The sequence below is a fragment of the Hermetia illucens genome, chromosome 2, assembly GCF_905115235.1.
Source record: "Hermetia illucens chromosome 2, iHerIll2.2.curated.20191125, whole genome shotgun sequence".
In the NCBI taxonomy this organism is placed as follows: domain Eukaryota; kingdom Metazoa; phylum Arthropoda; class Insecta; order Diptera; family Stratiomyidae; genus Hermetia; species Hermetia illucens.
In genome coordinates this window covers 59,128,514-59,272,692 of record NC_051850.1, presented here as the reverse complement: position 1 = coordinate 59,272,692, position 144,179 = coordinate 59,128,514, and the positions used below count along the sequence as shown (strand labels likewise).

General features: G+C 41.3%; 4 protein-coding genes across 5 annotated transcripts; 2 read left to right on the top strand and 2 right to left on the bottom strand.

The window, feature by feature from the left end:
- The first annotated feature begins 28,738 nt into the window (after positions 1 to 28,738).
- On the top strand, positions 28,739 to 30,041 carry LOC119649413. The gene is made up of 3 exons (XM_038051550.1): positions 28,739 to 29,281; positions 29,470 to 29,671; positions 29,795 to 30,041. Exons 1-3 carry the CDS (start codon positions 28,932 to 28,934, stop codon positions 29,873 to 29,875), a joined length of 633 nt encoding a protein of 210 aa, XP_037907478.1. The 5' UTR covers positions 28,739 to 28,931; the 3' UTR covers positions 29,876 to 30,041.
- A 7,066-nt stretch (positions 30,042 to 37,107) lies between these two features.
- LOC119647486 (MAPK regulated corepressor interacting protein 2) lies at positions 37,108 to 61,693 on the bottom strand. Its single transcript, XM_038048444.1, has 5 exons — positions 61,490 to 61,693; positions 61,313 to 61,397; positions 60,836 to 60,954; positions 37,761 to 37,823; positions 37,108 to 37,699 (listed from the first exon to the last, which is right to left on the bottom strand). Exons 1-5 carry the CDS (start codon positions 61,539 to 61,541, stop codon positions 37,500 to 37,502), a joined length of 519 nt encoding a protein of 172 aa, XP_037904372.1. The 5' UTR covers positions 61,542 to 61,693; the 3' UTR covers positions 37,108 to 37,499.
- A 311-nt stretch (positions 61,694 to 62,004) lies between these two features.
- LOC119647485 (zinc finger protein 2 homolog) lies at positions 62,005 to 77,013 on the top strand. The gene is made up of 2 exons (XM_038048442.1): positions 62,005 to 62,382; positions 75,518 to 77,013. Exons 1-2 carry the CDS (start codon positions 62,143 to 62,145, stop codon positions 76,973 to 76,975), a joined length of 1,698 nt encoding a protein of 565 aa, XP_037904370.1. The 5' UTR covers positions 62,005 to 62,142; the 3' UTR covers positions 76,976 to 77,013.
- Positions 77,014 to 82,766: 5,753 nt separating this feature from the next.
- Positions 82,767 to 141,715, bottom strand: LOC119647484 (calpain-C). Of its 2 annotated transcripts, XM_038048440.1 has the most exons (10): positions 140,963 to 141,715; positions 113,275 to 113,302; positions 91,752 to 92,303; positions 91,340 to 91,604; positions 91,063 to 91,244; positions 84,060 to 84,361; positions 83,666 to 84,002; positions 83,492 to 83,603; positions 83,156 to 83,420; positions 82,767 to 83,096 (listed from the first exon to the last, which is right to left on the bottom strand). In XM_038048440.1, the coding sequence occupies exons 3-10, from the start codon at positions 92,207 to 92,209 to the stop codon at positions 83,011 to 83,013; spliced, it is 2,007 nt and encodes a 668-aa protein (XP_037904368.1). In that variant the 5' UTR covers positions 92,210 to 92,303; positions 113,275 to 113,302; positions 140,963 to 141,715; the 3' UTR covers positions 82,767 to 83,010. The 2 variants fall into 2 exon arrangements, with proteins under 2 accessions (XP_037904368.1, XP_037904369.1); XM_038048441.1 differs by lacking the exon at positions 113,275 to 113,302.
- Positions 141,716 to 144,179: the final 2,464 nt, after the last annotated feature.

Sequence of the window (144,179 nt, the reverse complement as noted above, 5' to 3'; positions counted from 1 at the left end):
AGCGACCAGAGAATCAGTTGTTCCCTCCCAATATGGCTAATAAGCCCTACCGTATTTTAAATTTCTTACCGAAACGAAACTTCATTTTCATTATCTCTTCGGCGATTAGGGATGCCACCTAGAAAAAATGTCTATCTTCCGTTGATTTAGGCAGCTCTCCCCTCGGTGATAACCCCGAACATTCTAAAGATTGATCTCCTCGTCTACATCCGTATGTAAACAGGTTCTAATAGCCTTTATAACGCATACAATTTTGTAACTCCCTGAGAGCTGTACTGATTCTGCCGCCCAGAATTCCACCCCATCAGTAACGTAGTATTTTCAGTGCATTTAATGAACGTAACCCTCGCCATTCGCCCCAGAATCATTTGACTCTCCTAACAGTTTGTCTACAACTATATTTCACATTAGTGGCGATGATGTCCCACCATGTCGACAACCTTGGATTATAATCGTGACCATGGAATTAGTAAATCTTAATACTTCTACTTAACCAGCTGTATTTTTGCATGAGATGTTCTACCTAACACATTCGATATCCAAAATCACCTACACAGCGCATATTACATTCGTCAACTGATACAGAGCAGTTTCGGTTGATCGCCCTGCTCTTTAAGTATATTGATATGACTGCAGAAAATCACGCATTAGTTCTAACCTAGTTGTCTAGAATCAACGTTTTCAGTATGAAGTTTGTCAGACAACTTGGTTTGAAAAATTTAAAGCTGATTTGATCCTTTTTGCCCGCTTTCGGAATGAAAACCTCTTTGACCCTTCTCCACGCCCTTGGTTTATATCCTAAAACTACACTGCACATCCAAGTCCATCTGAAATAATGCTTTGGAGACACTATTCACTCCGGGTAATTTCAGTGATTTCAAATTTTTAAAAACTTCCACTGCTCCATCTTACTCTAGTTTCCAAGCATACGTTCCTAGCTATATTCCACGTCTGCCATGTCTCCTCTTTCTACCATAGATGCCCTTATAGACTTTCCAGGCCAAATCATCTTCACCCATAGGAATTAACTTACCCACCCACCACAACTTATTGAACCGGATCGGTCGTGGAATCACTCAGAATTTTTGTCGTTATTTAGGCTTCGTGCTCATGCCATGAAATCATGAAATTTTTCTCTCGAACGCAATTTTTCTTGCTCAGAACCAGAACTGACAGATGTTTCGAGCGGACCAGTTCTGTAAGCTGAAATAGTTGTTATCGGTTGTAATTTTCGACCCTAGATATGAGACATTATCAAAGGTCTCAAAGCTGTAGCCTCCTATCTTTATTGTTCTCAGTACCATTTGATGCTGGTCGTTCTTTGGTTTTTGGTGCTGACGTTGCTTCCATGTACTTCGTCTTGCCTTCATTAATGTGCAGTGCAAAATCTCGCACCGATCGTCATATGCTCGGTCTAGATGAAGATAGACTTTACATCCCGTCAGCATAGGCCAATAGTTGGGTGGACTTGAAGAAGATGGTGCCTCTCGCATTTACATCAGCATCGCGTATTACTTTTTCCAGCACCAGGTTAAAGAGAATGTTCGATAGGGCATCAAATCTTAGTCTTAGACCGTTGTTAATGGTAAATGGTCTCGAGAGAGAGACTCTGCCGCCTAGTCAGTTTTATCCATTTGATCCCTAGCTATGCTATCATAGGCAGCATAGAAATCGATAAAAAGATAGTGCCTCTGATGACCATATGCTAGAAGTCTTTCCATCGCTTACTGCACACAGAAAATGTAATCTGTTGCTGATTTGCCTAGAGTAAAGTTTCTTTGGTATGGACCTAGCAAGACAGCAGAGAATATCCTAAAGACAACGTGATACCTCTATAATTGCTGCAAACTAATTCAATGTTCAATGAAAAGCTAGCCATAAGTGGCAGGTCCCACATTTAAAAATGGCGTTAATTTCATTGCGGGCCATTTAAGCGGCCAACTATCTCAAAATGGCCGGTAAGTGGGCCTCCGTAGCACTACTGTTGACCAGTGGAAGGCAAGTACAAGTTTATCGGAAAGTTGTAGGGCAATCAGAAGCGCACTACATAAATACGGTTGAGTCAATTAAATGATTTGAATGGTTTAACATGTTGTCCCAGCCAACAGGCATATATATGTCCATACATACATCATTGCACTCCATAAGCTAACTTGACTAAATCATAAATGATATGAAAACCAACAATCCTGGAAATTGAAACTGTACAACTTCCATACATGAGTTTTGCAGTATTTCGCTCGATTTCGATCCCATTAGAAACTTGCAAAACTTTCACAATTTTTACCTTCCCATTTCGCACAATACCCATTACATAAAGTGGCTATTTTGCTGGGAGCGAAACATTGCTAGCACATCTCCCCATCAACGTCATCACACATCGTCCTGATGCCAGTGAGTTCTGATCCAGCAAAAGTTCATTTACAATAAATAAATTCCTTGCCTTGTGGAAGCTCCACAGTGTATTTACATGTGAAGCGCATTATGAGGATTTCAGTTCGAAATATATGCAGGCGATCCTAGGTTACAAGAGCCGCCGGGTCATTGTTTACCCTTACCTTGAAGTTTGGAAGGAGCAGAGGTAAATGTAAGTATGAGCGCTTCCAACCTGCAGAGATTCTGGCCAGTATATCAACGGACGCATTCCTATATGTTTCACATAAAATTGGATAAATTCGGCTTCACAGCTATTCCGCACGCTTCCGGTATATCAGCGCTTACCTGACCAACCATTCGCAAAAGGATATTTGATGAAAGAGAATTGTATGAGTATTTGAAAGATTTAAATGTGCCCCCAGAGTAACGTTTGTTACTTGCCACCCACCTACTGTGGGAACATTGCTGTGGGTGGTGAGGCAACGGGTATATTTTGTGGTACTGATGGGGTTTCCCAACGTTATATGTATGTACGAGTATAATAGAAATTTAATTTAATTCTATACAATACAACAATGTAAATGCTATTTACGCTTGGTCTATGTCCCAAACATGTGTCAACCACACCGTGTTTCGTAAATGCTTCTGGATTTGATGCCTGCAGCGAGCCCCCTAAAAAAATGGAAACAAGTATCCTACGAAAGGATTGTGTGGGTGATTTTCAAATGAAAATTACACACATATTTTAGTTCCTGGGAATTTCTAAAATATAAGGGATGTTTGCTTTGTGGCCCAACGCTGAATTGAGGTAAGTTATGTTTTCCATTCTATCAGACAAATTGCAGTGAAATCCGTTTACAGAAAAGTAAAATTTCAAATATGCAGACGCTCATAAGGGCCGATGGCCGATCTTCTCATTTCGGATGTGTTCAAGGCATGTCACGCCACTAGTCTAACGCAACATCTTCGCCTCCATTACCGCAACACCTCGTTCATTGTCCTTTATAGTCAGACAAAACTCAGAACCATAAAGGGCCACAGGACGGACAACATTACAATAAATTTTGGAGTTGAGACATTCGTTGATATGCCGATCACAAAGAACACCAGTTGTGGAACGCCAATTCATCCAGATTGCATTAACGCGTGAAGCAATTTCATAACAGAATTTACCATTGGCTGATAACATTGATCTAAGACATTTAAGACAGCTTTTAGGGATATCGAATTGGTGGACCTCGGCACAAAATCGGGATCTCTGAAGTTCCTTATTAAGGCAGGCCTAAACCGGATACCGATTGTTGCGCCGTTGATGATGATGAAGATATTTAAATCGTTCAGTTCTGGGCAGGTCACTGCCATTGACTGTGATAGTGTCTGTTTCATTGGGATCGGTCGTCAAAAACTCAGTTTTATTCAGATTCAATCTGAGACCATGTGACATGAGACGATCATTCCATTTTTGGATAAGTTGCTCCAGATCATTTTTGCTATTAGACGCTGGGAAAATATCATCTGCATAAAGCAGTGTATAGGGCGCTGGACGTTGGATGTCTCGTGTGACAGTGTCCATAACAAGAACAAAGAGGAGTGGTGGGAGGGCGTTTCCTTGATAAACATCCACCACACTTAGAACTTTACTTTTCGGACCGTGGTAGAGCAATTGAACCCAGTGAACGAGTTCCTCCGGTACAATGAGTTGTCGAAGAGTACACCAGATGAGTTCGTGTGGCGCACGGTCAAACGCGATGTTTCTGACGGTGTTACTCCATGAGTAACCGCACAGTCTATCGCGTCAGTGGTTAAGCAGCTCTTCAGAGCCCTTGGCTTGATTCACGATTATCTGAATGATCTTGCGAATACGGTTGTTAAGAATGCGTTCAAAAATCTTCACGGTATGGGACAGCAACCGGATCGGATGGTAATTTTAACATTCTGCTGGGCTACCTTTTCTTATTCCATTTCGGAACTGTGGTACTTTCTTGCCAGCCAGATAGTGTTCCACCTTCCTGAATAACCTGATTGAAGAATTCACTGAGCCAGAGTGTTGGATCCTAGCTCTTTGCCTTCCAGAGCTCAGATGCGATGTCGTCAGGTCTTGTTGCTTTCCCCAATTTCATGCGTTTCATTGTTTCCTCGATTTCAGTGGCTGTGACAGGTGGAATTGCTCCAGTGCTTTTGGAAATGGAGAATGAACTATAAAACATTTACTCCGATTCTTCAAATCCTGCCACCCACACAATTCATAAAATAATTCAGTCGAAACCAGTTCAAATCCCTCCATGTCTTACGATCATCATCATCAACGGCGCGGCAACCGGTATCCGGTCTAGGCCTGCCATATTAAGGAACTCCAGACATCCCGGTTTTGCGCCGAGGTCCACCAATTTGATATCCTTAAAAGCTGTCTGGCGTCCTGACCTACACCATCACTCCATCTTAGGCAGGGTCTGCCTCGTCTGCTTTTTCTACCATAGATATTGCCCTTATAGACTTTCCGGGTGGGATCATCCTCATCCATACGGATTAAGTCACCCGACCACCGCAATTTATTGGGCCGGATTTTATCCACAACCTGAGGGTCATAGTATCGCTCATAGATTTCGCCGTTATGTAGGCTACGGAATCCTCATGTAGAGGGCCAAAAATTCTACGGAGGATTCTTCTCTCGAACGTGGTCAAGAGTTCGCAATTCTTCTTGCTAAGAACCGAAGTCTCCGAGGAATACTGGACTGGCTAGATCATTGTCTTGTACAGTAAAAGCTTTGACCGTATGGTGTGACGTTTCGAGCGGAACAGTTTTTGTAAGCTGAAATAGGCTCTCTTGGCTGACAACAACCGTGCGCAGATTTCATCATCGTAGTTGTTATCGGTTGTGATTTTCGACCCTAGATAGGAGAAATTAGAAACCTCACACAACACCCCAAATACCAAAACTTAAACCGACTTCGGAAAGTTCTAATCGAAGCGGTTCTTTTGATACCCCACATAATTATATGCAGTAAAAAAAAATAATTTTACACCCCACCTTTGCATGTATAAGGAGTCACTCATTTTATGCATGAGACTTCATGGTTCTCAGATGTCTACCAAATTTCATTCGGATTATTTTACACAAAACCTTAGAAATGAATAGGAATGGTTGAGGGAACTACTGGGCGAACTTTCCAGAAATGGAACATTCCAAGGTGCTCAAAGTGGGATACGAACCCAAGCGCTCAAAAGATTGATCAAACCTCACCAAGAAGAGCCTCAGGCGCACTGACCACTGCAGGCAAAATTATCACCTGAAGGATAGTGACAAAACCTCCACGCATGTTGGGGTCAGGGTGAATACCTAATACCAAATACAGGCTAAAACACTTGGAAGTTGAGACCATAATAAAATTTTTGTCGGTTATAGACTTAAAGGGTTGTAGCTATACTATAACCCGTAAAGGGAGACAATATTTCTTTTAGGGCACAGTGCGTCGACCTTTCACAATATTATTATTATTACACAATCCCGGCCTTCATCAAGTAGCATATTTGACTTGAAATTATCGCGCGAGCTGCTGGTCAAAAATCGATGGGGGCTGAAGAGACAGGTTCAAAAACACCACACTGAAGGCAGCAGGTTCAGTACTCGTCGAAGAATTCTTCTTCAGCACCGGGTTGAGGACGAATTCCAAAGAGCGAAAATAGTACCTTTGTATGGAATAGATATTCCTAGGCTCTTTGTGTCTCTAGCAACCGCGACAATTCTATTTGAAATTAATAAAGACATTAGTTATAGCTGTCAGGGTACACTGCCAGAAAATCCATTTTCATGCAATTGGTTTGAGTCAACTAAGAAATCAACCATAGAAAATTTAATTACCGAAACTATGCCAGCCCCAGTTAAACACTCGTAGTTGAAATTCTGGACACACTAAAACTGGTTGTGACGTTATAGCGGAAATCACTCCAGAGGTATTCAGAATAATAATGTCAACTTCAGGTTCAGTTGTAATATTCAGATGAAATTTGATTTAGGCAAATGTTCAATTTACAAGATCCATAAAGGTTATAAAGAGCGCGTGCCACACGTAGCATTAACGACCTCCATATTCAAGCTACTAAATCCAAATTTGGAATCCATCATCCAAATTCTGGCGTAATTAACGTTGCACAGATTTTTATAACAAGGAGTAGGAGAATCCCTCGTATATAGCGGTTTGTAATACAGATTCCGAGATGGGGTCACCATTTAGTTTGAAGGATTGATATTCCAATCCTCTGAGCAGGATAAAGACCAAGACAACATCGATCGAGCCCACGTGGGAATCTTCTGTCCATCTCCATATGTCGAAAAATTACTGTATGCTGGGAAGTTATTTATGGTCCAGAACGACGTGGTCGGTACCCGTGCTTATAGAAAGCCGATAATGAAAGCGCGAGTGAAGAACTACCTGTGCAGAATATGTGAAGAAGAAAGTGAACTATGAACCACTTGCTCGGGAAGTCAAGAAATTTCTGGAGAGGGTAGTTTTATAATAGTTCTCATAACATTATCAGATTTAGGTATTGTAGCTAAATCCAGCACGGCTTCCTTATATATTCTCGGACTACCCATAATATGGTTCAAACTATGCTGAAGTAGAACATTCTTGAAACGTGCTCGATGTTGCGGGGGATTATTAATGGATTTTCCCAGTCACATCCCACCAGACACCAGTACCAAACTCCGAAGAGTGACTAAATCTCTGCCACTCAGCCTTTTCCCAACTTTTCCCCCTTTTCTTCATTTCATCATTTCAATTTGAAGAACCGGGCGGACGGTTTTGTTTTCAACATTGATGTTCGTAGCAAATGGAAGGGTTAGCATGCTCGCCTGCCGACGTAGTTACTGCCACCGTCAACTTGATGTCTTTCTATATCCTTCATAGGGACAGATTGACCGCCTAAAACCCGTTCCTCCTAAAGGCAGTGCGATTTCACTTTTTTCCTGGCTGCCATTGGGGACGGCAGACTCGCCTCCAATAGTTGGTACGTAGGTTTACCGTTTTGCTCCATTAATAATGATATCAGAATTTTTATAACTTCCAGTGGCTTCATTACTGGTCTAGCCGGCCGCCTGTCATAGGCTCGCCGCTCATTCCCATCAAGCAACTCAAACGGCGAAATCAAACCTTTTCCAGAAAAAAAACTCGAATGACAGATTAAATGCGGTTTTTATTCAGGACAAAACCGTCGAATAAAAATAGTTACTCTGGGATTCTCACTCGTTAAAATCAACCCGAACCCGAAAGAAAGGTAGGAACTGTGAATCTCACTGCATGCAATGAGTAATATAGTTCCACGTTAAGTTTGAGAGGGGTCCCCATACATGCAAGAGAAGAGTGTAAAATTTTTTTCACCGATGACGCAGAGCTTCAGAGCCTGAAGACAAACTCCAAGACAAATTCAAGGTGTTTCCTATTTTCGGCTCAAACTCTTATTTACTCTGCGAGACCTCAGATAAGAGACTTAAGCTATTCATTCCGGCCAATGTATTGAATGCGAGGCATCTGGACGACGGTTAGTCACTGATAAATATTGCTGGCCGTCCAGGAACAAGGGCATAAACAGACAGTGCATCGCGTGCCAGAAGTGCAAAATCAACAAGCACGTTCGAAAGGAACTAGATGTTTTCCCTCGGTCACCAAGCGCTTTCACACCATCCATGCGGATATCACCGGCTCTTTGTGAGACTCGCACGTATTCAGGTATTGCCTCACAAGCATCAACAACCTATGTGGTGGCCTGAAGCAATAGCTCTTTCTGACATTACGGATTCCGCACTTTGGTGTTCGAGTCGTTATCATAACGGACCAGGGGATGCAATTCGAATCTACTCTCTACAGAGGAGATGGTTTACGAGGAGAATCTACGATTCCCTGCCGACCCTGTCCTGAACATCAGAGTAGGGGATGAAACTCGAGAATGCTGCGCCTGCTCAGGGACGGGGTCTTAAAGATGTCGTCGACTCCACCGTTCCGACACGCGATATCGGAGATCAATAACCCTAGGGATCTCGAGACGTGTGACCAGGTCATTATCAGGGTGGACGCCCCTTGGAGGCCGCTACAACCACCATACGAGGGACCCTTTAGAGTGCTAGATCGAGGCGAGCAATTCATTCAAGTTCGACGTTCGGGGCGGGACCACATGGGTCTTTCTGCCGAGGCTAAAGGCTTTCATCAAACCGACTGCCGCTCCAAAAAAAAACAAGTCGAGAAACCGGAAATTGAACGCCTCAGGTGTGAAAGGTTTTGTGTATTTCTTTTATAAAGACATATGAGTATGCATTTATCCCATTAGTACCTAGTACGTAATATAAACAGGTTATGTGAGAGTATCCACTTTCGCGTGATATTGACAGAGAAGCGACAAATTTGAGCTTTTATAATTTTGTTAGTAATAGTGCAATTGTCACCAAACTTGGTAGGGTCTTAGAGGGGGTCTTGTAGCTAGTTACTAAAAATTATAGTAATATACTATTACTAACTTTATTTGAACAGATATCAATATGGGGGGTATTTCGGAGCCTGATTTTTTTCCAGATTTTTCGGTTGGGTAGTTTCTGAGAATGGGTCCGTTAAACAAGTGATCACTTTCGGAGTGAAGTGGCAGTGCAGCGGGGGCGCGAACTTGGCCGCCTAGTATCGGCAACAGATGGTCTGGTATCAGCTAAGAGTTAGTTACTTCAAGGAGCCATTCTCAAAAGCTGTCCAACCCAAATATCTGAAAAGAAATATGGTGGTCCATACATAGGATATCTAGGCCTCAAAATACTCTCCATACTGATACCTGTTTAAATAAAGTTGATAATAGTATAATATATTACTATATTTATTGTAAATATATTTTCTAGAAATTGACTGGGGACCCGCCACAACTTTATCCTAAATTGTTGCAATAATATAGGTTATACTATAGAGCATAATACTGCTCTGGTAATGGTGGTGACGGAAATCGCACTAATGCTAACAGAGTTATAATAGGGCAAAGTTGGCTCTTTTGTGCAAATTTCTTCTTATGCTAAATATAAATGGGACAAATGCCACTTAAATATGCTTATATAAGAAATACACAAAACCTTTCATACTTCAAGCGCTTTGCTTCCGGTTTCCGGTTAAAAACTAAAGGGGCACTGGTAGTGGTGGCCGGTGGTAGGTTAATGGGAAAATACGTTGAGAACTCCCCGCAACATCGAACGCGTATGCAGAATGATGTACTTCTGCATGGTTTGAGCCAGACTGTGCGAAAGTCCCAGGACATCAAGGGAAGCCGTCAGGGATTTAAGTACAATACCTGTAGTTGACAATATTATGGAGACCACAACAACCCGCTCGAGACGCCAAATTTCTTTGATTTCCCGAGCCAATGGCTCATAGTTCACCTTCTTCTCCACGAATTTCCGTTCAATGTTGCTGTTATGGGGGATAGTAACATCAATTCGTCTTGTAAACTAACAATACATCAGACTTCTTGTATGGAGTATGGCGATCAGCCAGAACTTGCCAGTCCCAATACATGCTGTAAGCAGAACTATGAAGTACTGCGTGCGGCTCATATCGGTAAACCGGACATGTTCCCGTGATCAGCCCATGCTTGTATGCAAGGCTTTGATGAATAACCTTACATACAGCATTATGCCTAGTGATGTATTGGACCGGTACCATCACAGTGCAGCCAGAAATAAGATGGTCCAACGTCTCTAACGCCAAACCACACATTCTGCACTGGTCGTTCTCCACCCGTTCTTTCATGATGAGCTTTTTATAAGCTCAGGTAGCGATCACGCCGTCCTGAGTGGCACACATGAACCCTGCGTCTCAGCATAGAACTCCCCAGCTCACAGCCATCTGTTCGAGAAATCCAAATCGACAAATGGCTACCAAAGACAATACACGTGTTTACGGTGCATTGCCTTCGATTTCCATTCAGCGATCCGCTCTTGGTCAGACTTCACCCCACTCAGAGAATTGAAAGATCGATCCTTCAAGTTAAGTAAAGTCAGCCCACAGTCTGCCTTACAGACAGCCGCATGCAAGGGACTCGCCTGCTCTTTGCTATAAAAATAAACGCGCAGCGAGTCAGAAATTGGATTAGTGTGTATGTGTGTGTTTGAGGTGGGGGAGAGGCAAAGCCTCTGAGCACTCAGACCTTAGTAGTCCATTGTACTCGGAATATTCCGCATTCGTTTATGTATCCCATGATTTCCGTTAGTGGATGTGATGCTATCCGCTGTAGTTGGAGCACATCAGCACCAAAAATCTGATATCTGATGCGCCCGTAAGTGGGGCACTCACATAGAAAATGTTCCGTGGATTCCAGTTCCTCATTACAGAATGGACACGTATCATCTTGGATAATTCCTATTCTGAACATATGCCCAGCTAGTGAATTATGGCCAGTCAGAATGCCCACAATACTTCTGCAAGTCCTCCTGCTTTTCGACAGGAAAAACTTTGCAATATGTTTGTTTGGTTCTGACAAGAAGAGTTTGATCTGTCTTCCAGCATTAAGGCTTCGCCGCCTGTCATTATGGGAAACTTGTTCCCAAATTTTGATAGCATCATCAGCCAATGCTACCGACAACCTAATTGCTGGTTCCAGTCCGGGCATAGGGAAAGTTGAAACCTCTTTTGCTAACGCAATCGAGATTTTATTTCCCTCTACACCACAATGACCACGTGCCCAGAGTAAATCTACCATATTGAATCCGGAAACAGAATTCAATCGGTTTCTACATTCCTGAACGATTTTTGAAGTGATGCGCCTGCCCTTCAACCGCTCGTCAATCATCCAGGATGCAGCCTTTAGGATCGCATGCACTTCAGCCTGAAAGACCGTTGTGTATTGTCCCAAAGGAAAAGCCCACTTTCCGTTTTTATTCGAAAGGTAGACTCCTGCTCCAGAACCATTTTCTGTCTTTGAGCCATCGGTGTAGAAGACGCTAGTAAATCCTGACACGCGTTCTCCTAATTCGTCCCAGTTTTCTCTCCGTTTCAAGATAACATCATATCTTCTACCAAACAGATGGGGGGATCTGAAAATCGGAAGGCATAGCGAAAACTAAATTCAGTTCTCCCAATGACTCTTCCAATGCTTTGTCCCCTCCACGTCCATTGTTTTCCCATAGATCTAATCGCATTAGTCTAAAGCCGCTCTCATTGCAGTGCTCTGATTAACAAATCCAAGGGCTGTAAATTGAATAATACATTTAGAGCTGCGCCGGATATGGTGCTTATGGCACCGGTCATACCCAGACACACAGTTCTTTGCAGTGTGGCTAGTTTACAGCGAAAACCCTTCTGTTTCACGTTAACCCACCACACTACGGATGCATAAGCGATTATCGGCCTAATGACATCAACATATATCCACATTATTACCTGAGGCCTAAGTCCCCATGTCGAGGCAAAGGTCCGCCTACACAGTCCATAAGCTCTGAGAGCAAAGAATGAAGAGCAGACTCACAGGACTTTCCACGTTGAACAGCATGTTGGTTTTCATTTAGGGGATGCGACTTTAGCGCCTTCTCGCGAATGTGACGCTCAACCAGTCTCTCCAGACATTTCGGCGAAAATGATGTTAGGCTTATTTGTCTGAAGTTCTCTGAATTAGAATAGTCATCTTTCCCAGGCTTTGGTATGAAGACTACCTTCACCTTCTGCCAAGAGGAAGGCACGTAGCCCAGAGCAAGACATCCTCTAAAAATATATCTTAGAAGTTTCTTTAAGTGCTCTATACCCTCCTTTAGCATCACTGGGTAGATGCCATCCATAATAGGTACTTTGAAGTATTCAAATGATATTATAGCAGTTCTCGCTTTTTTGTTGTATTCACGCTGTGAGTTCCGGGAGTTTACCCAGTCTTCATCTTTATTGCTTTTGCAAGCACGATTAGAAGTCATCTGGTTGATTTCCTGAGTCTCTGCAGTTCTCGGTTCAACCATGGTACCGTTTTATCACTTTGGCTTCGGGAAATAAGACAAGCCTCTTCAAAGCACTCTAAAAGTGTGCAATTCAGAGTTTTCAACTGATTTTCTATCGCCAAAGGAGTCCTTAGTCACCTAGGAAGCTCAACTTTGTCGCCAAGAAGTTCATTGAACTTTGTCCAACCCGTTTTCCTAGGATTCCGTCTTTGTATTACAGGCTGTTCGTCTGTAATAGTCTGACTAAATTCTACCAGCTGAAGTGATAAAATCAAACAGCTTCTCTCCTCTAGGATTGCATTTGCTACTGCCCCAATAAATATGCTGAGCGTTCGCATCACAACCTATTAAAAGTTCAAGGCCACTTGATTCTGCAGACCCCAGATCCCTTAGTTCTTGCATCGGCGGAGGGCACAAGGAATCATAGGGTAAGTAGACAGAGGAAACTATAATGTTTCTCCTTTTACCATTAGCCTGGTATTGTAAGTAGATCGCAGCAAGGTCCTGTGAACAGAATTGTCTCAGCATGGTTGCCTCTAACAATTTTGTCATCAGAACGCCTTCGGTCTCGAGGATCTTTCATCGAAGATCTTTCATCGAAGAAGGTCCTGGTCCCCTTGACTGATCCAATGCCACAGATTCTGTTAAAACCTGCAATTTTGCCAGCTTTGCCGCCAGTAGATAGGAAGAAGCTTTGGCATGCTGCAGATTGATTTGACTAACTCTTATGTTTGTAGCTATAAGTGCAGTCTAATATGAAAACCGCCGCTAACTGAAAAATCTGCGCGTTATGTATTTCTACACACCATTCCAAGATCTCGACTAACAGCCAGTACAGCCTCGTCATCGGCATAAGCTTTAACCAATATTGGCAGATTTTGCAGTTCGCATAGTAATTAGTTAATCAGCATATTTCACAGAAGTGGCGATAGCACACCTCCTTGAGGGCAACCTTTCGTTGTACAGGCAGAGGAGAAGGTTCTGACAAGCAAGTCTGTAGTTCCTTCTCCTTTGCGGCTGAAGTTTTCTTCTGCCGAACCTTCCTCCCCTGTATTTTGAAAGAGTTAGGTAACAGTGTCACCGACCGACCGGCCGTAGTCAGATTTCCAGTTGCTCTCATTAAGGGAGTTGCTGTACTATCCACTTTGGCTCACCACTGGTAGGTTTTCCACTGGAGTGGAGAGCCTGTACTCCACAGATTCCTCCGTGGGGGAACATGAACTAGGTGAGGCCTCCAAAATCCGTGCCTCGGCCACGACCTGATTTCTCAGAGCCGCGGGTGGATTGGAAGTCTGTGACTTCTTACCACTTGAAGAGTTACAATCCTTTGTCTCCATTTTCATGTGTTTTTGGACACTCTTAGTGTAGTAGTAAACTACCACAAGCTCCCCCACAACGGCGAGATGGTGTCCAAGGAGGAGAATTGGATTATTAATTTTATAATACTTCTCATAACTTCGCCCTGAAAGATGTACAGTTGATACTGGAGTTCTGTAATGATTTACTCTTGACCAATATGTAGGCTCGATTTCGATCGAATGCACATTTCCAAAGAAAAAACTGTTTACTATGTAAAACAAACTTGAAAAAGAATTAATTAGCAATACCACAACTAATCCTCCACTCCTTTGTAACGACAGAATTAGGGAATGAATATTAACTGGACTTTCCTCTACTTCTGTATACTCCCTCGTGCTTTATCGTTTACTTCGTACTTAATTCAACAAAGCATACAACTTTTAATTAAAAGCCTCTTCATTCAGATATTACATCGTAGTTTCTACTACTCAAATCCAATTTAACATTAACACTGGCTTCGAAAAAACTCTTCCAGCCCCCATAAAGAATTCCATTAAATCCGCACCAAACCCTCATGTTCCGAATTGTTTACTCGGTCAAACACATCACATAAGAAATTTTCGTTTTCTCGTTAGAGCTTTCCCGATTTTTTTTCATCATTCACTACCATGTTGGCCAAAAAAACATTGCAACAAACTTAGTCTAGTCGAATATTTGTCTGACTCTGCCCAGTTCTTTTTTGTGTGTCCAAAATGAAAACTTCTCCCGGGGCAGTTTTCGGCACTAAGTTTTATTTTTTGCTGTTTTCTTTACAGAATCCATTACACTCGGCTTTAAATTAAAAACGAAAAGGAACCATTGAGATACCAGATAGATGAACGAACAAGTTTTCTCCACTACAGATTCTATTCGGATTATAGGACAAGGCTAGGCCAGACCGAGTATGTACATGCATACAAAAGGATGGAGTACTCTATGAACCCGTGAAAAGTCTCCCAGACTGCCACAAGGACCACTACCAGCGAGCATTTTAAATTATTTAGAGATCATTCCGAAAGATGTTAGTAAACAAAATAAAGTCTCAAACTGGAAATGGAATTAGATACAGGAAGAAGAGGCTCACGAACAAATGTTAGCTCTCCCATTAATAAGTACTAAATTGAATGCTAAAATAACGTATAAAATTAATGGATGTCTGCGAGCACAATAAGTCGGGCACTATGCTCAGGTAATACCATGTTTGCGGAATTATTTGTAAGCTTTCTTTGACTTTGCCAGCTCGTGTATGTCAAGGATTATACGCTTTGTCGGCCCTTCCAATAGACACTCCCGCACACGTAGCACTCAACACGATTTTCATTAGGTTTTAGGGAAGCAAAGTAAAGTATCCTAGCAAAATCTTTCTAAGTCATCATGAATGATATTCTTCCGTTCCTACAACATCTATATAATATTCATGTTTGTCACTTTGTCCTGAATTCCATTCATCAAAGGATTAGCATACGACAACGTTTCGTCATGTTTATGAAATATTCATAGTCGCTAAGATTATTGCTCGGGTACGGTCCGTAACATCCCTTAGCTTTGAAATTTTCTAAACTTCGGTCGTAATGACGTCTTAATCGGAAATGGAAACTTTCCTAATTATATTTTACTCGAACACATGTATATATATATATATCGATTTTATAAGACCACTCTGACTCTGAACTGACTGAAATCCTCCAATCATATGAGAGCCACAAAGTGGTCTTTATGACTTAGTGTAATCGAATGCAGTCAATATTTCCACGTCGTACTGCCGGTGACGTTAATTGCACTCCACACGCATAATCCTTTCCAATACGTGCTTAACAAGTATATTATTTCAGAAGTTATCCTTGCATCGATTTCATTCCCATACCCTCGTAAGACTTGAAACGCTTCGAGTTAAAATACTTTGAATAACAGACTTTTATGAGCATAAGAGCTATCGAGATCCATTAAGAGATGTGCTTGGGGGATATGCGTGTAGATCCGCGGATATAATTATTTACAGAGGGTATACCCATTTACAGATACATCCAGGATTGATGGTTTCTAGTTGCATTCTGCTTGTTGTTTATTGGTTGAGAAGAGTCCAATCCACCTTCTTTTCTGCAATAATACCATTAAAATTTCCCAATCTCAAGTTTCGCATACCGTGTCCTAGATCATATCGTCTGCTTCCCAATTCTTTCCCTGCACAAGGAGCAGAGAAAACATTGCAACCGCTTAACCCTAGCTGGAACCCAAAAGAATTTCATTTTCATAGTAATCCCTCCATCGAGTTTTAGAAAAATTATTTACTGTTAACCTCCCTCCCCCATAGCTCTTTCATATCCATTTCGGTCCTTAATATCGCAAATGATTCCAAACGGTAGAAAAATTGGAATCGTCCTAGCTGATATTTAGTTATCAAATCTCCCCGAGCCAGACGCTTCCGTTTCCTAATCCACACATTTCAAAGACCGTAAATTCTAGCTGGTACCAGATAGTAGCGTATTGGTTGCTGGGTTACATTTATCATATTTGCAACTATTATCCTGTCCCCCGTCATATACCGCCCGCGCCCACTTTCCATAATCACTGTCCTTACCACGGAACTCAGAGAGCATCCTGGGAATGAGGAGGTTCTAAAGCAGCGTAACAATATGCAGTTGCATCGTCACTATCACCGGCGAGAGAGTTCATCATCAGATGTAAAGTGCAAAGTAACTTGTAATAACTTCATCTGCATATCCTGCACTATCTGGGCGAAGCGGGAGTTTCGAACATTGAGCGAAAAGATTTCTAAAGTTTATGGAAGGCACTTAGGGAGTCGATGAGGGAGCAGCATTTACAGGAAGTATTCATTGCATTCCCGGGCTCACACTTGTCGAGCCGTTACTATGGCACATCCGTCCATCTGATTGTAATTCGTACATTACAGTATTCTGCTGTTGCTCATAATATGCTATTGCACAATTAATACTCCCACTCACATGGAATAAGGATGGATTAGCTGAGGCATGTGTAACCACAATTTAATCTTCATTGATTTGCGCATAAGTTCAACCATTTTAGGAACTCGACAAAATAAAGTTGTGGATCAATATTTCACATTTATAATCCCTAACTACGGATGGAGCGCAGATTTAATTAATTATTGATAATTAATTTAAAAAAATCTATTGAAGTCGCCGTTGGAGCGAATTTATAAACATTCAATAACTTCTAAGCAACGTTCATTTCATTTTTAAAATTGATTCAATGTCTGTGTGTCTGTTTGTTTTTTGTATAGGTGAGAAGCGCCGGAAGCCATAGTATGGGACTTTAACCCACTAAAACTACCTCTCCTCAGCTACTGTACCCCAAGGAGCTATCTAGAGACATTACATCGTGGGGCGGTTAAAGCCCTACCGACTACGGAGAGAATTGTTGCCTCCCTGCAGCCTTTTCTTAAGCGCTGTAACCTTCGAAATCCGTATTGATCGTCTTCACTTTTAAGGGTCTCGTCAAGAGAATTTCAAGCTATTTCCTCTCATTTGGAAATCTCGGACACATGAAATCCGCTCGCTATTCGTTTAAATATTCACGAGAGAATATAGAGATATAAATGAATGCGACCTCTAATTTGTACAAATTACTATTAATAATATAAACAATTTTAAAATTTAAATTAAATTAAATCAAATTTTATTAATAATATAGAAAGATATAACTCCGCCGTAGCCAGTACCAAGCCTCGTTGTGAAAGGAAGAGGAATGGATAGCTTCGGTCTGAATGGATGTATGCCATCGCAGCATCTCAGGGAGTAGGTAGGGAAAATGCAGGAGCTTTGCATTCTTGTAGATTACTCATTGAGGAAGCTATCATGACAACCTGGCGCTAATCGTGAGGTGATTCGACGCCCAGGTGCCACCACGACCAGAAGCATTGCTTCGTCTGCTGCAGCTGTTTCGCCACAATCTGTGGCAACTATTTTAGCAAGTTCGCTTAGGCAGCGGACGAAATAAACTGAAGAAATGAACCTCTTCATCATTCGCTCCTACTTCGAAATAACAGCAGGTATAACATCTTACCCCTTGTCGCACCAGAGATTCTTCGAGCAGACCAGTACCGCTTATTACAATCCGGCCATCATCAAGGAGCGTGTTCGACTTGAGGTCATCGCGGAGACTGCTGACCGAGAGACGATGGGGGCAGAGAAGGCCGACAGAAGATTCACTTTCGCGTTATTGGTTTAAGTGACCGAAGAGATCCACCAAAGAAAATTCGTCTGGAACGTTGGCAAGACACACTAAGGCAGTACATTGCTAGGCTGATTCAAATCATCAGTGGGAATGCCAGCCGACGGGGAGAAATAAAGTGCTGAGGGTTAACCGGAACTATACCATCCCCAGTGAAACACCCATAGTTGAAATCCTGGACACACTAAAACAAAAACTTTCTGTCATATGCAGTCGGTTACGACTGGACGAGGTTTTGAACCTACATCTCTACATAACATGCTTTCAGGGTCATTCTCCCTGCGGTCCTGCGTCTTCCGAAGCTTCAGGAGCAATTCTCCCTTCTGCTTTCTTCCGACCGTATGACATTGTCTCCCAGACCCCTTAGCGTCGGATCTCCCTTCACCTTCTACAGAATCTCAGTGTAGGAGGAATCACCTCTGTGTTCAATAACAACTGCATTCGAAAGGGACTTCCTTCATTTTACCTGGCTTTCCTTAGCTTCACAGTTGTCCAAACATTTGCTCTCATCTTCTGGGATTTCATTTGTAAAGCCATTTTCAAATCCAAACGTTGCATTCCCTCCGTTACTGGTTCTGTTGAACTTGAAGATGGTCCGCGGGGAATCTGTGAAGCTTTACTTCGTTTAAGTGAATTGATGGCCGAAATGATTTCTCTTCTGCCAAAATCTGTATGTTACGGTGGCTGAATATTTCATCCGAAAGAGGCGGAACCCACCGAATGTGACACTGTTAACAACCGTGGTGGAGTGTTCTTTCCACCTCTTCAGTTGCTGGTAATCGCAGATGAGCAGTCGACCGTTGACGTCGTTCACAGGACCATCGGGAAATTTATGACCGCATGCAAGCTCTTCCGTGATGCCGTATACACTTCCGACAGTATTGCGTTCTGTGGCATCTTCTGCTTCACTAACCAGCACAAACTTCCTTTTGTCATGGCGCACATTACGCTGAACTTCCTAGGAATTCGTTCCGTATCGGAGTTTGAGCGCATCAGATAGCACTCCCACTCTCGAGCGACAGTTGGATGGTACCAGTGGTGGATGTTGAACTTGGGAAGTCACAGCTCTCCAGCCCTTTTGACATAGTCGACGACTTCACGTACCTAGAATTGATTACAGGTTAGATTTTGAATAAACACAAAACCTTATTAAAATCAATTCAATGTATGTCTGCCACACCCGATTAACTCGACAACGATTAAACCAATTATCACGAAATTTGGAAAGAAGGTGTAGTCTGTGAATATCTTTACATATGGGCAGTGGCGCCATTCTGTGTTAAGTTTGAGGGGGGGCTCTCCATACATGTGAAGAGAAGGTGCAGAATTTTTTTACACCAAATATGGGCATGTGGTGTATTAAAGGACTCAGTTAGTACTTTTTCAAAATGATCTTGTTTCTGATATTGGGTGAAACATAGAGGAGTAAGGTTTCAAAATGTGTAAAAGTGAACAGGGCGCGTTCTCTCCTCTCCAACCAAAAAATCTGAAAAAAAAATCGCAGTGCATCTCTACAAAATCATCAAATACATCCCGTTCCGATATCTGTACAAATAAAGTTAATAATAATATATTTCCATATTTTAGAAACCTTTACCTGCCAACCCCCTCCTTAAGTTCATTTCAGAAGTACAAAATTTAAGGCACTTGATATACACTGCAATAAGAAGGCCAATGATTACCTATGGGGCGGTAATCTGGGCAAACAGAACGGAACTCAGCACAACAGCCAGGGAGTTACAGAAACTTCAAAGACTGGCTGCGTGGATCAGTGGAACAATGATAACCTCCTTCTGTCATTGAATCCTCTCTATCCGCACATACAGATACATGCAAAGAGGGGGATCTTCAAAATGTCCGGGAGTGCCAGCAAAGCAAGGAGCTTCCTAAATTGAAGGAAAATTTATATGCTTTCTTAGCGGCATCCCGAATTACTGATACCAAGGGATAACATAACAACGAGATCTCATTTCAATAGGAAGTTTGAAACACGTTGGAGCAACGGAGCAAACTAAGAGAGCGTGGCATTGACATACGGCTTAAACCAGCAACTGAATACCTGTACTAGACACTAGCGGATCCCTTACGGGTGAGGAACAGCCAAGCGTCTATTAAGGCACTTAAGTGCTACCAGATAAAATCCAAACAGGTACGGGAATGCACTAAAAAACCAAAAACGTTAGCCTCTTTCAATAAGAATACTCTGGGTTCCAGGCCACACTGAGTTAGAAGGCAATGCGGCAACGGATAAGCTGGCCAAAAAACGAGCAACGACGCCGCCATACGGGCCAGAGCCCTTCTGTGGAGTCGGAAATGGGTTCATGGCAACAACCTTGAAAGAGGAAGAAGAAGGGCTGAGGGATTTTTAATAGGCGAACTTACCAGGAATGGTACAGTCCAGTTTGCTCATGGTTAGATACGAGGTCAAGTGCTCGAAAGACTGCTTAAACCTTACCAAGAAGAGTCTCCGGATCATAGTGGAAATACTCACTGCTCACTGCAGTGTAAAATACTGTAAACTTATTCACTTTATCATCGCCTACTATGTATTATTTTCTCTAAAAATACTGTAAACTTATCATTGCCTACTATATAATATTTTTCCTAAAATACTGTAAATTGATATGTACCGGCCTACTAAGTATAGGTAAAAATTGTATAAAAAAGGAAATATAAATTAAAAATACGTAGTTCGTTGGAACTATCAAACTCAAGCTTAACGTGTTTCATTCTGTGGAGTCCAAGCAATTCGCTGCTCCCATAATTTACACTGCTTGATTAGGTCATTGTGGAGTTCAGGCAATTGCTGCTCCCATAACTGGTTAGTCTGGAGTTTTGGCATTTAGCTGCTCCGACTAACCATAATCTAATCTAGAAAGAAAGAAGAATAAGGTATTGCCGAGTGGATTGGCAACAATCGCATAAGGTGGCACATCACAGGGATTGCCAAGTGGACTGGCAACAACCACATAAGGTGGCACATCACATGGCGACCGTGACAGTCTAAAGACTTCATACATAAGTAACAGTCTAAAGACTTCTGCTTACTAGCGTTTCTACTTATTATCGTGAAAATTTGGAAATCAAGGTCGTGTAAATGAACGACATTGGGGAAAAGTTCGACCAGCTTTACCAGAAAATCTGGCAATTGCTCAAAAAACCAGAGCAAAACAATGGAGGCATAACACTATATAAAATTGGAGAGCAACCACCACGCTGGAAGCCGTCAGAATCAACATCGACAACTACGGTTGATGATAAACTTGCGGGACCTCGACGCCTTACGATAGAAGAATATAAGAAACGTACGAAACGACTATCCAATAACGAATCTGTCAGCGCTAAAGGAGGACGAAGAAGAGAACTCCAGCGGCAGTTCATAAAATATAAACGGTTAGAGGAAATCGCAGCTACACCAGAAGAGACCAACAAGTATAAATATTTAATAACCAAAGTTAAAAAAGAAATAAATTATTTAAAAAAAATACAAAAAAAAAAATAATAAAGTTAATCAGTAAAATAATATAAAAAAAAAAAATGTTTGTTCCAAATTAGAATTATGATAGTTTAATAAATGTAATAGTAATAAATAATAAATGATTTTTTTTGTTTGTTCTAAATAATGTTAGTATTTATATCACATGATTGAAAGCACGACAATATAACAATATAAAAGTAGATGTCTGAAAATGTTATTCTTTGCTTTTTCTAAATGGACAAATTAGAATCTCTAAAAGAGAAACTTCAAATTACACTAATAAATCTACGGAAAAGTGTAAATCGTCCTTACAGTGAAAAAACTATACGTGAAAAACGCGAATTAATTGAACAAACACTAATAGACGCAAAGTCGACTGAACAAAATATACGAACAGACGTTAAAACAGCAACTCTAATTAAGGGAGTTTGCAAGGAAATACAGCAACTATCTGCTGAAATACTTTCAATATTAGACAAACAACAATTAGGGAACATGGCTTTCGACATTAAAACAGCCACAGCTTTAGTCAAATACTTTGACGGAAACCCAGAGGAAACAGAATCCTTCATTGAGTCAGTTTCACTATTGAACGAACTCACACCAGTAGAACACAAAGGTATTCTACTTAAATTTGTGAAAACCCGGATAACCGGCAAAGCCAAATACACGGTATCCGAGGAATTAAACACAATAACTAAACTAATCGATAAACTGAGAGTAAAATTCTCTATAAAAATATCGTCTGATGCCGTTCTGGCACAACTTAAAAGTTGTAAACAGGGAAATACCAAATTAACTGATTTTACAAATAAAATAGAGGACTTGTCAAGGCAATTGACAAGAGCCTTTATATCAGAAAAAGTCGCAGAGGGCGAAACTGCAGAGAAATTAGCCGAAAAATTTGCAATGCAAACAATAGCGGAAAATGTTTCGAACAGCGAAACCTCATTAATTTTGCGTGCCGGTAATCTTACAAATCTATCCGACACAATTGCAAAGGCAATTGCAGTCGATAAACCAATTCCCAAAAATATCTATCATTACAAAACTAACAGAAGAGGTAACAATCACAATAATAACTTCAATAACCAAAACCGACGTAATAATCAAAGTTTTAATAATACCGCAAATAGAAATTCATATGAAAATTTTAACAGAAACAATACTCCAAATAGAAACCAAAATTATAACCGCAACCAAAATAACAGGTTCAGAAATAATAACAACAATTACCGAAGACCCTTCTGGAACAACAGTAACAACCGACAAAATATAAACCATTTGAGTTCGGGGGAATCCCAACCCCCTCAGTCGGTGCTAGAAACCAACCAAAATCGGTTGGGGGGAAATCAATAAGAAAGGTCACATTCCATACTATAAATCCATCGCTCACAAGCTTTGTACGAGCTTTCGTTGACATGTGCAACACAACATGTACCTTTATAATAGACACAGAAGCTGACATTTCTATATTTAAACGGGGAAAAATTGACAATAATCAAATATACTATCCAAATAACACATGCACAATACAGGGCATTACTGGGGTACAAAAAGAATCAATTGGTGCAACAAAAACCCATATAAAATTCGATAGTACTCTTTCAATTGAGCACACATTCCAAATAGTTGCTAATGACTTTCCACTAGACGCAGATGCAATTCTAGGTTTAGACTTCCTTACTAAACATAGGGCAATAATCGACTATGACACCTGGATATTGACAATTAATATCAATAATATTCTTCATGAAATTCCAATTCTAGATGGTCCTACACGGAACACAATCTTAATCCCGCCCAGATGCGAAGTAATACGCAAACTAAACAATCAATTCTTAAACGACATAGTTATACCCGGACAAGAAATACAACCCGGAATATTCTTAGCAGGATCAATTATTTCTCCTCAAAACCCACTAGTTAAAATCCTAAACACCACTTCAAGTACAGTAAAAATCAAAAACCTCAACCCTCAATGGGAACACCTTTCGGATTATTCTGTATACAACAATACCGATAAATTGCATAACACACAAAGAATGCAAAAATTGTTAAATACATTGAACGTAGAACACGTACCAGAATATGCAATAAAAGACCTTAAAACACTATGCCGAGAATTCGCGGATATTTTTAATATGGAAAACGAACCATTAACCACCAACAACTTTTATAGCCAACATATACAGTTGAGTGATAACTCAGCGGTATACACAAAAAATTACCGTATACCTGAAGCCCACAAAACAGAAATAAATCGTCAAGTCAAACAAATGTTGGACGACGGTATCATTGAGCACTCAACATCGCATTTCAACTCACCTATACTACTAGTCCCTAAAAAGTCATCAACAGGAGATAAGAAATGGCGTTTGGTAGTTGATTTTCGTAATCTTAACAAAAAAGTGGTAGCAGATAAATTCCCACTTCCCAGAATAGATGAAATTCTTGACCAAATGGGTCGAGCCAAATATTTTTCCACTTTAGATTTACTATCTGGATTTCATCAAATACCTCTAAAACAATCATCGCGAAAATACACAGCTTTTTCTACAAACCAGGGACATTACCAATTTACCCGCCTACCCTTCGGACTAAATATTAGTCCCAATAGCTTTCAGAGAATGATGACCATAGCATTATCAGGTTTATCACCCGACACAGCTTTCTTATACATTGACGACATAATAGTCACTGGATGTTCGAAAAACCATCACTTAAAAAATCTAACGTCAGTATTTCAGTGCTTACGATCCAAAAATTTAAAGTTAAACCCTGATAAGTGTAAATTCTTTCAATCAGAAGTAACATATCTTGGACATCAGATCTCTGCCGAAGGAATACAACCTGATCCTTCAAAATTCGAAGTCATTAAACAATTTCCAGTACCAAAAAACCCAGACGAAGTAAGACGATTCGTCGCATTCTGTAATTATTACAGACGTTTTGTCCCAAATTTCGCTGAAATTGCCCTACCTTTAAATCAATTGTTGCGTAAAAATGTGAAATTCGAATGGACACCACTGTGTAGCACTGCATTCGACATCCTTAAAACAATATTAATGTCCCCACCCATACTTCAGTACCCTGATTTTAAACAACAGTTTACAATATCCACAGATGCATCCGAAAATGCATGTGGAGCAATACTATCACAGACAATAGATGGAACTGAATTGCCAATAGCTTTCGCTAGCAAAACATTCACTAAAGGTGAAAAAAATAAATCTACCATAGAAAAAGAACTAACAGCAATTCATTGGGCAATAATGTATTTCAAACCATATGTTTATGGAAGACATTTTATAGTAAGAACAGATCATAGGCCACTTATTTACTTATTTGGGATGAAAAACCCATCATCGAAACTAACACGGATGAGGCTTGATCTAGAAGAATATCAATTTGACATACAGTACATTAAAGGTAAAGAGAACATTGGCCCAGATACATTATCTAGAATAGAACTAGATATAACAGACCTGACAAACCTGAAAAATATCTTGCAAATACAAACAAGAGCAATGACCAAAAACACAAATCAATCAAAACTCATTCACAATACTTCAGAAAACCACATTACTAACAAAAACATGCAGCCTGATCAACTGCACGTTTTCGAGGTTCTATCACCTAATGAATTGAAATTTAATATTGCGCAATATAAAAATAAAAATACTGATATAGAGATAAACATAATACATAAAAATAAAGTCCAAATAAAGCGGTATATAAATCTAAATAATAACCAATCAATTGAACCCGCATTAGTGCAGGAACTCACAGAGTTGGAAAAATATCTAAATAATAGGTTTCAGATCAAGACTCTGAAACTATCGGCCGAAAGTGAATTATTCACTATATTAAATACAACCGCATTTAAAACGCTAGCGAATCATACTTTGAAAAATATGGATATCCAAATATACAAACCACTAATTACGATAACGGACAAATCGAAAATAATAGAAATATTGCATAATAATCACTCTACTCCAACAGCAGGACACATTGGACAGAGTAGAATGTATAAAAAACTTCGTGAAATATACAAATGGAAAAACATGAAAAAAACAATCGCTAATTATATTAAAAACTGTAGTTCATGTACAAAAAATAAACATCAAAAACAAAATAGGGAATTACTAGAGATAACAACAACACCAACCAAAGTATTCGATACCATGTCCATAGACACAGTTGGACCGTTTACCAAAACCAACCAAGGTAATAAATACGCTGTAACTATGCAGTGTGATCTGAGCAAATATGTGATAATAATACCTATTCCAAACAAAGAAGCGAACACTGTTGCAAGAGCAATTGTCCATGGATTCATATTAAACTACGGACCCATGAACAAAATAAAAACAGATCTCGGTACTGAATACAAAAATCAAGTATTCTCAGAGATATGTAAATTGCTAAAAATTGAACAAATATTTGCAACACCAGCTCATCCTGAAACCATAGGAGCTCTAGAACGTAACCATAAGTGTCTAAACGAATACCTACGAAGTTTCGTTAACGAAAACAAAGACGATTGGGATGATTGGGTACAATACTACTCTTTCTGTTACAACACGTCACCCAATTCCATACATGGTTACACACCATTCGAGTTAGTGTTTGGAAAAAAAGTAAATATACCCTCAGAACTCTCTAAAACAAAACCAGAACCAATATATAATTACGATTTGTACAATAATGAACTAAAATACAGATTACAAAATTCCATTAGCAAAGCCAAACAACTTCTAGAAAAAGCAAAGAAAAAGACAAAGAACCAAAATGACCCAAAATGTAACCCATTATCATTGAAAATAGGAGATCAAGTTTTGTTATCCGTCGAAAACAGACGAAAACTAGACCCATTGTATGAAGGTCCTTATAGCATAATATCAATTGACAATGTAAATTGCCTGATAAAAGACCAGGACAATAAAATATCTAAAATTCACAAAAATAGGTTAAGACGAATAAATAAATAAATAAAATAAACAAAATTGCTTTGAAATTGCCTATACTGTTATAAATATAAATATACCACCTAATTAATCAATACCAATACAATACTATTACAATAAGTAGACTTTAAAAATATTACTCATTATTGTTAAAAAAAGAAAAAAAAAATTTTTAACTATACATAATATAAACAATAAAGAAAAAACGAATTGTCTACCGTTCCTAAAGACAATTCATTTTTTTCAAAAGGGGTAAGGTGTAAAATACTGTAAACTTATTCACTTTATCATCGCCTACTATGTATTATTTTCTCTAAAAATACTGTAAACTTATCATTGCCTACTATGTAATATTTTTCCTAAAATACTGTAAATTGATATGTACCGGCCTACTAAGTATAGGTAAAAATTGTATAAAAAAGGAAATATAAATTAAAAATACGTAGTTCGTTGGAACTATCAAACTCAAGCTTAACGTGTTTCATTCTGTGGAGTCCAAGCAATTCGCTGCTCCCATAATTTACACTGCTTGATTAGGTCATTGTGGAGTTCAGGCAATTGCTGCTCCCATAACTGGTTAGTCTGGAGTTTTGGCATTTAGCTGCTCCGACTAACCATAATCTAATCTAGAAAGAAAGAAGAATAAGGTATTGCCGAGTGGATTGGCAACAATCGCATAAGGTGGCACATCACAGGGATTGCCAAGTGGACTGGCAACAACCACATAAGGTGGCACATCACAGCAGGCTAAACTATCACCACGGAAAAGATAGAGATATCTGCGTACACTATCTGTAGTTCTGTGGGATAGTGCCCAGCACTTGTGCAAAGTAGATTAAGGCATCTGGGAGAATACTTAACTCCAGATGCCAGGTTGAAACACTTGGGAGTAGTGAACAAAAAAAACTTCTGTCCGTTATGGGCTTAAACGACAACACTTTAACCAGTAAGGGGGCACAATAGGTCTTTTAGAACACAGTGCGACATCCCTTGATATTATTATTAAGCATACAAAATCTGAAGCCCAACGCTTTCCTAGTTTCCCTTTCAAAATAGATTTAAAATGATACCCATTTTAGCACGTTTAAAGTTCGAATAATCCCTTAGTAGAATCAGAACGAAAGGATCCATAACGAAAATTAATTTGCTCTTTATCAATCAAGCTTTCAAAATGTTCCTGGGTCTGTTCCAGAATGATTTTAACTAGGATCTTCACGACAGCAGTAAGCATGTAAATATCCAAATTCAACCCCTCCTCCCTAAGTGGGAAAGATGGCACATTTGTAGAATATACGAACAAGTTCAAGTAGCAACCTTGCGGAAAAACTAAGACAGGAAGTCCGGGTACTTTGCTCCATTTGGAATGACAAAGAGGATTTCACTTCTGTTTGAAAGGGCAGTCCGCGTTCAAATTTTACGGTAGAAATTAACGGATTTACATTTGTGATGAAGTGCCCTTTTCGCCTCGTCCACTGTTCATCATCTTCGATAAGATAGATGATCGGTCATCAGACCATCGAAAGGCTGATGATCACCTACAAGCGCTTTCATGATGAGGCACACAGGGGCAAAATTTGCGGTGGCTTATACTTCCCTGATCGAAGCAATGATCGACTTTTTTTTGGTATGCCTTCTCTCTCCTCTCGCAGGAATCAACGGAACTCTCATCTCCTGACGTTCATCAATCCCTATGCACCTATCCTTAGTGAGCCAGGTCAATTATGTCATAAACCTTTTCGGATGTGGTCGTTAACTTTATTCGTGCTAGAGGTAAGACACTTTTGATAGCAGTCCAGATTTTTTTTTCATTTTCCCAGAAAGGAAACTTAGCTGCAATCCGCGCAGGCAAACGACCGTGAAATGAAATGATTCCTGTAAATCGAATACATACATACATATTTATTTAATGAAGCTGGGTGTCCCCGATACCGTTATCGAGGTATGAACGTACTTTCCAAAAACTAACAAAACACCATTGTCAATAGCCAAGGATAGAAGCCGTGAGGTCAGTTCCTATCTTAAATACTATACTCGTAAACCCCGCCTTGATCACATCCGAAATGAGGATATCCAAAATCGATATGGGGCTGCACCGATCGTGGTAAAATTGCGAGAGATTCGTCTTCAATGGTATGGTCATGTAATTCGGGCTAAGGAGAATTCACTTGTCAAGATTGGTCTGAACATCGAAGTCGATGGTAAGCGACCAAAAGACCACCCGAACAACGGTGGCTTGATGCACTGGATGGGAATTTGAAAGCTTCGCGACTGCATCAAGATGAAGGCTTTGATAAAACAAAGTCGCGCAGGTCATTTCGCAGTTCCTAAACTCCACTTAAATTTCGAAAGAATAAGCTCAAATCTTTTTATTAAATTCGCTATATTCTATTATTTTTAATAATTCCAGATGATGATCTACTACTTTTTCCAGCAATAACTTGCACTAGACTACTTCTCCTTATGGCCCTGTCGAAATTGATTGACATAAATTTCGTATTAGTTGAGGGCACGACAGGACATCGCAATACATATTTTCTCCTTCAATATATGAGTTTCCCCATTAAAATATAAATTAATGACAGAAATATAGGGCCTTCCTGTTTAACATCAAATGATCCTGGCCAAGAATGGGTCAAGTTCCGGCAGTTCTTTTGTATCGAGCTCAAGTGTATTGACCGACATTCAGACAACGCTTTCTGACTTGCAAGAGAGTTTAAGTGAATCCCGGAAACTGGAGCGCCGTCTAAAATTAGCCCTGGGAGAGCAAACAGTTCGTAGTAGTCAACTGGAGGACACACTGAAACGAGAGCGCACCCGAAATGAGAAACTGCTAGAGGTAATGAGAGGAGTCGACTCTTCCTCGTCGACAACCACTCCTCGGGGCTCTGATTCGCCGCTTAGTACACTGCATGACAATAAGAATATCCTAGACACAGTCAGTCCTATTCTTATGCAATATAGGTAAGTATTCGAAACTAAAGCTCCAGCTAAACCAGCTCAGCTAGCACGGAAAATGATTCAATTAAAATCGTGCTAAGCAAAAGATAGAAGTCTGTAGAAGCCACTATCCCTGTTTTACTTGAATGGAGTTTTTCCCTTTGAATCCTTGTAACATGCAAAGAAGTATATTCCGCATATCTCCCATGTAGGTATGATGAACTATCACTTTCGCATAAACGTTGCTTAAAAATCCTTTCCCGCAAAGAAAGTCTACTTAAAACTGCTCTAAGCGAAAAGGAGAGTATACAGGCCAAGTATGATGATTTACTTGTACAGTTTCAAAAACTTCAAAAGAAAACGGAGGTGCTATGTTGTAAATATTTTACACTTCGGGCTAAGAAAACAGAAGAGGCAAGTATGTGGCTCCTGCTTCAGAGAAGCTTGAGAAATTTAAGCCTTGGCATGGATGAGCACCGGCTTCCTTTGCTTCCTTACAAGTGCACATACAAGTTAATATTTGCTTCATTCTTCCAGGTTGTTCAATTACGTGAACTCTTAAATTATGCTATCAAATTACTTTCAAAGGCTCGAAGAGGGAGGAGGTGCAGCTCATGATTAAAGAGGTTGAGTAGTAATTTGAGAGAGAAGTAATTGGATGCTACTTCCTTGTCGATAAATTTGCTGTGTTTTAAGGAAATGTTTTAGGATCGGTGTATTTTAGAAAATTTAATTATATAAAAATATCTAATATAAGCAGTTGCTCTGTGATAAATAATGATAATTTGTAGTAAAATGAATTATGTGACTCGATTTGGTCTTGTCTCCTCACATTTGGCGAAGCTCTAAGGACTTTCAGAAATAAATTGCAGGACAAGATGCCAAGTTTGGTATGATACAATTCTGGAAACCCAACTATGTTCGGGAATGTGCTCCTACGAATATCCAAAAGCTGGTTTTAACAGCAAGATACAGAATATTCAACTGTCCCCAATCGAAAGTTTTGTGCTGTTAGTCCAGCAAGCAAGACAACCCTATCGAAGGGCACTGTATCCGTGTATTTTGTCTGACACTGGGAAACCGAGCTGATTAGGGGCCGCCTCTCGATTTTGTGTTCCAAATTCCAATTGTTTATACTTGTTTATATCGTTGTGCTGGTCTTGCCATTGCGGGTTTAAACCTTGATTGTAGTGATGATTAAACAAGCAGGAGACATCTACAGCTTTAACTAGCCCATATAGTGCCAGCTTCCTGTGTGGAGTTGCCAGTTCTCCCATCAGACGCGCTTATTCGTGCGGATGCATCAGGTGGGAACAAACGCCCCCTCGTTAGTCGAGATTCGTCGCGATACTCATAAAACAATACGGATAGTAACCAGATTGACATGAAAGTTGCTGTTGTTAAAAACGGGTGTAGAACGCGCCAAACTAGAACAGTGTTTCTTACACTCGGAGAATGCATAAATGAACTATGTAAGTTCAACAAGGAAGCGGAATATTCACCAAAATACCATAGCTCTAATACGGGGCATTAAGTTGTCCTATATTAGGGCAGTAGAGGAGAAAACCGCCAAGCGTCAGGTGGCAAAGTCACGCCAGAAACGCAGGTGACACAGGTGAGAACGCGAACAAGCGAAGTAGGAACGGAATTAGTGAACCCCTTGGTACCCAGCAAGCGGCCAAGGCAAAAGGGAACGAATATGCGATTCATAAACCCATGCAATGGACAAAGGTTTGCAGCAGGAAGCAAAAGGCAAAAAGAGAAAATAAAATAAAATAATCACTATTTCAAGAAGAGAAATGCATATATTTTACGCTGATATCCTGCACAACATCAATGTCTGAGCGAAACAAGTCCAGCGAATAATTTCCGTGGAAAAGATGTTAGAGGAGCAAGCAGAAGTGAAAGCTCAAAAACAAGAAATTGTAATCGAGTGCAAAGGCCTAGATGAAGGTATATCCCGAGGGGATATCTGTGTTACGCTGAATCATAGGGTTAAATGAGTTTGATACAAATCAACCTCAGCCATTGCGAGGTAGCTCAACACCTGCTCTCGTGAATCATTCGAGAGTCGATTGTAGACGTGGCGGTAATCTGCGTTTTTTACCGAAATAACGGTATTGCTATTATTACGTGGATGAAACGCGGCTATATGGACATGAAGAAAGCTAGCCACACAAAAAACAATGGCATTCCTAGGAGCCGCCTTTGTGAGAGCAAAAATCTGCGGTATCCAAATCGCTGTTATGATCCTCCTATTGCAACATTAACGCAATATGAGAAGATGATAGAGGGCTTCGTGTTGAACGCGAGAGATTCAGCCCTAAAATTATAGCTGATGATTTCCACGCGCGCACCTTGGACTGAAGAAAACAAATGGCGAATAACTGGGGCCAAATCCTGCTTGAAACCTTCGAGAAGCTTGACATTGTACTAGCCAACGTTAGATGCGAGCCCACCTTCCGAGATAAAGAGCTAGGCCCGATCGTCGATCTAACTTACCTCACTACCTCGTTGACGAAGGGGATGGTCTGGCGGACCATGTCATCTTCCTCGACATTACAAATGGAGGAGGCGATGGTCGAATACGCGGCAGAAGGGAAGAAACCAGAACTCCAGGCAAATCAGCAACAGATCAGATTTTCTCTGTGCGGCAAGCGATGGAAAAACTGTTGGAATATGGACAACAGTTGCACCATCTGTTCATCGACTTTAAAGCCGCCTATGATAGCATAGCCAGGGTAAAACTGTACACGGCCATGAGAGAATTCGGTATCCCGACGAAATTAATAAGACTGACTAGGCTGACCCTGACCAATGTGCGAGGCCAGATAAAAGCAGCAGGATCACTCTCAAGACCATTCGACATCAACAACGGTCTAAGACAAGGGGATGCCCTATCATGCGTCCTCTTTAACCTGGCCCTCGAGAAAGTGATCCGTGATGCTGAGGTAAATGCAAGAGGTACGATCCTCTTCAAGTCCACCCAACTACTGGCCTATGCTGACGATATCGACATCATAGGAAGAACCACCCGAGACGTACAAACTGCCTTCATCCAGATTGAGCAGGCGGCGCGAGATCTTGGGCTGCACATCAATGAAGACAAGACAAAATTTATGGTGGCAACGTCAGCACCGAAGACGAATCAACCAACAACATCAAACCGCACTGGTCAAACACAAACACGAAGAAGAATAAGGATAGGAGAATACAACTTTGAGACCGTTGACAATTTCTCCTATCTAGGGTCGAAAATCACAACCGATAACAACTACGATGATGAAATCCGGGCACGGTTGTTGTCAGCCAAGAGAGCCTATTTCAGCTTACAAAGACTGTTCTGCTCGAAACGTCTCACCATAGGGTCAAAGCTCTTACTGTACAAGACTATGATCTTGCCAGTCCTCATGTATTCCTCGGAAACTTGGGTTCTTAGCAAAAAAAATTGCGAACTCTTGGCCGCGTTCGAGAGAAGAATCCTCCGAAGAATTTTTGGCCCCCTACATGAGGATGGACGATTCCGTAGCCTACACAATGACGAAATCTATGAGCGATACCATGACCGTCCGGTTGTGGATAAAATCCTGCTCAATAGGTTACGGTGGGCGGGTCACTCAATCCGTATGGATGAGGATGATCCCACCCGGAAAGTCTATAAGGGCAATATCTATGGTAGAAAAAGAAGACGAGGCAGACCCTGCCTAAGATGGAGCGATGGCGTGAGTCAGGACGCCAGACAGTTTTTAAGGATATCGAATTGGTGGACCTCGGCGCAAAACCGGGATGTCTGGAGTTCCTTATTAAGGCAGACCTAGACCGGATACCGGTTGTTGCGCCGTTGATGATGAACTGGGGATGTAAAAAGCCGCTAGGAAGAACCTGTTGAGGAGATGGCAGCAACGTTGTAAATGTAATGCGGAAGCAAATTGAAATATGATAAACGCAAAAATAACTGCGATATATGAAAAGCTGCTAGAAATGGGCTGAGTGCATGACTTAATCGTGCTGATGTACACCTGAGCTAATGATGAGGACCGCTCCCTCTTATTTTGGACGCTGTTGAACTGACTACTTCACGATCCTCGAAATGCAACTATAAACGTTAAATAGGATCCCGAACAGAAGCCTGCTCCTTGCCGAGCAAATTTTCAAGATGTTCCCTGATGCGTACCAGGATTTTTTTTTTTTGGGTTAGGGTAGGTGAATGCGTTTACGCACAGCGTGTTACCAGGATTATGTTAGCTATTACCGAGCGACAGGAAGCAGCACACAAATACTCCACCAATGGTCGCACTAAGACGGGTAACTTTTTCGAAGTCGTATCGGTCATCCCTTTATTGTACTCTCTGGAAAGGTGTCTGACTTACAGGATTTCCTTACAAGTGGAAGTAGCAGATCTACAGAAGTTACAGATTACAGTAGCAGCGGTGAAAAGTTCTACCAGGAAACCGTAAAGCTTAGCGGCTTTACTCCGTTTGGATCCATTGATGGTGGAGATGATTTTTCTTCTCTTTCTAATCATTTCTATTTACGATTTTGAAATCATTGTTATTTACAGCAATTTCTCCACACAGCGACTTGTGTCACGGCGTATACTACGCTCAACTTCTTCTTTTCATTGTGCATCCATAATTCAAAAGTCAGCAAGATCTTGGGACACCCCTTTGGAATATGACTAACGACCTAAGTAGCGACCGAGAAAAGAACATTTTTAATGGCGGCCCAATGTTCATCAGACCGATTATTCAAGGCACCTTCGGTCCGATCAGCAAGACTACTCCCCCAATGTAGCTGGACGTCTGTCAGTTAAAACTCAACTGACCTTATGGCGAGCTCTCTGCTCGAATAATGTTCCACCAATGACGAGGCAGCGGAAGCTGCACAAATCCACATACCGGTCACCATTAACCTTACGGCGCCAAGTACGAGTTAGAGCCACTTTAGCATTCAGTGACACAGCACACATGCTAACATTAGGAAGTATCTCCTGGATTACGTTCAATTTCTCATGTAAAAACCTCCCTGTTCTCTGCATGGGAAGTCTCGGAAGTCTCCTTATTCTGGACTGGAATGTTGCCGGCCCTGCAGTTACCGTAAACATTAATACAATACCAGATTCACACTTGTTTCTGCCAGGCTTTCAATGGAACAGTGACACAAGAGGCAGATAATCAATAAATAGCAAATACTATTGAAAGTCATACTTACTCCTTGAGACGCTTCCATGTTAGAGGGCCATTCAGATTATAGTGACTTGTCCCTTCTCCTTTATCGAACAGTCTTTGGCGGGAAGCGGAAGATTATTATTTTTTTATGATATATCCAAATGAGGGTAGTAAAAAACTTTATAGAACACCCGCGGAGGCAATGTACTTCTCGAATCTGTTGTCTGAATACCAATTGTTTTTAGGTAACTCTATATAAGGCCACGATTCGCCGAACTAAATGCATTCCTCATGTCTATGGTCACTATTCCACAATATTTGGAGATACAACCATCTCCATGTGTTATATGGTCGGCCTAAGCAGTAACCAATTTGATGGAGTCAACCGTAAATTCAGCTTTATGCAAACCATACTGCTAACCTTAAAGGTCTCTTTCAACAACCAGGAGCAATATATTTTAAATTAACACTCCAAAATATTAGCCTAGAGAATTAACACTTTTAGGTATCAATATCAACTTCTGTTTTCATGATGCTGTACATACATATACCGAATAGACTCAATCTATGCTTCACTACGAGTTGAAGGGCCTTATCCCATATTTTCCATTACTCCAATAATGACTATCGCATACATCCCCGGAGGCCGCGAACACGTCTTCGGCAGATATGAACAACTTCTGAGTCGTCGCATTACAATTCTCTAGGTACTGCTCGCAGATCATGTTCCTTCAGATGTTCTTTCCTTTCTTGGTCTGTCCTACCTATCGCCGTCTGGGTCACTCGCTGGCGAGCTAATCGAAATCAATTCTGTTAACTATCGCACCAGTAATTTGATTTTCAGCTGAGGAGTATGCATTTCCATGAGGTTGAGGCCTGTCATGCTTTCGCGATGCATTGATTTGTGCGGAGAACTCCATCCGTGGGAACGCTTAAAATATAAGGATTTTCTAACCACTCATCCATGAGGGTTTACTTATCCATCGTCTTGGAATGCAAAGGCTACCCTTAGTTTGTTGATCCACCGGTATGTGACTCCCTTTAACGTATTTTAAAAAAAATTGACTGGTGGCCGCTGTGTAGGCATCAAACAAAGGTCAAATGCACAATTGCCCATTGCCGCCAAGGTATCTGTAGGGTTCATTTGAAAGTGGTAACTCCCACCCCAGATTCGTGAATAGGGTCAATTATTTAATTAATGATATTATTTTAATTTTCGCATTGCAGTTAAAACCTTTCTAGGTTCTAAGTACCATTTCCTCCAATACATGGATTTTTTTTGTCGTAAGTTCAGTAGTCCATGTGGAATATGCAAATTACAAACTTTTGCGCTCGCATTACACCATTCTCCCTCAGCCAGTCTTTAGCTTGATTACAAAAGTCACCAGCCCGGAGAGAACATCTTTTATGGTATGCAGACGGCTACGGTTTTATCCAGGGCAGAGGCAACTCAGACGCTGCCTCTGCCTTGGGAGCAGCGTGGCCGAAGTGGTTATCAGATGTTTTTCACTCTCTTATATTATTCTGCAAACACATCACTAGTATTTGTGACCTAAGCCGAGACTGGAACCGTAGTTGTCTGTATATGTTTTAACTTTGGGGGTTAGCTTAAAAAGATCAAAAAGTTTCTCTTCAATTGGTCCGATGCAACATCAAATGAATACAAACTCAGGACTCCCTAAATTTCAAACAGACAAGTCTTCTATTGTTTCATGTTCTCCCTTACCTTTCTCGAACTCCTTTGTTAGCCCGAAGAGTGGCAGCAATGCAGACAGATATCATTTGCGTCGCCTGTGATCCTGGAGAGCTGCAGACTTGAGCTATTTCGATTGTCCTCATTGTCCCTTCTAACAATTACTGCAAAGGGCTCTAATGGATATCGCCTTGCTTAATGCACTTTGTTCGAAATAGAGCAGGGCTTCCCAACAAAGTCAGTACTGCAAACGATCCCAGCAAAAGAAACTCAAGAACAGCCTTAGTTCGATGTATGTATATATGTAAAAAATATCGGTGACAAGGTATAACTCTGCTTTATATTTTAAATGCAGAGTTGCAAGGAACATTTTCACATGAAGATCGTCAAGAACATTGATTTTAGTCGATGAACGCATTGACGGCAGGAGCAGCCCGTCTCCACGTGTTACGATGACTAGCCATTTCAGTCATGAAAGGTAATACGGTACGTCTTCCACCTCTTAATCTACTCATCAATATGGAAAGACAACCTACCGTTAATGTCCTTTAGCGAACCATCGAAAAACCTTCACCTACAAGTACGCCCATGATACTCTATACGGTAAGGTACGCCTTACGCAATCAGTAAGAATTATTCCGACACTGGATTCACAGAATCATACAACCTTACTTCGCTTAACACTCTTCCTTAGAATTTCCGTTGAAATTCGAACAAACAAACATTATGAGGAGCCTCGATGCCCTCATCAAGAAGCGTTTCACATTTTAGAATCCAATCATAAATATTGTGCTGGTATACAGGAGTTCTGCCCTGAGGAAAGACGATGGGCTTTATATAAACGCTAGTGTTTGGTTACCAGAGGAATCGGTTTTATAGGTTTCGACGTAACTGGCCCGTAATTGGCCCTGAATTACGCCGCAGCCACTTAAACCAACCTATTCAATCAAGAATTATCAAATTCCTCTTCTTTATTAAAAGTCAACGAGTCCGATTCAACTATAAAGTTTTATTTGTATTATTTACACCATTTACACACTTTACAAAAAAGAAAACAATCATCCTAATTTCCTACCAAAAAATATCAAATCTAGCTAAATTCACATCATGATAGCATCATGTAGCAGAGCGCATTGCATACATTGCAAACGACCAGCATTTGACAAAAAATACTTTTACCTATTTAATGACGATTTTGCACATTTTCCTTACATAATTCAATTGTTCTTATCAAACAATTTTCAATTTCGAATTTGCATGACTAAATTTATTTGACTTTTATTATCTACCTTGCATTATCATTTTTTACTTAACTAGGCAGGCGAGAATGTACTTTTTGCTTTAGCTTCACATTGTTCCTTGCTCCCACAATCTACAAAATTCACAGACTTTTTGTTATATTATTGAATAGTCGCCGACCCCACCACGATTCTAAATCAAACGGTTTAAAATCACTCAGGACAGGACTTGGAGGTTCAACGCAGTAGAATGTGGAAGATGATGTTGGTGAAGACGACAAAGTTGAAACGGGGGACGATAGTGGAGATGAGGGTGACGGGCAGGCTGATGTGTCAGATGAGTCTGCAAAATACAAAGCAATGATAAAATAGTGCAAATTTAAACAATTAAAATTATTGCTCACCAGATTTGCTGCCCGGTAAGACTGGACTGTCGTATGGATTTTGTGCGACCACCATATTCCATGCTAGAAAAAATATTGAACAATAGTGTTAATGCAACTATATATTTTTTTTTTGATTGATTGTAGTACGTCATATCAAAATTTTCCGTCCAGCTAAAACTTAAGAATAATCAATTCAAATGATCATGATCACTAAAGGGCTTCAAAGTTGATGAATGATGCGAAGAACGAAAAACATCACAAAGGTTGATGAGCACTCGCCAACAAATTAATTAGCTACTCGCTGCTCCTGTCCTATAACTACTTGTTGATTATCTTGATATGAAATAGCACAAGCAGAGAAACTTTTCAAGTCAATTGATCCTAACAGGCTACGAGTACGCAGGGCGATGGTTGACTGATGAAAAGGTTTCCAAATGATTTCAGTCAAGCCATTGAGGAGTGCGGCTCCCACGTACTCGGGGAAGACGGTCAGAACCGGGTCTGCAATGGAGTGCACTCCCCACGTACTCAATGAGGGCCATTAGATCCGAGTCTGCAATGGTACTCATCTCAAGTGGCTCTTGCAACATCCTTACCGGAGGTTATCTTGTAGCATGGGAACCGGAATGGCCGTCCGTAAATACTCGAGAAAGAATTGTGTAGTTTTTTAATGCTGCCCCCACCGACTTGTTTAGAGTTCTGACTATTCTGAAAAATACAGAACCTTAAAAACAACAACGACCTAGAACCCGACCCGTTGAGCTGACGTCTGAGAATACACTCAAAATCCTACCTACTTACCGTAAAAGTCAACTAAAAGGGATAGAAATTTGTGGGCTAACTAAATTGCAAGAGTAAATAGCACCTTAGCACCTTAGCACCTTAGCACCTTGAGCATAGGCTGACCTTACGGCTACGAAGTTCAGCCTATCGAAAACGGTTTATGATTGGCTTCTGGAAAGCATAGTCTTGGTGATCGTCATAACAGCTGTGGAAGGTTTGTAGATTTCTAAACCTTTTACCGCCTCGACACCAAAGGTGCAAAGGTGTACTCAGATAGGACATTATTGCAATCAACAGTAGATTAGAAAGTTGTCTTCTGTGGGTTATAAAAGGCGTGGCGCAGGGGAAAACCTTCCCTGCTGCGCAAACCACACAAACCTTGAATAACCTATATGCGGCAATGTCAATGGACACTGGGCCGCCATCAAAAGTGCCTTTACCACTGCCACGAGTAAAATCGTCCATGTCAAAAAACTACGACACAAGACCTGGCAAACTGCAGAATCCTGGTACGTAAGGAGCTGGTAGTTTGCTGCCGACGGAGATACGGGCCCCTTAGGATTTCATTCCCATGACAAAGTACGATAAGTGGACGCTATACGTTGAAACAAAAAGGGTTTTACAAACAGAAATTGCCGCAAAAAGTAACGATTACGCTACCGCTAAAGAAGCTGTCGTAAACCTTTCGATAATCCAGTGAGGAACGGCAACGGTAAACTCCTCATCCATAATGATGAGCAGCCAAAGAGGAAGAAGGAACACTTCACCAAGATTCTCAATCGTATAACATCCGGAGATATTCACCCCTTGTGAATGATATGGCAAGTCACCATAATAGAATGCCTCTCCAAACAAACAAACTTATATTCGTTTTCACGTCCTCAAGTTGATTAAAGCCGCCGAAACTAAGGGCTTCCCGCGGAAGTCACCATAATAGGCGGATACGGACTGTTTCTCCAAACATACTAAGTAATCTTTGCTTTCCCGTCCTGAAGTTGATAAAGCCGCCGAAACTAAAGACACTCCGCGAAACTGTCTTTTGTAGCCTCTACAGTTTCCGGAGAGTTGCAGCTCCCACATCTCGAAAGCTTGATCAACAGAGAGCAAGTTAGTTTCCACTCTGGATAATCCTGTATCAACTACATTAACCCCCTTGATATCATTGTGGAGTATAGTGCGGGGTTTTCCTCTGCTCTTCATCTACTTCGAGAAGGCTCTCGACATTGTCTGGAATGCTCTACCCACGAAGGGTATTTCGGGGAAACTAGTTGTTATTATTAGGGCGACATATGACTGCCCAAAATATCACATGCTGCATCAAAGTAAAATCTCGAAGGAATTTGAAATCCGAAACGGAGTCCGCCAAAATTGCTTTCTGTCAGATCATACTGCTTCTTCTCCCTCACCACCAACAGAACAAAGACTCTTAGTCTGACTAGTCATCACACTCCTTTTTGCATCAATAGAAAGAATATTGAGAGCTTCAAAAGTTCGTATATTTAGAAAGCAAGGCTTCTTCCGAAGATGGACCAACATTAAATTGAAACTGTTCCGTGTTAATTTTCTCCCTGTCTTTCTATATGAAAATAGCACATAGAAAATGTTTTTTATCAACTCATTTTTGCGTCCTGTCTTCTGAGCACTCTAGCCTGAAACACATGAAGAACTTTCGAACGATATCAGGCGACGCGGCGTTAGTTATAGCCAGGATGTTGCCGGTGGATGGCAGATGGCAAAACCGATGGGTTAGCTCAACGAAAGCCCGATGGACGCATAAGCTGATTCCGATCATCCGCATCAACTCGCCAGCATTCCCAACCAGCCCAAACGAGGAAGAAGACGCAGACGCAGAGCATGCAATATTCTATTGCAGTCACTTCGCGGCATGGAGGACCAACATTCCGAGCGTGCATCCTCTGGTGGAACGCATGCTTCAGTCGGAAGACAAATGCCTGAAATTAGTGACATTCGTAAATAATGCGGAACAAGAGCTCCGTATAGCGGAAAGGGAAAGGCGAGCTACAGCCATTCGGGAATGATAACATAATTTCTAACTGGCTGCGCAAAGTAATATCTAACGACAATTCCGCCAGGTGAGCGGTCGAAGGATGCACTGATGTGGTTTAGTATTTAAGCGCGGATTTACGCCCATGAATCGTGAACATCAGCGATTTCTGCTGATGTCTTTAGAGGGTTCCGCATCCTGGCTTAACCGAAAAAAAAAAACAGACAATGGCAGATGCACAGATCTGCAGACCTAACGACAACAACTCGATCGCCACATGAAGCCTTCAAGGATGAATAGGAACAGAAATTAAAAAGCTACTGACAAGATTTATCGCCACTACATCAACTGGCTTTTCCTTGTGGAAAGCTACCAAAAGGATGAAGGAACCTGCTCAATATGAATTGCCATTAAGATCAACAGACAACAGCTGGGCAAGAAGCGATGCCGAAAAGGAGGCAGCATTCGCAAACACGTGAGAAAAGTATTCCTTCTCCCTTCACATCACTTTAGGGAATCGCAAGCACCCACGTGACCCACATATCTAAAGCAATTCTACGTCTCGGCTATTAGCAAACGCCTGGAAGGTTTCAGATTGCATCCTATAAGTGCCCAAATTTACTTCCTCTTAAAGGTGTTTCAAAAATTAATAGTTCAAAAAATGACACCATATCTAACGGGTTCCTCAGCACCAGTTTGGCTTTTGAGAGAAGCGTCTGAGATAGGGAGTGCGCTGGAGGAAAGAAAATATTGCACAGCAGTCTTCTTGGATGCGGCGTAAGCCTTCGACAAAGTATGGCACGAAGGTCTGAATTAAGAAAAAAAAAGTTGCTTCCAGGAGAGTTGCATGGAATTTTGGAATCAGGGTGAAATACAAAAGTTTGACATCTCGCAATTACAACATCGAAGCTGGAACTCCTCAAGGGAGAATTCATGGATCGACACTCTGCCTGATCTACATTTCGGATCTACCAATTAACTCTAACCTGACAACCATGAAGTTTGCAGAAGATGCTGTCATTTTAGGTATCCACTCCGATCCTCAACTTGCATTGGAAAAACCTACAAACCCACCTAGATCAAATTGACGAATAGTTTACAAAAGGGAAAAATTCACTTGAGCGAAACCAAGTGTTGTCAAATCACTTTCGACTTGAGCCAACAAAACTGCGCTAAGTTCTCAGTCAATGGGCTAATGATCCCTCAACAGAATGAGGTAAAATATGCACATTCAATATCGAATTACAACAGGAAGGCCAGGATACTACGAATCATCACCGCTGCACCTTGTTATGTAAAAAATATAAAAATTCACAGAGACCTCAAACTGCGACAGTAAGAGTGGAGCGAACAGCGAGTTATCCGATCAAAACGCCTTCTAAACAAAATTAAACACCCTGAAGCGCCTGAAATGTTATGATTTTTTTCTAATGAAAAAAAATTTTGACCAATACCAAAAGGCCAACCGCAGAAATGACAGATGGGTCTGTTACGATTCTCCAGAGGCTCCTGTAGTCATGCACACGAAGTTTCCAGCTACTGTTATGGTTTTGGATGTTGTGAGCAACAAAGGACATGTCATGCCACCTCACTTCGTCACTCAAGGGCTTTGAGTGAATTCTGCTGCATACACCGAGGTTCTGGAGACAGTAGTGAAACCCTGGATTGATAGTGTTCGTGGTGACAGCTCATACACCTTTCAACAAGACTCTACTCCTTCACACAAAGCGATGGCGACACAAGATTGGATGGCTGAAAATTTCCATGACCACATAACACCGAACTTATGGCCACCTGGTTCCCCAGACCAATCATTTCCGGACCTGGATCGAGGAGGTTATTGCAGCTAATGGAAATTTTATTGAATGAGTTTATCGATATATAATAAGTTAATGTTATGTAAAAAAATCGTCAAGTTTCATTCATTCATGTTCAAACTAAAAGCTAATTAGTTTTACTCTCAAGTTGTCCTCATGTACCATACGCACCCTGTATATACGTTCCAAGAAGCACAACAAAGTTGAACGGCTGCTCCTTCATTGCGAAACTCATTCGCCCCCCCCCCCCCCCCCCCCTTCCCTCCTTCTTGTCCACCAGTAGCATTCTTATGTATTCTATATAGTTCCGAGTATCCGAAAATCGTCCAGTAGATACTAGAATAAATTGCGTTCACTTCAATATGAAAATGCAGGGCCACATAGAAAACCTGCTTAGCAATCAGTCTACTTCTACAACTATTCCTAATGGTTCTGAACATCATCCAAGTTCTTTGTCTCTCATAATAAACAACAATGGCATCAAGTTGATCTTCTGCAGAATAGGAGCTTGACCGCAGTTCAATATTTCTCTCGAATTGGTACTCATAAAAAATCTGCGAATAACCTAGCTGCTGAATTGAAAAGTATCTAATGCCCAAAGGAAAAATACCTGAGACTGCTCCAAGCCTATTTCAAACTTCAGATCTACTTCCTAATAACACTCCGATCAAGAAACCCTTCAATCTCTGGCCATCATTCAAACACTCAACAAGGCCCGAACATTTCAGATAAAACTTGAAAACAAAACATAAATTACCATTACTATGCATGAACTAACGAAAGGAACCCTTTGGCGTTATCAGCAGCAAACACGACATTCCCTCGTCAAGTCCCTTCAATTTACTCACTCCAGAAAATCCTGTCGACTTCCAACTGACTTTAAGACGCAGCGCCATAATCATCACTCATTCGTCTACTCTCATTCTCGTTCATTCACTCTCGCAAAATTACGTGAAGACAAAAATCATTCATTTGTGAAATTCCCTAAACGATTAAATCCCATCAGATTTAAAGTTTTCCATTTTTCTTCTTACCAACGATGTAGGACTTCACACGAATCTAGAAATGCGAGAGATTGTACTTGTGCAACTTCTCAGCTTCTTTCTCCGTTAGCTTGTTAGAGCCAACCTACCAGCGCTCCTCACTACAGTTCTAAGCCCCAGTGTTTATTGTATGATACGAACAGGAAGACTAGCTCGTTGTGTAACATGGTACTATTAAAAATGCGAATGGAAACTCTATGTTGTCATTGCAGTTGAAAACCGATGGTGAAGCAGCACCCGGCGCCCCCCCTCTAGCATCTGATAAGCTCATGCATCGCAGCCGTACTGTGTGTATTTTACGCTACTTACACATCGTCCTTGTGTCTCTCTCCTTGCCATTTCGAAACTACTGTACTCCATCACGTTGCTCCCTACTTGAACATCTGTTCGAATTCCCAAAAATGTTTTTACTTCCAACAAACACAAAACCTTTCAGAGATTTTCAAGCACTCCACCATCCACCATAGTGTGTAGGTTCTACGTACTCCTCATGCAAGAGAGTCAACAATATTGCATCGAATCCATGCGAGTGACTAGCTGCGTTTCCACATCCCATATGGGGACTAAAGAAAGAATCCCAGGAAAATCAAATCCTTTTAAACTTTCCAAGCGCACTTAAGTGACGATAGCGAAAGAAGTTCCTCTACGTTTAGCGCTTAACTCTTCTGTTCAATTAAAACTTATTTAAGTTCTGATGAAAATTTAATAGAATGTTTGCACGGAAAGTGCTTAGAAGGTGCACGCACAGACTTCACAGGGTTACATGTTTTCATATTCCACTTCAAATTATGCAGCAAGCACCTCTTGAAACAATCTTATGTGCAAGTGTTTGCCAACTTTTCCAGCGAATATTCAGTCGTAAGACGAAGCCGTTAGTCAAAGATTGGAGCAAGGCAGATGTTGGTTTTAAAAGGTGTTGTTGCAATGGAATCATGCATATAGACTCGCATTAATTATTCCTGCTTCTATTAAGCGAACCACTCGTCTTTCAACGAGAAGTTTCTTTTCAATTCAAATATACTTAATTGAATCTCAATTCCTTTTCAGCACTCATTTCATGGCACAGTGGGCACGCTATTAGTACTTGAACATTTCCCGAACTTTGTAGCACAATATGCCGGGCCGAAGACTTGACATCCCAGTCCCAAAAACGCCATTGTATGTACCCGCAAAATATAATATCAACCTCTTTGATCCCTTCCACCCACAGATACTTTTCATATTCTAACCGGTCAACGCCGTTACAAAAACCTGCAATTCCTTTTTATTGCTGACTCTGCAGGATGGGGACTATACCTCGACACCCGCAATATTGACAAAACTACTCTTGCTGCCCTTCTGCTCACCCTCTCACCGAACTACCGGACCACTTCTTCCTTCTATCTTCAAAGATCTAGATTCTGTTGTTTGCCTCACTCTTCGAACCAAAGTAAAAGTTCAACATCTTAACATCGTCTTCTGCTTCCATGCACATCGATTTAAATTTTCCGTAAGTTTTCGGAGCAACAGTACAACCGGGAACAGCAGAAACAGCAGTTAATACGCTCAATTACTCTTGAACCCTTCTTATGACTGTTAACTGTGAGAAATACTGCTGTAAGTATACGTTCCAGCCTTAGGATCCCACCTACAAATTTCAGTTCTCGGGGCGAAACTCTTGGTAAATTTTCTTCAAGAGAGGAAAAGTTATACCTTTGATACCCAATTAAAAAGTATTTTAATTTGTTGGGTGTTACGTAATTATGAACGGAAAAAGATTTGTCATGCGTGCAAGGAATGGTAAAGTTATAGGTAGATATGAGTTTCTCTTGACATTTTAGATACAGTTGAAAGAGGGTGGATGAGTAAAAGAATTTGAAGATGGTCAACAATTGCGAATAACTAAAGAAAATTGTGAAACAGTTCAGTCACATGAACTGGGTTGAAAAATGTTAAGTTACAAAATGTCTTAAGTCGATGGCTACTAGATTTCAAGCTATACAGACAATTAAACCTTCCAATTAAAGTGTCAAGGTATATTATGTAGTGGTCCCTAAAAAACTTTGAATTGGTATACTATATCGGACTTAACGAAGTAACATGTTTTTTTTTGTTCGTACACAGTGGAAAATCTTAGAAAGACACCTCAGACAGTTAGAGCAGGAGGGTGTGGAATTCGCACCCACCAAAAGCCACTCCAGTCTCTTCAGCCTCAACCCCGCAGAACCACCATCTACGTATGACTTCGCGGGATGAGTTTGTCTTTAGGCACTCGTGCTGTTGCTCCTTTCTGTGTTCCTCCTTCTCTCTTCCTTCAGCAACTCCTGCTGTATTTTTACAATTGCATTACCGCAACTATATTCTCCGGTTTGAGTGTAATTATGCGGTGTTTCCAACAATTAATTATTTGAAATAATAAAAAAATTGGTGTTTCTTTTACCCTGGTGTAGATATTTATTCTTGCAAATGCGGATATTTCGGGAACCACTTGTTCCCTTCATCAGTACTAACAAGTGGTTCCCAAAATATCGGTATTTGCAAGAATAAATATCTACACCAGCGAAAAAGAAACAACAAGTTTTTTATCATTTCACATATATTCTCCGGACCCACGCTTCTGCCCATCGGTTGCTTCACATTCCTCCTCTCCATTGCGAACCTTGGGCAGTGAAGCATTACTTGCTCTGGATCCTCCAGTGCTACAGCACATCTAGAGCAATTCGGTGCATTATCCAAGCCAAAGCGATGCAAATTCCTGCCTGTAGCAACCAACATGTCCCGTAAGGATGCGAGGGATATGGTAATTGGTCTCTTCATGTTTCCGCTCAAGTCACCCCCTAATGTTCGCAATAAGCCAGTGCATCCAGCGACCTTTCGTAAACAAGTCCCATCTGCATTGCCAAAGATCATTCGACTCTGACTTTGCCGCATTCCTGCGTTGTGTGTGCCTCTCCTTATGTCTTGCATGGTACAGAACACACGTTTCTTTCGCCAGAATATCGATTGGGATTATTATTATTTCCGAATTTTCACAATCTCGGCAGATGCCGGATTTTACCTAATACTAGCACTAAGTGCCAAACATTTAGGCTCGGACGACCCTACCTACTTAAAAACTAAAGGGGCTCTGGTGGTGGTGGCCGGTGGTAGGTCAGTAGGAGAATCCGTCGAGGACTCCCCGCAACGTCGAGCACGTATGCAGAATGGTGTACTTCCGCATGGTTTGAACCAGACTGTGGGAAATTCCCAGGACATCAAGGGAAGCCGTGTGGGATTTAGGTACAATACCTGTAGCTGACAACATTAGGGGAACTACAACCACCCGCTCGAGACGCCAAATTTCTTTGATTTCCCGAGCCAATGGCTCATAGTTCACCTTCTTCTCCACGAATTTCCGTTCAATGTTGCTATTATAGGGGATAGCAGCATCAATAATATACGCGACCCGTCTTGTCAACTAACAGTACGTCAGGCTTATTGTGTAGAGTATGGCGATCAGTCAGAACTTGCCGGTCCCAATGCATGCTGTAAGCAGAACTATCAAGTATTGCTTGCGGCTCATATCGGTAAACCGGACGTGTTCCCGTGATCAGCCCATGCTTGTATGCAAGGTTTTGATGGATAACCGTACATACAGCATTATGCCTGGTGATGTATTGCACCGGTGTCATAATAGTACAGCCAGAAATGAGATGGTTCAATGTCTCTAACGCCGAACCACACATTCTGCACTGGTCGTTCTCCACCCGTTCTTTCATGATGAACTTTTTATAAGCTCGGGTGGCGACCACGCTGTCCTAAATGGCACACATGAACCCCTCCGTCTCAGCAAAGAGCTCCCTAGCACACAGCCATCTGTTCGACAAATCCAAATCGACAAATGGCTGCCAAAGACAATTCACGTGTTTACCGTGCATTGCCTTCAACTTCCATTCATCGATCCGCTCTTGATCCGACTTTACCCCACTCAGAGGACTGAAAGATCGATCCTTCAAGTTAAGTGGAGTCAGCCCACAGTCTGCCTTACAGACAGCCGCATGCAAGGAACTCGCCTGCTCTTTGCTGTAAAACTAAGCGCGCAGCGAGTCGACTTGGCGATGATGTTGTGCCGCCACATCAACCACGCCCCTACCTCCGATGTCATGTTGGATGATGCATTCGGAATTTTTTCCAGATCGGTCTTCGTCAACGGCAATATTCCGAATGCATAAGCCAGTGAAGGGATAGCGAATACATTCAAAGCGCTTATTTTATTCTTCCCCGAGAGATGCAATTTCAGCACCAGCTTTACACGTCGCAGGAATTCAGACAGCAGAGCATCCTTCAGATCACCAACTCGAGCATGGGCTCCTTGCAGAATTCCTAGGTACTTGTAGAAGTCTGTCTCGGTCGAAGCTTCGATGTGGAGGTCACCAATGCTATGTCCGACATGCGGCTCGTGATGACCTTTGCGGATGGCTTAGATTCGACACTTGTCTAATCCAAACTCCATCCGAATATCACGGCTGAACATATCTGTTATTCGCAACAGACTTCTAAGATGGTTCAGTACCAGCATACAGCTTGATGTCATCTAAGTACATCAAGTGTGTCAGTTCGCACTTATCATTATTATTATTATTATTCGCAACATCGATGACGTGCTTCGTTAAATTTGTACGTCCTGAGCCCTCCGACTCGAAAGACGGAAAACTGCCAATGACAGCATCGAGCTTTGCCCGCTGGTGTGTCGTCAACTGATGTTGATTGACGCTTTCGACATTTTCAATGCAACATATAGAAGGTCCAATAAATCCTGTGCGAGTCCGAACTTACGTACAAAATCAGCACCAAGGTACAGACACTCTGCCAACTGCTTGTCCGGTCGGCTGTGCTGAGATCCATGCCTAATCTCTGCCACTTGTACCGAGAGGCGTTAATAACTTTGCGGGTGAAATCCGAAGCCAAGTAACTTACGGTGGCTTCAGTATGGAGCAGTCCTAAAACACGCTTAGATAAGACCGCGACATCCGCATACGGGCGAATATCACGAACGAGCCAACTTACGAGAACGGCAGAGTAGTAAAGTCGGGCGTTACGCATTATTCGTCGCCAATATTGAAGTAAGCGAAGGGTTGAGCAGTGATTGGTTGATTGGGTGCAAATGCCGCTATTACGCCAGCTACCTTTTGACACGCATAGTCTAGATCCCATACATCATACATATTTCAGCTTCCAAAAACTGTTTCGGTTGAAAAGTCTTACCATAGGGTCAAAGCTCTCACTGTAGAAGACAATGATCTTGCCAGTCGTTATGTATTCCTCGGAGACTTAGGTTCTTAGCAAGAGAAATTGCGAAGTCTTCGCCGCGCTCGAGAGAAGAATCCTCCCAATAATTTTTGGCGCCCTGTATGAGGATGGATGATTCCGTAGCCTACATAACAATTAAATCTATGAATGATAACATGACCGCCTGGTTGTGAATAAAATCTGACTCAACAGGTTGCAGTGGGTGAGGATGATCCTGTCAGGAAAATCTATTTCTATAGTGGAAAAAGAAGACGAGGCAGACATTGCCTCAGATGGAGCGACGACGTAGATCAGGATGCCAGACAGCTTTTAGAGATATCCACATCGCTCAAAACCGGGGTGTCTGGATTTCCTTACTAAGGCAGGCCTAGACCGGATACCGATTGTTGCGCCGTTGATGATGTGATGATGATAATAGTCTAGATATTCCCTAAAGCTCAGTTTCTCGTCAATCATCACCTCTAAGTATTTGATATATTATATTATTCATCGACTTTCACTTTCACAGAATTTGTCTTTCTGTGATTGGTTATTAAGATCGCTTCTGTCTTCTCGTCCGCCAAAATCAACCTGACTCTTTATAGCCAGAATTTTACCGCTCGTACTGTTCCGTAGGCCTCCACATCCTCTAGGGCTTTACTGTAACAACTGCAGCCACGTCATCCGCAAAGTCGAAAATCGTGGCCTCTTCTGGGACGGGAAGAGCATCCACCCATTATACATTACATTCCACAGTAAGGAACCCAGAATCGAGCGCTATGGTACCCTCGCTGTGGCGATGCACTCTTTGAGGCCCTCATTCATCCCATATCGAAGCACGCATTTTTGACATGCACTAGAAACCAGCGCACCTTTAGCAGATTCACCACCATGCTTATTGCATTCACCGTAGAGTGGACTCGCCAAGAATCTGTGATAAGCCACTACCGCTTTTCACGATGGGTAGCATCTGTTGTAAATGAGCTTCTCCATCATCTTCCCCATTATATCCAACAGGCATATCAGACTATATGACGCGATATGATGCTGGATCTTCAAGCGGCTTGTTGGGTTTGGGAAGTATAATCAACTTTGGCTTTCTCTAATGGGTACGGAATATTCCTTCTTTTAGGCACGCGTTGAAGCTGTTAACGAAAACGTCGAGCTAGTTTTCACTGCCAGCTTCAAAGCTCTGTTGGGGATGTCATGTAAACCTGGGGCCTTGTCAACGATCCTGCCACATATTTCCCCCAGCTCCCCCACAGTTACTGGATAAATTATGCTCTCGTTGAGCTGGAGCCCCTTTCGCCTTACGCTGTGCAATATTCTTCCTCGGTCATTCTTGGGCAAGCACCGGTCCGCCATTGAGAGGATGGTGGAATTAAGGAGTCCCTCGATTCTCAAACTAGATTCTAGTTTAGCCTCGGCCGGCTTAGGCCTGAATTTTACAAGGCGCTTTTTGTCATATGTGTTGTTTAATATAATTCATACACATGTCGTGTTTTTGAATTAATATAAAGGAGCAAATGCCACCTTGTAACCACTTCGGCCACCCTGCTCCCAAGGCAGAGGTGAGGCAGCGACTGATGAGTTGCCTCTGCCCTGAACGAAACCGCAAGTCATACATTTTCACTACCACCCTGAAGGCCTGTTTATATCGAAATGGTTGCACAACTGTTTGAAGCAGTTCTTTTTACTCTTTCGAATGGCTAATTTTAAGCAGCCACGCAATTGTCTGTGTGCCTACTCCCGACCGTCGCTACCGGGCTTTCCACTAAGCCCCTGGTAAAGCCTTCTTACCCGGAAACATATAGCTTGCAAACTTGCGATTTCGTTGTTCCACTAGTATTTAGGTTATCTGCTTTGGGCCCATTGAGTGATTTAAATGACTTTGTACTGGATATGCCATCCAGGGATATGTCGTGCTTGAGCGCCGCGGAAAACGTATCCCCCTCAAAAGCTTTGGCCGTCCACCCGGGTAAAACACCCGGCATTCTACAAGCTCTTTTTCGAGCTCGATTCACCTATGCAAATTGCCTGGTGGTTACTGCGAGTATAGCCCTCACTGATTTGCCAAGCGACTCTACACGTCAAACCGGTGTCAGGTCCACTATAGACCCCAGGCTCCTTTCTCTAAAAGTGTATTGGGTCCCGACATTCGCGACTACTACGTATAGGCCCGCGAATGCTTCGAGGAGAACATAAGAGCATAACAGCTATATGTGTGAATTCCTTTCTCTTTTGCTCTGACGAATCCATCCTCCAGGTGCTCCATTAATTCTTGGAAGACTTGCTCTCCGCAAGCGCATAGCGCTGTTTGGCGCGTTCGGTCTTTGACCCAAATACCAACACCGCGTTTTCGATATGGCTCACTAATTGTGGCCACATCGATGTTTTTCTCACGAATGGTTTACGAGAGTTGATCGATCGATTTTTATCAACTTCATCTGCGAGTTGCGTTGAGATCTCTGCTGGATCCCAAGCACCTGCTTCTACCTGCCTCCACATCCTCCTTCGCTTTGCATAATAAATTGTTTGGATCAGCTCCACAGTCCTTGCTGACATGATCTTCCGCTCGGCATTTCCTGCATTGTTTCGGCCCGTCATTTCTTCATCTGTACCACTTTTTTGAAAGTTGAGTCCTTCATTCTTTTCGGCGCTTGCTGGCCCGTTGATTGGTTCAACGGTTCTTGCAGTCTTTTCTGCGATTTTTCTTCCCTCATGTTTTTAGCAGGAGTTACTTTTGTTGCCTGGCCCACTTTTTCGCTCGACGACTTCACTCCTCTTTCATCTTGAGCCATAAGACATCCGGATGCCTCTTATCATCGCTCTTTTATTCTAGTGAACATTCCGGCACTCCTTGATAAATTCATAATTCCGATTGGTCGCTGCATCCTACTAGTTTATCGCTCGGATGGTTTGGCGCCAAAGTTTCTTCCTTTTCGCATACTCCAACTACACAGTCTCTACAGGAAGTAGCACTTTGGATCGTGGCGTATAAGCGAAGAATCGAACTTCTTTTGAACGAGTTCATCATTGAAACCAATTCTAGCCCCTGCCACAGTAGCCAAGGCCCCCACTACTGAGGTACTCCCGTCGTTGGATGTCGACGTCCGGGAGTGTGCTTGTCCACTCCCAAAAACCGCCACAGGCTTCCCAAAGCCCTGTACCGTAATTTATCTCTCTTGCGCCTCCATGTTTGGTTCTATTTCGGGGTATCCTATCAACATGGTGTGCAGTTTGTCGATTTCTGCAAGTTTCACCGCCTCGTCATCGGCGATAAACTATTCCACCACAAAGCTTCCCATAAGATCAGTTAGGTTTCGACTACCATCTAATCAGATTGACCATATCCCCATCAGCAATAGATTTAGATTTCACGGTGCGACTGTCGTCAAGCAGTAGAAAAACTTTCTTCCGCCCACTTCCCGGAAAGACCACAAGACCAGGCAGATTAATAAACTTAAGAAGCTGAGTAATCTGTTGACCGCAGCAAGCGGGAGATAAGCTCCATTACCATAAAAGATTATAAGAAATGATGTGTGGCATACGCAATGACAAAAGCAATTTCACCATTGCTTTGAAGAAGGAACCGGAAGCTTCTGCAAATAAGGATTTTACTACCAAATATCGCGGAAATATTAGTTGCAGCGCCTGCAGTCCCCAGAGAGTTTTTATTTCCACTTATTCGTAAATCCTGTGCAAAAGCTCTTCGGAATTTGAAATCCAAAAAGAATTCCGCAACCAGCAAAACCAAAATTCTCAGTTTGACTGGTCATCGCATGCTTCCTATGTGTGTTAACAGGCAGAGCGTCCAGAGTGTCGAATAGTTTGTACTTCTAGAAAGCGTTGTTTCTGCCATCGGCCGCACTAAATTTGATAACACTCGATCTATTAGCAGCACAAAATCAATCTTTTCTGTGTTGTCCAAAATTTGGAAATGCTGCCATCTCAACACCAGCATCAAATGAAGGCAGTTCCACGCCAACAGTTTCTTTGCGCTTCTATATAGAAACCGTACATGGGAAGTGACCGCCACTGTTACTTAGTTTCCCTCCTGAAATCTGTCTATTCGCGAGCAACCCTTTCGTTGTTATATCTGACCACAGATCAACAATAAGATCCAAATGGAACTGTTGACTCAACAGATCGTTTCAGTGTCCTTATACTATTATGCTGTAAATGAATATATTTTAGCTCTATGTTTAGAGTCATTGTGATGCCTGAAAGTCCTCCTGTATGTTTATATAGCTCACTCCACGCACCATTCCTTTTATACAAAGTATTTTTCCACACTGATTGCCTTTAAAACAACCTCAAATTAATAAAGAACTGTATCAAATTTTAAAGTTGCCATAACATTCTGGTTACGCAGCCTTCCATCAAATCCTACCAGATTATTTTAATCTAATCAGATCATATTACGACCTTCTTAGGTGCAACAGTCCAGTTTCGATGTTGTTTGGCAAGACCAATTGGATCGTCTTCTCATTGGAGTGACCTCTTGGCTCTTGCTTTGGCTTTGGCCACTCCAATATTGAGACACCGAGGAATTGTATCATTGGATATACTGACACCACCTTCTTTTTGACTTGAACGTACTTACAGCATTTTTGCCATGACACCAATCATTTTCATTCAAGATAAATATCGCTCAGATTCGAGGAATCTTTTTGTCAAACTTATAACATCAATTCAAAATTATGTAGTTTTAGTAGCGATTTAATATTATCAGCGATCGATTTTTGCAAAATGGCACTTAATTTTCCACCTCAATGAGACTGCGCTTCGTTTTCATTAAACAATCAGGGTTCCCACCCAGAGAACGAAACCGATACCAATGACAGCAAGCATGTAGGCAACAGTTATGTAAAATAATGGGTAGATTACCAATTAGATAAGATGACCTGTCTATAGGAGAAAAGACTGTTTGCTGTAACCTACAGCGCTACAGTGAAAATATATTATACTGATGACAGGACAGGGTAGCATGAAGAACGTCACCGATAACAAGAAGAAATAATGACGGACTCCTTCAATGCCTCTGAGATTTCACCTCAATGCAGCATGTGACATTTTGCGCCATCATATGTCACTCTGATCATTTCTGTTAACGCTGTCGAAAGCTTTCTCGAAATCGATGAAGACTCGGTGAAACGCAGAAGAAGAAGTCCGCGCTCTGTTCCAAGATAACCCATAGGGTGTTGATGTGGTCAGTGCAGGAGGATCCAAAGCGGAAGCCAGCCTCCTCTATGCCAGTCAAGCTTTTGAGATGTTCTTTGATGCGTTCCAGGGTTATCTCATCTATTATCTTTGATATGGCGGGGAGCAGGCAGACATCCTTCCAATTGTCACATTCAGCAGGGGTGCCCTTCTATGGGATCTTAACGATCATCCCCTTCTTCTGCTCTCTGGTAAAAGTCTGAGATTTCCATGATTTCCGTCAAGTGGAAGTAACAGATCTGCAGTAGCTGAAGGTGAGAGTTATTTATCTTTGCGGGGAGACGGTATCACTCCATTTGAGTGCATTGATGGCCGAAATGATTTCTCTTCTGCTTCTAGGAACAGTCCGTATCCGCACCTTTCGGTGACAATCCATTTCATCCACAAGAGGAGGAGCCTCACCGGAAGTGGTACGGTTGAGTGCCATGGTGAAGTATTCTTTCCACAAAGATGAGAAGTCGACCGTTGGCGTCTTCCAGAGGACCGTCCAAAGACTTGTGACCACATGCAAGCTCTTCCGGGATGCGCTATACAGTTCTGAAATCATTGCAACTGCGGCACCCCTGACCAACGCAATAGCAAATTCTCTCTTGTCATGGCGTACACTACGTTAAACTTCCCGAGATTTCATTCGGTATAAGATTTCGAGCGCGTCACGCCCGCCACAGCTCGTAACGGTCAGTAGAGACTTCAACCCCTTCCGTTCATCAATCCGGTTCCACGATTTCGCAGTCAACCAGATCGTATGACGCCCCCTCAGAATGTGGCCGACGACCTGTGCAGCACCCAAGAAAAGAGCATCTGTGCTCGAACAATGTGCAACCAATGAAAAGGCGGTGGAAATTACAGAAATCCACAATCACAATGTCACCTTTAGGAAGCCTCCTCTGAACTGCTTTGAATTATTCGTAAAAAAACATCCTTCTCCAATATATCGGAAGTCTCTGTTGGTGCGTAGCATTATACAATTGCGATGCTCCCTAACTTGGACCGGCATCTTGCAATTAGAAGTCTATCAGAAAAGGGCTCCCAGGTTAAGAGAAGCAACCAGAAACCGGATTTGTACAGTACATTGCCATCAATGTGGCAAAAGGAAGAGGACTACTCTCCAGAGTCCCACCATCTTACTTCCCTTAGGCCCAGACTGTCCAGCTCAAGTTGGAAAAAACGAGCTTTCTGAGGACCCTACCGATGTCGAGGAGCGTACGCATATTTCAGAAACCAATCATATTCAGTTTTCGGTAACCAAAGTTCGTAGCCATAAGGTCAGTCCCTAACTGAGACGTTGTTCGCGTTTCGGTAGCAATAAATTTCAAAATTTTGCAGGTTGCTAGCCCACCAATTTCTATCCGTTTTAGTCGCCTCTCTCAAGCCCCAACTCACATGGTAATATGTAAAGATAAAGGAATCCAAGATATTCCGTTAGACGGGGGAATTGGATGTAGTGGACCACTAGGTTCTTTGCCTCTCCCCCACCCCACCCAAAGACACCCTCCCGCCAGATCCCTGGACAAAGCAAATGTCGCAGAACCGTGTGGAAAGTATGACCACCTGAAAAGATCTCAAAGACAAAGTGGAAGATGTACGGCCACCAGGAAAACGGCGAAACAAATAGGAGGACTAAGTGGACAATACAGGTTACACGCTGCTCAGGAAGACGCGGTGGCTCGTCTAAAAGGAATGGAAACCAATGCTCCATGCCAAGGGCCAACATCTGACTGTAGCGCCATAGAAAAAGAAATAGACGATTTGTAGTTTCCTAAACAAAATTTAGAGATTCATTCAACAGTTTTGCGGCAGTTCAATACAAGCAAATTTGACTGTATTACTTTGAAAAACTGAATGCTATCTGATTTCTCATGGTAGGAATAGGACAATGTACGCTGTTTTGTTAACAAATATAGGAAGACGGCTGTATACGTCCCAATGTAAGAAACCGCCACTTCAGAAAAAAACCCTCTCTAACAAGATGCCTTTTTGTCTCTGTATATTGAATTGATTACCCCCCGGGGTAGTCAGCGAACATGGACGTATCGCTCACGATACGGGCAGTGACGTCCCCAAGATGCCCAAGTAAGTAATGCTGGCCCCCTAGTTGGCAGTATACCTGCGTCCTATACAGTAGTCTTGAGAAAGCCTCTCGATGAAAAGCGAACTGCGAATGACCGATACACGTCCTAACACACTGGAAGTCCCGGCAGTCGCCGACAGCTCTATGCCGACGTCGATGGGATGATATGAGCCTAGGTCTCTCAAGGTGGTATTTGTGTTAATAAATCACATTTCCCCTAGCGAGCGCTGATCCGTCCGTGAGTTCTAGGATCAGCTAAGCATAAGTCAAGCCTCAGGGAACTAGAGTAGGGGCTTCGTCCCCAAGGGTATACCCCTTCCTGAATATTGCGGCCCGCTCCCTTGCACACGATGCACTGGTTAGTCTCCCATAGAGAATAAACATAAATTAATAAAAAAAAATAGACGAAACAACACAGAAGGAGAAAGGACTGAGTGCGTTTGGGCACAGCACAAAAATGCATCGATCATCGCAGCGATCAGCAAAAGAGGCTGACATACCCGATGTGACACCGGGGCGCCCAAATAAAGAGGAAACCTTATCAAGTGGCGCGACTGGCAGACTCCTCGCCGAACTAGACCCGAAGACGACCAGTAAGAGTACGTTCTGCGAAGCGGTCAAGGGAGAACGCTCTCGTTTCTAGTCTTCTACCCTATGTTCTCTCTAGAAATCCGAAATCTAGACTTCTTCACAGAAAAGGTCGAAGTGTGAATGCTCGAAAATTTGAATGGGTAGTATGCAGGGTACGAATGCGGATAACCACTGCCAAGTGCTACAGTTGTCTGGACTATGGACATACGTTTGCAGGTGACCCTACAGAACGACAGCATGTAGTCAGGTAGGTCGCCAAGCAAAGACCTGCAATGAAAGCGAAAATTGCGTTCTCTGGAAGGCGCATCTGGTGACAGCGTTGCACGCACTGCGAGTTCGGGCTGGTATCCTAACTTAAGGGAGGAACTAGAAGGGGCTAGGACGCAACTAGCACGATCTGCATCCTACAAGTTAACATGCACCGGAGTGCAACCGCTCGTTAGTTGGTAGCGTAGTTGGGACCCGGCTTCATGGCATCTCAACTTATCGAGTACCGCCGCCATCTGGGTTCGGGACAGCGTTCGACTTCGTGTTCTTGCCCAGGGCTGAGGGAGCGAGTTTGTCTTGAATCGGTATTAAGGGATAATTTTTCTTAGCGTCTACCTAATGCCGAATGAGACGATGCTGGACTTTCGGAGCCGCTTGATGCTCTGCAGGACGACGTTTCGGACACGGAGAGACGAATCCTGATAGGCGATGACTTTAATGTTAGGGCCCTCAGTCAGACGCCAGACTCCAGACGGAAATGAATCCTGAAAATGGCGGCAAGAGTCGAGCTCATAGTTCTAAACACCGGAACCATGCCAACATTTCAGCGATTAGGCTGCGAAGGAAGCATCGCTAATATACCTTTTGCGTCGAAATTTCTGCCATCGTCGGTGGACGGAGAGCGAGTCCTAGAATACTTCTCGGCAAGTGATCATCAGAACATCGCCCTCGAAGTGGTTGGCCCTACTTGCCGGCGTGCACAAACCGGTACTACCCCTGCGGGTGGAACACCACGAGGATGGAAATCGTCGAAGCTTTTGGAACAGGCAGAGTCTCGCTGGAGGACGCTTCGGGGGATGGTAGCGTTGCAGCTGACACTGTTGTCAATTCAGTAATGAAACTGATAACAACAGCGTGTGAGGTTTTCTTGCCCCAGAGAATAGACAGTAGAAATTGCCGACCTGCGGAAGGTGTGTCATAAGCTTCGCCGTTTAGCACAACATTTACACGACCGCGAAGGGGCATGCACCATAAAGGCAGAGTATAAATCAGCAAAAAGGAGACTCCGCAGTGCGATAAATAAAAGCAAAGCTCGCGCCTGACAGAACCTGGTCAACGAAATAAATGAGGATCCGTTGAGACGACTATAAACTTGTCACCCAGCAAATTGAAGCTCTGCAGAAACCCTGCATACTAAGTACAGAACAGATGGGTCGTATTATACGGGCATTGTTCCCCAGACATCCTGTAGGGGTTGATGTCAACAATAAGAGAGCTCGAAGAAGCGATTCTCACTATAAAAAGCAAGAATGCCCTAGGTATTGATTATATCCCGGCGGAAGTTTACAAACTAGTGATCCGCCAAAGGCTAGACTTGCTGCTCGAAGCGTTAAACACTTGCCTGAAGGAGGGCATTTTTTCTTGTCACTGGAAAAAAGCGAGACTCGTCCTAATCAGTAAGGGAAAAGGAGACCTTGAGCTGCCGTCTGCATACCGACCGCTGTGTATACTTGACACGGCCAGGAATTTGCTCGAAAAGCGTATCAGGAGTAGACTCACTGAAGCGATCCGTACTGCCGGGGACTTGTCCCCAAGGCAGTTTGGGTTTAGAGCAGGGAGATCCACGGTGGATGCTGTTATAGATGTCGTGGATGCGGTTCATCTAACCGAGACACACAACCGCCGATCTGGACGAATAGTTCTCCTCATAACGCTCGATGGCAGAAATGCCTTCAGTAACGTAAGATGGACAGATATGCTAGGCACATTAGAAAACTGATTCCACGTGGCAAGCTATCTTTTGTGGATATTAAGGGATTATCTGTAAGGCCGCTCCCTGCTCTATGAGACGCTACAGAGCTAGAGGACGATGGAAATCACGTGGGGAGTAGAGGGGATCTCTGGGACGCTTCCTACGATAATCTGCTAAGACTCGATATGCGAGAAGATTCCACCTGGTCGGTTATACAGACGATGTTCCGAAACTTGTTGCCGGACGCACTGTGGAACGCAACGGGTAAGCGGATGAATGACTGTTCACGGTTTAAACCTTGCACTGGAAAACCGAATCCTGACCAGAAAGAGAATCCCGAATCTGCGACCCATATCGATTGGCGAGTTGACTATAGAGTCAAAACCAGCGGTTCAATACCATGGTTTAATGCTCGACTCGAAGAAAAGTTTCTCCGAGCAAATCAAAGCAGCAGCGGACAGGGCTGCAGCTGGAGTCTCGGCCTTCAGTCTACTAATGGCGAATGTTGGGGGCCCTGTATTTACCAAGAGACGCCTTTTGATGGGTGCAACGTAGTCCGTTCAGCTCTACGGCGCTGAGGTATGGGCTGAGGCCCTTGACAAAGTGGTCCATCGTGAGCTCCTTGCTTACGAGTGGCATCTGCTTATCACAATGCCTCAGAACCGACTGTGATGGTGACCGCGGGAGTGATCCCCGTTGCCCTTGTTGCTAAGGAACGTAAACTTATCTACACTCGCAAAGGCGAAGATTTAAGAGAGATGATTGCCCGTGGAAAAATCAGCACACACTTACCGAGTGGCAACTCTCTTGGCAAAATGAACCAAAACTCAGATGGACTGCGCGGTTCATCAAAAATTTAGACTCGTGGCTGAACCGAATGCATGGTAAGATTGATTACTTCCGTACCCAACTTTTAAACGCGCATGGAAGTTTTCAGTCATACCTGCACGAGATTGAGAAGGCACGATCTCCTGATTATGTGTTCTGCAATGGAGTCGCGGACGACCCCGAACACACCTTTTTCTCCTCCAAAAGGTGGGATAGTTTTCGTCAGTAGCTTTATGCAGACACGGAGGAATTTTCTTCAGACAACTCTGTCGAAGAGATGCTGAGGAGCGCTGGCATAGATTCGTGTTGCGCATTATATTCGGGCTCTTCTTGTTACGAAGAAGTTTGAACTCGGCCGGCAGAAGGACGGGATTGCAAGGGGTTCCTTGAACTAACAACTGCCTTCCTCCTCTCCCCTCCCGTTAGTGAACAGAATTCGTCGACTTGAAGGCCTGAAGTAATGTATCAAACGGTTCCAAGCTAGTGTTCTAATGACAGGGAGGTGTTTAGTTGGTAGTCCGACGGCGTACTGTTGTGCGGGTCCAAAGCTCTGTGTAAACGCATTCACTCACTATATTGTACAAATGTACAAAGCCGTCACTGCAGACAGAAACCCTTCTCTAACAAGATGCCTTTTTTGTCTCTTTCGACCGAAAACAGTCAAAAAAATATTCAAAGAAAAAATAGCAGCGAGTTTAATTATGTAACGAAATTTTCACTTTGCAAATAAAATCTGGCGACTCATTTCACAGATTTCAATGCATCTCAAATTTGCATAAGCTTTTATCGCTTCACCGAAAGTCAAATAAACGCATGATTGCTTCTGCTCATTAACCAGAGTGGGCAGTTCTAAGGCTTCACAGTCCGCAAGACAAGCAGCGGCAATTGTTCTAATTGATTTGTTTATCGCCAGCCATAATTGGCTACCGGCAAGCCCCTCGTCCCATCACGCCATAAAACCGGAGGCTCGCAATCATAAAAGCGATAGGTCAGTCAGCTGACGTCGCCCCAATAAATGCTGACGATAACGAGTGGGCGGCCGAATTCTCAGCACGCGGGTTCGCCCAAGATCCATCTGTTTATCTTCCAGATCCAAACAGAGAGCGAGATAAGCGTCACCACGAGATGTTTGTCTGCAAAGATTGATTGCAATCGCGGACTTTGTCGGATCACAGCCGCGAAACAAGCTAGCGGTGCGCTCGCGTCCGAGAGATAGAAACCGAAACCGAAAGTATTGACGTAGAACGCAATAGAATGAAAATTTTCCGGCCGAATCATTATTATTGTCACCCGCTGACCGCTGAGCGATCCGGACACTCGGCAGAAAGCCGTTCAGATTGTTTTCGTCTTATTTTTAGATGACGACAATGCGCGGGGGTGAAAGCAACAAACAAACTGAATTAGATTTAGACCGGGGAACTGCGCTGTCGCTGGCCCGGTCTTCCAAACTGCGCGCCGCAGTGGGTTCGTGGAGGCAGGGCTCGCCTGCTTTCAAGGTGGGGATCAGGATCGAAATGCTACTTACATTCGTTTATGTATTTGACTATCTCCTCGTGCTGCGGCGACAGGGTCTCCTCTTCCACCTGGTTGTGCCGGTAGTGGACGGTGGCGCGTTTGGATGTTTGGAAAACAGGTCGGGGGACACTGAAACAGAAAATGCATTAGTGAACCTTAGTGACATGCGTCATGGATTATGGATCAAATTTTAGGGGAAGCTATGAGATACAGTCAAATTAGCCCGATGATTCCAGATCGATCACTGAACGGAAAATTCCCAAGAACTAAACAGCGACTGAGCTGTTCTTGGCACTGCAAACGCGACTTTTGACCTTCACTTCAGCTGACACCCGGCGCCCGATAGCCGGCAAAGTTGCTAAGGGCGCCGAACAGCGAACTGCCAAGGTCGCTCAAAGTTTGCTTTCTGCAGCCAGGCCGGCTCCGTCCACTGAGTCGCACAGATGATTACGAAACAGGAATAACCTCAAACCACTTCCCCACTTACTTGTATTCCTCGGCGCTTCCTGATTCGCCCGACTTCTTCCCCATCGCCTTGATCGTCTCGAGCTTCTCGTAGTTCTGCGAAAGTCCTGAAATACCAAACAGACATTGTCAAATTGCGACACCTTCGCGGGGGTGCCTGGCACTCGCAGGCAGCATCCCCTTCCCGCGGTGAAAGTACCTCGACGGGTCTTTGCCACTATCTTGCTGGGGCCTTTCGAAACTGTGTACATTCTCCGCTATTTAATTCACTCGGAACACTTTGAATTTCTTTCGAGCTAAGTCGAGAATTGGCATCGATACACTGCACCAGGTCGTTCCGCAACCGCACGGACCTGAATCGCACGAGGATCACAACTCTCACTCTCTCCTCGGATTGGACGGTGAACTCCAACGGGAGAAGGTCCTCCAATCGGAAATGTCAAATCAGAGATTTCAAGAAATGACAGCTACCGCGACCGGCAGTGCCAACGGGCAACCAGGGAATTAACACCTCCAAAGACTCAAACCTTTCTAAGTCGAACACTTTTTCTTTCAAAAAACAATTTTCAAACTTACAATCGCTTGAATAGTAGAATAAATATCGAAAACTATATTAGAGTAACAATAAATTTGGATTGCTCCTCAATTTCCTTCAATTTCTCTCGAAATTTAATCAAAAACTAAACTTTCCGTCACATTCCACGCTTACTTAATTCTGCCCTGCTCGCCTTCTTGACAGTTCGACAACTGTCAACGGATAAACAAGAAAAGTCAAAGTGAAAATCAAGGAATTCCACCCCGGAGCGGATTCCAACATATTTTAGTCGCGTTTTTACCAGTGCCTAGACAAATATGTGGAACTCACTTAGTGATATTAAGTTATATGAAGATTTACTCGCGAAACGACTGGCTGACGGCCACCTTTTGACTGAGAAGGATGTGAATTTCCAGAAAATTTGCAGAACTTGCTTGCGTGACGCTCCAGACACAAACAATTTGCTTAAGGATTTTGAAATTGGCGCAATGAACTTCAATTTCGATGGGAAAATATTGAAACTGATTGATATGCTGGCCGAATCGACGAATTTGGAAGTAAGTGGAAAAACTACAGTACAAGCTTGCGTCTATGATTTATTTTTGTTGATATTTGGAGTGAGTGGCTGCAAACACAACACAGATAACCTCAAAAACTAAACAACAACAGACCCTTGTAGACTCTGTAGGCACTCGTTGCATCTTACGGAAAACTCCCATCCGGTTCAAGCAATTTCCATTGCTGGCCATCTAAGGCACTGAAAAGTATGAAGACTTCCTGACGTTTTACTTAATCTATTGCGTTGAGGCTGCAGGGTGAGTGTTTAAGTTTTATTTCTGCTCCTACATCCAATCAATCCTTGTAAGTAGAAATCTGTTTCCGTATTCTTTGGGGTGTGTTTTCCCTTGTAAACAGGCATTTCTGCCTAGGCCATGGAGGTTAGGGACAAGGGGAAAATAAATTTCGACCGTTTCGTCTCCCAAATGCCAACATCTCCTCAGGCACCTGTCGGGCCACAGTTCAAAAGCCCAACAGAAATCGGTGGCTATGTCCTAACCAGGAAAGAGAGAAAGGCTTCGAGGAGCCTGTCAAGATCCCCAATCAAGCCTCCCACGATTAAACAGCAAAAGGTTTCTAGAATTCTACCAGCCACGACTCAACTCAAAACTTTCCCTTAGATTACCCAGTCTTAGGACCTAAGTAAAACCTTTTCTCCAATGGAAAACCAAAATATAGTTCCTATGGAGCAAACAACCCCAGTGTACAAGTACAGCGAGAACGCTCAATGTAAAGCGTACACAGTATGTGTGGAGGGAAGCAACCCCACGACATACATAGACAAAATTAACGGGCAGAAAGAATTGAGGCTTTCAAACCCCTCAATTTCCATAAACTTACGAGGCATCTTAACCTCAAAGACCAGGTAATTACCGTCAAGGAAGATGGGCCTACGAGGATAAAAATTTATTGTAAATCAGCGTCCTGCGCGAACAACTTGGCATCCGACAATCGCTTGGTCACATTAGGGCTAAAAGCATACATTTCTTTGAGGGATACCCATAGATTTGGGATTATTAAAGGTATCCCCACGGATTTCTCAGAAGATGAAATACTACAGGACATGGCGAAAGTGCAAAGGCTGAATTTCAAAGAACAAAGATGTCTTCCTTCCATCTCGAACAGTCAAACTAACCTTCGTTGGGTTTGAGATCGCCAACCACATCTCCATCGGTAGCGTGAGGGTAGAGGTAACCATTACTTGAACAGACCGAGGCAATGTTTTGTTTGTGGTAGATTAGGCCACATTCCCACGAACTGTTAAGCAAAATTGAGTAGATGCCTAAAATACAGTGGTCCTAAAGATCAGTGTGATGGCAACTATTGTGAAAAAAATGTGCTCTATGTGTTAAGTCAGACCATAACGCCAGAGACAGGAATTGCACCATCTGGGTCGAACCTATGATCATCAAGACGGCAGCAATAAAAAACATCTCCATGAGGGAAGCTACCAAAGAAGCTAAAGATTATTATGACTCACTGAACCGCGATATTGACTGTGACGTTGCCTTCCCTCCGCTGGAGAAAAGAGCAAGGACGAACAATCCTCAAGATGAGTTCAACAGAACTATCAGGGGGAGTAAAAAATTCAGTTCTGCTGTCAAATCAAATCCACGCCCGAACACCAGAACATCCTTTCCCAAAGTCGACTGCCAAGAACCACCTACGCCAAACCATCCTTTTTTCGAACACCCAACGTACACGGTTGTATCTGAGTATCAGAAAGTATTGTCGCAAATCCTTAAACTCATGAACAGCATCTCTTCAAAGATACAAGATCCATCTTTGGCAGAAGACACACAAAACATCGAGAAACAGACTGACAAACTCAACATCAGGAGCGACTTAACATTCGTAGAAATTGCAAATGGTCAACATCCTACAATGTAATATTCAAAGTCTAGCTAACAATAAGTCTGACATTGAACACTTTGCTAATACTCACGGCTATGACATACTATCCCTACAGGAAATTTTCACTTTTAACTGGTCCCTTCATTCTTGTTCCCTAAAAGGTTTCAACCTTATGTACAAATTCAAAGAGGCTATGGTGAAGTTGCGCTTGCGTTTCGCAAGGGCATAAATGCTAGGCCAATATCCTATGATACCGAGATGGACATCATTATCGCTAAGACCCTGAACCTTACCACAAACATCACCATTACCTCCATATAAATGCCCACCACATACAACTACGACTACTTTCAAAGTAGAACTGGACAAGCTATTTCAATTTCTGAGCAATACCCCAAACACAATAATAACGGGCGACCTAAATGTCAGGTCATTTATACTCGGGGATTCCATCGGGAATAGTAAAAGGAGACATCTCTCAAACACAATATGCAGATCAGACTTCAGACCACTCAACAACGGTTCGTTAACCTTTGTGGACCAGGTAACAAATGGCAAAACAAGAGCATCTGCCCCAGGTGTCACTCTCACTAATTCCAATACTATATCCTGGTCCTGGAACGCACTGGTACAACCGATTTCTAAAAGCAGGCATAAACCAATAGTCATTCACAGTAGCACCATTGTAATTCAACAGACATGCAAAATAGGCCTCTTAAATCTAAAAACTGCCTTGCAGTCCATCCTTCCCACGAAGAATTTGAACGGTCTGACGTCGGAAATCCAAAGTAAAATTGAAGAGTCGACATTCAAAATCCGCAAGGGCTCCTTCCACAAAGCATGGTGGAACAGTGATCTGAAAACACTATTTATAGAGAAAAAGCAAGCTCTGAGAGCCTACCACAATAATGCCATCATAGCAACTTCACGTCCTTCTCAGTTGCAAACAAGAAATGGTTACAAGCGTTGATGGCGGCTAAGAAAAAAGCCTGGGACGAGATTTGGGAAGAACTCAATGTTTAAAAAGACACTAAGGTATTCTGGAAAAGCATAAACAATTTTAAAAATTTTCAAGAGGAAGAAACCAACAACCAGAGTTGGGACTCTGAAAATGATCAGAAATACCTAGACTTTCTAAGCTCAAGCTACAACAACCCAACTCCAAATAATTTCACATCCCACTTACTGTCACCATCGCTGCAACAAAATTTTACTCCTGAGGAATTCGCTCTGGTCCTCAACAAACGGAAAAAGAACTCCGCACCAGGCAACGACCATCCAGTGGCAGTGGCATCGGTCAAATCTGCTCTGTTAACCTTCATTAACGAGACTTCGCTAAATCTAAACCCTCCACAGGAGTGGTCTGTTATTAAGATAGTTCCCATACCCAAAATAAACAAAGACCTGTTAGACTTTAAAAACTTCAGACCCATATCCCTGATTAATGTTTTCGCCAAAATCCTCAACACATCAAATAGACTAAACCATTCATTCATTCAAGAGCACAAAATTCTCCCTCCCAACAGCCATGCCTATCAGAGCAGATTATCCACTGTGACATGTCTAAACGACATCCTTCTCTCAATCTCTATAGCCAAACCAAACAAACCTCTTGCGCAAGCGGTAGTTCTTGATGTATCCAAAGCATATGAAAGCGTAGATCTAAAAAGCCTTAAATCTAAAATGATCTTACATAAAATACCAGCCGCAATCATTATCTGGTCTCAAGGTTCCTGGCTAACAGGAAACTAATCCTGGGTGATGCGAAGGTGGAAATTAGCAATGGTATACCCCAAGGATGTGTCTTGAGCCCCACATTATTCAACATTTGCACGGCCTCCCTTCATAAACCAGTCGACCGCAACATAGAAATCTACCAATATGCTGACGATTTTTTTCATATTAGCCACTGGCAAAACAATTTCGGAAACTGAAGCCTCCATTAAAGCCCAAGCAGTAGCCCTCATTAACAAATGCAAAAACCTAAGGCTAAAAAAGCTGCTAGCCGCTACCACATCTGTAATAGCACCCAAATACCTAAATAACAAAATCACCTCAATAGCGGCCACAATCCTAACAAGATGCCTAGGGCTTACCAAAACTGCTTCTCACCTGTCCACCTTTGCTCTGGCAAATGAACGACCGCCCCATCTCAGAATAACGATTTTAGCAACTAAGGCGCTAGTAAGGCTTCATGCAAATCGACCTCATGTCTTTCGGAATGTCCAAAAGAGTGCAGATGCTAAAAATGGCCTCTCTGCAACTTACAAACGTTTCTCTCACCTTTTTGACCTGAAGGCTGACAGAAAATCAAGCCCTCCACATACCCTGCAAGTAATTATAACTCAGGGGACAGGCAGAAACATTCCAAAAACTGCGTTAGCAAACGAGATCAATGCCACCACATGCAATCACAAATCCAGAAACTTTGAAATATATGCCACTGATGCCTGTGTCAGAGGAGGCGATGTAAGCATTGCAGTGGTCAATGATCATGCTGAAACGGTGGGGTAACACAAGTTAAACCAAATCACAAAATTATCACCAGAACTCCAAGCGTGATCATAATTACGGACTCCTTACACGTGTGCCGGATCCTGGGCAAAGAGTCGCTCACTACAACAACATCAAATACATGAACTGCCAAGAAGTAGTCATAATGTGGTGCCCGGCAAGGAGTGACATCAAATTAAATGAAAGTGCACATCTGGTAGCTACTGAAGGTAAGAACAGCCCTGTACTGATGAGCTGTCACCTAGCACCCATTGATATAAACCGTCTGGTGGCCAACCTAAATAAACACCTACTAGAAATTATCATTTTTCTTGAACAAGCAGAAAAAAAACTTTAGCACTTAAATAAAGCCTAGGTAAAAGCCTACCTCTTTACGGTTATAAGTCAGATAATATGCAAAAGGAATTTTACTTCTTACTGCTCAATCACTTTAATAATGAAAATTTACAAAGCAATATAATGTGCTTGACGAACGCACGCAATTGTAGACATATAAATATACTAAGTAACTAAGTAACGATAGCGGGGGTTTTCAGAATGCTCGTCTTTTCCAACGAACGGGAATTCCAACGATATAACCTAGATATCCTGGGCTTGAGCGAAGTAAGATGGTGGGACTCTGGAGAGTACTGTCCTCTCTCTTACAGTAATGTGTTTTTGTACTCTGTAATGTCAAGTGGTAGCAGACGCGAGTCTGGTGCCGGGTTGTTTTTGATTGTCTGCAGTTTCCACCGCTTCGTCATTGGTGGCATATTGTTCAAATACAGAGTCTGCCAAAAAGTTCGTTAGGTTTTAACTGAGCAACACCGTACGAGAGCAATCAGATCGACCACTTTCCGATCAGCAGTAGATTTAACAGTTGCCTCCTGGATGTGCGTAACAGGAGAGGCGCTGACATCGGCCTCGAAAGGGATAACCATCTGATGGTCGCTTACATTCACTTGAGTCCCCCACTTCTTGCAGGATTGGAGAGCTACAATTCTCTAAGTTCAACATGGACCGCTTTTATGATCCAGCTGTCGCTCGACCGAGGAAGAGCTATTTTGCTGATCGGAGGCAAAATATACTAAGTAACTCCACTCCACGAACACCCCCATCGCCTACTCGCCTTTCAGAGTTGCGTCCTCTATTTTTGAAACCAAAGAGTAAACTCACAATTCGTTTTCCCAGCATTCCGTCTTTGTATTACAAACTGTTCGCCTGTAGACTAAATTCTAAGTAATAAAGTCAAACAGCTTCAACCTCTAAGATTGCATTTGCTACTGCCCCCCCAAATATGCTGAGCGTTCACATCACAATCTATTAAGAGTTCAAGTTAACTTGATTCTGCATACACTATCAGATCCCTTAGTTCTTGCGTCGGCGGAGGACACAAAGAATCATAGGATAAGTAAGCAGAGGCAACTATGACGTTTCTCCTCTTACCATTAACCTAGTAATGTAAGTTGATCGCAACAAGGTCCTGGGAGCAGAATTATCTCAGCATGGTTGCCTCTAATAATTTTGACATCAGAACGCAGGCCCTCGGTCTCCAGGATCTTCCAGCGAAGTAGATCCTAGTCCCCTTGACTCATCCAATACCACAGATTTTGTTAAAATGAAAACACATTTTAACAAAATCTGTGGTATCCAGAACCAGAAATATATAAGGACTCTCCTGCGACTTCGCCAGCCTCGTCGCCAGTAGCTAGGAGGTTAATTTGACTAACTCTTATGTTTGTAGACATAAGTGCAGTCTAATATGAGAACCGCCGCTAAGTGAAAAGTTACCAGCTTGTCCTCACCTTCCGCGTTTTTCCCAGAGAATGGACGAAGGGGATGCTCATTAAAATTCCAAACCTGAGTCTGACAATTGGAGGGGTACTGGCGTGCTCCAAGTCGTCACAAAAATAATAACTAAAATAATCCTGGAAAGCATCAAAGAACATTTCGAAAACTTGACCCACAATGCACCTGGTTTCCGCTCCGGATCCTCTTGTATTGACTACATCAACACCCTACGGATCATTTTGGAACAGTATGTGGAGTTCTCCACCGATTTCGAAAAAGCTTTGGATGGCGTGAACAGGGAGTGTATCTGACGTACTCTACAAAGGAGAAGCATTCCGAAAAAACTAATAGCCATTATCAGAGCGACATCCGATATTGCAAGATGTCACGTGCTGCACTTAGGTAAAATCTCAGAGGAAGCGTGGTATCTGCCGACGATTTAGTTCACCCGTTGGTGCAGAGCGGTGCCGACCGCAGTATCTGAGGCATTGACGAACACAGCTAGGGGAGCATCTGGCTGAGCAAATACCAGCAGTGCTGCCTCAATAAGCTGTTGTTTGACTGTCTCAAATGCATGGACGGCCTCAGCAAACCACGCAACCTCGCGGGAGTCTTTAGTTTTGGACCCAGGCAAGTAGGCGTTCAGGATCGCTTGATGATGAACGGCCCTGCGCAAGAAACGACGATAGAAATTTAACATGCCGAACATGGTTGGTAATGGAAATATCTTATTCGTCTCAACATTGTCTGGGTCAGGTTGGATACCGTCAGGGGTAACTAAGTGGCCGAGAAATTTCACCTGTTTCTGTAGAAATTTGCATTTTTCAACGTTTAAGACAAGTCCGGCCCCAAAGAGACGTTGAAAAATGCGCTCGTGATGCTCTAAGTGCTCAAATTCGGAAGCGGCAACGACCAAAATATCATCCATATATACGAAACTGAAGTTTAAGCTTCATAAAACAGAGTGGATGAGCCTCTGGAAAGTCTGCGCAGAGTTGCACAAGCCGAAAGTCATCCTAGTGACCTCGAAGAGTCCGAAAGATGTGCAAATAGCCGTCTTCGGAATGTCTTCGGGAGCTACAGGGATTTTGTGGTACATCTTGGCTAGATCCAAAGTCGTAAAAACACGGCAATTCGTAAGTGAGTGCCCGAAATCATGGATAAGTGGTATGGGATATCGGTCTGGAACTGTCTGAGCATCCAGACGCCTATAATTTCTGCATGGCGACCATTCGACGTTTGGCTTAGGGGCCATATGTAGCGAAGAGGACCAACAACTGTTTGATGGTCTGCATAAACTGTTTCATCAAATTTTCAAACTTCCTCTTCGCAACAACAAGTTTTTTGGGTGAAAGACAGAACACACCTTTGAGAAGATTGGAGAGCCGGTGGTATTGATATGGTGCTGCACATCGTGCTTCACCGGCTTGGAGAAACCACTTTCCGTAGTGATGCAGCGAAACTTTCGGAGGAGTGCGCGAATGCAATGGTCGGCCACGTCCTCGAAAATTATCGAAAGAGTGTCATCTCGGCAGGTAGAAATCTTCCCTGATGTCTGTAACGAGGTTGTGGGGTCTATTAGTGTCCTGTTCTGCAAGTCAACCAGCAGACCATAGTGACACAGGAAGTCTGCGCTTAATATGGGGATGCTGATGTCCGCTAAAATGAAATCACGTTGGGGTCACCACTTTGAAGTCTTTTATTTAAACAAATTCATGTTAATAACAATATCATAGAAATATATTTAAATTTAAATCCGTTCAATCAGTTAATATAAAATTTCTTTTCTTTATGCTCCTCTCCGATCGGCGGACGTGACTCCTCTCCTTCTAGACTCTGTTGACCAAAACTGTCATTCTTGACATTTTCGCCCCAGTCTCATGTCAGTCCGTCAGCTGTTTCTGCGTCCATTGAAGCAACGGTGGAGGCGAATTCATATTGTTGCTTAGGTTCGCGAATCCAATGTGCCGCCACAGTCGTGTGGGGTATCAAATGAAAGGTCTCGATTATTACTTTTCAAAGCTGGTCTTCTGACAATGCATACAAGAGTGAAGGCAGGGACTGAAAAGTGGCAATTTCTTTCAGGGACACATTCTTAGAACCTAACCAACCGAAAAATCTGAAAAAAAAATCACGAAACTACCACTATCCAACGCCTACGCTCCAAAATACCCTCCACACCGATATCTGTTAAAGTAAAGTTTATATAATTTTTAGTAATTGACTGCGAAATCCCACCTAAGTTTATCCTAGAATCATGAAATGAAGTAATATAGGCTATAATATAAAGCATGGTTCTACCAATTTAATGTGGATCACACTATTAGTAACAGAGTTATAATAGGTCAAAGTTGTTGCTTCAGTACAAATTCTAAAACTTTGAATGTCGGTAGTGCGAAAAAGTGGATATTCTAAAATAATATATGAATATACCTTACGTGTCAGGTACTAATAGGGCAACTGTTCACTCAAATGTTTTCATATAAGAAATACAAAAAACCTTTTATACCTGAAGTGTCCAGCTTTTGGTTTCCCGACCTGTTTCATACTACTGAATTGCAGTTCAATAAAATAGAACAAAAATGGTTGGTCAAATGAATAAAGAATTTTTCAATTGAGATTTTTTCATTTTCGTATGACATTAGCTCATTTTGCACCACACTATATAGATATACTTTGAATTGAGCTAAAGATTTGAAACTTCCTGACTTTTGATCTATATGCAATTAGAAGAACAGTTTAATAAAAACTTGCCATCACTGAATTTGATGCTTTTAGCCGCTGAAGTTTCTCATAATAATAGATCGAAATTAGAAGTCCTATTACGTAAAGATGTCCTACATATATTTCTTCCTTTGCTGCGATGTATCCGTTTTGATGATGAGCGTACACATGCGTTTCAATAAGGAACAAAGATAGATAAATTGATGGCCATCCCCGATGCAGATAAGAAGAGTACAATGGCCCGTCAGACTAAAAACCTTGATTTTATTAATGTTCATTTGACGCTTTCGAAAACCTTCTTGAAGTCAATAAAGAAGCAGAGATCTGAACTCGGCGTATTGTTCCAAAATGATCCGCAGCAAGTAATGTTGTCAATGCAGCATGATCAAGAGGGAAAACCAGCAGGTTGATGATTTCTCTTCTATTTGAAGGATTTCTGGACCCGGTTCCCGCAATTGATGTCCTGTTTCAAATCGGTTCACCTTGAAAGATAGTCGTGCTTACCCTTGAAAATTAGTCGAATGTTGCTGACCCACATATTTTTATCACTTTTAGGCGCGTTTCACCACTAAGCGTGGGTGAGTGATAAAAAATATCTGGGTCAGCAACATCTAAATTTCTACTTTTTAAGCTACGACATTCGACTAACTTTCAAGGGCAAGCACGGTCAAAGGGCGATGGAGCAGAAAACTGGGAAATGCCTGCTGAACCAACATTAACAGCTCTATTACCAAACCCTGTCTCCACCTCCCAGTGGTGACCGCTGGGAGCTCTTTTTTATCGAAAAGTTCCAGACGGAGAAGGATGAAGGCGAGTTTCCCGCGCCTAAAAACGAGATAAATTGTACCAACTGCTCCTCCAGGTTGGGGGTTTGGTAGGGCTGACAATCCTACATGGAAAACAACTTGTTACTGTTGTTGAAAATATAAACTAAAGGCTATGCACTCTACGTTTGTGAGGCAAATTTAGAAATATAAGCCTCATCAACATTCACACCCCTACAGAGAAGAGTACAGGGTCGGAGAAGGATACCTTCTAAAAGGCAGTTGAGCGAACCCTCGAAGCCTGTCCGCTGTGATATCCAAATCATACCTGGGGATTTTAACAGCCAAATAGGGACGTAGTTCGTATTCAGGCAATACGTTGACACCCATAGTTGACATAAAAATACAAATGATAACGGACTGAGAATTATTCAATTAGCAGTGTCACACGAAATAGTTGTCCGAAGTAGCTGGTTTGCGCGGAAAGGGGTCCATAAGCAAACGCCTCTTCAGACGGTTCCACTTCCAACCAAATTGACCACGTGTTAATCGAACACCGCCACCTCTCGGTCTTGATGAATGTCAGAACATAAAGGGGGACCAATATAGACTCAGATCACTATCTAATGGGCATGGTACTCTGGGCCCGAATAACAAAACCACCTAGAATCGCTTTTGATAGTCAGCTGAGAGTTAATACTGAAGTCATCCACAGCACAGCCCTCCGCAAAACCTATAAGGGGGAAATGGTTGCCGCAATAACCACAGACAACAGATGTCCTGGATATGAAGCATCAACAAATTATCGTCACAATCACCTGAAAACGTTATCATTAATTGGGCGCAAACATACTTGGCCCCAGCCGCAAAAAGAGTCGAAACGGGTCGTTCGATGATGAATGTTAGTTAGCAACGGAACGGAATAATGCTGCATTCTCAAAGGACGCGAGCACGACTGGAGACTTATCACGAACTCCGGCGAGTAGAGAAGCGACTTCACTGGCGGAAAAGGAAACCTGGAAGAACCAATAGGTCTGTCAACTGGAAAAGTACACGGAGCAACCGTACCAGGCGATGGAGTTTTACCAACAAGTTAGAAGAATGAAGCCTGCCGAGACAAAGAGGGAAGTCTAATTTCCGACAGAATGGGCACATTGGAGCGATGGGTTGAGTATTTTGATGAACTGCTCAACAACCAGAATATCGGCGAGTTGGAGGTCTCGCCAACTGAAGACGACGGACAAATACTGCCACCACCAAGTATAGAAGAAACAGTCCGCAGTACGCAGCCATATGACAATTCGGTATCCCGACGAAATTAATAAGAATCACTAGGGTGACCCTGACCAATGTGCGAGACCAGATAAAAAAACAAACAACACTCTCGAGACTATTCGACATCAACAACGGCCTTAAACAAGGATATGTCCTATCATGCGTCCCCTTTAACCTGGCCCTAGAAAAAATGATTGGCGATGCTGAGGTAAATCCGAGGGGCACGATCCTCTTTAAGTCCACCGAACTACCGGTCTATGCTGACGATATCGGCATCATGGGAAGAACGACCCGAGAAGTACAAACTGCCTTCATCCAGACCGAGCAGGCAGCGCGAAATCTTGGCCTGCACATCAATAAAGGCAAGATGAAATATATGGTGGCAACGTCAGCACCAAAAACCAGCCAACCAACAACATCAAACTGCACCGGTCAAACGAGAAGTGTAAAGATAAGAGACTACAAGTTTGAGACCATTGATAATTTCTCCTATCTAAGGTCGAAAATTACAACCGATAACAGCCACGACGATGAAATTCGCGCACGGTTGTTAGCAGTCAACAGAGCCCAGTTCAGCTTAAAAAAACTGCTCCGCTCGAAACGCCTCACCATAGGGTCAAAGCTCTTTCTGTACAAGACAATGATGTTGCCAGTCCTCATGTATTCATCGGAGACTTGGGTTCTTAGCAAGAAAAATTGCGAACTCTTGGCCGCGTTCGAAAGAAGAATCCGTGGAAGAATTTTTGGCCCCCTACATGAGGATGGACGATTCCGTAGCCTACATAACGTCGAAATCTATGAGCGATACCATGACCGTCAAGTTGTGGATAAAATCCGGCTTAATAGGTGGCGGTGGGCGGGTCAGTTAATCCGTATGGATGAGGATGATCCAGCTCGGAAAGTCTATAAGGGCAATATCTAATTAATCTGGTAGAAAAAGAAGACGAGGCAGACCCTGCCTAAGACGGAGTAGGCCAGGACGCCAGACAGCCTTTAGGGATATCGAATTAGTGGACCTCGGCGCAAAACCGGGATGTCTGGAGTTCCACATTAAGGCAAGCCTAGACCGGATACCGGTTGTTGCGCCGTTGATGATGATAATGATGGAATTTCTTGCATCATATTTTGTATAGATGGTGTGAATCAAGCTTTGGTACATCAAAATGGATTCAACATTTTCTACCGAGGTCGCGGGTTATGAAATCTGACTATTTCTTTAATGACAATGGTTTTTTGCTACTTTTGAGAAGTACAGAAGTTTCTCCGAACTCTTTCAGGTGTTTATCTGCTTCCGCATAGTCGGTTTCGTTATAAATTCCTAATCATCTATTGCGTAGGTTATCTCTTCGCAAAGAAACTACATGGAAACCAGTAGGTCCAATTTGTTAAAACCGAAAATTTATCAGGACACTGCTACTACCTTTCAAATAAATTAGAGAAGCCTTGATGACTTTTCGTCCTCCTCATTGTGTGAAACATTGCCGTTGCCATCGCAAAAAAAAAAAAAAAAACTCCTTTCTTAGGGAATAACATTAAAAAGCAACTGTAATCCTAAATCCTGCGTTCGTTAGATTGCAGGCAAACCTTTAATCAGCAACTCAACAAACACTCAAAATAAAAACACTAATTGGCGAGGTATTTCTTGCTACAAGGTCTTAACAAAAAGGACAAACAAGTGTAAGGGAATTGCTGGGAATTAAATATTGAAATCCACGAAATATTTGTGGATAAGAGGTTAAAGCTAATGTTATGTTTTGGATGCGAAACATTTGAGAATATATTGAATGCATTTGAAAGAGGAGTTTTGGCAAATCAAGTACAAGTAGAACCAGAATCTGTTGGAAAACCGTATTCAAGCAAAAGCTCGAAGGATAAAGGTCAACTGTGATAACCAAGGAAACATTGGGCGAATTCAATAGACGAAAATACCGCATCAACCCTGGGATTCAGGTATTCGAGACCGCGATCGAAGGATCGAGTCTTTTGGAGGCAGTGTATTCTGAAAGCTAAGCCCTGAAACAGGCTGTAGAGCCTCAACAATGACTACGATGTGGGCATCACATTCCTCCCACGATGTATTGTTTTACACGTTTGCCTTTTGCAGTATCATCGCCTTACTAATAGCATGGACGAACCACTTTACCATCCGAAACATATCTATGTACTGGTTTAGTAGTTAAATCACGAAGGATCTCTTCAAAATACTGAACTTTTCATTCTTTTATTTTTTCAGGTTAGTGAATTAGACAATCTCCCGCATCAAATTTGCAACAACTGCATTCAAAATATCAGCGGAGCATATTTCTTCCGTTTGCAATGCCATAAAGCCGAGAATCTACTGCATCGTCTACACTTTCATTCGAATCAATATGCCGCACCAGAATCAGAAAAAGAGCAGAGAAATGACATTATAGAAATGAAGTCCGTTGAAGACCAACAGCAAGATGATATATCAATTGCACCAGATTTCATTGAAATTTGTCCGGAAAATGAGGGTGACTACAACGAAAAAGAAATGAGTGTTGAATTCGATGGGGTCCAGTATGAAATAAATCAAGAAATATTTCATATGAAGGACGAAGAACTCTCTGAGTCGGACGACCGGATCGCAGCGTATTCAGGCGAGGAAAAAGAGGAGGAGGAAATAGTTTCTGGTGATACCAAATTGCAACAAATTAAAATAGAAATAATCAAAGGCGAAGAAAATATTGTACCAATTTCCAAAGAAGAAACGAAAAAACGTAAAAGATTTGAGCGAAAGAAAAAAGACAATGATACAAGCGAAACAGATCAGTCCCTCGACAAGAGATACCGTTGTGAAATTTGTGATGCAAAATTTACAAAAGTACAAAGTCTGAAGCGACATGTAAAGATTCATCAAGCAGATCAAAAGAAGAAAGTATGCCCATTTTGTGGTAAAGGATTCATTCGGGCTGACGACTTGACTAGGCACATCCGAATTCATACAGGCGAACGACCATACGCTTGCGACCTTTGCCCGAAAAGGTACAAACAAACATCTGAACTAAAAGAACATATGTTGACCCATAATAAACAGAAAACGTTCATTTGTTCGATTTGTGGAAAAGCCTTACAAACTCGCAACGGTCACTACGTCCACATGCGTACGCACTTGGGTCTTAAAAACCACATCTGCGAATTATGTGGAAATCGTTACGTGACATCAGGCGAACTAAATTCCCATATCCGCCATATCCACGAAAAGAAAAAACCATTCCATTGCAGTGTGGAAAGTTGCAACCGATCGTTCGGTACAAAAAGTTCCCTAGAAATTCATGAGCGCACGCATACCGGAGAACGTCCTTACCAATGCACATACTGTGACAAACGGCTGGCTACGCAATCGTCTCTGTCCGATCACATACGCATTCATACAGGGACGAGTCGTCACAAGTGCGAAATATGTAACAGAGTTCTGATAACTCAACAAGCATTAAAAAAGCATTTACTAATCCACGAAGCACCAAGTGAAAAGGAAGGCGATTATGAATGCCAGAATTGCAACAAACGCTTTAGTTACTTAAAGGAATTCGAAGATCATATGAGCCAGCAATGCACGGAGTATGAGCAATTAACTGGAGAGCTAGATGATAACATTGAGATTGTAGACAATATCGAAGAGGATGGTAGAGTTGACGGAATGTATATTATGGAGATTGAGACGGTGTAGTTTAGTAAAAAAAAATTAAATATATATTTGAAAAAATATCTTTTCGTTTCGAAAACTATATTCGCGGCACATAATTCAAAAATAATTATTCTGTAGTTATAGTTGTTGTCCTTTAGTTTTTTCTGAATTTCAACTTCTTCTGGTCCTTGGCCTTTTGCAGTATTTTTCTCTCCTTTTCTCGGTCGAGCAAGTGCCTTATCCAATTTCAAAAACCGAGAGTGCGTAACCCGCATTGTCCACGTGAGTTCTCCTATCTGTTTCGGGGTTTACGAGGTGATTGTTTACCTTCCGGCTTGTAGGCGCCTAAGAATCCTTCCGTCGTCCATACGCCCTACATGGCCTGTTCACTGGAGCTTTCGAATCTTAATATGCAGGACGACCTCTTGTTCGTCATTTAATAAGTACACCTCACTATTGTGTCACATTTGCCGTCCATTCTCTCTCTGAGTCAGAGATTCTGCTGAAGGCTTAAGTTCGAAAGCATTGATTTCTGCTCTCCGGCGCACTCTCTTCCGATTGTGGCCTGATATTTATGTGATACGCATGGCCAACTATTCGATTTTGTAAAGTAGCTTACTATTTATATCCTCTGATATATAATAATAATCCTCCAGAACGATGTTGAATAATGTTGGGGCCAGCCCATCGTCTTCCTTTAATCCGGAGTCTTTAACTCTAGTTAACTCACTTTGTAGCTTTATTTGAGCGCCAGAATGACAGTGTCCTTCTTATAATTCTAGTCTGTTTCGAGGGAACTTCTAATTCAGACAATATTTTTTATAGTATCGATGGATCGATACTGTCGTATGTTTATATAAGTCAGAAAAAAAATTGTTGGATTTCAACGTTATATTCCCAACCAGTATATACTTCATTGAGAATATCTGATGATGAACTGGTCTCCATCCCCACACTCCTTGCTCTAAGCAGCTCCTCAGGTATTCTATCCACATTCGGTGATTTGTTGTTGCTGAGTGTTTTAAGTGTGTCCTTGACCTTTGGTATGCAGAGACTATGTTGTTTATTCTACTCCATGTCTCCAACAAGATTTCCCGCTGCGTCCCTGCGAAATATGGTTCTGAGCTGGAATTCTGCTGTCATTCTTGTCGGTAAGTTGTAAACGGATCCTCCTTTTTTAGAGGAGAGCCAAAGTCTTAAAAGGTCACTGCTTCGTCACTTCTCCACCAATATATCTAGACTACCGTGAAGTATTACTTTGCGGGGAGGATTCTACATCAGCACATTCACATAACAGGGCCGCCACACCTTCCGGACTCAACCTAGTCCCAGGAGTTATTTTTATATTGCGACTACTGCTGCATTTTCCACACTTTAGATCAGCATCTCCTCAATGAAATTATGGGATCCGATAACCACGTTGGCAGGATGGTTCCACCTTCTTTTATCCATGGAATCTCCTTCCTATTTGCTTTTCGGAAGTCCACAGTCACGTTGGATAGATTAACCGCAGTATTTGATACATGCTCCACATGACACCAGGAAGCCCTTAATAAGTTTGATCAATGGTTCACACACCGTGATTATACAGGTTTTTCAAGTCTAATTCAAAATTCCAAACTACATTCAGAATTATCGAAACTAATTTCAGACCTTTCCAGACTAACTTTAAACTTTTCCAAAACAACTTCAAGATTCTCCATTTCAAATTCAAAGCTTTTCCAGTCCAAAATCAGAATTTTCCATTTCACATTTAGAATTTTTTCAATATTTTCCTAAAAAGTTTTACCCCAACTGTTGACCAGTGGATAAGGATGAAGCTAAGACTCTTTAAAAAAAATCTGAACTGCCCAAGCTCATCAACTTTATCATTAGTTGCTTTAACAATCTATTGTATTCGATTTGGGAATATAATGGTGCAATGGCATCGCTATTAACCGTTTCATAGTTTTTGAAAATCCAATGTGCCCTTTTTGTATTCAACCCTGAAATTGCTGCTGCCTCCTTGAGCTTACGTCCATCTTAATTAAGTGATACTTAATCTTTTATATTCAGAATTGGAAAATTCTGATTGTTGACTGGAAAAGTCTGAGTTTGAAATGGCAAATCCTGAAATTGGCTTGGAAAAATCTGAAGTTAATTTGGAAAGGTCTGACAAAGGAGATTTCCTCCTTTTCTTTTCACATTAACTTATTTTTTTATCTATATATTTTTCAGGAAATTAAATTTTTGACCACCTGACACAAGGCTGTCAAAGCAGGCTCCTGGCTAATGTCCTAAGGTGGGAAGTTAACCTTTCTTTATATTTCATTATCTGCGAATGGTTAGTTTTTCATATTAGTAATATGGATTGGTTTCCTTCAATATTGGGTGTGTACGCTGAACCCCAGAGGTGTTTCCACCTTAGGGGAAGGGAAACTTTCCATGACTCAGAGTTTTCTAGGTGGCCCAGAATAAAATCTTCAACAAAAAAAGATAAATTTCCCCCAGATTAGTATAATTTTCACCCCGGCCGAATTTTTCCTCTATAGCCGTGCTAGTATGCGATACAGTTGAGAATAATGAAGAGAAAAGTATTGGGGGGCTAACCAGATCCTCGCTCCAGTAAATAGGATTGGCTTCTATTTACTCGACTGGCATGAACAATCGCAACGAGTACTCTGCTGGAATGCAGAATACCAACTTACACAACGAGAACGCTAAAAGGGAGTGCCCAGTTTTAGTGGCTTGTATAAGTTACTAGCAACCTTAAAATCAGACTTTCGGGCCACAAATTGACACAGAATTGTGCCACCTCCAAAAAGAAAGTTGTCATGCTCGGGTGCACTCCTTACCTGAAAAGATCCTGTGGATTTACTCGGTTGTACCATGCTTCTCTCGAAAGCCAAACTAGTTCTGAATAAACATCCACTGAATATGCTATGGTTTTTGGAACAATTGAAAGTAGGTGAAGCGCGGACTTATAGGCCTGTAGGATACCACTTGGGTCTGATCCTTCCACATTTAGGAATAATTGAACGTAGAATTGCATGAAATATGTGGAACACGTGGATGATTGCCATTCTCGGAATTTCCTTAAGCATTTTTCCTATGATGAGCCCATACCTTGGAGGTATCCTTGCATGCGCTTGCTCTTAATTACTCGAGCAACTTGATTGGCGCAAAATGAGAAGTTCCTCGCAGGCGTTACTAAAGATAGTTTTGAAAATATTATCTACGTCTGATTTCGTGTAAAACAAAACCTTATTAAAATCGGTTTAGTGTCTGTCTATCTGCCTTTCCGTCTGTCTGTCTGTCTGCCTGTTACACGCATTTTTCTCGGAGACGGTTATAGTGATTGACACCAAATTTGGTAGAAAGATGGGAACTGCGAGCGCTAATACATGTAGTTACATCCCTTTACGTCGAATGTAAGTAGGGGTCTCCATACATGGAAAAGGGGGGTGCATTTTTTTTTCGCCAAACATAGTCATGTGGAGTATCAAATGAAAAATCTCAATTAGTACTTTCCGAAGCCGGTCTTAGTTTTGACATTTGTTGGAAAGGGGGGGTGGGGTTGAAAATGGTCAGCTCTTTAACGGACCCATTCTCAGAAACTACCCAACTCAACATAATATATGCATATACAAGGTGCTACGTACTAATGGGACAAATACACACTCAAATGTATTTAAAAAAGAATACACAAAACCGTTCACACCTGAAGCGTCCAGCTTCCTGTTTCCCGACTTGTTAAGTATATACTCGCGTGTTTACCGCGTAAGTCCTGTTCCTCATTTGGTGCACTTCCAGTTCTGCACTTCATCCCGTGCTTTGCAGTCAAAGTAATGGATTGAGACTGTCACGTCATCCTTTCTGTTGTCTTTTTTTCTCCGGTTTGTGGTCTGAATTCTTCATACGCACAAATGTCTCGAGCACAAGTTCCATATTGCAGAGGGTCAGCTCAGCGGGTGCGTGTGACAAATGATCCATCAGATGCAAAAACAAATGTTGCATTTTAATTGAGTTGACAGATTAGGGTGAGCGGGAGCTCCAAACACTTTATTAGGCTTATTGCATTATCTCCTAAAATCACTAATTCAATGGCCATCCGCAGCCTTTTGTGAATCTGAGAACAGATTCTTCATTTCATCTCCTTTAGAAAAGGCCGATGAAAAATATTACTAATCGGTATCGAAGCTCGAGCGCGTCACGCCTGCCGTCAATAGAGCCTTCAATCCCTTACGTTCATCAACAACGCATGGAAATATACGAGGTGGACTGAAAAATTCGTAACACAAAAAAAAATTTTTTTTAATAAAATTTGATTTTATTTTTCAATATAGCCTTCGAGGGCGATACAACGATTATAGTAGTCATACAATTTTTCAATACCATTTTTATAGTACAATTTGTCTTTGGCCTCAAAATATGGAGGCCCTCGTTTCGGCGACTACCTCTTCATCGGCGCTAAATTTGTTTGCAGCGAGCATTCTCTTCAGGTCTGAGAACGAGAAAAGTCACTGGGGGCCCAATGCATACAATTTTGCCATCGCTTTCATTGATTTGTAACACGATACATTGCTTTGATAAAACAGCACTTTTTTTTTCTTCAAATGAGGCCGTTTTCCGCGATTTCATCCTTCAACCGCTCCTATAACACTATGTAATAGTCGCTATTGATGATTTTTTCCTTCTCAAGATAGTCGGTGAATATTACATAGCCTTGCTAGCCGACTATTGCGTTTTTGCGCGCTTTGAAGTCGCTTCACCACGTGCAGGCAACGATGTTTTTGATTCTGGTGTGAAATAAGGGAGCCATATTTCATCCATTGTTATATATTGACACAAAAACTCGGGTTTTTTATGGAGGAAGAGCTTCCAACACTGCTCAGAATCGTCAACTCGTTGTTGTTATTGGTCGATTGTAAGCTCGCGCCGCACACACTTTGAACAGAGTTTTCGCATACATTCATGCACGATATGTCCAACAAGTTCCTTTGATATCTTTGAAGGCTCAGCTATCTTCATCAATTCACTCTGCGGTCATCCAAAATTATTTTGTGAAATTTTTTTTTATGTTTTTGTCGGTAACAGCCTCTTTGGGGCGTCCACTGCGTGCATCGTTCGCGGTGCTCATTCGGCCTCGTTTGAACTTAGTAAACCACTTTTCAACGGTTGATTTTCTTGGTGCAAAGTCCGAATCATGTTTATCAAACCAAGTTTTGGTTTCAACAGTATTTTTGTCGCCAAAAAGCAATGCTTTATTAACACACGAAATTCGTTTTTATCCAAAAGTTGCTTCACTCAAAATGTTCTACCCCACAAACTAATAGTCCAACAACTATCAAATTTGTATGCGTGTCTTTTGAAGGTTAGGGTTAAATAAAGAATCAGATGGATTTAATACCATCTGTGTGTTAACCTACCTTCGAACTTACCTATGATTGAAAACCCTTATATAGGATTTTAACGCATCGACCACACCTACACGCCATCGCAGTCGGTTTCTGGCGAAATGTTTAAACTCTGAGATCCTTGAGAACCTTGGATTCGTCTGCGTTTATCTTCAATTCGGCAAGAGAGCGAATAGATGTCACTAGCGATTGCTTCGTCGGTTAAACTCTTCCACGTCTTCCAAACAAGACAGTGAAGAACGCCACCGATAACGAGAGATAATTTTCAAGGCAGATGCGATTCTTCGGAATATGAATCTTAAAGATCTCAGATCAGCAACGCCTCGGATAATGACTGACCTCATGGCTCGACCGCAATGCTAGTTACCATATGAGAAGAACAAAAACGTTTCTGATAACCAAACATTTACATTTTTACAAAAAAGCTTTTTAGTTAAATTAAACATTTTTTTATTTTACTTGCATTTCAGCAAAATTTACAAAATACATACATATATAAAAGTTGTCATTAATTAACAAAATTAACAAAACAATAATCTTAACAAATTATACATAGCAAAGTTACTCAACGCAATTGTGAGGGACGGAGATTAATAAAATGACAGTACAGAGCAAGCTAGCCAGCTAATCAAGTAAAGCTAGTCCAGCTAGCTTAGCGTCTGTTCCGACAAAAAATTCTAGTTAGCACCGCATTACTGATTTTATCCAATCGGACATTTCGATTTTAATTACGTTATCCTGATCGTGATCTTTCTTCTGAAAGAGTTCTATGGAAAGAAGAAAAACCTTGTTAATTCCACGGAGGACATTTTAAAAATGCGCTTACCGAATGCTGTCGTTAAATGTAAAATGGCTGAAGCAAAATCACTTAGACGAAGAGTACCATCCTTTCGGATGTATCTATGCATGAGTACATTCATAATATCTGTACTCAGTTGGAATCCTACATCGCACAAAGCATCCCTCAATCGTTCGGCTCGTAGAACCCCAGCCTTCTCCTTAGAGTAGATCTTGAAGACACCTTGCCAAGCTTTCAAGTTGACCATGAATGTTTTGAATTGTGTGAAGTTGATTCGTCCGGTTCCTGTTTTCTGTAAAACAGAATAATATAAAAAAATATGAAAGTCAAAGATTGTTTCGCGTTTTGCGGGGGCCAACTTACATCTTGTAAAGCAATTACTTGCCGGCAGACATCTAAATTCGCACAACCTTTGATGTAGTCATTTGGCAGGCAGGCTTCTAACATTTCTTGCAGTTCGAAACAGTTAATTGTCCTGGAATAAATTTTGGGATAAGTTTTCAGCCTACATTTCATACAACATTTTGGGATGCATACTTATTCTCATCGGCTAACTGCATAAAGACGGGCTCGTACTGACACTTTTTCGCTTTCGAACTGTCGGATTCGTTATTCATGCTTAGCGGCGGGAAGGGATCCAGAAGCATCATCGTCTGCGTCTCGAGTTGCGACAGTCTAATATTGTTGCCGAGGATACGAACAGTGAAGGAGGACTCCTCACCCGGTTCATATGTTGTGGCCATCAGCAAGTACCGTCCTACGTCCAGCACGCATCGATGACTCACGTGTCTAGTATTTCCATAGTCGGAGTTTATATAGCTAACTTGACTCTTGAAAAACTCCTTTGGTAGACATTCGCTTACTTTATTTTTGACTGAAATTGAAAACATGGATGTTAGATGATTGCTTTCCAGTGGAACCCATTTCTTACCTGTGCTTAATTTGTACATAGTGAATCCAATGACTTTAGGTTCAATTGCAGTGTGCTGGTTGAGAGCAATGATCACATCTTCCTTTTCCTGAATAGTAAGTTGCAACTGAGGGTTTATGTGAAAAGAATCATGATTTCTGCATCCTCCGGCTGTAACTCCTCGTCGCCATTGTCCCTGATACATTTTCATTTGCCAACGCTTCGGCCGATCTGCTAGCGACGATTCGTCCTTGGCGGTATCAGTGTCGAGATGAACGCATTCGAGGAAAGTGAAGGATTGTGTTAAAGCTAGGAAGGATATCCTGAAATGACAGGATCATAAAGATTTATAGTTCATTTTGAGCAGAGATTCGATAAGTGGTGTAGATTGTTGGGAATATTTCATAAATCATGTTTGTTTTCCATAATTATTGAGATAGTACTATAACACCTAAGTGCAAAGCATTTAAAACAGAATGTAGAGTTATTCTGTATTATAAAAATACGTTGTTTCAAGTATGGCTTACTTAGTTAACACCATATCTTATGAAATAAGCGGCTTTGAACAAACAAAGGATTGATGTTATCATATTATAAAAAATTCATAATTGTGGTTCGGACCAAAACTACGGGTGTGTGGAATAATTTGGAAAATTTCAGCCAGATCGGTTCAACAGAATTTTAGTTACATTTCTCAACAGTTTAAAAAATATGATTTCGATAAAAACGCATGTAAAGTTTTTGTTTTGTATGCACGTCAACATGACGCAGGCTCTTCTATTTGATATAACTTGGCAAATATTTTGAATTCCGGTCTAAAATTTCTGTAGCATACCCCCAATATATTTTAGTTTCAAAATATCTACGTTGGATATAATTCGCGCCCTTGTCGTGTTTTGCGAATCGCTTCGGTCACGCTGCTCCCAGGGCAGAGGTGCAACGTCTGATGAATTGGCTCTGCCCTGGTACGAAACTGTAGCCGTCTTCGTCCCTCTTTTGATTTCTAAAAATAGATTTCTAGAAACCGGTACATAGCAGGACCGCCTTAAGTCATTCGCTTAGCCGATATCTTATGTTCTAAGTAAATCGTAGGCTACCATAGCTTGAAATAATAGAAGTTAAATGCGGTGAATATTCTTAAAACTAGCGCTATCATAAATTAAATAATGCACTTGATAACGATGGCCTGAGGGGCCTCCATGCCCCTGAAGGACGCTCACTTCTGAGACGCCACCTAGTAGATGGCAGCAATTACCGAGCTGCGGAAGGAGTGCCATAAGCTTCGCTGTTTGGCCCAACATTTAAACCGGGAAGCATGCATCAGAATGACAGTATGGACCATAATGAGAGTAACGCAACGTGGTAAATAAATGAAAAAGCAGGAGATAGTTGTCGAGATGGATTAGAGTCCATGGGGAGTTTGTAATAAACTGATTACCCGAAAAATCATAGTTCTGCTGAAACCCAGTTCACTAAATGCCAAACAGATCGACCATATCATACGGGCATTGTTTATCAGCATGAAAGAGCTGAAAAAGGCAGTATTCTCTATGAAGAATAAGACGGTATCCGGGCAGAGGTACGTGAGCTGGTGTTTTGCCATCGACCGAACTTACTAATTAGCGCATTCAACGTTTGCCTAAGGAAGGATATTTCTTCTGATTGGCAAAAAGGATATGAGCCCATGTTTTCCCGTTTGCACGACAAACTTATTGAAGGTAAACTAACTAATCGAAGTTGTGCATATTGCATGGATCACTGGAACGTTTCCTACAATCATTTAGTAAAATTCGATATGCCACAAAGGTTACGCTTGGTAGGTTATGTAGAAAATGTTGCAACGCTTGCTACCAGGCGCACTAATGAACAGGTGCAAAGTAGTGTTAGTATAATAATGCGACAGGTGAGCAGATAGATAGCCCATGGTTGCATCACTGCACTGGAAAAATACCGAAGTAGTCATCCTGACTAAAAGTGCAATCCTGAGTCTGCGTCTCGTAGCAATCGGTTAGACGATTATAAATTTAAATCCAACGGTTAGGTACCTTGAATTGACGCTCAACTCGAAGATCAACTTTTTCGAGCAAATGAATGGAGCCCCGAACAACGCTGCAGCAGGAGTTCCGTCCTAAAAATGGCAAATGTTGGAGGCGCTACCTCCAATAAGCATACCCTCTTATTAGGGCGATGCAGTCCATTCTGTCCTATGGTACGAAATTGAGGACTGATGCTCTTAGCAAGAACATGTATCATAAGCGCCTTGAATGAATGCAGAGACAAGGGAATTTGCAGGTGGCGCCTGCCTACCGTACTGTCTCTTCCTGTCTCTGCTCCCTGGCACTTCTTGCTAAAGGACGCAAGCCCACCTATAAGCGCAAGGGAGAGGTCTTAAAAGATGTGCTTAATCGTGAGGAATGTCGATATACACTGAATTAGCGGTAACTCTTGTGTCAAAAGGCTCATCGGAAACCTAGGTAGGTGGCTGGACCGAAAATGTGGCAAAATTAATTATTTCTCAGCTTCTAAGCGCATATATAGTTTTTCAAACTTGCTCACACAAGATCGATAAAGCACAATCTCGTGACTGTGTATTCTGCAGTGGGGCCGCCTACCATACGATCTTTTCTTATGGAAGGTGGGATGAGATTCGACAACAAAACAGGGGAGCTTTCTTCGGACAACATTGCCAGAGAGATTCTAAAAAGCATCGATGAATCGAGTCATGTTGCGCATGACATTTAAGTTCGGCTTCTCACAAAGAGGGCGGATAGCAGGGGGTTCTTTCAACTAATAACTGCCCTTTCTCCATCCCACCATTTAATAAAGAGGATTTGCTGAGTTGACGGGTTCCTAAGATGCACAATTGCAAGTTAGTCTTCTTAGGACGGGGAAGTATTTAGGCGGGAGTTCGACAGTTTATGCAACAACCAACGCGTAACGCATTCACTCATCCTAAAAAACAAAACTAAATCCACTATAATATTCTACATTATGCTTTACGTTTCTGCAATATTTTGTAATCTAGGATGAATACAAGGAGGTACAAATGAAAACAAATATGGTAGTGTAACATTGTAAACTTTATGGGAGAAGAGATCAGTATAAGTGTAAACCACTCTTCACTTGCATGAGGACCACTCGCAAACTGCGCATAAAATCATGCCATTCATTGTATGCCTGAGATGTCACAATTTGCATATGTGTACCAAATTTGATCTCAATAGAGGTAGTGATCTTACCGTCCCTTAAGGTTTTATCGAATAGGAAATCTTTTAAAAACTGGTTCACCTTTAACCGCCGAAAAAAAACGAAATTCAAGAAGTCTTCACGATCAGGGCAGTGGTCCCAATCACAGCATTGTCCTTTTGGAAGGATCGGGTATTACAATAGTGCATGAATGTTAGGTAATAGCATGTGCTTAGCCTAACGGCCAACTTTTCACCTCCGACAGCGGGCGAATCTTGATGGTAATTGATGAAGAAATTTACAATCCTATCGACCTAGCACAACAATTCAAAAGAAAAAAAACTCATCAAATCATTTAGTGGACCTTTTGGGTCATATTACTGGTATATATCCTTTCCTCTGAAGCTAAAATATTTCGGTGACTAGAAATCTGTCATTTCAATATACTTTGGACTAGGGGTATCTAATTTATTCGCCTACATACAGTAGATTTCATCGTCATAGCAGTTATCCGCTGTGATTTTCGACCCTAGACAGGAGAAACTATAAACGGCTTTAAATATGTAGTCTCCTTCCCTTATTGTTCTTTTTTAACCAATGCCATTTGATGTTGTTGCTTCTTTTTTTTATTTTTGGTACTGACGTTTCCATCATACACTTCGCGTTGTCCCCATTACTATACAGCCCAAAAATCTCGCGTGGCCTACTTTTTTTGGATGAAGGTGGATTGTACATCTCCGGTTGTTTTTCCTATAATATCAACATGGGCAACATATTCAAGTAGCTGGATGGACCTGTAGAAGATGTTGCCTCTCGCACTTACGCCAGGTTAAAAAGCATGCATGATAGGGAATCCCCTGTTATTGATGTTGAATGGTCACGTGTGGTCCTGCTGCTTTTATCTTGCTTCGCAGGTTGGTCAGCCCAGTCAGTCTTATCAATTTGGTCGGGATACCGATTTCTCTTGTCATCGTGTAAAGTTTTACCCTAACTCCGCCATCATAGGCGATCTTGAGATCGATGAAAAAATGGTGAAACCGATGGCCATACTCCGAAAATTTTTTAATAATAATTTTTAAGCCCATCGATTGCACAAACTGTTTCTTCCTTGCTTTGTGGTGGCAACATTTATCCGTCTGCTCCACCATGCCGCTATTTTTGTAATTGTGCAGTTCATCAGAGTACTCCCTGCATCGCTCAAATATACCCATACGGTCAGAAATCAGATTTCCCGACTAGCACGGTTGCCCTCTGTGCTTTTTGATATCACAGACTTGTTGGTTCTTCCAAGTTTTTTTCGGTTTATGAAGTCGCTTCTCTACCCAACACAGTTCATGATAATTCTTTGGGCGTGTTTATTGAGAGTGAAGCATTGCAGTATGCAGCATTCTTCCGTTCTGTTGCTACCTTTCATTCATCGTCGAACCAAACATGTTTGTGGCCGTATGAATGATAACGTTCTTCAGGTGATTGCTGCGAGTAATTCATTTCAAACAGCTTCATTAGGTTAAACCTGCCCCTTTCGATCTTTAGACAGTTTGTATTTCCTCGTTAATAGTGGTATAGTATGAAAGCAGTGTTCTTCGGGGAAAGTATTATTAGACTTGCAAGTACCGGATATTGCTGACGTCCAGCAAAGAAGAAGGGGATGAGTGATCCTCAAAATATCAGATTGTCGAATAATTTAATACCAATAAGAAAACTGTACAGCATATATTTATATCAGAATTGAAGCTGTGCAGTTGTAAAATTTCTCAAGTCTATTTCCCTGGGGAACTAGGAAGAGGAAACGAAAGCAAAAATATCGTCGAATGCTGTGTCAGATTTCGCCAATGGTCCATTAAAAGATGCTCTTCACTAACATAGAAACTTTCAGGGTCGAACGACTCCACAACTGCCGAAACCATTAACAGCATTACTGTGAAATCCATCGCCTGCAGTAATCTTCCTGCTTCGGTAAGAGTCCGGCAACTACGCGACTAGGAAAATCCCGTGTAGGTTAATGGGACCAAGTACCGTAGCGAATTTTTACGTCGCCACTCATAGTATGCAAGAAATTATCGATGATAATGGATTGTGGTCCTTCCTTCATAGGAAATAGTCGTTAGAAGAATCTGCTTTGCACAGAAAGAGATCTACAAACAAACGTATGTCCTTCCTGACCAATTTTAAATAAATTGCAAATGGTAATTGAACACCGCCACCTCTCAGAAGGTTAGAACATATAGAGGGCCAATATAAACTCGGATCACCAAGCAACGTTAGCGTGGTGTTCTGGGTTCGAATGACCACAACACTTCATATCCTCTCTGACCATCAATGGCGAAAAAATAGTAAAGCAATTCAACAAATCCTTCCATAACACCTAGAAGGGGAAAACCGCAACTATCAAATCCCCTGGAAATCAAGCTTCAATAAACAATCTTCAAAACCACTTGAAAAATATTATCATTTATATGGCCCCACATAATTTTTCTGTCTATGTCACTGGACCTCGATAACTAATAAGATTGTCGAATAGATCCGAATAGTGTGGTACTAGCCCTTTGCACCGCAATCTATCCTACAAGATTAGGAATAATCTACCGGAAAATATGGAGATTAGGAATAATCTACCGGAAATTAGGAATAATCTACCGGAAAATATGGAGAATATCTTGAAATCCTATAAAAAAGGTCGGTCGTTCCGATTAAGATATAACAGTTTTATATGCAAAGATCATCTAATCAAAGCAAGTGTTCCCAAGAAGCCGTACTAAGCCCATTATTCTATGTAATATATGTTTCCGATTTGCCAGTTGATGATACTCTGCTTATATCTACATTCGCGATGACACGGCAATCTTTAGCTCTCATAAGAACACTGAAGATGCTTCCAAATCGCGGGAATTTTATTTGAAAAAACTTGTGCTATAAACATGGAGAATTCGCGCGAACGAGAGCAAAAACTGTCATGTTACTTTTAAAAACTCTCATGTTACTTTCACATAGATCGACTTCTTATTTGGAGAAGACGCATCGAAACTAAAGGAACGCTAATGCGACTAAAAGTAACAAGTGACTTTTATACAAGTCGGAATTCGGCAATGGAGAGCAACAAAAAATATCCAATATTAACCTGCTCCAACAAACCCAGTCAAATATCCTTCGAATAAAAGCAATTGCACCTTAGTTCATCAAGAATAGTAGCTTACATCAGGATCTAATAAAAACATAAAAACCACCCAAATATTCTTCTTAGAAAGTTGTTAAATAATCCTCATTGACATGGCATTAATCTATCCTTCAGCTTAGAATACTGGTAAAGCTAGCGTCTTTATAATCAAAAATTTACAAATCTTAGGGAGAAGTTTATGTGTTTTGTTAGTCAATAAGATTCGACTATATATTGTTCTGCAAATATTTTTTAATTATAATTTTAAGAATTTCCTTCCGTTTACTATATATTCCGAACTAATCAATTCTCAACTCATCCTGTCCAGATGTTGTTACAACTTAAAGATTTGAGTGATAATCATCACATTTCCTTGGAATATAAGTGAACCAAGGTTAGAGATGATATCTTCAGTTATTCCACTTATGCGGCTTGATCAGCTAAAACCATTTCATTCAAAAGCCACCATACGAACTGTTATATCTCTAGCGTTGTTCATACGATCACGATCAAGGTGTCCAGCAATCTCACGAAACCGGTGAAAACACATCCTCAAAAAGTTGAAATCAAGACCAAACCAAATTGCGCATCACTTCCGGACATCGATGAGAAATTATTTTAATAGTCAATCAATCAAAGCGTTTCCCAAGTTATTCAAAGTCATCATCATGTTAATGAGCTCACCAAAATTCCCCCACATCCAATTGGCCCAGTAAACGGTCACGTTCTGGTATCGACACTCGATCCCACGACTGAGACATGGCCGACCACTCGCCATTATAGCCGGACTTGGTGCCAAACGTTTCCGAAGCCAGCGGATCTTTGAGTCTCACCAGCTGAACTGCATCACCTAATAATGTTTCTACCTGGAAAATAAATTATGTTTATTGGTTTCGTGAAGAAAGTGCCAGCGAAAGAATGTAATTAATCGCGAAGCTAGAGGAGGCCCCTCCGTACTGACCTTATCAAGAGAGCATAGTCTATAGTTTACGTTCACGAAGATGCCATTGGTTAATCGCTCTGGCGTCGTTTTATATTGTCCATTGTTGCCTTTTGTTGATATGCAGGTAACAATACAGGTTGTGTCTAAGAGTGACTTTAATTGAGCAGGCCTAATGGGGTCGTTCCCGTTTTTAATTGGTACACATTCCACTATGCCACCCAACAAGTCGCTCAGGCCATCTGATCGCGTTCCATACTTCAGGGCCTCGTACGATCCATGTAATCTGCAAGTTTACGAGAACACATAAAGCTATGAAATTCGGAATTGCTATTAAGAACGTATTACGAAATTACCGCATGCAACTTATAATCAAAGGAAATAAATGAAAAGCAAATTATAGGAAATTGATTTGGTTTCTTTCAGTACTCACTTCGCCACGGCCTTCTCCAACAGTGAGGCCCAGAAACAATTGGATTTCTGTGGTTGCAGGAAAGCTAATTTTCCATTGATCGTTGGCAAACGATCATCGACTAGAACTTCTACCCATTCTCCACACCACCACAGCCGGAATCGGAATATCCCGTATGAGTTTTCGACACTCTGATCTGCTGGCACAACGCGATAAAAAAGATTCTTCAACGAGTACAGTACTCCCAGGCACGATACAAGCCATCGATCACCCATTTTCCCGGGAATAACATCGAAGTTTTCGCCATCGTTCATAAACGTGGCGTTTGGTATGATCTCGGGCAAACGCTTCCATTGGAACGTGAACGGGGGTGTTTGATAGTAGAATACCGATGACTGGACTGCGGGAAAATCAGGATCCTCCCATAGAATGGCTTTCTTTTTACATTCCGATTTGATACGTTCGTATTTTGATGTCATCGTGATAGCTGGATTGGTGTAGAAAGCGATTTAGCAGACGGCATAGCCAATGACAGTTGGATTACGCTGTTATGGTTTATGTGAAGAGTATAATCTGCAATTTAAAAGAAACCAACAAAATATTAGAAAATGTCATAACCAACTAAATAAAAATGATTGTATCGTTTCTAATGGGTATATATGCTCTACATGGAATAATGAACAATGGATCGCTACCACTTCAACAGCTCATTCATTGCATTTCCAAAACTCTATAACAATAATGACCCCCAGATAGCCTACTAAACTAATCAATCTATACGAACACAATTTCTGCAATTCCTCTTGACATAATTGCTTCTTGCACCACAACTTTTTGAGCCTAGATAACCTACCCCCTAACAACCAAGTTGTTGTATAGAATGCGATATATTCATAATCCTTGCTTCCAGCATGCTTATTGCTCTGAAAATTTGCGAAGTACTCCAGTTTCCCTAGGTAAATATGGAAAGGCCTATAGCATACAGAAACAATTTTGATTATCAGAAAGGTCTTTCAATAGAGTCAAATATGATGTTGAGCTGAGGTTTAAGAATATACTTAAAGTAATCCCTGCTTGTTGTTGAAGGCGGCTAAAAGGATAGAAATATATAGGCTAGCAATGTGCAAATTCCGAAACAATTTTGCTCCCGAAACGTCAACAGATTCAGTTACAGGCTGACCTCGGGGCTACCACTTTTGACTGTCGAAACGGCATCCCTCACCTGAATGTCAAGGTGGGCGTCGATAACATATTGTTTGACCATAGTCCCATTGGGAGCATAGTCCTGGTGACCGTAACAACAACAATGAAAACTTTGTAGATATTTACTCGTAGAGGAGCAGAGCGCCCCATCCCCAAAAAAGAATTCAATACAGATCGTTTCCGCAATCCGGCTGCCGTCCAGCAGTGGAAGAACTTCCTTCATACGAAAACGTGTAGGCAAATCGATGAACGTAAGGAGCTGAAAGTTTTGTTGACTATTGCGAGCGGGGGTGAACACGGCGCAGTGAAGTGAAAAAATAAGAGAGGTGTACCGTAGTGTACGCCGTAGCGGAGGGAATTTCATCATTTTATTGGTGAGCGAAGTGATTTCGCCACAGTATATCACATTACGAAAGAACTTGCAGCTGGTCATAAGTCTTCCGATCGTCGTGTGAGAGATGTTAACGGCAGACGATAATGAGCAGCTGAAGAGACGGGAAGAGCACTTCACCTCGATGCTCAAGCATTCGATGAAGTTCCACCTTCACCGCATTGCTCCTCCAAACAGAAATGAGTTTTTTAGCGCGCACATAGCAAAGTCGAGGGCCTTGACGGTTTCCGTGTGGAACTGTTCCTTGTAGTCTCAGAAATTTCGGCAGAGTTGTTGGTTCCACGCATTCATAAATCCTGGGAACCTAAGATCTCTCCCAGGAAGTTGAAGAATACGATGATCATTGAGACTCTCCACCGTCCTAAGTGCAATTGAAGGTGCTTCCACCACCGCAAGGAAAATGAATAAAATAATCATCAAAGAACACTTCGAAGACATGATCGAGAAAATGATTTCAGCACCCGTTTTGAATCCTCTGGTCTTTGGATCGTCACGGAACAATCCGCGAGTGCCTTACCTACTCTTCATCAATTTCGACGAAACGCAGGAGGGGTATTCTGGAGAAACTAATAAGTATTATTAGTTGTGACATATGATGGCACAAAACGTCACATTCTGCATCGACGAAGAGCTTTCAAAGGAAGTCGAAGCTCAAAGCGGTGCCCACGAAGGTTAAATCTTGTCACCGATACTTGCTTTTCCAGCTACTGTTGACGTTTGTCATTCTCGTTTGGTTGAAGGTCGTGGGACATTGGACAATAGACAATGTCATCTTTGCTCAAATACCTCGACTACGTTGGTAACATATCTCGAGCCTGGGCTGGGCGGCTCTGGTACTCAAAAGCTTTCAGGTCTCATTACTTCATGTCTGCATCATGTAATGGAGGTTCTTTGCCCTAAGAAAATATCAACTGACGAGTTTTGGCGGCATACTCACAGACATGTTGAGGAAAAGACGGAAGTGGTAGTGGATAGGTCACACATAAAAAAAACGAAGACTCCATTGCGAGTTATGCCACACAATGGAATCCACCGACAAATAGGTCCCCCAGAACTACGTGGCATAAAACAGTGGTGGAAGAGTGAGTTCTACTAAAGCCGTGGAGGGAGCTTGAAGACACAAGATTTATAACAATCATATATATAAAAAACAGATTGATTATGCTGATAATCACGCAGTTACTTTATAATGGTTATCATCCTTATAATCTGTCTGGCAACCTGGCCCCGCCACCGTTCCGTCTCAGGCAGGGTCACCTTCGTCTTCTTCTTCTTTTTCTATCATAGATTTTACCCCTTACAGACTTTCCGTGCTGGATTATCCTCATCCATACGGATTATATGACCTGCCCACTGCAACTTTTTGAGCAGGATTTTATCCACAACCAGATGGTCGTGGTATCGCTCAGAAATTTCGTCATCATATAGGCTACGAAATCATCAATCCTCATGTAGGGGGCGAAAAATTCCTCGAGAGGTTCTTCTCCTGAACGCGGCTACCAGTTCGCAATTTTTCTTAGTAAGAAGCAAAAGCCTCCGAGGAGTACATGATGATTGTCTTGTACAGTAAGAGCTTTGAGTGAAAATAGATTGTACGTTGTCTGGTTGTTCATCCTATAATGTCAACATCGTCAGCATAGGTCAGTAGTTGGGTGGTCTTGAAGAGACTGGTGCCCCTCACAATTACGTCGGCATTGCGGATCACCTTTCTCCGGCCCTGGTTAAAAAATACGCACGATAGGTCAGCCTAGTCGGTCTTATCAATTTTATCGGGATACCTGGCTGTGCTAACATAGTTGGCCTTGAAGTCGATGAAAAGATGGTGCACCTGATGACCATATTCCAATAGTTTTTTTTTATCGCTTGCCGCAGAAAGAAAATCTAATCTGTTGCTAATTTGCCTGAAGTGAACCCACTTTAATGTGGATCCTTGATCTTATGGGCGTATGGGACTACCTGACCTAGGAAGTTAGCAGAGAATATCTTATATATGGTGATATCTCCCTTTTTATGTATGAGATAAATAATGTCGTATTACCAATCCTCAAGCACTAACTCGCTGTCTCACACCGTGATCATTAGTTGATGAACCGAATGATGTAGTTGGTCGCATCCGTATGTAATCACTTCCGCTGTAATTCCATCGGCTCCAGGTGACTTATGCTTTTAAGCTGATGAATTGCCTGGGCTGTTTTTTTCTTGTTTTGGTGGAAACTCCAACTCGTCGATATTTTTATTGTTGAGCAATTCTGCAAAGTACTCAACCCATCGCTACAATATGCCCATACAGTCGGAAATCAAATTTTCCCCTTTACCTCAACAAAATAGACATCGAGGTGTTCATCCTGCTGGCTTAAGACTTTCGCGCCTGGTGCGGTTGCTCCCTGTACTTTCCGTAGTTCTCCTTTTTCTATCTGTGAAGTCGCTTCTCCTCTCGCTTCATGATAGATATTTGCATGACCCTGCATTCTTGCCCGATATGCAGCATTCTTCTGTTCCGTTCCTAGCTTACATTCATAGTCGAACCAGTCGTTCTGACTTTTTGCGACTAGGGCCAACAATGTTTGTGGTCCTTCTAATGATGGCATTCTTCAGGTGATTGTGAAAACCATTTGTTATGCTTCATCCCCAGGACCTCTGTTAGGTGCCGTTTTTGCAGCATCCTTTTCCCCTTTATAAGTGGCACGGAATGGCTGGCTTCAGCGTTCTGTCCTCTCTGATTGTTAGGGGAAATTTGAGGTGGAATTGTTATTCGAGCTCAAAGCACCATGCCCACGAGATAGTGATCTGAGTCTATATTGGCCCCTCTATACGCCCTGACATTCATTAAGGCTGAGAGGTGGCGGCGTTTGATTGACACGTGGTCAAATTAATTGAAAGTGGTCCCGCCTGGAGAGGCCCACGTATGTTTGTGGACCGCTTTCCGCCCAAACCAGATACTTTCAACGACGATTTCGTGCGACAATGCAACTTGGATAATGCGCAATTGATTGTTATTGGTAGTTTTGTGTAAGCTATGGGAGTCGATGTATCGCCTGAATACGGATACCGTCCTTACTTGGCTATTAAAATCTTTAAGTATGAGCCAATAATAGCAGGTTTCATTTTTTGGTCGATTAGAAAACCTATTCCGACAACATGCTTTACCGAATGGCCACTATAATATATAGTATGGCGTAGTAATTCTCCTCCATCTCTTGCAACGCTGTTTCATAAGCACTATTCTGGGACAGGATATCGGGTAGCTGTTGGTTGGTCTGAAAAGGGAGCGCACATTCCATGAGATAATGCGCGAGTCGTTAGTCCGTTTTCGCTGCCGGGGTCGTTGTTGTGTAACCAATCCAATTCTTTCGTGGCACAGTTCTGCCCAATCATTTTCTATTAGAACAGAAACTCATAATTTTCGTGTCAACAGCAAGGCTGCATGCAAAACATAGCGATTTACTCTCTAGGCCCAGAATGTTGTTTTATATTTCGCCAGAATCTAAAACTGTCTTCCTTGCGAACGGTTATAGGTTTTTTATCAGTTTAATATAAATAATTGAGGATAACAACTCAAAGAAATTGTACATGCAAGTTCAAAGTTTATTTCAAAGAGTCTGTCTCTAGTTTCTCTGACCATCTATATGATCCATCTTTGGAGTTGATTTCGTTGTTCCATGAAGCAGAACTGTTAAAAGCTTCGCGCATCTTTGACCGAATAGCAAAGGGTGCAAGCCTTTACCGATGACCATTTTGATGCTGTTACACTTAGGCATGGACAAAATTAAACGGTGACTATTCTCCACTTCCATTTTAAGCTTTGTCCTCATGCTTGGAAAAAATCAGCTACGAGTGGTCTTTTGGTAATCCTCTTCCATCCATTCCAGGTTCATTGCGAATGATTCCCCACAGGTGGGCCTTACTATAGCGGAGGCTGCAAATTTGAAGCTGACTAAAATAACATATTCCGGTTTCGGCTTGTGTCCGGATGGCTATCATATGGAAAGTCGCGGTTCAAGTCTCATTGGTGGCAATGGAATTTGTATTGACGAACGATTTGACGTCGGATACCAGTCGACTCAGCTATGAATGAGTACCTGAGTCAAATCAGGGTAATTATCTCGTGCGAACGCAATGCTGACCACATCGCCTCCTACAGTATACCGTTACGGTATTCAATGAAGTGCTCTAACACACTTCAAGGCCCTGACCCGATACGGATTGTTGCGCCAACGATTATTATTAAAGTTGCCTAAGCGGTCAATTTTCGTTTATGGGAACATTGGCAGTAATGGAAAATCGTTGACTTTATTACGCCTTATTCTCATAACTAAACTCACCAAGATATAAGCCCTTATGCGCTAAGGTCAAAGCCTTGAGTGTGAAGGCCCCGGAATTAATATATAGTCAAACTCTGCTGACGACTATTGGGGACGCTAGCCACATATTTGGCAAAATGTTGGCTGACTTACTCTCATTAATAATATATAAATATAAAATATATAAATATATATAGAAATCAAGTAACACCCTTTATTTATATTCGTACTAGGGAACCAATTAGGCAGAGACTCTTTTGAATCACTTTACCCTTCAAAAAATTCTCCAGGCTGAGGCTGATCAAAAGCCCACGGTCTTCGCCAGTGAGTTTAGTGGTCAAGCCTAGCAAATTGAGGCAACACAAACATCCATGATGAGCTGGGATTCTAAATCAATATGACAAAATTGAGAAACTGACGCTCTACCACCGCGGTCATAGCACCGTTAAAAGTTGAGGATCGTTCCATTTATAGTTCGCCCCACGCGAAACGGATGGGTAGAAACTTGACCTATAATTGAATCTTCATTAGCACGTTGTTATAATTGGTGTCTTGGATATGTCTCCTGATAAATTTGGGCAGTCAAGAATATCTGTTGTCTTTGTTTTTGGTAATAAGCCAGTCTTTATGAGTTTTACAAATCTGCATACTTTCAGACAGGTTTAATTTTTTTCGCTTCCCTTATCCGCTTTAGTAATTTTAAATCCTCTTTGGAAAGGATGTATAATAGTTCGCTAACATGAAGTGCTTCACCACCTTCGATCTGAACTCTCTGGATACATTTTTTTGTTAACATTGTCAGTGTCACCAATGCGTGCTTTAATCTTCCTTTTGGTATATCCGATATACATTTATTTGTTGACCATATGCTGATGGACATGGAGAAACCCCGTTTGATATTCACCAGCTTCTAACGTTTTCTGTTTCTTTCAGGTAGGACATTCCTTTTTCATCTTAATGTGAATTCTATATGTTGATGTAATTGATTAAGAGAATTGAGGATGATGTCAGGTGCCTCTTCTAATAATGGCACAAATGTTGTCCACATATATTTCCTCCATTATCTTGGCAATAGACCTGCCGTATTTAACTCCCAATTTGATTATGAAGATCTCACTGATGAATGGGGAGAAGGGGTTGCCCATCGGAGTTTCTCTTAGCTGAATAAAATAATCGGTAAATACGTAAAGATTTTTATATTGTAGACCTCTTTGTGGTTGATGTAGTTAATTTTCTACTAGGTCGATGTTTATTTGGCCGGAATACTCGGAAAAAGGAGCTTGATGCCAGAGAACATTTCGCCCTCCTCAAATTCCTCTATCGACTGAATGGCCTGAGGAATTCGCTTGAATTCTTTACTGACTTCGGCTCAAAGTGTTTTCCACATTTTGGAATTTTTTCACTAACTTTGGTGACGATTTGCCCCATCTCCTTGCCTGGTTTATGGATTTGGGAAACCCTTTGATCCTGGATAGCACTGAGTTAGAGATCTTCAGTCTATTGTTGTCGATGGTTGGTTTCAATGTACTGATGATTTTATGCACTTGTGTCATAAGTTCTGGTAGAGGATAAGTCCCGAGTTTTTTGTATGGTCCAATTTTTCCAATAAACCCAACGTATTTCTTTTGTCCGCTCTAATTTGTGTAGTATGCTAGTTTCTCTTTTAGTTGCTGAATTATTTTCTTCTTCCGTGTATTGTAGCTATTCCTAGTCTTGGCAATACTATATTCCTTGATGGCGCCTGGACTTCGGATAACAAAGTTTAGCCCGTTGCTCTGTAGCTCTGTCTACTATCCCGTGAAGGAAAATTCTATGGGAGATCTTTATATGCTTTATCAAGGGATTTTCTCGTCCTTTCGCTTTCGCATCTTCCCACTGCAATTTTCACTTTGGTGAGAAATAATATTTAAATAAAGATTTTCATTAGAATGAGGGGGAATGGAGGTTTACAATCTCGAAGTTAAGTTCTGGCTTTGGTCCCAAATGGCAAATCCTAGCACGGTGCGCGGGGTTGTCTTGTCTTTCATATATTGTTATATAGTATATAATGCCGAAAAGCCTCTTAGATCTATAGCAGTATTTTCAGGGATCATACTTCCACGTGTGTCTATCTGCCCCATTGTTCGCTGGGACAATAATTGATTTCGGCAGAAAGGAAGACGTCTTTTTTTTCCATTAAATTAATAACGCAACGGGTTTAACTGGTAAGAAATTCGCATTCCTTTCAAATTAGGAAAACGCCCCGTACTTATTGCCCGCTATAAAATGTCAAAGGCCTTCAAAAGCTAGATTCGCACACTATCTATTACAACCGGAATGATATATCCAAAATTTATCCTCTTAACATCTATAATTCTATGATGAACATTCGCAGAAGGAATTTTGTGCATTGACTCTAGATATCTGCATATGTAGATCTTTTACCTTGTAGTTGATATGAGTATATCCTCTTAAGTATTAAATTGTTTCACACTGTAGCTAATCGACTAACCGGTTTTTTCGGGCTATGGTAACTATTAATCCACTTCACGTCATAGATATTTGTGAAATCGTTCTGAATTCATACCAGAATAAAAACGTTTTCTGTCCTACCTAAGTTTTATGCATCAAACCATTGGACTTTAAAAAATCAAATTTGGTTTTTTAAATCAGTTATCATCAGAGCTTGTGGCCTATTCAGGTCGGCTCAATCCAGTCAAATGTAACAGTAATGAGATGTTTGTGGACTTTTATTTCTCCACTGCGATAATCCATCTAAATACCGTATGTATGAAGCATCCAAATTAAAAATAAAACAACTCAGAGCCATGTGAATATATTATCTTAAGAGATTCAAGTATCCACTCAGATTTCCAGTTCTTCCACTTTACTTTGCAAAGTAAGACTGAAGCGAAGGTCGGCCAAGATCAGCTAATAGAAAGATCAGTTAGAATTGTAGTTACTCTAATGACAAGACGAGGAAAAATTGCCATTCATCCCATGTTGGGTGTGCCAGTAGATTACCTCCGATAACCTTCACATTACCATTTCGCAAAATAAAGATGGTAATAAATGAAACGACAAGAACAGGATTACCAATTTTCGTAGCGGGCAGTAACTTATGGGAAGATCAGATATAAATGAATGTGCAACTAGAAGATCTAGATAATTATGTCTATGGCACATTGTCTGAGTACATAGTTAATGTATATATCATAACTTGACCGGCGAGAACTAACACGTACACTGCCACTAATCCTAGTAGGATTTACTAGCTCACATAGAAGTTCAAAAATGTCAAGCAGTAGCTCAGGATGGAATACCTTCTTCGGCATTTTCTTTTGATGAGTATCGAGTAATGGACTGTAACGGTGAAAATCAATTCTGTAAAGCAATTTAACAAAGCTTACATTGATCAATAATTGTCACTTCTTAAATATTATCAAACTAACATATATTGATTCTCCACCGTTTCTGGAGGGAATCCTGGAATAGAGACTTTAATGATATTATTAATGGGTATTATGAAAGTCGGTATACGTTTCATTCTATATTGTATTGCTGGTATTTTTGTTCTATAGCACTGAAGAGAGTGTTCTTGGATGTTGTACTCGGAGTGAGTGAAGAGGAAATCTAGCCGATCCGGACAGCTGGTGGGGTTGTTTTGAAAGTAAATTTCCTTCGAAAGGTTGATTTTATGGTTTTACGGCATATTCCATAGTGTCAAAAAACTGAAAGTATCCAAAAATAGGACAAAGGAATGAACACAAGTAAATTTATAGGAGATGGAGTTGGGACTGAAAAAGCTCAAGAGATGACGCCCATCTAATGCCTATCAATGAAAACGATACTTGCCATCTAATGTAATACCAAAAACTCTATATGCAATAATCGGTAATGATAGCTAGCCATCTCAATGGTAAGCGGGTAATGCAGTAGAAATTTCCAGGTTAATGAAAAGCTTTTGTTTATATTGAATGCCAGTTTGTCACTTGTTAACTAATAGGACATTAAGCTAAGATTGGATGGAAAGTTGCTTCGCTCAACAGGGTAATAAACGAACAGAAAAATTACTCTATCGGTTAGGCAACCCCTAAACCAGAAGAGAACAGTAATCGATCCCAACGGATCGATCCCAAACTAATAAAGTTTTTGTAGAGAGTCATGGAAGAGAGACATACCGGGGTGGTGTCAGTGCGTTTATCTGAGGGTACCAACAAAACAGAGTTTACCTCTGTGAAGCCAGCCCGGAAATCGCATCCCTTGGGTAGGAATAAAATAAGCGTATTGAATGTGCTCGCTATCCCTTCATTCGCATATTCATTGGAAATATTACCAGGGACACAAAACCGATCTGGAAAACTTCCACAAACTCATAATGCGTCACTCAAATCTGCCCCGTGACATCGAAGGGCAAGGCTGTGGTTGACGTTGCAGCACAACATCGTCTCTCAGACGACTCGTTACCCTCTTATTTTTACAGCAAGTGAATCCCTTGCATGCAGTTGTTTGCAAAATAGATTACGCTTCACTCTGACAACCATTTTTTCGATCTTGTTACACCCGGGCTTATAAAAAATCTTATAACGAAAAAGCGGGTGGTTCAAACCATGTAGAAGTACAACATCCTGCAAACATGCTAGATATTGCGAGGGCTTTCAGCGGTTTTTCTCGTTAGTCTACTACCGGCCATTACCACCAAAGCCGCCCTATTCTTTTTAAGAAGGTAAAATCGTCCGGATCTAACTGTTTGCCACTTAATGCTAGCATTAAGTAAAATCCGGCAACTGTCACAACTCGGAAAAAAATAATAATAATCGTTGGCGCAATAGTCCAATTGGATCTAGGCCTTGCAATGTGGCACTTCATTCGAAACTGTAACGATACACTAGGAGGCAACATGGGCAGCATTGCGCTCCCCCGAGATTATTACTCACTTACAGTTTGAATTTAATGTACTTCAGAAATCTACCTTCATGTACGATGATACAATAAAATCGGTGTTAATATGGCCACGGGGTTTTTGACCATCGTTTCGTTATCTCAAGCTTAAGCCTTATATGTATATACCTGCGAAAGATTTCCTGATTCCATACATTTTATCGCATAAAAAGTAACCAATCCAAACCATTTTTCTTTAGAAAGAAGCAAACTGTAACTTGTAATGAGGCAGACGGCTAAGGAATTATCAAAGTGACCGTCAAAGTTGGCTGTTGTCAACCACAACCGCAAACAAACCGAAAACTCCCCGAACTACTTAAGGTCAAGTTTCATAAAACCAACCAGATCAATTCAGCCTCAACAACAATGGACGGGAATCGCATCATTGCTAACTTAAAGTTCGATATAGCCCTCAACACGCCATTCTGGCAGAATCGCTTAGTAATTACACGCTTTTTTCTCTCAGGTGGCTGCACACATATCCACCACATAGATGCAACATGCAGTAAGGAAAAAATTTCTTCCTCTCTCTCGTCTTCCTCTCTTCTTCTAGCCCGCCCTACTAATGTTAACACCCATTCTCAGAAACTACGGAACCGAAAAATCTGAAAAAAATCAAGAGCCCGCCACTATATGGTACCTAAACTCCGAAATACCCTCCATACTGATATCTGTTCAAAGTTAATAATAGTATATTATTATAATTTTTAGTAATTGGCTGCAAAACCCCCCTTAAGTTCGTCCGAAGACCACGACATCTTCTAGCAATAACATATATAGACATATAAGATAGAGAATGATCCTACCAAGTTTGATGAAAATCGCATTATTACTAACAAAATTATAATAGATCAGTAGTCGCTTCTTTGAAAATTCAAAACTTCAAATGTCAATATCACGCGATGGTGGATATTCTCACATAATATATGCGAGTACATATATACCTACTAGGTACGAATGGGACAAATGCACACTCGAATGTTTTTAAAAAAGAAATACACAAAACGTTTCATATCTAAAGCGTCCAGCTTCCGGTTTCTCGACTTGTTCAATGTTAACTAAATAAATAAATAGTGGTTAAAGGAGTTAAATGATTTACTGACCATCTAACGAACATCCTCGCCATTTCAGCTGACTGAGACTATCCATTTCCTTCCCGCATACGCGCCACAGAAAAGTCGAAACAACGTCGAGAAACACGCTTTCTAGCAAATACTGGGCACAAAAAAAATATGCATAAATTTGCAGTGCATGTTGATGACTATGTTACCATTACGGATGACTGATGCATGGTGGCGAAAAGGCAGATGGCAGCCGGTACCATGGTGTAATGGCTACCACATCGGCCTATTTTGTATTGGGAACAATAATACCCATATTGACTATATTTTTATAAGGCGACACGATTTTCTCATCGTAACTGAAACAATCGCACCTCGACTATTAGCCTTTGATAGCTATCGTGCGCATCAAACCGTAGTTGAAATAACGATACATTTCACTACGTAACAATCCTTTTTGAATCTAGATCTTGAAGCGTATTAGAGCACTGGAGCACTAGAATTTATATCGTGATTTGACGTCGGATACCAGTCGACTCAGCGGTGAATGAGTGCCTGAGTCAAACCAAGGTAGTAATCTCGAGGGAGCGCAATTCTGACCATGTTGCCTCCTATAAGGTATTGTCATCCTATAGTGTATGGTTACGGTGTGGAATGAAGTTCTCTAATACACTTCAAGGCCCTGATCCAGTTGGATTGTTGCACCAATGATTATTATACCAGGTCAAGCAAGTTTACGCCCCATCCCAGTCGGTTCTTGGTAATGCGCCTTAGGTCACCCCACGATTTTCCAAAGAAGAATACACCACGTAGTCCAGGGGTGACACTTATTGGTCATTCTGGTATGGTAGGTTCTATGCCTGGTATGGTGCGCATAAGTTGTAGCCTTTCCTCAATGCCTGACCTATCTAGTGGCAATTTTGCTTTCTAATCAGCACGGCTACGGATATGTGGCCCAGTCGTCGACCAAGTTCTTCATTAGTTATTGTCTTAGATGTGTATACCTCGATGACACGGCACAGACACGACTGAAGGAAAGTTTGGTACTTTTGAGCAACATTCGCGATCACTTTACATATGCTAATCCAATGTAGTAGTTCAGAGCGAACACTAGTGGAAAACAGTCTAAACTTGACGTGAGTGTTGAAATAGTGACAGTTCCAAATTTTGAGTATAACAGCGCTAATAGTGTCAAGCGACAGCAAGTTCGGTGTCCTCGCCGACAGAAACAACGTTTCCTAGCATGAAGATATATTTGCCGATAAAGAGAAGAAAGAATATTCGGTGACAAAATGAAACCCTGGTGGACTCCGCTTTGTATTACAAATTCTTCAGAGATTCTACCTCGATACAGAATGTGACATTTGAATGCATCATATGCTGCTCTGATAATGGCTAGTTAGTTTCTTGGGAATATCCCCCCCTCCCCCTTCTGCGTAATGAATTCCAAAGATACTCCCTAGTCCGCGGTTGAAAGCTTTCTTGAAATCAATGAAGAGCAGATAAAGTCGTGACCAAAGCTCCACACACAATGATACCAAAGGGTATTAATGTGTTCAATACAGACTGGTATCTATCAATCAAGCTGTCTAGGTGTTCGTTGGGGCATTTTAGATTGATTTTAGCTAACACCTTCCTTATAGGAGGAAGCAAGAAAATATCCATCCTCTGCTTCACTGCGTTTGAGCGGATTGATGACAAAGATCATTTCACTTTGGTTTGAAAGAGCAACCAGTATTCGTTTTTTACGGTGACTTGCCTTATCCTTCACAAGGGGTGGAACTCCACCGTATGTTATACGAATGAGAGTCGTAATGAAGTGCTCCTTCCACGTCTTCGGCTGTTCGTCGCCGTGGTTGAGAGGCCTAACGTCACCCACAGGTCCGTGGAAAGGCTTGCAGCCACTTGCAAGGGTTCTCGTGATGCATATACGGTGGCGAAACCGGTGGTATATGCAATAGTTTTTGCTCACTAGCACAAAGGTGAAATCTCTTTTGTGATGTGTTTTCGTGTTTTTTTACTGCACCGGAGCTACAGTACATTGGGCTCATGCCTGCCACAAACGGAACTCTTAGCTTATTACATTCATAAATCTGCCTCAACGTTTCCACAATTAGCTAGATCTTGCAACCTCATCCGCACCGGAGAGAGACACTTTGGCGGGTTGCGTCAAGTTCGTGCCACTTGCAAAGCAGGAACGTTTTCCCACAGACAACCCCTGTTGAATTTGGGGAGCCAATAATGTTATCATTTTTTTTATTACATACATCTAGAAGACAAGTTATTGCAATTGATCTTGTGCGGCACGCAGACGCCACCCGTAAAGCTCCCCGTCTCTGTACTTGCGCGAGGCGTTTACGATATACCTCCTTGTTAAGAGCGCCAGCCCATACCTCTGCGCCGTAGAGCAGGACAGACTGCGTTGAACTCATCAGGAGACGTCGCCTACTAGACGTAGGACCCCCAATGTTTGCCATTAGCCTACTTAACGCCGAAACTCCAGCCGCAGCCTTGTTCGCTGTGGCTTTGATTTGCTCAGAAAAGCTCATCTTTGAATCAAGAGTCAGCCTGAGGTATTTTACCGCTGATTTTGACTCGATTATCGACTCGTCGAACGATATGGGACGCAGGATCGGAATTCTCATTTTAGTCAGGATGACTACTTCGGTTTTTCCCAGTGCAAGGTTGAAACCATGAGTATTCATCCATCCGCCTACCCGTCGCATCAATATGCCGAGTCTGCTTTGCGCCTGTTCGACAGTGCGTCCAGCAACAAGCGATGCAACATCATCTGCATAGCCGACCAGGCGCGACTCTTCTGGCATGTCGAGTTTAAGTAGACTGTCATAGGTAGCGTTCCAGAGGTCCGGCCCTAGGATGGATCCCTGTGCTACCCCCGACGTAACCGCCATCCTCCTTCTCCTTTGACCCTCTAGTATTTCATGGAGCAGGGATGGTTCTTCAGATAGTCCCTCAATATCCGTAAGAGATAGTTCGGTACGTTGAAAGTAATGTCTATTGTGCCAAGAATGACTTTCCATCTCTGTGCCTCTCCTCGTCGAACAGCGTCCACAACTTGCATGGCAGCATCAATTGTGGATCTCCCTGCTCTAAAACCAAACTGCCGGGGAGATAAATCTCCGGCAGCGCGTATCGCTTCATGATCTGAATGATATTGTACATATATATGTACATGTAATTTATTCCAAATGGTCCTTCTTGATATGAATTTAGTTCAAAACTCTGCCTCTAAATAGACGAACCTCATTTCGAAAACAGAAATAAATGATAAACATATTTCAATATTTTAAAATTGTAGTTTAAGATTCAACGGGAGTACATAATCAGTCAAAATTAAGTTATTATCGCAAATACCTGATCAGATAAAACAAGGGGATAAAGAGGAGGAAAAATTTTACTGGTGGTCCCAAATTCAATCCGAATAACCTTATTTGAAATCAACTTAGATAATTATGATGGAATCCAGCCGATCACGCGAAAGAAAAGTTATTAACTTCACGCGAGGCTGATTATTCCTTGAATCGTTAAATGTTCGAAGTATTTGATTGATTGTTCACGTTACCTTCATTTATATCTTAATTGATTTGATCTAATGCCTGGAGGTTTTCCGGAGAGTATGGTCTACTTCCAATGAAGTAATCGACCCCATACTAGAAATAAGTATAAAGTGTGGAGACTACTCCATAACGAACATTCGCAGGCGCTGAAAGTGTTAACAGTAACTTATTCCACTATCAGTACACTACAGATTCTATGACGATGCTGTTACTCAGTTCTCCACCTTTGGAATTTCTGTTGTATATAAAAACAGCGAAAAGAACAAGCTACGATGGTCAATGACTCGCCGACAGGTATGAATTCACATCCGCGAACGCGGCTTCATTTGACCAACTACACTGAGCTCCGCAAGGCTCTATCTGGTGGTACCTACTGTTCACCTCGGTGCCATCAACATGATAATATGCTGATGTTTATCAAATGTTGAGAGTCTATGGTTAATAGATTCAGGTTGTTCTGGATACACTCAGGCTTCTGCTTTAGAAAGTGCCCGAGGTGCTACATGGCACCGTGATAAAGTGAATGCTAAATGATCCGCGATGTTCAAATGATTTCAGCAATTATGTCAATGTGTAAAGTTATTCATTCTGCCGTCCATGATGCACATGACTAGGTACTCGTATCTGAAGTTAGATGGGTACGGATCCCGATATTAGATTGGACACTGTGAAAGCATGGCCGTAGACGCGAGTAAATTTCTTGCTTACCACATGATGACAAAACTAATAAATAATAAATATTAGGTGGAGTTTTATGCGTTAAGTTACACAATGGGGTTCTATATCCTGAGAAAACCAACTAATTTTGATTCTTCACTTTGAATGAACGCAAACCTCATCCTCATCTTTCCTGAAGATATCTTCTTTTGTGCAAAGTGCTATGAAGTAATCTTGTTTCATATCAACCATAACGAAGATTGAGTATTTGTTCTCGAAGCTCTGAAAATTATGAACCGTGAGGTACTCTTTTGAAAGAATCCAAGTAAAAACTCACGGTCATGAATGACCAGGCTGGTAATTATCCAATGCAATTCATGGATATTACCTTTTGTTCACATTCACCTTTTGTTGGCAGATTGTATTCGTTTCAGAGCAACGTACTATTTTGCGGTACTGCAATCTTTTACGGTATTGCAGTTCGGTAATACCCAAATGGAGAAATTCCAGAGCAGATGCGAATATCTCAACTTTCATCAGAAGGCCTTCGGGGTTTATTTTAGGGAAGAAAATGTAACCTATTCATGCAAGGAATCCGTTCAAGAATTTTTTGCCTCTGCCTCCGTCTGAAAGTATCTTTCATAATATGCTAAAGAGTAATTAATTTTAGTCATTTTCTAGTACCGAGCCATTAATCAAAACATCCGTATTTTTCCTTCAATGGTTGAAATGTTGTTAAAATGTTTGATGGGCTCAAAGTCAACGATTTTATGAATGTTTTGAAAATTTGTAGAAGCAATTCGTGATATGAACCGTTCCTCACGATTGTGACTTACAGGTCAGCACAATTTTTTTCAACTTTGTGTGAAAGATAAACAAATAAGATTCGTGGAAACTAGGATTGCTTGGGAGCTAGAAATTGTACTTCAAAAAAGTTAGAATCTGAGACGGGCGACCGTTGTTGGAAATTTAATCTAACTATTGCAGGCAAACAGAATGTGATAGAAAGACGGGGAGGGATTTAATGAGCGATAAAGTGCAGGCCCCTTTTGCAACCAGGAACCAACCAACAACCAATCGGAAATAATCCCCCCGGGACTATTTGAATCTTTTGTAGTCTCCATGTCAGCTTCAAACCGTCGGGCAAGGGACTGTAATCCCGGATAGTGCTCAACATTCTGCACCCCGATGTTTCACAGTTTCATAACCTATAAATGGAGTTGGTAATGAAAGACGTACCATTTATAATTTTGTTGGGAGCGAAGCATCCTAAATTGAAGTGAGAAATGTTTCGCTCTCATAAAATATAATTTGTTGCAGGTTTCCATTTCAATGTCTGGAAAGAACAAATTTTTGATATTACCTCCGTGAAAGTTTTTTTTCCACATGTCCATCTTTTGTTGGAGTGAAATTACATTCGCCATGGGATCACGTTAACTGCCTTCAGTTTGAATGTCATTTTTGCTGTACCCTCCATTGTCGGTGTGATTTCCCCGAACAATTATTTTCATCCGACATTCCTCCAAACCCAACTACATGCCGATACCGCTACTGAACTGAATAGTGATGTCCAGCAAGGAGTGCAATTGGTTTTCGTCTTTAATGTCATTAATATACATAAAGTGACTCAATGTACATTTCGACAAATGATCCATGTTTAACTTGGGACCCGGGGGGATTATGTCACGCCTAATTGGCATCTCTTCTGATGTTTGTGAGGATACCGGTAGCTTGGTGCTCCAATTCTTCATCACTGCTCTCAGGAGAAGAACGACATTCGGGTTGATTTTGTATAAGCATAACACTTGTAGTAATCACGAAAGTCAGATAGAGTTATTGAGTGATTTATAATCGATATAGGCTGTTGGGATATTTCATTTTGGGTGGAAAGCCTACTTTTAAGCTACTATATCGGGAGCCTTTTTTCACATACTTTTTACTTCTCAGCTATCGGTGATGAACACCGAGAAGTTTTGAGATGTTCACGCAGTGAAAACTTTGTAAATGGTGGAAAGTAATTGGTCACCATTTTGAAGGGCAAGAGGCACTCTATTTCTTGAGGATGAAACTTCTCCAGAAGCCTTCTGCTTGATTATCTTTTTTGGTTTTGGAAGAAAAAAGTGTAGTCTGTTTTTCGCTGAAAGCTCTTCTGATACCTGCAGATGCGTTTTGAGCATACCACAATTTTCTGCTTCAGTACCTCGATTGTTCGATTGGCATATAATTGGAGAGATGGTAGTTTACAATGATGCACATATACGTAAACCATCTATGCATCCTTGGTGATGGAATCTAAAATATGCTTGCGTGTCGGGGCCAATCCATTTTCAACTCGTTTTTTGAGCAAAAACACCTCGAACGTTAAAGTCACTCTGCACATATCTTTTCTATTCGCTTCAAGATGTTGATTGTGAAGGCGGATAACCATGGCAGCTTCAACGTAAATCAGTCTATAAATCTGCATCTGAACCTGTCGCAATAACCTTACTAGCCAAACGCCCGGCCAAAATCTTGTCAACGGCTACAATGATGTTAGTGGTTACCGAAGGAAACTTTGGTTTTGGGTTCTTTGGCGTAACGCATGGAAGCATATTCTGTGAATGCAACTTAAGTTGCAGGCGAGGCCTCATGATAAATTGAATTGATATCCCCAGTTACTAACTTTTCCTGACTGCTGGGTTCATGAAGTGCCTTATAGGTGGACTATCCGAGCTGTTTTCGGTAGAAAAAGTGTTTGGAGGGGAGCCGCAGAAATACAGTATAACGATTCCTTCACCTGGAGTGCAGATTTTTTAAGGTTTGGTCCCCCAAAAAGTAAGAATAGATAAAAAAAAGAATCACGAGGGGAAACATAGGGCCACTTATTTACAGGATTAACCTATGATATTCGTAGCTGACCCAATGCACAATGTTATTATCCACACCCCATCAAATGCGTTTTAAACTCAGCTCTAGTTTAATCTGCTATGCCAGCGCATATGTATATTCAAAGCCCTGCAATGAGAGCTACTCATATAAAAAAGATATTGGTAGCACTGAATCCAGTTCTGCTAATACCTTCTGATGCTCTGTTTGGTAGAAGATATAAATTTATCCTCAAACGCAGAGAAAACTGGGAATAACTAGAACAACGCGTGACGGGATATATTCAGCCTTCTATACCGATGGCTCGAAACCAAACAGGGTCTACAATTCAGATTAAAAACAGATGGGCTTTCTCCGGTGGTAATATGCAAAGAGCAGCAACCTGGTTACCGAAGGACAATCGTGTTGCAATCTGCAACGATAGTTACGCTGAGGTCGACAAGTGGCCATGAGTCTTTTCAGGTTACAGACCTAATAATCTTCACCGACGGGTCAGTCATGGAGGATGGATCGGGCGCAGGGGTGTTCTCGGAGAATCCGATTATAGAACTGGCCCGACCCCTCGGAAAATGACGACCATATTCCAGGCGGAGATATTTGCCATTTCATTGGCAGCAGAAGAATATCTGCGACAAAAATGGAGGGGTCACACAATTCAAATCCCGAGAGTTTGGCGGCATTATCAGCACTAAATGGCAATGACATATCAAGCCACTTGGTGTGGAGTTGTCATCAGGTGCTGCTGAAACTTGGCCGACTGAACGAAACATTCCTGATGTGGGTGCCGGGGCACTCTAACATCGCTGGTAATGAGGAGGCTGACAGACTGGCTCGCCGAGGGTCTGGATCCATAATGGCATGGTCAGAACCAGCTCTTTGAATCCGACTATCTACTGTCAAGTCTACTCTGAAGGGTGAAATTGCAAGGAATCACGCAACCGAGTGGAGAAATTTGGACTCTTGCCGGCAAGCGAAAATCCTTGTGAAAGAGCCTAGGGCCACTAGAGCGGCATTTTTGTTGTCCCTTAAGACGTGGGACATGAAAACCCTAGTACGGCTTTTAACGGGACAGTGCTCCTTAAAGTACTATATGGAAAAGATTGGGGTAGTGGTTTCCGCTATGTGCAGCCAATGTGAGGAGACGGCCCTGCACTTTTTATGCAGCTGCCCGGCATCCGCAGATCTCAGACGAAGACACATCGGCAAGGTTCTCTTCAATTAAGAATCTGCACACTCTCTGTCTCTGAGAATGTTCTCAGATTCGCTGAAGCCTGCAACACCGTAGGCGGGAAGCCATTGAATAGGCAATTTACGGGTATAGTACAATGGGCCTAACAATGGCCTTAGTGCTCGGAGCTGCGGCTCTCCCCAGTAAACTAAACTAACTAACTACGCTGGGTCCGTTGAGCAGGCCACCTTGCCAATCATTGAGGAATATAGAAATCACTTGAATTCTATTTCTAGATTCAATACGGTGAACATACGCTGGATACCCAGTCATTGTAGCGTAGAGTGAATTAGTTCAATTTCTCCTATGTCAGGACCGGCAACTGAAATGTCAGTAGCTTTGGCTTATACTGCCGATCAAAAACTGGGCATCAGCTTCAATGAGAAATGTCGTTAGACTCACCTACTTTCCCTGTCAGAAGCAAATACTGCAACATTTATTATGTCGAAAACCAGAAAGATTTGCAGTCGTATTGCAGACATTCAGTCTGATCATAATTTACTAGCACTGGCCACAAGATGATGCATGCCCATCCTCTCTTTCTGGCATACGGTTATAGGTTCTTTATGATTTTCTTTTATTCTGTTAAAAAATGTTCCCTCGTGGGAAAAGTAATTCAAGTGCATTTGCCAGTAATTTTCTGTTCCTGTTCTTCACGTTGAATGAAACTATTATACCTTTGGTATCCCTAGAAATAAATTTTGTCAACGGCGAAGGAAAAACTGTGGTAGATAGTACATGAACTGGCGGAAAATGACGAATAAAAACAAAGCTACTTCATCAATCGAGAAAGTAATGAAAAACCGACCTGTCAACAGTACAGAAAATACCGTCAACACATGCTTGCGTACTACTCTACTAGCCATTTCGAGAAGATGGGAAAGCAGTAGCGCGTAGAGCTACTTAGTGAGAAAACAAAGTTATGGTGTATTGCTCCATCTCCTCCATATTTCCATCAATACTCAGTACACATCAATTTCTGTCCTGGGAAAGAAAAGGAAGCAAAACTTAATAAGAAAAATCTCCCTCCCTTCCCATTCTCTTTGGATGACGCTTTCAATAACGCACTTCTATGATCAGCGTTTTTTTCTAGCAACCCCGGGATCTTCGGCAGATTGTTAGGCACAGATCTGGGTAATGGAAGCAGTCAGCAGAAATAAGATTACCATCGAACTTAGTCTTGAACAAGTTGAAAGCACATGCGCACCAAGTCATCCAATTACAATTTATCCTAAAAATAATTTGTCAATCTAACGCCATAGCGGCCACCATTAGCTGTAACTACCGCGCCGATCGACTGACCCTTCCAAACGGATGACTGAATCAAACAGTCAATTTACCTGCTGCTGGAACACCTGCTGCCAAAATCTGCAAAGAGAAGAAGAGGAATCTTATAAATGATCATCTCTGCATATTAAACAATAATTATGAGACTGCAAACGACTTGGTAAAATAAATTTTAGTAGAATCTATATAAAGCTGCAGCAGCCCGTTTCAAATCAAGGACGCTGTAAAAATGGTTCCAGCACACCTACAGAATTATTAAAAGTAGAAAGTAGATGAACGAGTCTATGTCAAAAGTCTAATATGCTCTATTAATCATTAATCATTAATCAGACTGTTCAGTTTTGATATTGATTGGAAAGTAGGAGAGTGAAAGAAATATATTCACATAAATAAGACAGGATTCATACTCAGAAACCGACTAATCGAAAAATTGTTATGATGCACTTATATATGTAAAGTCTACGCCCCAAAATATAACCCAGGCAGTAATAATCGTTGGCGCAACAATCCATTTTGGCTCAGGGCCTTGAAGTGTGTTAGAGCACTTCAGTCAAGACCGAAACGGTACACTACAGTATACTGTAGGAGGCAATGTGGTCAGCATTGCGCTCGCCCGAGATTATTACCCCGATTTTGACTCAGGTACTCATTCACAGCTGAGTCGACTGGTATCCGCGTCAAATCACGGTACAAATTCCACTGCCACCGGTGAGATTTGAACCGCGACCTTCCGTACGATACAGATATCGGCTCAGATAAAATTAATATTATAATATTATGTATTATGTTTTGGATTTTATCATTATTTATCATTTATTATTTATATTTTATATAGAAGTATAAAATTTCGCGCGAAATACAAACCAGAACATGGAACTCGATAGTAGATAGTGTGCAAATTCTGCTGTAATTAACAAAGTTATACTAATCACTAATGTGCAGTCACGTCGAAGAAAGTAAAGAAGGTAAATTATAGACTCCGTTTTCAGTCATAGTAAAGTGCTTATTAATGTCTGCCGCACCGAGAAAAGGAGCAAGTTTCTCCCGAGATATGAATCTGTCCCCAGTTAATTTTTTGTGGGGTACAAGGCAACCGCAAACTATCCTCTTTGCTTTTTAGTTTTTCCCTTCCATTTTCTTTTCAATTAGACTCAGATTTAGAACATACTTGATGTTTTATGGTGTAATAGATTCACACGAAAAGTACAGCTTCACCCTACTATAACAAATTGTTCCCCAAATATCGATTTATGCGTCAATAAAAAATAATATTTCAGGAATTGCTTGCTTCCTCACTACAATGCAATTTTAATCCACACATTTCTCAATATCAAAAATGATCATTAACCTTGGCTTTTGTTGCTTTCTCACTGTCCATGCTAGGCGCCAGCCAATGCGTGTCGCGTAGCGTTCGGTATTGCTATTAGGCAGCTGAACGGATGCTGCGCCCAAAATTGCTATTTTGCAGGTGCAATGGGAATTGCTGGCTATTGAGGTGGTTTTTTGGTTTTTGGAGGAGTGAAAGTTAAAAGTTGGCTTGAGGGAACGGCGATCCCTTGCGGAGTTCGCATTTTCTCTGCTGATGACTATATCGGCATTGCGGGCGACCTTGTGAAAAGGTAGACGCCATCAGATGCCATGGGGGAAAGAGGTTTGGGGCGCGGAATGAGGGTGGCGAGCGTATAGTCGATTTTGCGAACAATGATGACTTTGTATTTGTGAATATATAGTTCATCAAATGGTTATTTCATCTCCTTACATTTTATAGTGGGGATAATAAAAAAATCAACTGTATTTTAATAAGACGCCTTCATTTGGCTGCAAAACAGTGAAATCGTTGCACTTTAACATCGGCGGCTGATTGCTGTCGTGCGTATCAAGCCACCGATGAAACAGCGCGAGGAACGCATAGGCCTACCGCGTATTAATTGGTGGCGATTTCTTGAGAAAAAGGAAGAAATGATCCCAATTACGCGATTACCAACTATTCCCAATGTAGAAAAATCGTGGAATCAAGTTAAAAACACGATTCATAAGGCGGCCTATGCAACCTTCGGGGTCACTAACCAAGGCAAGCGGTTCATCGGCCATGATACTTGTCTTTGGATTGATGATGTCCAATGAAAGTCCGTGAAAAGAAACGCCGCTACCATAAGTCTCTCGACGATACAGCGCTTGGCAAATTTACAAGAATTCCAATCGGGAAGAAAAGAACGCCATTGCTATTCCTTGGACGGTCCGTTACTCTGCCCCTCACTCAACATGGCCAAAGAGATCTGGGTTAGCTTGTCAAAAGTCGACACAAACGCTCATGTTGCGTTAATGTCAAAGACGTTACTTTACTTACCGACGAGTCGCGACGGATGGATAGCGAGTAGATTTCAACGGAAGAATTTATTCTTCTGCATCCACAAATACTGCCGATATTTGGAACAATTCCACTTGTCACTGAAATCGAAGAAAGCAACAGGATTTGACGACACCGCATCTGAGCTCTGGAAAGCGAGGGGTGGGGACTCACCACTGTTTCTCAGTAAGTTCTCCAATTCGGTTATTTATGAAGTTAGAACACCATTCATCAAGAAAGTACTACAGTTCCAATATGGAAAAAGAAAGGTAGTCCAACATAATGTATCATAATTTAAACATACTATGAAAATTTTTGAACGCATTCTTGACAACCGTATTAGCGAAATCGTTCAAATAACCTTGAATCAAGTCGGATTTGTCAAGCACGATTACTCATATAGAAATACCGCGAGAAAAATCGCTCATTTTACATTGCATTTCTGTATCTGAAGAAAGTGTTTGATCTGTACCACACGAGCTCATAAGTTATGCTCTGCGGTAACACCTAGTACCAGAAGAACTGGTGCAATGGGTTCAATTGCTCTATTACGATCCGAAAAGTAAAGTTCGAAGTGTGACGGGTGTATCAAAATCGCTTCGTGTCTCTACCGGTATTCATCAAACAAGTGCCCTATCACCACTCCTCTTTGTTTTTGTTATGGACTCTGTCACACGAGACATCCAACGTCCAGCGGCCTAAACACTGCTTTATGCAGATGATGTTTTCCTAGCGTCTCATAGCAAAGCTGATCTCAAGCAACTTGACCGAAAATAGTATGATCGCCTGATGCAATACGGTCTCAGATAGAATCTGAATAAAACTGAATTTTTGACGACCGATCACCATGAAACAGGCACTATCACTGTTAGTGGCAATGATCTGTCCAGAACTGAGACATTTGAACATCTAGCTCAATGCTATTAGCCAATGAAAAACTGCGTTATGAAATTGCTTCACGCATCAACGGAACCTGTATGAAGTGGCGTTCCATAGCAGGTGTTCTTTGTAACCGACGTATCAATGGACGTCCCAAATCTAAAATTTTAAGCTCGCCCGCCCTGTTGCCCTCTATGATTCTGAGTATTGGCCGACTATAAAAGAGAATGAACGGCATCTCACGGTAATGAAGATGAAGATGTTGCCTTCGACTAGTGGCGTAATACGACTTGATCATATCTGAAATAAGAATATTCGCGATTGATGTGGGGTTGCACCGATCATGGGAAAGTTACGAGAGAAGCGTTGTCGATGATATGATCGCGTAATTTTCAGTAACGAGAATTCACTTGCCAAATTTGATCTGATCATCGAAGTTGATGGAAAACGACTAAAAGGTCGGCCGAAACTACGGTGGCTTCATACGCTGGATGGGAATTTGAAAACCTCGCGAGTGTATTCAGATCAGGCTTTTGATAAAACAAAATTGCGCAACCTACCTCGCTTGTAAAGCGTAAGCAAAAACTGACGCTAACATTACATACGAGGCAGCCAAAAGTATCTTACGGCAATATAAAACAAATCGAGGAACTGGAAGCTGGACAGTTCAGGAATGAAAGTGTGTATATTTTTTTTATAAAAGAATTTGAGTGGACATTTGTCCCATTAGTACGTAGCACGTAATATATGCATATATTACAATTGCACTTTCGGGTGATACTGACATTCAAAGTCTTGAATTTGCGCAGAAGTAACCACTTTGACGTATTATAACTTTGTTAATAATTTCCACCAAACTTGGTAGGGTGCTACTCTATATTACAGCCGACATTGTTGCAAAATTTCATGGTTCTAGGATGATTTTAAGGAGGGTCTTACAATCAATTACTAAAATTTTAGTAATATACTATTTACTATGTTTGTTTGAACAGATATCGGTATGGGAGGTATTTCGAGGCCTAGGTACCATACGGGGGCACCCTCCTGATTTTTCTTTGATTTTTCGGCTGGGTAGTTTCTGAGAATGGATCCGTGAAAAAAATCATCATTTTCAACCCCCCGCACTCCCCACTTTTTCAATAGATGTAAAATCTAAGACCGGCTTCGAAAAACTAGACCTTTCATTTGATACCACACATGGCTATATTTGATGAAAAAAAATTTACACCTCCCTTTTGCATGTATGGAAATCATACATAGTACTGCCGACAGTAAGTGGCCGCAATATGCCGCTCATTGCCGCGATGAGAAGCGAGGAAATTGTTTGTCATAAACTATTAACCAATGGAACCTACCATGGCGAAAAATTCTGCTGCTCATTTAAAAAATTGGTGGAAAAGCTTGATCCGTCTTGGCAGGAGGTATTGGTTATAATAGATAATGCAAAAATCCTCAAGGGGCCAGAAGTCGGTGAAATGATACATAATATTGGTTTATTGATCCTATTTTTGCCCCCATACTCCACAATGATGAACCCAATTGAACACGTTTTTTTTTCGGGAATAAAGGGATACGCATACAAAGGCTTGGCATATGATTCACTCCGGGACCTGATCTATTTAGGAATTGGAAATGTATCGCCATCAGATTGTTCTAATTTTTATATGGACTACCTAGTGCGGCGGTTGAAGACAATTTGCATTAAAACTTTGTAAAATAAGATGAACTAAATTTTAGAACTTGGCAAAGAATTATCGTTATTATTTGCAAGAACGTTAATCTCATCTTACCTCATTCATTTGGCAGACCATGAATTTCACTTAATAGATCGTTGACTTATCTTGAAAAATTGTTATTTTCACTTCCTAAAACGTTAATTTCCTTTGGTTTAATTTATTGAAACGTTAATTTCATTTGTAAGAGTACCAATTCTATATGTCAAAGCATTAATTTCATTTGTAACAGCGTTAATTTGATTTGTAAATGATATATAATAATTAAGGACCAAAATGCAATCCATGCATATATCGGCTCTTATAAAAGTTTTCTCTTATATTAATATATTTTAAAAATCAGGTGGATAGCCAAATACAGCATCTCTAATTTAAAGTTAACCTAGTAGGTTATAGCCGTCCACTACGTGTGAATTTACTGCACCCTAAGATATGAAATATATGTTAAGAATTTTATAATTTTTTTTAAATTAAAAATAAGAAAAACGAATTTTTAATAGGTAAACATTTATATATACAAATCTAAGTTCACTAAAAACTGTATAAGACATGTATAATTATTAAACTCTGCTAATTCTTCCAAAGTTTCAAGGCTCGCACGTTTTTAGTGCCCCAGGAAGAGAGTGTTTTGGTATAAAATATTCCCGAATGGAAAGCTATGTTAGCACATAAGTCAAATATAGGCGGCTAAATCGAGAGAAAAGTGAAATCGCTAGCACATATGTCGTTATATAAATTAATAAATATACAAAAGCTTTTAACAAGAAAGAAAAACATTGCCCTTCTCAAGAAGCTTTGCGGAGAATTACAATCAGGAACCGCCAGTCGCTAGTGAGCCATCTTGGTCATCTGGTTATTTGAAGCAACCACAATACTGTCAGCTCTTTCTTTGCAGTAAAACCAAGATTTCATTTTTTCAATAGCTTTATAACGACTATAATCAAAATTGTAAAAAAAGAAAAATTAGCGCCTAAACTGAGTCACTTAAACACGCAAATTTCATCATCCAGAAAATGAAAGTTAATGGCCTTTATGACTCCAAATTAGATCATAACTTCATTATTATAATATCATGGGTCGGTTAACAAATTACATTAGCACAGCCCACGCGGTTTCCATTGGAACTTTCTCTTTTTTCCACATTTCTGTATAACGCTTCACAGATAAAAATTATCATCTAAAAAAAAAATAACCAAAAATATTCTTTGACCGTTATTTTGATTTTAGCATTTTCAATCTTTTTTTTCTGTTTTCACACTTGCGAAGTTGGAACATACATACATATGAACGAGGTTTCATTTTCGTTTCAGAGTTCAAGCATGCGTTAACACTTAACACTAAAGAGAGCAGACAGGTTCATATGTGAATTAAATTCACTTGCTGGACCATAGACAAGAAATATCGTTGAGAGATGCTTGTTTTCAACTTTAGATTTTCTTTACTAACCTTTCTTCTGTGTGTTTTTACAGTCATTAACCTGATAGATCAGCCATTGTCTAGTTTTTACAATGTAGAAATTTTCTGGGTAAATTAAGTGAGTTGCCGAGTTTTTTCAATGTGTAAGTATTTTTTTAAGAAATAGAATATGCCGACGGAGGTCTCATTTTGCATACGGCGGATGCCAATACCTATTAGTTCCTTCCATCAGATTTATTTATAATCAAAAATATTACAAACAACTCTTTGGCTGTTTTTAATTCAATAAAACCTTCAGTAAGGGTTAAGGCTTGGCACCTGCTGTTAATAAATCAACAAATTCTGCATATTGGTTGTTATCGTACATGGTATGCCAGAAATTAATTATTAAAAACTGGGATCCATTCTAATGACGAGGATGAATGTTAAAATGGTATTCGACACCTGACCTCGATATTCATTGCAAATTTTGGCAGATCAACCTTGCCTCTAAGCATTTCCTAGTTTGTACTTTGATTGCACATTTCTGAGCACCCCTTGCTGACCATGCAACCGACGTACATAAACATTCGATAAGATTCAATAAGCTCATCCTACACAATTTCAACAGTTAGATTGGTTGTTTTCAAGGTTTCGCAAACAAAACTGTTCATATTCCATATCCATATCCAGGTTGTCCGCAAAATAGCAATCTGTGATAGTTGTCCCAACCACGCTTCGTTTTTCAAGTCACCTTAAATTATAAATACGTAGATCTATCTCTCTGACTTTGACTAACTCTACCACGCCAAACTTGTTTATGTAGAAATTGAAATTCTCGATAACATTTATTGCCCTCCGATCAACAATAATTTCTTCACAACAGTTCGCCATATTAGGAGACTGGCTGGTGGGCACTGGAGTAGCTCAGGTTTCTTGATGTCGCTGGTATTCGCAATGTTATTAACTTGAGCTAAGTGCATGAAGTAACGTTCCGCACATAGTTACCTAGATATGGACTAGACTGGAAAGATCGTTTCTTGTGTCGCTCAGAGCACTTCGAGCTGATATCAGCATGAATTGACAATAATTTCGTAAGAGTGACGATAAAGTCAGTCGGAAATGGTTTATAGAGTGCATATTCCAAATGCTCGCCATTCGCTTACAGTCCCTGAACCTAGCTTTTGAGCATGTCGAACTCCCTTTTATACTCTGCATCTCCCAATACATTTGCATTCCAAATACTTTTGTAGATTCCAATAAAACATCTTAACACCTCTTTGCTTTTTATAACAATCTATAATTATATAACTGTAAAAGACTAGCAAGTCATTCATTGTCGACTATCTCTGAACCATTTCATGCAGTTTGATAGATCGGAATCATCTTACGGAATAAGTTAATTCGATACAAGAGTCCAACGAACAAAAAAACATTAGGAAAAAATGTTAACTTGTCGAATCTAACGTTCGCTATCCGAAAGATATGTTGGTATTGTTGCATGGGTTGTAACGTTTCTTCTTTGCCGAATATAAGATCTAAGTCATAACGAAAAGGTGTTAGCCGAAGTAGTGATAGTAGGAAAACTGCGGAGGCAGTCGAATGCATTTTTAGATTGAAAAATACTTTATTGATGAAAGTTAGGAAGTAGCAGTCGCTAATAAAGTGTTTTCTCATAAATAAATATTAGCCAAAGCTGCAAATTAATTATGTTTGGCGAAATTTATTATAAGATACGGAGAAAAAGTTGTAAATGTTTAATCGAATCAAACTTTGATGAGATTAATTTGACTTAATCAAAAGTTATGTTTTTAATGGATAGGTTGGAGATTAATTCAAATATTGCCTCAGAAATAAAGTACACTTTTGTATTTTGTGGGTTCACCAAAGGGCAATTTTTTTCCTCAGGGAGTGACGCGGCATTTTTTCTTAAATAAATCGCAACGCTTTGGGAAAGATCAACATGTTCATTTAAATAGATCAACTGATTTCATCCAAAGTAGAAACAGCACGTCTAGAAAATGCGAATTGCGATGTTATGATGAAAAGTAGTACACATTGTAATGGACAACAAACAGCGCAAGCTGGTAGTTGTTTTTTATTTTAAGTGGCGTCAGGTGTTGAATAGAAATGAACCGGCCTACAATGTGGTCAATCACCTGGCCAAAATATGAAACAAGTCGGGTGCAGCAATGTCACGCGGAAAGCACAATTTGAACCCATTATAACTTTGTTAATAATGATAGGATTTCCACTAAACTTTCTGATATGATTTAAGGGAGGTTCATAGTGAATTGCCTAGTAAGTCAAGTTTTATGAGTTCACTCAAAGTATTCCCTGCGTGTCTTAAAAAGGGACCAACAGAAATAGGAATTTACCAACAGCGGTTAGGTATTAGCTATAGGAAATGGTTTAGGATGGGTTTTCAGAATGTGCGCACGCTTCTCAATATAAGTTGGACATTCTGGGGTTGACGAAGTGAGATGATGGAACTTTGGAAAGTACTTCTCTCCGTCTTGCGATACTGTACTTTTTGCACTTTGGAAAGCCTTGTGATAACGAACAAGAATTCGGTGCATCCTCCTGACTTGCTACTCGATTTCTGACAGGAGAATCCGGTCCAGGTTAAGGCGGAAATGAAGATTTCTGATATAGTAGAAGGTAGATAGAGGTTTGATGTGAGGGATAATTCCATGGTTTTCTTCGCATATGGATTGATTTGGAGACCACAAACAGAGTCCTGCCGTCTATACTGAGCGCAGGTTTAGCATTCATACAAGTGGATGCGAGGGCTATTTAACATCTCTTATGCCACCTATATCACCTGAGTTATACAGCGCAACTCCACCTTTGAACCCACAAGGAGCTCTACTCGTGATATAGGCACAGCAGATATGAAACTTCTACAAGGGGGCTAACCGCAAATAACCGGACCAAGAGTACATACTTTAAGAATTCTCTTGGAGCATATGCTCTCAGAAAGACATCCTGGTTCCCATGGTATCAGATAAGCTCCGGTGAGGCTTTGTTGCAAGAACTACTACACGCTAGCAACATCCCTCACTAATACACAACAGAAGGGGTAGACGCAAAATCGGACAACAGAGGAGACCGGTACGTAGAACATGCAAGAAAGAGTTTCACATATATGGATCTAGTAACTTTTCTGCTTAGACCATATTCATACCTCATGGCACGCCTCAAAATGTATGTCATCTTTTTCCGATATTTCGAAGTTGCTCCGTTCAACATCACTAAAGGCGAACAACGTAGACTACTATTCAGCAACATAGTGACGGCCACCCAGTAACGCGCTTGTAGTCGGCACTGCGCTTCTCGAGCTCAAGCGGCTATTCACCTCATCGGGAATGAGGAGACCATCAGCGTAAGCAATGCATTCAACCACTGAACTAAGCCCACCCAACAGTTCATCCATTATAAAGCAGCATAACAGCTCCACACACGTTTAGTAAGACATTGAACTAATGCAAATGTGAAGATTCCAATTATGTATTTGCCAACACAACGGATAACAAAGTTTTTCATATGCATTAAGACGTCATCGGTAGACTTGCCAGTTCAAAACCCATACTGCCTGTCCGATGGCAAGATGTGATTTCTTCACCCCGAGTAGCTTACCACAGGCCAGGAGATAGCTCTTATAACTTCTCTGGCGACTTCTGGAGCACGACCCCGAGCTACTTCCAGAAAGCTGGGGAAAAAAGCCTCCACTGAACATGAGATGGCACGGCACGATAGCTTTGCTCCATTCCCCTTAATGCAGGTAATGTCGTGACTTCGTTTCCCCTTGAATATCTGGTACACCCTTTTCTAAGGGTTACCCCCATGTTCACTGGCGAAACGCTTCCAGTCTTCTTCTTTCGACTGCTTTAACATCTCCTTGTAAGACTATACATCTCGCCTGTGAGCGTGCCTAAACTGGTCGACATTAACAAAGGGGGTAGCTTCACATTGACGACAGACCCTTTGGAATTTCTTCCTCAAACGGCGAACTTCCCTCAGGTTAGTGCGAAGAACATTCGTCCACCACGTGACATACTTCGGTGCCCTCTATTCGGACTTTCTCAGCATATCGTCTTTTACGGAATACATCCACTCATTCAACAATTCAATTTTCTCATTTACTGATAAAAGCACAAATTCAGAAAGGGGAGAGCGGCTGGCTAGCTTCTCCATCTCCATTCCTTGCAGTGAGCACCCGGACGTCTGCAGACAAGCTCCCGACGCGGCCATTGATTGCCAAGGATTCTTGTAACATGGCAACGTTATAACTTAACACAGTTCAACTGCATCAATTTATGATATAGTAGAGAAGTTTACTTCCTGTGAACAATTACATGTAGTCCGCGGGAGACTTCCTAAAGGTAACATTATGATTACGATGGGTGATCAGAATATCAAGGTGTGCTCTGACAACGCCTTCTTCAATCATGCAATGGGGTGGCATGGTCTTAGTGATCTTAACAACGGTGAAAAATTTGCAGACTTCTGCCATTTTCACCGCCTCAAGCTGAAAGTTCTGTTTATGGTTACGAGTGGTGTGAGCGCGATGGGCTGGAGCGCCATTACTATGAAAAAGTACGAAAGTCAAAAACGCATCTTGCCGCCGATATTTTTTGTCGTTCTTCATGCTTTCTTGGCTAGAGCGCGTAGAGAGGTTCTTTGGACTGTGGCATCTCCCCTTAAAAGGGTTTTCCTATATGTCAGTGTCCAGAAATCTTTTTTTCTATTATGTGAATTTTATGTTGGAATTATACTGTACAAACTTTTGCTTGGAATCTCAAAACTAGCCACAAGTTAATATTGTTTCGATCCAATGATCTCTCTGTGCTACTATATAGGAATTATAACTCTTACTTCAAAGCTTTCATCAATTCATGCCATGCTAACAGGGCATACTAATGAAGAACTTCGGCGGCACCCACGCCAGATACTCGAGAAATTGTTGAATAGAAAGCGGAAGTGGCAGTAGGTAGGTCACATATTAGAGATGACAACTCCATCGCGGGTTGTGCTAACCAATGGAACCCTCTATCCCAGGACGGCCGACGTGTGGAAGGCCCTAGAACTACATGGAGAAGACCAGTGCAGGAGAAGTGCAAGCTTCTGGAAAAAATCCAAGGGGCAGTTGGGGCACATTATCAGGAACCGATTACGATGCCCCGTAGATATGATTCACGCGTTATGTCCTTACAAGGGGTTTGACCCTGGAAAGTTTCCCACCAGCAAAATGGTCATATAAAATATAAAAGACATATTGGATGGGTAGTCTACCGGCTACGAGAAAAGGCAGCAACACGCCAGCGGTCAATGTCAGTCCTAAATCAATTGTTGATCGCAGTATGGTCGATCTGATTAGCGGTCCGTTTGCAGTTAAAACCGCACTGATGATGGTAGACCTCTGTTGGAACAAGGATTGGGCGATGAGATCTACAAAATTTTATCCTTTCTTATTATGATCACCAAGAACATGCCTCTCCATCACATGCTGAAATAGGGTACTGTTACGATCACAATGTCACCTTTAGGTAGCCTCATTTAAAGTACCCTTCTCCTCTATATCAGAAACCTCCGTAGTAGTAGTGTGATACTCCTTAACGTCAACCAGAATCTCGCAGTCAAGATTCCGTCAAAATCCGACTCCCAGTTCGTGAAAGCGCGGTAGTCGTCAGTAATAATTCATTAACGGGATTCTACCACAATTCTTCCCAAAATATAATGCATACGAAAGAATAATACTACAACAGCGAGAGGAACCTGAATACCAATGTCGAAGAGCGTGCGCACAATCTAGACACTAGGCATAATTCATTTTTGATAGCCAAAGGTCACAACCGTGAAGTCAGTCATCGAAGACTATATTAACGTTTCGATAGCAAGACAATTTCGAAATTTGCATTGGTTACTAGAACGTAAATTGCGATCCCCTTTAGTACCCTTTTTCAACAAGTCGAAGCTCAATAGATAAAGAAAATGAATAAAGTATTATGATCCAGGTAGAGAAAAGAATGATGACACCCACAAGTGCTATTCCAGTGACGAATTCAAGATCGAACGAAAGACTAGTTTCTCCATCTGCGGAAATATAGAAGGTGGCGACTTCACTATATAGAAATTGGCTGGGGATATAAACGGAATTGGTTAACAAACGATTAGCAGCTTTCGCGATGTAACTATTTGAAGGGGGCGTTAGTCATTTTAAATTAACTCAAGTAATTCATTGTTATATTTGTTGCACTAATAAATATCTTTGTCTAGATCAAATTTCATCCAAATTTAACGGCCGAACATGTCTACTATTCGCAACAGACTCTCAAGGTGGTCCTCAATACCAATATTCAACCTGATATTATCTAAGTACATCAAGTGTGTCAGCTCGCATTTAGCCCGTAGGCTATAATCGATTGCATACCATGCTTTGTGGAATCATTCAGTAGCCATAAAAAGGGATTCAATGCCATAAAAACCAAAGAAAGGAAAATGCCTTTCCATACTCAGATGGAGTGTTGGTACTCTCAAATGAGCGCACTAACAAAGGAGGTATGCCACCCTTCCATGACTGTAACCAAAAACTTTATTAGTTTCGGATCAAAGTGATACAGTCTTAGAACATCGATTAGTCAAGTGTGAGGGACGCTGTGAAAAGTCTTGGCTTAATCGATATGGTAACTGAACAGATTTTTTTGACCGCCTATCATACAACTATCAATAACACGAAATCTACTGACTGTGTAGCCTGACAGGCACAATTGCACCACAATACACAAGTAACTGCAATTGCAACTGCGATATAACACAGAGCCGACACACCATTCTAGAAACCACTCAGATCGCAATCTTGATCTTGTCCTCTCTAACCTTCCTGTGCGTTACCTTTTCTAATCCCCTTGTGCCTCCTCTTACGTTGCCTCTGACGCCCATCATCCTGCTCTCGAGTTTGATGCTCAGATATCCCGACTCCACTCCCCTATCGCACGCAAGGCTACCAAGTTTAACTTTCGTAAGACGAACTTCGAAGGTCTGAACTCAACCCTGGTGCAATCAACTGGGATCTCCTCTTCTTTCCATTAACGTATGACCAATCCTTCGGAACCTTCTATAAAACTTCATCTGATCTTTTCCCTGTTGGGCCCCCTACTCCCTTGAGTGCTCACGCTCTTACCCTGTCTGATTCCGCACTGAAGTCCAAAAAAAATTCGTCATACCTGTAGACACACTGCGAGGAAAAAGTTACTGTCTTCAAGAAACGATGCTAACTTATTCTGTTTCAAAACTTTGCGTTTCATGGTCAAATCCTTAATGCGTGAGTCTAGAAACGAATATCTGACCAGTGTTGAAGATTCACTAAAGCGCGGAAACCTCAAACCTGTCTGGTCCCACATTCGCAACTCCCGCTGTCCTGGCCAGCTATGCCCTTCGACCATTAAATTCTCTGGCTCCTCAGCTGACTCCTCCCAACTATCTTGGGATTTACTTTGCCGCTACTTTTCCTCAGTCTATATTCTCTCTCCGTCTTCCTGGATGTAGCTTGCCCCGCATCGCCTACCATTCCCCTTCTTACCCCTCTCCTTGTCGAGTACATCATTGGCAAACTTGATGCCAAAGTCGGTCCTGGCTACGAAGTTCTTCCAAAACTCTCTTTGCTTAACACTTGTCAGTCCATCTCTCTTCCTTATTTTCAATTAAAGCCTCGAAGAGAATCATTTTCATTGTGAATCCCCATTCATAAAAGTGGCGATCGTACGCTTGCCGAGAATTACCGTTCCATTTCCCTCCTTTCCTCATGTTCTAAAATCTTGGAAGATATGTCAGCGACTGGCTATCCGCCCACTTTGTCATTGTGAAAGAGTAAGAAGGCTTTGTTAAGCGTAGGTCCACTGACTCCAATTTGCTCTACTTTACCAACTTTTGTCGCCAGATGTCTAAATTCACAGCATACCATTTGCACTGGCTAAAGCCTTCGACATTCTAAATTACAAGGTACTTCTATCAAAACTCGCGTCTCTAAGGGTTCCCATATTTCTTGTTTTATGGCTTGCCTGTTACCTTTCCAACCGATCCTGCGCGCCTTTTTGATGGCTGCGTCTTATAATACACGTAACGGAGACATTTTCGACGTGCTTTTCGCAGAGTTCGAAGTCGACTTTCATTCCCCAATTCCTAGGCTTTGTCGAAGTTACAACGCACAACAGCTTGATCCTTTTAACTTCTCTTCTTTAAGTAGGTTTAAGCATAGGATAAGATTATTATTTTATCCTCCTACTGAGGGCAATAAGTAATGAGTGTTTACTCTGTTCATAGCCCGTTAAATAAATAAAGAAATAAGTGAGCTGAATATACATGAGACAGAAATACTCCTGAGACATATGAATCCAGAGGCTATCGCGGTTCGCATGGTACCAGTATATACCTGGTAAGACCTTTGGAACATTCGGCTGTTGCATCACGACCAGCAAACCATAGTGAATGCAAAGTATCCCAGGCCACCACGTGAAGGTTCTCCTCAACCACTTGTGTTTGGTTCGGACGACAGGGTGGCTGCCCGGTCTTCCTCGCCGCCACCTCAGAACACCACCCTGTTAAGGAGGGAATAGAAATGGTATGCAATAGGAACGGTAGGGTTCAACTTCTAACTAATAAATCGCAAACGGAAAGGGGAGTATAAAGAGACAAGCGGTAGGTCTTCTTTCCAAACTCCGTTGGAAAATCGCGGTGGTTGCCCCCCTTACAAAGTTGTGGCGCTTGCAATGGGGGTTATTTTAATACCATCATGGACAAATTTGATTTGTCGGCGCCATCTTCCCTCGCATATGAAAGAAATACAGAGGATATGCAGCAAGAGGAGGAAGGTCATCATTTCTAACACTGTTGCTGAATTATGGCGACCATCTTCGTTGAGAGGTTAAGGTTGCGGTGAGAAGGTGGGACCTTTTTCTTCCTCTTATCACTATCTTTGCAATGATGATATTAAAATACTTCCCATTTGTGGCACCATTACTTTTAAAGAGAGGATGACCGCCGTAATTTCTAAACAGGGTTAAGAGAGAAGACCTCCCGCTTCTCCCTTCATACCCTTCTTTACCCCTGCTGGTTGAGGTGAAAATAGCCCCACTTTGAATGCCATTAAGGGATTAGAAATGTTGTTTGGAATATTGGATATTAGAGAGGCTCTTTCTTCTATTATACATATACTTCCCCTCCGCTTCCCCTCATTGAGTAAAGTTCAACTTTCAAACTTTGTCATGATGACATAAAAAAACAATTTGAGGTTCCATAGCATGTTAAAAGGGGGGGGGATGACCACCAAGAATTTTCATGGGGTTTGAAAAAGGAGGACCTATCCCTCCCCCTCCATAAACTTTCCACCCCTTCAGTGGATGGGGTTGAGAATTCAACCTTTACCATACTTTATTTCCTTGAAATTTATCTATTCTTCTCTGATTTACGTATGACACAATAAGAAACGAAACATGAAATGATTATGGCATTGATTTTATCAATAATTTTTCCTACTCTCTCCAAAATTAGAGTTTACATAATTGATAAATACCAGATCGTCTTTTAAATGCAATAACATAAAACAAAAATTCATTATGATATAACAAATGACATGCATATCAATCTTACATAATTTCTTCTATGCCAAAGAAAGTCATCTTTCGCTTTATGCCAACGAACGTGTGTTGGTCAATGCATTTGAGCATTTAGTTGAGGACTCTTTTAATGTGGAATACCAGCGGCAACGAAATTATTCATATTGTAAGAACTGCAAGCTCCATTATGAAGAAGAATGCACAATATTTTACGTAAATATGAAAAAATCTTAATGCAAAGCAGTTTGGCTCTTAGCGTAATTCTACCGTTTATGGCTTGCGCTTGCATCTATCGCCAGAAGTAATTGCATGAATTGAATAATAAAGTGTGTAGTGAAAAGCTGCTGAGATGCTCCTATTGAAACATCAATTAATGGAAATTCAACAATTGATTGCATATTGCGAAAAGTACATGATTTAATACATTGATGCGTGTTTTCATATGAAGTACTGCTACTGTCAACAAAGTAATTACTCAGTGTAATTGAATAAACGCATAAAAATATAATTTAATTAATTAATAAAAGCCAATGACAGCTGCCAGGGCTTAAATCCGTGTTAAGGCCTTTCCTCATTTCTTCAGAAACCCGGTACACCAGTTTTACTGTTTTCTATTACCCCCAGCATTTGAGCTTTTTTGAAAGAGTTAATATAAACGGAAGTCGAAACTATTGTATGTGGGTTATTTGCATATCGATGGCTGCTTTAATTAAAAATCACGTTCTCTTCATAAGTAAGACATATTCGGATCCACATAAATACAACAGTTACACCTGACTTTTTACTTGCTTCTTCCATCACTCGATCCGTGTGTACGAGTGCTTATTTACCAATCTACCTGTGGTATTGCTGGCACCATGGCGAAATTACCTCCTCGAAAGTACACATATGAGTGGGCATGTAAGATGGTTTTTATTTGTTCAAAATTGGGCACATTCCGTTTATTTTGCTGGCTGCAAAGAATACTAATTTAAACTCTCAGTGGAGGTATCTAGCCGCATATGATACGTAAACTATCGACAAGAGTACCTGGCATTCGAGTATCGATTCCGAGTCCCGTAGTACCTGATTGACCACTGAGGTCTTATTCGCATATGAATGAATGACCTGTAGCGAAAGGCAGTTTGGCCCAAATACCTTGCTCCAACAGTTGATGTGTATCTAACAAGAATTTCCAATGAGATTTTTTTCGAAAATTTATGAACTTTATACTGATTTTATAAATGACTAGCTTCGTTTAAGTAGAGTTGGAGGTGGAGATGGAAGTGATGTTATAACTGTTTGCGCTACTAATGGGGTCAATAAATTTATCTGCTTTTTAGGATAATTTGGGTAGACAAATGGTTGTTTTGTTAAGTCAAGTGAATGATAGGCACCCAAGTTGAAGGCTTAAATTGAGAAGTGAGGCGTTCATTAATAATTAAATGTGTATTTTCTCTTCTCCAGACAGTAGATTTTGTAATGTGTCTTAACGACTGATTGCAGGTTTGTTTGGTAGCGTAGCGCCATTGACCCTCATGCCATTTGTCGGATCTTAGATACATTCCCAGATGCAAACTGCAATAAGAGTTTATCCGGTACGATGAAGCATTTGAATATTCAAATAAAATGATGTTATAACTTTGTCAATATTTTAACTTTCCCCACTAAAACCTGAAATATTCATCTGAAAGTGAATAGAGATTAGTTTTCGTCTAGCAAATTTTTAATGAAATTTTGAGAAATTTGCGTGGATAGTTTTATTAGCTTGAACTCATCCTAGAATATGGTACTTTGTTTAATGAATTTCTTTGTAACACAGCTCCAAGGATTTCTGTAATGGTTTTTAAAAAAACCAAGAAAATCCAACGCTAGACGTTTATGAATTTATATAAAGGAGCATTGTAGACATTTCGGTCGCTGCTCCGCGGACAGAGGTGAGGCAGCGTCTGATGAGTTGCCTCTGCTCTAACGAGACCTCTAACGGTTTTTCTCATAAAACCCAAACTTTTTGGTTACTGCTAGGATAATGTAAATAGTAATAGTAGTAATACTAATAGTAATAGTAATAGTAATATAGTAAGAAAATTATTACATACCAAAATTTATTTCAAAATCAATTAGTTATTTAGTCACCATCAGCTATCACTGGTAGAGATTTAAAAGAGAAGTCAGAAGAATAAAGCAGGAGAACGAGTAACAAGAACAACAATACATGGAAATTAAAACAGAACGAAGCTGGGTGCGTCAAGTATAAAGGTTTTGTATCTTATATAAAGAACCCTCTGTGCACAAATAGCAGCAGACAGATAAATTATTAAATTCAAAATATTGCTCCATATTTTGCAAACTTTCAAATGTATGTACATGTGAAAGACATAAATGCTAAGCTTTAGGATGAACATTGTCTATTACCGCATTAATGTGTACATATAGCACCTTTGCGACAGAAGTGTCGCAACTAAAAAAAGTTAGTTTTTCAGAAATCGCAAAACTTGTTTCACTTTTTGAAACATTGAGTCCTTATTCCCCTGTGTTTTACCCAATATAAGAAACAAGACTGGAAACCGGAAGCTCGCCGCTTCAGGTATGAAAGGTTTTGTTTGTTTCTTCTGTGTGTATATATAAGGAGAATATCAGTCACTGCATGTCTGAGAAAAGTGCTTGTAACAGACAGACAGACGAAAAGACTGACATTGAACCGATTTTAATAAGATTATTTTCGAAAAGCACTAATCGAGCCGTTTTGCTTGATATCCAACACCATATTTTGTGAAAAAAATTGGCTTCCCCCTTTCGCATATACAGCCTCCTTAAACCCAACACAAGACGGGGCCACTCGTTGCAAGTGTAGCTGTTCACAGATCACATATACTCAACAAATTTCGTGCCAATAGATTCAGCCCCTTCGGAGTAAATCCCGTGAGGCAGACGGACAGAGAGGCAGACACACGGACAGACAGACATTGAACCGATTTTAGTATTATTCTCCTTAATTATGACGGCAGCATCTTATTTGCATGGCTTAAGGTGCGGAAAATTCACGTCAAATTGATGAGTTGGGATAACTTTGATAGTAAAGACCGGATTGCAACTTTGATACACCTTCAAAAATGAATCCTATCTCACTTTGAATGTGCACATTTTGACTCCTTACTCGCGCACTTGACAGTTCACGACACAAACTAATATCAGTTTCCGAAAGTACTAACCGACTATACTAGACACCTAATGTCCATAGAGACGAAGAAGCTGATATATTAATATAAGTGTAATTTCGCGGTGTTTCTAGCTCTAGCTTCTAGTTCCCAAAATGTCGGTATTTGCAACCATGATAAATATCACTAGCGAATAGAAAAAAGCAAGTTTTAATTATTTCAAATAATTTCATTAATCATGGGCAGCAATGTTATCAAAAATTTAGTTTTGACGATTGACGACAGGGCAAATGCGACCTCATAAGACGCTGCTTCAGCGGGGATCGGAACCGTCGAAGCCAAATTTTTGAAAGTATTGGGCACACGCCAAAAAAAGAATAGTCCCCGCACTTAAAAGAAGAAGTAAGTTGCTTCTCAAACAAGTATGGTCCGCCCTTAAGTGGATGGTGGGCTCAAAACAACTCATTCCCAATCAAAATTGTTATACCAATGTTATGTTCTTTTCACTTGGTTGAATGAAAATATTGATGATACCTTGACCTGGCCAGCTAGGAATCCAGACTTGGACTCAGTCGAAAATGTGTAGAAATTAATATCGTTTGTGATGAGAAACATTTTAAATATGCAGAAAAAAAATAGGAAGCCACACAAAAGGCGGTCTCCTATCTTTATTGTTCTCGTTTGACCAGTACGATTTGATGTTCTTAGTTCTGTGGTTTTTGGTGCTGACATTGCCACCATATATTTCGTCTTTCGTCTCAATTGATATGCAGGCCAAGAAGCCCAATTTAAATGAAGTACATCTCGGGTAGTTCTTCCCACGATGTTCATGTCGTCAACATAGCTAAATCATCTATCATACTAACCAAATATTCTTCAAATGTGCCGGGAACATAATAATATAATAAGTGTATCTACTGTTTTTCACAAGCGATAATACGAAGTTCTAGATCAAAATTCTACCTTAAATTACAGAAACTTCAAATTTGGAGGTAGGATTGAATAAAACTAGCAGTCTTATCCCAAACACTCTTCAATTTAAGGTTAATATATGCAGTGGAACAAGGGTCTACGACAAGGAGATGCCCTATCATGCGTCCTCTTTAACTTGGCCCTCGAAAAAATGATCCGTGATGCTGAGATAAATGCAAGAGGTACGATCCTCTTTAAGTCCACTCAACTACTGGCCTATACTGACGATATCAACATCATGGGAAGAATCACCCGAGACGTACAAACTGCCTTCATCCAGATCGAGCAGGCGGCTATTTGCGCGAGATCTTGGGCTGCACATCAATGAAGGCAAGACAAAGTCTATGGTGGCAACGTCAGCACTGAAAACCAACCAACCAACAACATCGAACCGCACTGGTCCAACGAAGAATAAAGATAGGAGAATACAGCTTTGAGACTGTTAATAATTTCTCCTATCTAGGGTCGAAAATCACAACCGATAACAGCTACGATAATGAAATCCGCGCACGGTTGTTGTCAGCCAACAGAGCCTATTTCAGCTTGCAAAAACTGTTCCGCTCGAAACGTCTCACCATAGGGTCAAATCTCTTACTGTACAAAACAATGATCTTGCCAGTCCTCACGTATTCCTCGGAGACTTGCGTTCGTAGCAAGAAGAATTGCAAACTCTTGTCCGCGTTCGAGAGAAGAATCCTCCGAAGAATTTTTTGTCCCCCTACATGAGGATGGACGATTCCGTAGCCTACGTAACGACGAAATCTATGAGCGATACCATGACCGTCGGGCTGTAGATAAAATCCGGCTCAATAGGTTACAGTGGGCGGGTCACTTAATCCGTATGGATGAGGATGATCCAGCCTGGAAAGTCCATAAGGGCAATATCTATGGTAGAAAAAGAAGACGAGGCAGACCCTGCCTTGGCGGACCTTGGCACAAAACCGGAATGTCTGGAGTTTCTTATTAAGGCAGGCCTAGACCGAATACCGGTTGTTGCGCCGTTGATGATAATGATGATATGCAGTGGAAAAACTTAAATCTATAAATCGAACTAAAATATTATCTTTTTGTTACCAAAGGTAACCTATTGTAGCGTTTTTCAATTTCAGTGCCTTTTTAGTTTTATACTTTCCATTACTTTTCAGCATAAACCGAAATAAAGTTAACATTTGTAATATCACGTTTTGCTAGATGACAAAATGATCGAAAATTTGAGCTGGGATGTTATGCTTCCTGTGGTTACTACGTTAAATAGGTCAAACGTTCCGTAAAGATAGATTAGTAGATTAGTGGTTTAATAGATTAGTGGTTTTCGTTAATGCAGTCCATCATATCAAAAAACATATGAAATAAGCTGGTTGTTCGAAAAAAAGCGACGTCATTCGCACAATTTACAGAATAGTCTGAAGCATCACGACACTGGAGGAAGATTCATGCACGGCAGACATATTCACTCTAAAAACATACGCATAGTATCGTGGATAGCGAAGTTTCGTAGTCATCCGGGCAGAAGAAAAACGGTCATATCTTGCCTTTTTGAAAGAGCGTGCTATTTTATTATACTATATTTTAGACTTTTGGTATTCAGTTCTCTGTTGTGGAAACGTAAAAGCGAACTACATTGTATTGCATAGAATATGAAAAGGAAATACATTTCAATGTGCTGCGCCTTCATTTGTTACAAAATCCCAGCTTAAATGTACAGCAACCGTTTCTCTTCCAGTAGAACATCGGCTTCAAATACATTTCCTTCTCAGCGGAAAAATGTGGTACGGAAGGGGTAAAGCCTTTGAGTACTCAGATTATTGTGGTCCACTCTACTCTGCGACTCCATATGCCTCCCCAATCGGTAAGGATTCACCATTCTCAGCTTTCTGTAGATTTACAGATCAACATGTTACGATTTATCTATACCATCCAGTACTTCTCTCCGGTTGGTCGCCCATTTAGTTAGGAAAATCTACCCTCGTTCTAACCTTAAAAATTGTCCTCCGAAGCCATCGTCCCATACAGTAAATCGTCCATTCAAAAAGCACTTTACATGCGCGCTCTCATCGGGGTCATTATTCTCGATAATTTGGTGAAGTATTCCTATCGTCTGCCAGGGTGCACTGTCCATCTCGTAATTGACGGTTCTCTCACTTATGAGATCCTCGGAGTCGCTTCTTTACAGACCCCGAAACTTGATTTGACTTTCGGGTTTCAAGAGAATTCGACGATACATTTTAGATATGTCACTGGAGAACATTCGTTTTGAGAATGATGGGGTCCTAAGTCCGCATCAACTTAATGCTGGACCAGACGCTTCACTTTTTTGGAGAACATATATTCAAACTTATGAATACGAGTGACTATGTCACAAATGTGGTTTTGATGTTTCTGACCTGGGAGGATCTTCTTATTCAAACTAACTCCATTAAGTTTAGTAATAATAATAAGATATGCAATAGGCCTCCCCACTCGGATCCTCTCGGGCTTTCCGAGGAACTTCCCTCATGTTCCCCAAGTCCCAGTATTAACATAAACTTATCCGATTTTTTCTTCAGTTCGGTGTTTCTCAACCATCAATTCATCCAAATTGTCTTATGAAAAAAGTTTCCTAGATTAACATCTCCTTATCGTCATGAAATGAGTACTGTGTATCGTGCAAGGGCCTCTGGGTAATATTTGGTTTTAAACAAATCCTCGCATTTTTCTTCCTCCAAATTGATATCATCCCCCTGATTGATTAGGATGTCCCCGATGTTCGATTTCTTCGGCAGAAACGTGTGCAGCGGTGACCTTGGGAACAAACACTTTCCGAACTGAATATCACCCAGCCGAGACGTGTGTTCTGTACAAAAAACCCTTCCCTCAAAAAACAACTGTGTTAGTATCCACTATCCTAATATAACCGAGAGTTGTATGAGCCGTGACCGGATCAAGTAACTTTTTACCGGGGAACAATAATCTAAATTTCTGCGGGAGTAGCGTTTTCGGCATTATAAGATGTACTTTCTTGAATGGGAGCATATTGATCTTGCTACTTACGTGGGTGGAAAATTATTATGTGCCCCCAGACCCACAACATTTGGTGGAGTACCTACTCATTTTTAGTGTCCAGTAACCAAAAAAATCTATGATGCCCATGTAAATCAGAAAACCGTATTTTTACCCCTCGACAAAGGCAATATGCAACTTATTTCTGCTGCCTGAATTGCCTTCCATTTTGGCGAGCTTCTCCGCCACTAGACACTTCAGCGGGTCCTTCATCGCCTCTAAATTATGGTTCACAACTACAAAGCGATTCTCGGAAAATTTATGTACGCCTGTAATGGTTACGGGTAGGTTGGAGTTGCTTAGGGAAGAGTCAAACTCCTTGTGTGTTACACGTCCATCTTTCCAGTTGAATTGAAGGAAATGAACGACACACCCTTCTAATTTGCTTTGCAATATCATGAGCCTTTTCTACCTATCCGATATTCGAACCCACATAGACGCAATTAAGTATTTCGAAAGGATTCAAATTGGCTGAGAGAACCGGCCCCTCTGCTCCTTAGTACTCAGAGCACTGCCGACATTTAAAGCAATTCCAGATGTCAACGCCACATAAAAGTTGAAAGGGCAATCAAACTAATGAATCAGGCTCGTGGTCTCTACCGTGCATTCCTAAATCTAGAGAAGGTTTTGATCATGTGCCACAGAAAATAATTTAGCATACATGGCGACAACTCCTGGCGCCAGAGGGACTCCTGCGCTGGGTGTAATTGCTCGACTGCGATCTGAAGAATAAAGTTGGGAGTATGGTAACTAGACATGGAGAGGGGCAAGAGCGAAAGCGGCTAAAAAGAATCCTTTTCCCCCTAAATCTTTCAGATCAATTTGCCTGACATTGTTCGTACCTAAAGCGATTCAGAAGGTCGTAGACAACTACATTAAACATTTTCAAATGTGTAATCCCCTGCATCCATGTCAGCATGCTTACCGACAGAATAGTCAACCAAAACTGCCCTGTATCAGCTGATGGATGTAGTACGGGATGCCATAGAAACGAAGGAACTAGCACTGTGTGCATTTTTGGGCATCAAAATAGCGTTCGATAACATGTTATATACATATTACACCTAACCCGCAAAGGAGTGGTAAACACCCTGGTACAAATTCAATTGTCATGAAAACTACCCAAGGTTGTCCACAAAGTGGGGTATTATCGCCATTAATGTGGAGCATGATAGTTAATAAACTCCTAGGAGAACAAACCAAGATTGGAACACAGTTCCAGGGTTGCGCTGATGATATTACTCTAATCTTTAGGTGCAAAGATGAAGATACCCTATGTGACAGAATCCAAACCAGACTGCGAATCACTAGTAACTGGTGCAGAAAAGCGGGGCTGTGCATCAAACCAATCAGGGCCAATATACACATATGTAGTACCATTCACACTAGGAATCGCAAGCATGATCATCTGAGAGCTATTAAATTACATGGCATGAAGGTAAAACGAGTAACGTAGGTGAAATATTTGGTAATCACACTAGAGCAAAAACTTCTCCGGAAGACAGATGTTGAAAACATATGTCAGAAAGCTACAAGGGCTCTGATGACTTGCATGTCCATAGCAGGGAAAAAATGAAATTAAGCCCGAAAATACTGCACTGGATATAAACTGCCATAGTAAGGGCAGATAAAACGGAACCGAAACTTCAAAGAATGGGTTGCGTGTGTATCAGCGCGGCAATTAGAACTTGCCCAACGGCATCCTTAGAATTCCTCTTGGGATTAACTCCTCTCCATTTAGACATAGAGATGCAGGCAAGTATCTTGAAGGAGTGTCCGGGAGTACCAAAGTTTATATTTTCGCTAGGCTGCACCCCGAATTACTGACACCAAGGGATAACATGACAATAAGGTTTCACTTCGGCGAGAAGTTTGAAATAAGTTGGAACAGCAAAGAAAACCGGGAGAGCGTGGCAGCGACGTGGTTATACGGGCTATAGCGATTCTGTAGAGTTGGTAATGGGTTCATGACAGCGACATTGAAAAATGAAGAGGAATGGAGGGGGGGGGGGGGAATCTTTACTGAGCGAACACTTACTAGAGTGCTCATGGGAGGATACGAGGCGCTCGAAACATTGTTTAAACCTCATCAAGAGGAGCCTCCGGATTATAGTAGGAATACTCACTGGTCACTGCAGGCTAAACTATCACCTGGGGAAGTTACAGATATATACGAACACTTTCTACAGATTTTGTGAGGAGATTGATGAAACCTCCACACATGTTCTGGGACATTGTCCGGCACTTATGTAAACCAGGTTCAGGCAAATGGGAGAATAATACCAAATGCCAGGTTGAAACACTTAGAAATAGGGAACATATTAAAGTTTCTATTGGTTATAAATTTAAACGATATACTATAGTTTATAGGTATACTGGTAAGTATACGAAAGCCGCTGCATATCATTGTCGGTGTTTATCAAAGAAGCACAGGCTTGCCACTTCTCTTTATTCATGGATGTGGTCGCTGTCACGCGGGACATCCAATATCCCGCTTAGAGAGCTGGATATTGGATGTCCCGATACACCCCTCTTTACAGATAATATTTTCGGGCTCCGACCGAATCTGAATAAAACACAGTTTTTGTTGACCGATACCAATGGAACAGGTTATACCACCGTCAGTGAGAGCAACTTGTCCAGAACTGAGTGATTTAAGTATTTCAGAATTAGTGCAACCTGGATGAAGTGGCGTTCCACAACAAATATCCTTTGTGATCGGTACATCAGAAAATGCCTCAAAAACAAAATTCATCACCATGACGCCCTCAATGGTTCCGAGTGCTGGCCGGCTTCCATATGTTGTGTTGATCAGTGACATAACACATTGTGATCACGTCCGAAATAGGGACATTCCCTATCGATATGGGATTGCCTCATCGTGTAAAAATTGCAAGAATAGCGTCTTTAAGGATGTGGACATGAAATCCTTCAAATTCAACTACCCAGGTTTACCAACCACTTCCATATTCCACTTGATTAATTTCAGTCAAGTAACGTGTGTCCGTCATTTCGAATCATATTTCTATGTAGAATGTTCGTCCATTGACACAACTGCAAAAGTTTTAGTTTCGCAAGGGAACCAAATATTGAACATTTTCTCATTCACTGCCTCATTAAGCAAAGCATAATAGAGTGACTGCTTGCGCCAGTACTCTGCCGAATGGGGTAACCATTTTTGGACCCATTGATGACAATATACCATTTTCAATGAAATTCGTAGTTTGCAGTTACGTCAGTGTTCCACCAGGAAGACGATATTTCCTGTTCAAATTTAACATTGATATCTTCTATAATAAAATTCGTTGCACAGAATTTTACTTGGACAAACAAGAAAGAAAGAAACGAAGACATTCCCATGCAACTACTACTTATCACATTCTGTTTATAGATTCCAATACGAGTTCCACTTTGAAACTCAGCTGGATAACAAGTTTAATGATACATGTTAAATGGTCCACATTTGGTGTAACAACGAAGAAACTGGTCAGGTGAAGCCAAACCAGTCCCAACTATTGCTGAAAACTGCAATGAGCTGATTTTCGGAGAAATATAAATCTTTGCTATTTATTTTCTGCCAATCATGATCAATCGGGTGTATCTTTAACCGTTTCGCATTTTAACACCTTTTCTTGATAAGTTCGACTAAACGCTTCAAAATTCTAAATGTTAAAAAAAATGATTTGGCACGTTATCTCGTCTATTTGATCATCATTTGTGCGATGGATTAACAGTAATGACTAATGCCCAGAAACCACTCTCCAATGTCAATATTTTTTTAATTCATTCCACAAAGTTAAGGAGAATGTCAATGACGAAAATGTCGTGGGATCGTAAGAAATGACTCTATTTTTAAATTTTACGTATATTGTATCTATCCGAAAACAGGATTTACCCGAGAAAGCATCAAAGGTCCATTAGTTTGTCACCAAATTTCCACTTGACTACTAATTTTTTAAAGGCGAAAGTACATAAGTAGAGATGTTAACATCTAATCTGCATAAATTCTTACATATTTGGCTATACTAGATTTAGTTATTCACACCCATAAAATCACGTACATTATGGATATTATTGTATCTCTATTTTTGTCTTCATCCGATTTCATTTTGCCTCTCAAAGCATCCAGAAAAAGCAAAGAGCTATGTAAATTTCCAAATAAAAAAACTGTTATGTCCACCAAATTCACCTTTATGGTCGAAAATGTCAAAACTATCTGCATATACCAGGAAAGAAATATTATCCACACAATGCCTTGGTGTCAAACTCGTTTTTTGATCTCTATGAAATGATAATCGCGGCGAATGTGTAAGAGGAAAATATCAAATTCAGTTTCACCTATTCGATCTGCATCTACTACACAAGATAGAATTTTGATGCGAGCCGAAAAAATCCACAAAAAACAGAAGAAACAGAATGATCAGAAACGTGTTTCAGCGGGACAAGTGCCTCCAGAAATCACTGTTCGGAACACCTCTGAGCTGCTGAGGAACCACATTTTCAACTCAAACACGCCTGACATATTTCGCGGTCGCACAGTTATTGGCGATTGTAATGACGGTAACGATTATGATCGTGGTCCAGATTCGTTTTTAATAGATTTTCAATTACTCAACCTTACTCACCCAATTTTAAACGATAATGTATCCAAAGACTGTTCCAAAAACTATCTTCACTTCATTTATTTCGTTCACTTTCTGCTTCTTGGGACTTTTAGTCGAATTATTGAATTCTACCCTTCATCACTACACTTTCGAACATAGTACAATAGATCTTAGTAGAACTCGCACCTCTTCCGTTAATCAGATCAAATATACTCAAAATGCTTTTCCGAGTAGTAGATAAATCGAAGTTTAAGATTTAGTCGCGCCGTAACAAATCGGAAAACTGGCACACAAGATCAACTTTCTTTTCTTCAAAAGAGCGGTAGTAGCGGAAAAATCCGCGAATATGATGAAAATCAACTAAGGAAAATTTTCTTGTGGGTAAAGTTATTCTACAGCTTCTTATTTTTCCTGTTTCTCGTCTATCACCGTCGCGCTGGCTTTTCTTCGTGTATTTCTTTTACTGTTTTCTTTTTTCCTCTACTCAATATTTTTTACTTTCTATCAAAACCGCACGATATTTGATCGCCAGCTATATTCCGCTTGCTGGCTAGGCTATTGGCTAGCCAGTGTTAATAAGACATAAGACACTTTTTAGAAATTGATAAAAATCGCGGGTAGACCACAGTTGAATGATGATGCTCCGTACGTAGTAAAGTACCTACGCATGCATCATTTGCACGATCGCGAAGTTTCCAAGCAAACGTAATTTTTGAGTGTATCATCCAAAAACTTTTGATCGACTGAAATCTCAGGTTATAACTGATTTTACCTCGGTTACCTGTCTTGAATAAAAACCGACCAGCCAAAGCGATTGCGAACTCAAACGCTAAGAAACTTTCCAATCTTCGTGCTAGTAGAGTATCTTTTACTATGTTGGTCTCTCAGCATATAAGGGTATCTAAGCAGGTATCTAAGTAAAAAATTTTACGTTATAAATCTTTCAACCGTAATATAACTTTCATCATGTAGAATGTTTACGTTTGAGAATATTAATAAGATAAGTATCTTTCATAGCTTGATTATACAAATTTCATTGACGAATCAGGATGCAAGGCAACAGTAGTATTACCTGAAGAATGAATGAATCCTAAAAGTATTTTGCATGTAGTGAATTGTGTTATATTATATAATTATATCGTACCCTCCTGTTGTAGGTTTATCAATAAAATGTGACGTAATGTACATAATTTTAAAACTACATTCATATTTGTAAGATTGCAAGGTGGAAAAGAGACCTTTCGTTAAAGCTGTCAAAAATGAAGCTTTGATAGTCTCACGAATTTGTGACAGACCATGAATCTAGTTTTAGATCATGGGGTTTTGGTAATAACCATGTGCTTGTCACCTTCCTGTGGGCTTATTACTTGCACACCAATAGCTAATAATAATACTATTAAGGAAGGTGTGTGTGCCCCTTTCACTAGTTATACTATACGTATTAACTATAGTTGTCAAGCAAGCCTACAATTTTGGAATATTTCCTACTTTCAAGAATTTCAACTTGGCTTCAATTCGTATTAATTATAATTATGTCTCAATGCTCCGCACAGACTCTGCAGGCAGTCTTCCTAGTTATCCCCAGATTCGCCAGGTGTTAGTACAGCCAGCAATGACCAGCGTGAAGATTAAACCATACTTTGAGCATTTGGAGTCGTATTCCCACATGGGCACTCTGGATTGTTCTATTCCTGGTATATGTCACACCCACGCCCCAACTTTCGCGGTTACCTGAAATGAGCTTCATTACCGCCCCCCCCCCCCCCCTCTCCTCGACTTCACAACTTCCCAAGACACTCACACTTCTCCTTTATTGTTTTGGGTCAAGTGCCCTTGGAACGACCCACTCGTCGGCTTGTCATCTTTTGAGGGTGGATTCCATTGCATGGCGTAGGCAGCAATTCAATTCGCGCCCGTCTACTTCCGCACCCGATCACAGTGCGTATGAGTGGCAGGCCTGTGTCCCACCGAGTTCTTGGTTTGAGAGAGTCCTCGGCCACCATACGCCAATGATACGACTCAGATATGTGTTAACGAAGGTTTGAAGGTTTTCAGTAACAGTGGAGTTATCTTTCTGTGTACTACACCCATATAGCAACACAGAAGGGACACTAGCACAGAACAGTATCAGCTTGATCTTTGTGTTGAGATAACAGCATTTTCATTGATCCTCTGAGATTTTACCTCGGTGCAACACGCGACATTTTGATGGCTATTAATTTCTCCGAAATGCTTCTCCTGCGTAGAGCACTCCAGATACACTCCCTGTTTACGCTAACGAAAGCTTTCTCGAAATTCATAAAGCAGCATATCTGCAGTAACTGCAAGTCCAGCGATAAATAGCTCTGCAGGGAGACCATCGAGTCCAACGGCTTTAATGCCTTTGAATGCGTTGATGGCTGATGATGATTTCTCTTCTGCTTGGAGGAACAGTCCGTATCCACAAGTTACGGTGACTAGCAATTTCATCCACAAAGGACGGAACTCCACCGGATGTGATACAGTTAAAAATCGGTTTCCACCTATTCAGCTGCTCGTCATCGTGGATTAGAAGTCTACAATTAACGTTTTTCACAGGATCATTGCGATAACATGCAAGCTGTTTCGTAATGCGGCAGATACTTCTGAAATCATTGCGGTCTACAGCATTCTCCACTTTCCTGGCCAGCGCAATAGCAAATTCTTTCTTGTCACGGCATACACTAAGCGGAACTTCTCGGGATTTCGCTCGGTATCGGAGTTCGAGCGCGTCACGTCCGCCAGCACTCACAGCGGTCAATAGAAGTTTAAACCCCGTTTATTTACCCGTTTCCACGATTATGCAGTCAGTCAAATCTTATGACGCCCTTTCGGGACATGGCCGACGACCTGTGTAGCACCCGGGAAAAAATATTTTTGATAGCAGCCCAACGCTCATTGATATTCTCAAGCGAGTTACGTAGTATATCTGCCATCCAATCAGCAAGATAACTCCTTAACTGTGGAGCGACAGTTGATTCATACAAGCCAAGGTAGCCGTCAGAAGCAACCTGACATCGGATTCGCGTCTGCTCCTTATCCTTGGCTTCCCAGAATACAAGAGCACATAGCCGCCAGAAGGAGAGCAGTACTCTTCTGAATCCCACCATCTTACTTCGCTTAGGCCCAGAATATCCAGCTTATATCGTTGGAATTTCCGAATTTCAAGTTGGAGAAAGCGAACAATCTGAGAACCCTCGCTACCATTGTCGAGGACCGT

Bases quoted from the DNA above. Each gene is read 5' to 3' on its own strand.
- LOC119649413 (XM_038051550.1), top strand. From the start codon at position 28,932: ATGATCCTGGCCAAGAATGGGTCAAGTTCCGGCAGTTCTTTTGTATCG. The intron at 29,282-29,469 runs GTAAGTATTCGA...TCTCCCATGTAG, and splicing joins CCTATTCTTATGCAATATAG to GTATGATGAACTATCACTTT. The intron at 29,672-29,794 runs GCAAGTATGTGG...TCATTCTTCCAG, and splicing joins GGGCTAAGAAAACAGAAGAG to GTTGTTCAATTACGTGAACT.
- LOC119647486 (XM_038048444.1), bottom strand. From the start codon at position 61,541: ATGTACACAGTTTCGAAAGGCCCCAGCAAGATAGTGGCAAAGACCCGT. The intron at 61,398-61,489 runs GTACTTTCACCG...TTGGTATTTCAG, and splicing joins AGTGGCAAAGACCCGTCGAG to GACTTTCGCAGAACTACGAG. The intron at 37,700-37,760 runs GTGAGCAATAAT...TGTATTTTGCAG, and splicing joins CTTACCGGGCAGCAAATCTG to ACTCATCTGACACATCAGCC.
- LOC119647485 (XM_038048442.1), top strand. From the start codon at position 62,143: ATGTGGAACTCACTTAGTGATATTAAGTTATATGAAGATTTACTCGCG. The intron at 62,383-75,517 runs GTAAGTGGAAAA...TTATTTTTTCAG, and splicing joins CCGAATCGACGAATTTGGAA to GTTAGTGAATTAGACAATCT.
- LOC119647484 (XM_038048440.1), bottom strand. From the start codon at position 92,209: ATGACATCAAAATACGAACGTATCAAATCGGAATGTAAAAAGAAAGCC. The intron at 91,605-91,751 runs GTGAGTACTGAA...GTAAACTTGCAG, and splicing joins TTGGAGAAGGCCGTGGCGAA to ATTACATGGATCGTACGAGG. The intron at 83,097-83,155 runs GTAAGCGCATTT...TTCTTTCCATAG, and splicing joins ACATTTAACGACAGCATTCG to AACTCTTTCAGAAGAAAGAT.